We start from the raw sequence: 144,179 nt of genomic DNA on the forward strand, positions 1-144,179 counted from the left end.
CTTATTGCCTCTCCCCTACCTCCCAGAATGCATAGAGTCTCCTGAATACCTTGTTGGTACCCCATGGAGAGTGAGAAGTAGGAGAGAGCTACTAGAAGAAACAGAAACAAAAAGTAGATGTGGGAATATGTTAAATCAACAGTAATCATAAACAAATTAATGAAAACACAAATTTTATTAACAAATTATCATATTTATAGTCTATGATTAGAATCTGTTTTTGGTGTAGACACATAGAAGCATGTCTTAGTTTGCCTCCTTACCAAAATGAAATCATTTTACTTTCTTTGATAACATGGTCCAACATCACTTTTAACATAGTCGATTCAGTGATATAATAACCTCACATAAAGTGGCCATATTGTTACATTTTAAATTTTTGTAATATCTTCAGGACCATGTTTGCTAAAAAACAAACAGGTCTATGAAATAGTGATACAGATTACTAATTATATGCAGTACATATTGTGTGCACCCATAATGAATCAGTTACTATGAAGTCCAGTGTATGTGTTCATGAATCTCACTGACTGATTAAAACTGTATTCTCAACTGGGACTAAAACCCAAAATAATGCCTTTCATAATGAATGTATAATCAAAGTGCACCTCTTCATACATTTCTCAATCTCACCCAGTTTGCTAGTACCTCTGTCCTTCATTCAGTACTCATCAAAAGCTCTCATACATAATTTGCTGAAGAGAAGCTGTGGCAAATTGAAGCTCTGAGATATGCATGAATGACTCTTTCTGGGAAGGAAATTGTCCATTAAAGATCTAGGTTCAGGTTCTGGCCTAGTGGGCAGTTTTAATATGTCAGGAAATTTCATTGTATACAGTTTGGTTGTCTGTATGTGTGTGTTTTGCGTTGAGATGGTCGCTAATTTAAGGGATTCAATGAAGCAGAGATATTCACTCATTTTCTGTTGTTGTAATGTATCAATAATGTGGCCAAAATAAGCATTGCGATAGGTTTTAATATGCTTACTCACAAGTTTATGGAACAAAATTTGGGGAAAAAATATTTTAGGCAGAAATTTTGCTGTTATGCAACTTGCAAATTTTTGTGATTAGTTACAGTGCTGAAAGTGTGGATTTTTTTCTGAAGCCAGCTTTTCTTGGTGAAAAAATATTCTGAAGAGTTATAAAACATTTTGTTGTATGGTTACATTTGCTTTCTACGTGTAACTGAATTCAGATGTCCACTTATTAAGATGGCAGGTAAGTACACTTGTGAACCTAGGCATTGTTTTGCACATATTCTCATGTTGGTCTATACAAGATATCATTTTGGTACTGCATTTTTGACACTTGTTCTCTAAAGCTCACTCATATTGAAAGAAAGTTACCAGGTTACTCCAAATTCATTTGTGAGAAAAGCTTTGCTCTAAGTGGTTCAAAGCAATTCTCACTGGAGTACAATTTGTTGCTGCTGTGTAATCCTCATCCTACTCCTGAGAGCTTTTGATATTACATTTTCAATTTAACTGAATATATATTTAAATTTTGTACATTCTTATGGAGAAACTTTGATGACATCATTCAGGTATGTTCTTCTTTAGAGTTTCAAGTATTTGATTTAGCAACATGTTATTTTGGTGCTCAGTCTCTTCGAGTTTACCCAAAAGATCTGCAAATTCATTTAGTTTCTGTTGAAACACATCAAAATGAGTTTCATTTTTTTGAAGTTCTTCTTTTGTATTGGTGATAGCTTTTTCCACACTTTCTCTCAATAAGTTTTGCCTGCTTCCCAGGTTTTCTTGCTCCTGAAGAATTTTCTCATTTTGATATCTCACATTGTCAATCTCTGATGAAAGGTTACGTAGTCTTTGGTGAAATACGTGTTCCGTGTCATATGGAAATGCTCTGTGTGGGCTGTCAGGAGAGACAAAACCTCTCTCTGTATGGTTGTAGTTTCCATTATGCTGCAACACAAGAAAAATTTTGTAAGACTGGTTACATTCTTAAATATGTACTCTATTTTCAAGTAATTGTCAAAAGTTAAATTTCTGTAATGTACACATTTTAGTAGGGTATATGACTATTACAAGAAGTGATGCACATTTGAACAGATTCTCATGGACAACAATTTCAGTGTTTTCAGTTACCTGTCATAAGACTCTCCATAGAGCTGATTATAGAAGTGTTATATGTCATCTTGGGAAATAATGTTACATACTGTTACCGTGTGCTGTTTGAGTTGGTTAGGCATCATTGCTGACAGTTATCAGACAGGACCAAATGCTGTCTCACCACATGCTCAGTGGGGAAACAGATTTGATGATTGTGTTGGCCACGGTTGTTGATGGCCATCTTAGAGAATGCATAGGGTAATATGATAACTTTACACAAGGGCATCATCCATTGGGAGAGCAGATTTGCTGCCTTATAGGAACATCCACAGAATAAGCTGGATTATGTTATAAATTATGTTCAGTATTTTCCTAACACTCCTTAAAGTTGTATAGACATTGTAAGCTATGCATTGTCACACAATGACGGCCAGAGTTGGTCGTGTTTATAAGTGTTACATTACTGGCTGTTGTGCTCGCAAGTGGCCTTCACTGACACCACAGCTAACCAATGAAAATCAAAGGGCTCCACACACGAGCAACAGATAGCCGTGATCCATGTCGTGATATAACCTGTAACTGGTTGCCCACCTAAACTTCAATAATATGTATAATTGTTTCATAAATAACTCAAAATCAGCATATGGACCCTAGTGTTTCATGACTATTACCATGAACTACTCATCAGTTCTACTTCTACACCACAAGCTTCAGACTGCTCATCACTGCAAAGCTGGAAGGAGTATTTTGTATTACTTTGTAATATAAATGGCAACTACAGCCCCCATTTCACTTCTCAGAGTGGTTCATGGGCCCTGAATAACTATTAATTCTAATGTAAAGATCTTACTCAATTTGGGCTAAGGGAAATAAAACAAAACTGCACAACTACACTTAATAAATAGAGAACCAAGTCCCAGCCTTATTGCCACACATCACTACTAAACAGCCATATTGCATGCACAGGCCACATTCGATCCATCAGATTGCCCAGAATTTCCATGCGATTAGTGACTGATTGCTACGATTTGTCCACACACAAGTGCTTTACGAAGTGGTCAGTCACACAAGTGACAGATGGCTTCGATCTATTGCCTGTGTGCGGGGTTATAAAGCAATAAACATTTGACTGAAGTCTTCAGCAATAGAAGTCAAAACAAAATCTTCTTTCTTCACTATATATCAATTTGTTCTGTTTAGCCCTCCAGTTGTGTTTTTCATTTCACAATCAGAGGAAGGGTGCATGGTTGTGAGATGTGAGGGGAAGCTTGATGAGTAGCCATTGTTGGTATCCCAGCTTCCAGCAAATCATAACTGGATGTCGCTCTGGGTACAATCTTATTCCTAATTTCTACTATGATAACTGTGTAATCAACAGTTGCTGAATATGCATGTCTCTACCATCCAGAACCATGGCAGTGAGTATGTACTCCTTCCTGTCACTACTGGCACCAACATTATTACAGCTGATTCCTGATTTCCAGGATGCTGGGCAATTGTTCGGAAGGGCCATCTAGGCTCCTGATGATCAACAATATGACATCTGAAATTCAGTTAACTCCACATATTTTCCCACGTCATTCTGGCAGGTCTATGATATTTACTGACTACTGATTTTGCTCTGAAACAGCGGACCACTATTTCAGCAATTCATGTACAGTGTGAAGCACCTAAAAGTTGCACCATAAATATTGTGAAAATGGAAAGTGCTCTTGATGTGCAGTTTTTACAGAATTGATCAATAGTCAGAGGGTAGTATTGTTAGCCAATAAACAAATTGAAAGATTACTTACAAAGAGTATTTTTTGTGCAAACATACATTTTTTTAAAATGGAACAATGCCTATTGACATTAACAAACTGAAAGTAGGGTAAATTAGGATGTCAGTGGTGTTTGTTCTAGGATTCTAGTGCTAGTTGTTTACAAGGTTTATTTTGAAAAGTTCCCACACCGACACTTGTTGGGCTTTCAACCTGCATAGCTGCTAGGTAAAATGTTGTTATGTTTGCTTACAGTGTGCTTGTGTGTTCCTAGAGTGCATAGCAACTTGCTAGTCAGTTAGTACGTGACAGTTCAAGCAGTAGGTTGTGAATCGACAATGGCTTTTTCTGCGTTGGTAAATCCTGACATGCTCTTGGTGTTTGAAGAGTGTAGGAAGATTCCAGTTCAATTGTGTACAATGTATGTGGCAAGATATCCCAGTAGATGTCAACCATCTTTGTAATTTTTTATCAACCTCTTCAACCAGATATATGAAAGTAGTAGTTTAAAGGCTAGACAAAGCAACATAAGGAAACAAGTGACAACAGAAGAGGGGGAAATTAATGTTCTTGCTGCAGTTGCATTTGATCCGCTTGTTAGCTCCTGTGCCCTATCAAATTTCATCATGAGATGCATGTAAATAATTATGAGAATCATGTCAACTTCCGTACATGGACATTAAGACACGATACTCCAGATGTGTCATGTATCTTGTTTAGTGATGCAAACACAATTACTAATCATGGCTAGGTAAACTGCTGAAACATGCGCTATTGATGCGTTGGTAATCCCCTTTGACTTAGCAAGGTGGAGTGTCAGCACCCATGGAGTGTAAATGTGTGGTATGGGATAGTGAACTGTCGGCTCATAGGCCTGTTTTTCATAGAAGGAATACAAAATGTGCACAAGATTGGATTCTCTTAAAAGGTCATCTTCCACGGATTCTAGAAGATGTTGTTCTGCACTAGGAGGAACCTGTGGTACTAATATGATGGCTGTCCAGTCCATAGTGCACAACGTACTACAGCATGTCCCTACCTATTGTTCTAATTGTTGGATTGGAAGCAGAGGATCTGTACCTTGGCCAGCCCATTCCCTGGATTTGATGCCTGTGGACTTTTTTTCTGTGGGGAAACCTGAAACATGCAGTCTACAAGGATTGAGAGATTGATTAATTTAGGGGGGTTATGGGACTAAACGGTGAGGTCATCAGGTCCGCGATTCCAAAGTTACTCATGGAAGAGAGAGGGTCTGATAAAAGTGGATGGATCCAGCCAGAGGAGTCAAACTATGGAATGAGGAAGTTAAAATACATGCAGTAGAATGTATAAAAGGGAAGCCCAAATCTAAAAACTGGAAAAACAGACCGAGAAAACATTAACCACAATTATCCTGCTTCAGGAGTAATGTAAAACCTTATATCTGAAAATAAAAACCACTTTCACAGAGGAAACTGAGGACCAGTTCAATTATCCATGAATTGTCTGCTAATATTAAAATTAAGGAATGGCTAGCAGCTCAGCTGTAAACACACTACATGATCCCATCAGTAAATGGTGTTTTAAGCCAGTAGGAGACATAAAAGCATGTCCTGTCTTAGCTATCGTGTTAGAACCATCAGTGTAGAAGATGGTAGCACCCTGGAGCTCTGCAAGGATGGGATGTAATAGAAGCCAGAAGACCAAAGGGGCAACAGTGATCTTTGGACTCTAGAATAGGTCATTCCTAATCTATGGTCTAGGCACCATCCAAGAAGGGTTGTGGGAGCAAATATACGGGGCGCATTTCAGTGAGTGGAGATGGAGATCCTGACAGGGAAGTGAGATGCATTCCAACCAGCAGTCCCACCCATGGGCAGTTATCAGGAGGGAGACATTCCTTGTCTGCAGAGAGGACGGGGTACACGGGATGGCCAGGAAGTTGGCTCCATCATATTTGTGGAGGGGGAATTCCCACTTCTGTGAGGAGACTGTCAACAGGACTAGTGTGAAAGGCATCAATAGCCAGATGCACCAACAGTGGTGAACAGGGTCAAGTATTTTCAGTGTGGAAGGAGCCGCTGAGCCATTAACCTATTATAATGTAGTCTGGGCAAGACCAGAGTACAGTAGAGACTGAGAATAGCATCACAGTCTGCACCCCAAGAAGTCTGGGAGCTGCACCAGATAAAAAATTGTCGACATACAATGCTGGGGTAACCAGAGGCCCAACAGAGGTTACTAGCCCATTTATGGCTATGAGAAAGTGTGTGACACTTAACACAGAACCCTGTGGGATACTGTTCTCTTGAATCCGAGGGATGCTGAGTGACGTGCCAACTTGAACCTGGAAGAGCCGGTGGGATAAAAACTCGCAGATAAAAATCAGAAAGGGGCCGCGAAAGCCCTGGTCATGGAGGGTAACTAAAATGTGATTGCACCAAGCCGTGTCATATGCCTTATGTAGGCCAAAGACGACTGCGACAAGGTGCCGGCAGCTAGTAAAAGCCTGTTGGATTGCTGTTTCCAATATGAGTAAATGGTCACTTGGAGATTGTCCTTCCTGAAAGCCACATTGATATGGGGACAAAGGTCCCGAGATTTCAGTATCCAACATAATCAGAAGCTAACCATTCTCTCAAGCAGTTTACAAAGTATGTACATCAGGCTAGTCAGGCAGTAGCTGTCAAAAGATGTTGGGTTGTTCCCGGGCTTAAGGACAGGGATGACTATACTGTCTTGCCATTGCACCAGGAAAGTGTCCGTGAGCCAAATGCAGTTGAAGACCCTGAGTAGATGTTGCCTCTGGGCAACGTCCAAGTGTTGGATCATATGGTTGAGGATGGAATCCAGGCCTGGTTACGTATCATGTGAAGAGGTAAGAGCCTGCAAGGTTTCCTGTTCAGTGAAAGGTTCATTATAGGGTTCACTTTGATGGGGGCTGAAACAGATGGGGGTCTGCTCAACTTGGTGTTTCTGCCAGAGAAAAGTAGCAGGATAGGAAGAGGATGCCAATGCCATTGCAAAGTGTGTCACTAGGTGTTCTGCAAGGACCAATGGATCAGTACACAGAGCACCTTGGAGGATAAGACCCTGCTCAGTTGACTGTCCTTGGCAGCCCAGAAGGCCACAGAGCTTGGCCCAAACCTGCGATGAAGAGGCATATGTCCCCAGGGAGGAAACGTAGTGCTCCCAGCATTTCGTTTTACTCTGCTGAATAAAGTAAAGAGCCTTAACACGGATACACTTAAAAGTGAGGAGGTTGGTCTGTGAAGAGTGTCTTTTAAATCAGTGCAGTGCCCGTTGGCAGTCCTGGAAAGCGATTGCTATGTCCTTGGTCCACCACGGTACTGGTCAACGACGAGGGATACCTGTGAATAGGGGGACAGCAGAGCCAGCAGCATGTAGAATAGTGCACAACGGCGTCAAGGCAATTCGAGAGAGAGGTGTTGAAGTGCGCAGCAGACATATAGAAAGGCCAACTGGCCCTGTAGGATGCCCAACGAGGGGGGCCTGTCTGCCTGACGGTGGCAGGTGAATGATAGAATCATTGTCACAAAGGTATCAATGTTGGGTAGCCATGAGAGCAGGGGAGGAGATTGTGAGATCGATTGCAGTAAAGGTGCCATGAGTGGCACTGAAGTGGGTAGAGGAACCAGGCACAAATTGAATTCTGTAATAAGTTCGTCAATTAGAAGACCCCTACCCGCTGAAGTGGCAGATTATGTGCAATGAAGTCCCTGGGGAGGAGATATGGGAGCGGGAGTTGCTGTATGGAGGTAGACAGTTCAATATAAGGATGTGGCCTACCTGGTGGGAGGTAGACATTGCAAACGGTGGTTGTCAGTGTTGTTTGCACTTTAACCGCTATTGCTTCCAGGTTGGTACAAAGGGGGATCCAGTCACTAATGACATCTGAGCGAACCAAAGTGCAGACCCCTCCAGATGCTATCCCTGGGCTGGCATGCTTCTGACAGAACACCCAATGACCATGAAACGTTGGAGAGTGGTCATCATGGAATGCGTTTCTTGAAGAGCAAGACAATGCAGAATAGGAGGAAACAAGGCATTGTATTTCGAGTAGGTGACGATAGTATCTGTTGCAATTCCACTGGATTATCATGTGGCAAGAGTCCACGTTAGACATAAAGAAGCAGAGGGCAGATCATGTCACTTGGTCAGTGGTTGTCACCAACAAGGATGGAGTGACATCCATAAATAAGATGTCATACTCATGTTGGGGGGGGGGGGGGGAGGGCGATGGCATCTCCGAGGGCGCCTGGAGGGGCCTTTTCATGGGATGTATGTTTCTTCTTCTTCTCTTAGGAGCTTTCCAGAACTGCCAACAGGCACTGCACTGATTTAAATGGCACCCTTCACAGACCAACCTCCTCACTTTTAAGTGTATCCGTGTTAAGGCTCTTTACTTTATTCAGCAGAGTAAAACGAAATGCCGGGAGCACTATGTTTCAGAGGTGGAGGAGAGCATGGCACTAAGGAAGTACAGGCTTCTTCAAGATCTGGAACCAAAAGAGAATGGGGGACCTTGGGGTGCACAGATGGTGCATCATGTGGCCGAGTTGTGGTAGTAGGCTTCTGGCCTGAGAGATGCAGGGAAGAGGTGTCCGGGGGCGGGGGGGGGGGGGGGAGCCCCATCTCTGTCAGCTGCCGAAGAACGTAGGCACATCTTCAGCCAGGGAGGGGGAGTGGCTCCCAGAGGGAAGGTTCTGGGAACTGCAGGGGGGCGGAGAGGGAGATGGGGCTAGTGTGAGGAAGTAGTAGGAGGGGGAATGGATGTAACAGAGGAAAAAGTTGAAGAAAGTGATAATGGATGGAGTCTCTCACATTTCTGGCGAGTCTCTGCATAAGACAAGTGATGCACATACTTGTCCTCTTGGATCTTCTTTTGTCTCTTTTAAGCTGGGCAATCTGGCGAGCGAGGAGAGTGGCGCTCATGACAATTGACATCCACAGGTGGTGGAAAACAGGGGCTTCACTCATAGAGTGGGTGTCCACACCACCACACAGAGGGTCCGTCGTACAGCAGGAAGGCATATGTCCAAAATGCGAGCACTGAAAGCACCTCATGGGTGGTGGGTCGGGACATATGGCTTCACTTCACATCTGTGGCACATAATCTTGACCTTCTCACTTGGTCAAGCCCTCAAAAGCCAGAATAAAGGTGCCAGTATCAGTGCAGTTGTCTTTACGACCCTGTTGCACACGTCAAACAAAATGAACACCGTGTTGCTCCAAATTAGCCTGGAATTCCTCCTCAGTCTGCAGGATGAGATCCCTATGAAAAATCGCTCTCTGGACGATATTCAGAGACTGGTGAGGGGTAATAGACACTGTGACATTGCCAAGATGATCACAAGCACGAAGAGCTGCAGATTGGACAGCAGAAGAAGCTTTGATCAAAAGGGAGCCCGACCACATCTTACCGAGAGACTCCACTTCACCAAACTTGTCCTCGATATTCTCCACAATAGACAATGGCATTGTGGCGGTGAATGTGTCCCCGTCTGTCCTAGTACAAACAAGGTAATGGGGAAAGTGTTTCATCCCAAGATGCCAAGCCTGGGCCTCTTCGCATGGTGTAGCCAGGGAAGGGAAGGGAAGGCTGCCAGGTCATATGAAGCAGCATTCAGAGATCCTTCATCATTTGAAGAGACAGCCATTTGAGAAAGGCCAGATTTTTGCAGCTTGATACACTTCGTGGGCCAAACATCTGCCCTGATACCACTCTCTTCAGTTAGGGGCTCTCCCCATTGGTGTCACCCAGCCGCAGCATGGGCCGCCTGGCACATCGGCCAGTGCCAAGAGTTCCGGTGCTCCCAGAAGACAAGCAACCATTCCTTGGTATACATGAGGAAGGAATAGCTCAGGCATCATAAGTGTGATCTTTGTGTTGTCAGGAGGCTCAGCATGATGGGTACGTAATAGCCCCACTACACGGACTGGCTGCATATGCTGGTAGCGGGTTGAAGGGGGGCTACGGTGTGGAAGGAAGAGAGGAAAGTGTGTGTGTGTGTGTGTGGGGGGGGGGGGAGAATCCACGCCGTAGACGCTAGGGAGGGAGTTCTTCCACAAATGGGTCATACTAAAAACAGAAAATTTAGAAGTCGAGGTCTTGTGAAACAAGCGGGAACCTAAACCCCAAAAAGGATGAAAAAGAATAGGCAGAAGGAACAAAATTGCAAACAAAAAAGGGAACCAGGTGCTTAGCATGGTCGACATACATGAGAACACCGAGGAAGGGGAAGGAGGGGCAGCGAAGAAGGAGCGAGGTTCGGGAGGGAGGGGCAGGGTAAGGAAATGAAGCCTGGGAAGGAAGAATGGGCTGCAATAGCTCAGGGCTTAGTGTGTGCCGTGCACAAACTCACGAAAGAACCGTGAGCACCCTGGGAGGTTTCTACGAGGACGTACCAACTACACCCAATGGTATGTAACGACATATTACTGCAACTTGCATGGACATTTCTGCTGAAATGCTAACACGTGTGCAGTAGTTCCATACCAGACAGGAAGCGTGTATTGCCGCTGCTGGTGGTCTTTTTGAACACAAATTGTAGTGGTCAGTTTTCTCGTTACTGATCATAATCCACATAACTAGTTCATGCATTTATGTTGTTCTTCAGTGTGTTCTACCACAGATGTAGTATAAATGTCGGTGTGGGAACTTTTCGAAGTGCGATAGCTCGTAAGTGACTCGCACTAGAATCCTGCAACAAATATCACTGACTTTCTGATTTATCCTACTTTTACTTTGTTGATATCAATAGGTATTGTTCCATTTAAAAAAGTGCATGTTCCCACAAAAATAGACTTTCTAAGTTTTATTTCAAGCTCTTGATTGGTTAACAGTACGAGACCCCGACTACCAATCCATTCTGTGGTAACTGCACATCAATTGAACTTTACATTTCCGCAATGTTTACAGTGCAGGTTCAAATGGCTCTGAGCACTATGGGACTCAACTGCTGAGGTCATTAGTCCCCTAGAACTTAGAACTAGTTAAACCTAACTAACCTAAGGACATCACAAACATCCATGCCCGAGGCAGGATTGGAACCTGTGACCGTAGCGGTCTTGCGGTTCCAGACTGCAGCGCCTTTAACCGCACGGCCACTTCGGCCGGCGACAGTGCAGGTTTTAGGTGATTCTCACCGTATATTGTCATAAGTTCAGAGTTCACATTCATTTGATGTGGTTCCGAATCTGCCCAAAAGGATGAAACGTTAAAGCTTTCCTTTCACTACTTTATTGTCTTCTAAGCAGATATGTATTTACATAACGTTTGACAACGTTAACTGGAATACTCTCTTTCAAATTCTGAAGGTGGCAGGGGTAAAATACAGGGAGCGAAAGGCTATTTACAATTTGTACAGAAACCAGATGGCAGTTATAAGAGTCGAGGGGCATGAAAGGGAAGCAGTGGTTGGGAAAGGAGTGAGACAGGGTTGTAGCCTCTCCCCGATGTTATTCAATCTGTATATTGAGCAAGCAGTAAAGGAAACAAAAGAAAAATTCGGAGTAGGTATTAAAATTCATGGAGAAGAAGTAAATACTTTGAGGTTCGCCGATGACATTGTAATTCCGTCAGAGACAGCAAAGGACTTGGAAGAGCAGTTGAACGGAATGGACAGTGTCTTGAAAGGAGGATATAAGATGAACATCAACAAAAGCAAAACGAGGATAATGGAATGTAGTCAAATTAAATCGGGTGATGCTGAGGGGATTAGATTAGGAAATGAGACACTTGAAGCAGTAAAGGAGTTTTGCTATTTAGGGAGTAAAATAACTGATGATGGTCGAAGTAGAGAGGATATAAAATGTAGACTGGCAATGGCAAGGAAATCATTTCTGAAGAAGAGAAATTTGTTAACATCGAGTATAGATTTAAGTGTCAGGAAGTCGTTTCTGAAAGTATTTGTATGGAGTGTAGCCATGTATGGAAGTGAAACATGGATGATAAATAGTTTGGACAAGAAGAGAATAGAAGCTTTCGAAATGTGGTGCTACAGAAGAATGCTGAAGATAAGGTGGGTAGATCACGTAACTAATGAGGAGGTATTGAATAGGATTGGGGAGAAGAGAAGTTTGTGGCACAACTTGACCAGAAGAAGGGATCGGTTGGTAGGACATGTTTTGAGGCATCAAGGGATCACAAATTTAGCATTGGAGGGCAGCGTGGAGGGTAATAATCGTAGAGGGAGACCAAGAGATGAATACACTAAGAAGGATGTAGGTTGCAGTAGGTACTGGGAGATGAAAAAGCTTGCACAGGATAGAGTAGCATGGAGAGCTGCATCAAACCAGTCTCAGGACTGAAGACCACAACAACAACAACGTTTTTAGACATGTTCTATTTCCATATTCCACTAAAATGTACGCAGGACATGTAATAAATTTAACGTAGTGACACTGTCCGATAGATAAGCATAGAAAATACTCAATTTCAGAAATAACATCAGTTTTTCTAAAAATTGCGCTTATAGTGCTGATTTGTATGAGAAATTTACGACCTGCAATTGCTTTTTACACACAATTGTGTATCGCAGTCAAACTAGCGTCATATTATTATGAGACACATACTGTGGGTCTATGTGTTTGGAGACCACTTTAACAAAGAAGACTGTTACATCCACACAGTAAAGTGACAGATAAGTGTGGCATTGCTCAATTAATGGTGCTCGTGAAGCTGTCAGTTCCAGTGCTCACGTCTCCAAAGCATCGCAAGAGTGGGATCTCTCCTTAGGCCACCACCTTACTCTCTGATGCTGGTCATCCGGGATAGAGCATAAACACGATTTATCACTGAACACAGTGCGATGTGATTGATCAGCAGTCCATCCTTCCCAGTCAAGCTAATACTTCAAGTGCACCCTTTTTCGTTGTGGCCTGAATGTCAGCCAGTGCATGGGATTCCCACGTCCAGCTGTTGCTAGTCTCTGACCGATGGCGTGCCATGACATAATGTTGCAGAGCGTCCAACACAGTACTTGTTCTCGGTTGGCAGGTGCAGATATGAAGGGATACTCCATTGTGGTGGTCAGATGTGATTGACCGGAACCTTGACAAGTGTGCCTGCCCTCAAATTCCCAAGCAGTCCAATGTCGGGCCAGTTTCACATCCGAATGTGCCGAAATCTGAATACTGGACTATTCGACTAGCCGGCCAAATCGAGATCCATAATGTGGCTCCTTACAAACCATTTGGATGCTGATAACATTATCTCACACGAGTACCTGGCATCTGCATGTCCTTACCAGTGGTCACTCAGGATCTGACGCTGTTCACGCCCCGTATACGATCCAGCAGGCCAGGTAACAATGCTAACACTAGTGCACTCTAGTGAAGGCTGACTACACGTCTAGGGTAAGCCTGGACAGTCCTGGTTTTTTAGTGCTGTCCGGGGTTGCAAAAATGTCTAGTGTCTGAGAATTTTATGACTGACAAGTACTTTTTTTAAATTTTAGACGTGTATGTTTGACATTGCGTTTTTAAAGATTCTCTTACAGCCATGCGCCTCAGCCGATCTTGGAACAAGTTCTGACGTTGGCGGGAGGTCGTGGCTACAGATCACGTAACTTTCACTTAGTCATTTACAACACACCAGAGAAAATGGGTTTATGTTGTTTTCGTGTTTGAAGTAACTCATTTACAAATTTTTGATCCTTTTTACCTCTGCTCGTCTTTTGCTCCTCATTTAGCTGTGCGCAAAAGAGAGTCTGTGTTTAATGTTAACCTGCAACAGGAAAACAAAGTTTTGAAATTGTGTAATGACAGCAACAATGGCGTATTTATTGCACGCTATGTACTAAATAATTTTATGTTGCACATAAAGAAAAAAGCGACATTTAAAGAACACGTGAAAACAACTAAGCTTAGGAGTGCTATTGATACTACTGCTTCACCATATGTATGAATGTTTTTTAAAGCCAAAGAAAACAGTGATCTGCAGTGTGCAGCTATAGAGGCCACATTTTCATACCACACTGCTAGACACGAACATCATTTCTGAAAAATCTCGTATCTACTGAAAAATACAACTGAATAAATGAAGTTAATGTTTCAGTAAACCGCTCTAACTAATTTCAAAAGTACGTCATGGGTTGGACTCAGATAAAATATGGTAATTTGTCCACGGTTGAGATAAAATATGGTAATTTGTCCACGGTTGTATTCAAAAAAAGTATGGTTAGCCTATGCCAGTGGCCGTTCTACCTGTCAGAGAGAATTGCAATTTGAATCATTTACATACCCGCCGATGGTGTGTATGTGTACGAAGTTAGATTGACATCTGACCATGTCTTCTGGTGCTTCACTTTTTTTGTCAGGGAGTGTAATTAGTGCCCTGTTGTTATCAGTCATCAAAAGCTGACGTTATCACTTAAAGATGATGAGCAGGTGGCTCGTCGAAATATCACCAAGTCTTAATGATGCCATATGATATAACAGTCGAAAGTTCAACAATATGTTTTGTTTTGTGTGAGCTTCTTGCCATGCGTTTAGGGTAGATGGTTTTATTTATTCCAGAGTGGCAACCTCATCATTTTTTAGTTATCAGCTTGCCCTGCATATATCTCTTATAGCTTTTTAATTTCTGTGTTGTTTTCTGATTTTGATGGTATTAAGCATGCCAACAAATCCAGTCGTAAGGCCGATGATGTGAAATTAAATGATATTTGTATTTCTGTGGTGAAGAAAATTTGTACAGCTCTTTCCAGTATTCGGCGATAGGAATAGAATATGACAACAGCTAACAATGGCGAATTGCGCTCGAGTTTTGAAAATATGTAACATCACTCCTCTTCACGGGAACACGCGGTAACGAAATTTTACTGCAGTGAGTAGTGAGCCAGGGTGTGAATCGGACGTACATGGAAGCTACAACCTCTTTGAAGATTTACTTTCTAAGTTGGGACGAAACACTGGTATTCTCCAAGAAATTCATTCGACCATGGCGTAATATCTGCATGCACATAAATACTTTGCAGTCCACTTGCTTGTCATATATCAGTAAGAAACTCTTAAACATTTAGCTCTGAAGAGAGGCAAGTAGAAGAACTGTGGCTCAGATTTAGAAGAGTAGTTGACCATGCACCTAACAGATATGTACCTAGTAGAACAGTTCATGATGGCAGGGAACCTCCGTGGTATACAGTTGCTACAAAGAAACTTCGAAATAAACAGAGACTACTGCATTTTATGTCTAAAATGAAGTATGGGATTATACATAGATGCTGAATGAAACGCCTTTGGCTGTCAAGAGGACAATGTGTGAAGCCTTGAACGACTACCATACAAGAATATTATCGAAATATTTCTCATGAAAACCCAAAGAATTTCTGGTAACATGTAAAGGCTGTTAGAGGTACCAAAGTTAGTGTCCAGACACTCATGGACGAGGCAGGGACTGAAACTGAGTGTAGCAAAACAAAAGCAGAAACTCTGAACTCCATTTTCAAATGTTCCTTTACAAATGAAAAAACAATGGTATTGCGCACCACTGCAGAGATGAGTGATACAGATGTTGGTGTCAGTGGTGTTGAGAAACACCAAAAATCTTGAAGATTGAGTAAAGCTCCAGGACTCGATGTAATCTTCAGAACATTGATTATATACTGAATTTGCGGCTGAGGTAGCCCTCTTTTTTAGGCGTAATCTACTGTAGATCTCTCAACAAGAAACTGTACCAAGTACTTGGAAGAAAGTACAAGTCACATTCATATGCAGGAAGGCTACCAGAAGTGATACACGAAACTACCATCCAGTATCCTTTTAATTCATTTGTTGTAGAGTCGTATAACTCATTATGAGCCCAAATATGATCAGCTATCTTGAACATAATGACTTCCATACCACGCAGCACATATTCCAAAAACGTCGATCATGTGAAACCCAACTCACACGTTTCTCACATGACATTCTAAAGCCATGGATCAAGGCAGTCGGTTAGATACGTGCCGCATTTCTCGATTTCCGAAAAGCGTTTGACTCAGTACCACAACTGCACTTGTAATCAAAAGTGCAACAGTATGGGGCATCAAGTGAAATTTGTGACTGGATTGAGGATTTCTTGGTAGGTAGTATGCAGGATATTTTCTTGGATGCAGACTCATCAGTAGATGTCGAAGTAACTTTGGATGTGCCACAGGGACATGAGTTACCCTTACTGTTCATGTTGTTATTTTTACGGAAGAAGCAATTATCTATAATGAAGTACAGTCTAGAAAAAAGTTACACGAATAAACAACCGGATCTTGATAAAATTTGAAAATGAATCGAACTTTTTAAAAAGGGCGTAAGTCAAGAAAACCAACTTAGTGGGAAACTAAAAAAACTGTTTTGGAAGAAAAATTCCAGGAAATAAGAAAGTTTGCTCGTATGAAATAGTAGTATAGGTGCCCCCTGATTCGTATATACATTAACTGTTAAGTGAATACAAATACATACAATGTTATGTATATTTAAAATGTGAAAACATCTGCCCTTTAAAAAAATGGTCTCGTAGGACGAAGACAGAACAAAATGTTGATATTAGGCCACGTTAGTGAATTAAATGTTACAAAAACGATTCTAAGCCACAGAGAATGGACATAATACCTTTAAACTGGTAAAAGAAACATTTAGAAATATTAGAAAAGGTACATAAAACTCAAGCCTTTCCACTTGGGATGAACTGTTCCTCAGTCATCGTCATGTGCTGTACTACTGTCAGTAGTCCAGCTCAAAAGTTCCTCGTAGAATTGCGTACGCTCACTTGGAACATACCACTACATCTTTTCTGCATCTTGAATTTTTTGCACTTTAATTGGCACCGATCCTGCTGGGTAGGCGGGGTTTGTTGGAGGAGGTACAGGTTCTCGCTGATGGGCCATGATGAATATTGGCTCACTAATTCGTTGATACACGTTGAGCGTTTTATGAACCCAACTCTGTCACTCGACTAAACAAAGTGAAAGGAACTGGTGAGTGCAAAGTTACATCTGTCACATTTTAGCTTGTACCTTGTTTCTTCAGAAACTGTCGTCTTCTTACAATATTTTGTCCACCAACCTTTTAAGTCCAGAATGTCTGATGTGTCAACTACTGTAACTATAAATTTTCCTGATTTTGTACTGGTTTGTAGAATGTGCTGTGTTGTTTGACGAACAGTGAATATTCTGTCGAAACCTATCCGAAGTGATATCAGAGTCACGATCACAAGGTAAAAAGCTGTGTCCTCTCACTGGAAAATACTGCTGAAAAAGTTTGGAACGTCCAGAATCTGTCAGTGAAAGTATCTACTGGCTCCTTCGTGACAAACATACGAAGTGCTAGTCCAGCTTTTTATGTCTCGAATGCATAAAACACTGACTGAGATCTCTCTGAGATAAATAGATGCTGTACTAGTACTTTTGGCAGGCTAATACGAGGGTGTTTTGAAAAGTTATCGGAATCACCACGAGAGGTCAGCACAACGAGTTGTTCACGTGATATTCATTGGACTGTTGCCTGGAAACACGTGCCACGTCAGTGCTCTTGGAAGAGAGCTGTGGCGGTGACGAGGCTCTGTTGTTGTTCCCACGTAGTGATTTGCGAAGATGGAAAAAATCGAGATTTGAGCAGTGATTAAGTACTTCGCGAAGAAAGGAATGAAAGCAAAGGACGTTCGTGCCGATTTCCAGAATAAACTGGGGGACTCTGCTCCTTCATACTGGACTCAAGCCATGTTGCCAAGATGACATTTAAATTTGGTCGGGAGAGCTTAGATGATGATTCGCGCAGTGGTCGACCAAGATGTGTCACTACTCGAGAAATCATTGTAAAAGTTCACAAAATGGTAATGGAGATCGCCTATTGAAAGTGCATGAAATTGCTCACGCTTGCCATATGTCATCTGAAAGTGTATATCACATTTTAACTGAAGAATTAGAAATGAATATATTTTTTATTTGGCACTTAGAAATATTTACTAGGATACCTTATAGTACGAAGATTTAAAACGTGTAACCTTCCATCAGTAACTATGGTTTGGTGAAAATTGAATGTCTCTTTGAGTGGTCACTTTCCCACCCCCGCCTCCCCCTCCTCAACATGCGGCCCGAGATTTCGCTCTACAATGGTCAATATTGGCTTGTAAGCAAAAATACACTGCTGGCCACCGTAAATGGAACACCCTGAAGGAAGCATCCAAATCAAGTGAAATTTACACCATGGGTTTGCAGCGATGAGATATGCAGCTGATTAGAATTCCAGCGCAGATGCACATCACGCGCGGCTGTGGCGCCACCTCATAGCGCCATTTAAGGCTTGGCGATTTCGACGAGTGTACGTTCGGCACGTGTGTTTACCTTGTGGTTGTTTCACAAGATGATCAGTTATGCCTCGTAGACAACAGCGAACATCTTTTGATCAAGTATCCGAGTTCGACAGAGGAAGGATAGTAGCTTACCGAGATTGTGGATTATCATACGGAGAAATCGCTAGTCGTGTTGGACGAAACCAAACAACTGTAATGCGGATATGTGACCGTTGGATGCAGGAGGGTACGACGGACCGACGTGGTCGATCGCATTCACCTCGGTGCACCACTGCACGTGCTGATAGGCAAATTGTGCGCATGGCAGTGACGGATCACTCAGTGACATCCCGAACCATAGCACAGCACATTGCGTCTGTAACGCATCATCCAGTGTCTGTGCGTACCATTCGACGCCGTTACAGCAGAGTGGTCTGTCCGCAAGACGTCCATTGCTTCGTCTACCATTGACGCAGAACCACAGACGTCTCCGTCGCCAATGGTGTGATGACAGATGGATGTGGACGGCAGAATGGAATGACGTTGTCTTTACTGTCGAGGCACGCTTCTGTCTGCAGCACCACGATGGTCGGATTCGAGTGTGGAGACACCGTGGAGAGAGGATGCTGGACAGCTGCATTATGCACCGCCACACTGGTCTTGCACGGGGTATTATGGTATGGGGCGGTATTGGATATTACTCTCGCACGCCTCTAGTACGCATTGCCGGTACTTTAAATAGCCGGCGCTACATATCCGAGGTGCTGGAGCCAGTTGTCCTTCCTTACCTTCAGGGCTCGGCCACAGTCATATTTCAACAGGATAATGCGCGACCACACGTGGCACGCATTGTCCAAAGGTTCTTCGTCAATAACCAGATTGAATTGCTTCCCTGGCCGGCTCGCTCTCCGGATCTTTCGCCGATAGAAAACATGTGGTCCATGGTTGCTCAACGAGTGACCCAGATTACTTCCCCAGCTGCCACACCAGATGATCTTTGGCAACATGGGGAAGCTGCTTGGGCTGCTGTACCCCAGGAACACATCCAACGTCTCTTTGACTCAATGCCAAGACGTGTGGCAGCGGTGATCTCCAACAATGGCGGCTACTCTGGCTACTGATTCTGGCAGGAACCACATGTCACAGACGTCTGTAAACGTAATCATTTGATACTTGGTCAACATGTTACCTACAATATAAATCTTGTTGTGCTACCTCTTGTCTTTCTTGGTGTTGCATTTACGGTGGCCAGCAGTGTATTTGACGACCACAGGTCTGAAATACTTCTTTCACGTATGGATAGTTGGACTAATTGTTCGAGGCAATTATCAGACAAAGTTTTCAGTATTATTTCGCAAGACTGTCCTTAGCGCCGATAACCTATAATATCCCGAACTATTTTAATTAGCGCGGCATTTCCAGCTGTGGACGTTATTTCCTCAAACACTGATAGAGGTGTATCAGATCAGTTTCTTTAGGGGGGAAAATAATTTTCACGGAAGGAATTGGAGGCTGGAACAATATGGGTTACTGTTGGCGACGAACTTTACTGACTTCTGAACGGAGCTGCGAGCTCACCGAATGCAGGGACAAGGTTGACGGCCGCGGCGCCGACGCGGTGCTGTGGCGGGGATAGCAGTGGCGGCTGGCGCCAGCCTTGATGAGCTCGACGACGAAGGGCTCCGCGCCCGGCTCGGAGCAGGCGATCATGAGGCAGGTGCCCTTGTAGGGCCGGCCGTACCAGTGGTCGGGGTCGACGTCAGGCCGCACCAGTAGTTCGCGGAAAGCGGACAGGTCCCGCCGCTCCAGCGCCTGTATCAGCTCCATTTGCGCCTCCGAGCACTCGCACGTTGCCCGAGGCTCGAACATCCTGGAACAGCATAATGCGAGGGGCAACCATATAGCTTTAATTGTTGTTGTTGTCTTCAGTCCTGACACTGGTTTGATGCAGCTCTCCATGATACCCTATCCTGTGCAAGCTTCTTCATCTCCCAGTACCTACTGCAACCTACATCCTTCTGCATCCGCTTAGTGTATTCATCTCTTGGTCTCCCTCTACGATTATTACCCTCCACGCTGCCCTCCAATACTAAATTGGTGATCCCTTGATGCCTCAGAACATGTCCTACCAACCAATACCTTCTTCTTGTCAAGTTGTGCCACAAACTCCTCTTCTCCCCAATTCTATTCAATACCTCCTCATTAGTTATGCGATCTACCCATCTAATCTTCAGCATTCTTCTGTAGCACCACATTTCGAAAGCTTCTATTCTCTTCTTGCCCAAACTATTTATCGTCCACGTTTCACTTCCATACATGGCTACACTTCATCCAAATACTTTCAGAAACGACTTCCTGACACTTAAGTCTATACTCGATGTTAACAAATTTCTCTTCTTCAGAAACGTTTTCCTTGCCATTGCCAGTCTACATTTTATATCGTCTCTACTTCGACCATCATCAGTTATTTTGTTACCCAAATAGCAAAACTGCTTTACTACTTTAAGTGTCTCATTTCCTAATCTAATTCCCTCAGCATCACCCGACTTAATTCGACTACATTCCATTATCCTCGTTTTGCTTATGTAGATGTTCATCTTATATCCTCCGTTCAAGACACTGTCCATTCCGTTCAACTGCTCTTCCAAGTCCTTTGCTATCTCTGACAGAATTACAAGTTCATCGGCGAACCTCAAAGTTTTTATTTCTTCTCCGTGGATTTTGATACCTACCCTGAATTTTTCTTTTGTTTGCTTTACTGCTTGTTCAATATACAGATTGAATAACATCGGGGAGAGGCTACAACTCTGTCTCACTCCCTTCGCAACCACTGCTTCCCTTTCATGCCCCTCGACTCTTATAACTGCCATCTGGTTTCTGTACAAATTGTAAATAGCCTTTCGCTCCCTGTATGTTACCCCTGCGACCTTTAGAATTTGAAAGAGAGTATTCCAGTCAACATTGTCAAAAGCTTTCTCTAAGTCTACAAAAGCTAGGAACGTAGGTTTACCTTTCCTTAATCTTTCTTCTAAGGTGAATCGTAAGGTCAGTATTGCCTCACGTATTCCAATATTTCTACGGAATCCAAACTGATCTTCCCTGAGATCGGCCTTTATCAGTTTTTCCATTCGTCTGTAAAGAATTCGCGTTAGTATTTTGCAGCTGTGACTTATTAAACTGATTGTTCGGTAATTTTCACATCTGTCAAGACCTGCTTTCTTTGGGATTGGAATTATTATATTCTTCTTGAAGTCTGACGGTATTTCGCCGGTCTCATACATCTTGCTCACCAGATGGTAGAGTTTTGTCAGGACTGGCTCTCCCAAGGATTATCACCACTAAAAAATTAAGTTATGTTGGTAATTTTTTTTTTTTCGCAGGCATATGTCGTCAGTTCTGATACAAACTGAAATCATCGCACCAAAGTATCGTAACGCGCCGCTAGGTAAGCCAAAACAAAAGCGAGCAAACCGTTAATAAAGTGGATATTGTGCATGGATAACGCCATACCCGGCAGAAAACCAGGCACCTCGAGATGTCAACAGATCGCAGGGGAAGCCTGAAGAATTATATCGAGAGACTCTACGGGTAGAAGATGTACCGAAATATCAAAAAGCTGGGCAAGCTTTGACAAAGAAAATGGGCAATGATCAGTTCTTTCAGCTTCCTGGTGGTGTGTCCAGTTGGGTACATGGTACAAGTTTTCGCCAGTATCAGTACGCATATGCACTGACGATAAAAAATGCAACATCAAAAAATAATGAATGTAGAGTAATGAAGTTTATGGAATACATTTACCTAGGTAGCTTACTTAAGTGATTAACATTGCGAGAAAAACCACTGAAAATTTGAAATGCTGGGACGTTAATATCCGGCGTAACCGCCAGAATGTTGAATGTAAGCATGCAAAAGTGCGTGCATTGTGTTGTACAGATTCCGGATGTCAGTTTCTGGGATGGAGTTCCATGCCTGTTACACTTGGTTGGTCAACACAGGAACGGTTAATGCTGGTTTTGGATGACGCTGGAGTTATCGTCCAGTGATGTCCCGTGCTCGCTTGGAGACAGATCTGGTGATAGAGCAAGCCATGGCAACATATCGATACTCTGTAGAGCATGTTGGTTTACAACAGCGGTATGTGGGCGAGCATTATTCTGCTGGAAAACGCCCCCTGGAATGCTCTTCATGAATGGCATCAACAGGTCGATACACCAGACTGACGTACAAATTTGCAGTCAGGGTCGTGGGATAACCACGAGAATACTCCTGCTGTCATACGAAATCGCACCCAAGACCATAATTCCGAGTGTAGGTCCAGTGTATCTAGCGCGTAGACAGATTGGTTGCAGGCCTTCAACCAGCCTCCTACTAACCAATACACGACCATCACTGGCACTGAGGCACAATCAGCTTTCATCAGAAAACACAAAAGACCTCTACCCTGCCCTTCAATGAACACCAATGAAGTCGCAAATGGCAGTGGAAGGAAAGCTATCGGGCTTCTGGCTCGGAGCTGTCCTTGAAGTAACCGATTTGCAACGGTTCATTGTCTCACTATGGTGCCAACTGCTGCTCAAATTGCTGCTGCAGATGCAGTACGATGAGCCAGAGCCATACACCGAACACGATGGTCTTCCCTCACGGTAGTGCCACGTGGTCGTCCAGAGCCCAGTGTTCTTGCGACCGTACGTTCTCGTGACTATCGCTGCCAGAAATCACGTACAGTGGCTACATTCCTGGCAAGTCTTCCTGCAATATCGCAGAAGGAAAAACTAGCTCCTTGTAGCGCGATTACACGACCTCGTTCAAACTCAGTGAAGTGTTGAAATGGCGTCTTTGTCGTCTTAAAGACATTCTTGCCTAACATTAACTCACCATGTCCAATCTCAAAGGTAACTAAAGCTCACGTCCGTTGCAGCGTGTGTTTAAAGCAAACCTGATTTGCATCCTCATAGGGCGCTATTAGCGCCAATTTTATGCGACTGACGTGAAAGTTGAATAGACATCAACTTCCAGATGTAGACATAAGACTACCAACTTTCGTATATGTTGCACAACTCCTTCTTGGTTTTGGGAATTTTTTTCGTCTGTATATTTGTACCTCATGCCGTGACTGTGTTATCTGTGGCTCGTCATTTCGGAGATTCTGGTAAATCATGCTACACAGAAGACTGGCAGAATCTTACCTCGATGAGGACCAATTTGGGTTCTAGAGAAATATGGGGTTAGTCACTGCAATGCTGACCCTACGACTTATTTCAGAAGAAAGAATAGAGAAAGGCAAACGTATGTTTACAGCATTTGTATATTCGGAGAAAGCTTTCTACAATGTTGAGTGGAATACATATTAGAAATTCTTAAGGTAGCATGGATAAAACACTGGGAAAGAAATGTTATCTACAACTTGTATATAACCAAGGCTGCAGTTATACGAGGGGATGGACGTGGAAAGGAAGCAGTAGTGTCGGCTGCTGCGGCCGAGTGGTTCTAGGCGCTTCAGTTTGGAACCGCGCGACCGCTACTGTCGCAGGTTCGAATCCTGCCTCGGGCATGGATGTGTGTGATGTCCTTAGGTTAGTTAGGTTTAAGTAGTTCTAAGTTCTAGGGGACTGATAGTCTCAGATGTTAAGTCTGTACACTGAGACTGCAGTAATGAGAACTAGTGGAAAGCAAAAAGAAATTTGGAAAGGCAAATAAAGTTGAGGGAGAATAATGTGTCGTGCAGGTATATCGTAGCGCGATTCAGTATCCCCCTGGTCGGTAGCATCATTGGCGGTGGTAGAGTCAGAGCGATTTTCCAGTCCCAGAGGGAAGTCCAGTGACGATTAGGTCGATTTAAGCGCGACCACGGGGACGGTTGTACTGTCTCAGTGATCGGGTGTCTAGCAGTTTGTGTGGCGACGGTGAGTAGTTACAGCAGTGACGTCGTGCCCGATAACGTCCTTGGTTTGCTGCTGTATTTGGGATGAGTCGGCCAGATCAGTGTAGACGTTATTTCGGTGTGTTGCTTGGACACCTACTTGAATTTAGACTATTCCGAAGAAGTTAGTGTTCATTGTGGTGCCGGGTTGGTTTCCTGTCTCCAGTTCCAAAAGACTGATCACGAGGGCGATTGGTGAATATACTCAACCGATTGCAGCTATTGATTGATTGGACGGTTATTATGTTCCTGCTTCCTGGGAACTATAGTGAGCATTCAATTACAGGCCCAACGTCACAGCCGGCCGCTGTGGCCAGCTGTTCTAGGCGCTTCAGTCCGGAACCACGCTGCTGCTACGGTCGCAGGTTCGAATCCTGCCTCGGGTATTGATGTGTGTGCTGTCCTTAGGTTAGTTAGGTTTAAGTAATTCTAAGTCTAGGGGACTGATGACCTCAGATGTCAAGTCCCATAGTGCTTGGAGCCATTTTTTGAACCAACGTCATAATTTATGTGTGAAAAGGCTATTCTCTTACTTACCATCCTGGTTATTCATCGCCCTCTGTAAAGCAGTTTTTGTGAACTTTTCAAGAGATATCATTCAAGTCATTTTACCGCGTATTTTTAACTGTTAAGCTGACAGTGTGGAAGCCTCTTGGCGGGGTTTTGCTGGCTAACTGGCGTTATGTAAATTAAGCGTTACATTGCGTGATTTCAGCGCACGACTCGCTTTCTCCAATTTTTTCCAGTGTATTTTCGTGTTGTAATTTTTTCTAAACTTGTTAACTAGTAATTTATATGTTACAGAACACCTAGAGTCCACGTGTGGTTTATACAGGGTGATTCAAAAAGAATACCACAACTTTAAAAATGTGTATTTAATGAAAGAAACATAATATAACCTTCTGTTATACATCATTACAAAGAGTATTTAAAAAGGTTTTTTTTTCACTCAAAAACAAGTTCAGAGATGTTCAATATGGCCCCCTCCAGACACACGAGCAATATCAACCCGATACTCCAACTCGTTCCACACACTCTGTAGCATATCAGGTGGAACAATTTGGATAGCTGCTGTTATTTCTCGTTTCAAATCATCAATGGTGGCTGGGAGAGGTGGCCGAAACACCATATCCTTAACATACCCCCATAAGAAAAAATCGCAGGGGGTAAGATCAGGGCTTCTTGGAGGCCAGTGATGAAGTGCTCTGTCACGGGCTGCCTGGCGGCCGATCCATCGCCTCGGGTAGTTGACGTTCAGGTTTCATAACTAACCTTTTTCGTAGGACTCTCCATACAGTTGATTGTGGAATTTGCAGCTCTCTGCTAGCTCTGCGAGTCGATTTTCCTGGGCTGCGAACAAATGCTTGCTGGATGCGTGCTACATTTTCATCACTCGTTCTCGGCCGTCCAGAACTTTTCCCTTTGCACAAACACCCATTCTCTGTAAACTGTTTATACCAACGTTTAATACACCACCTATCAGGAGGTTTAACACCATACTTCGTTCGAAATGCACGCTGAACAACTGTCGTCGATTCACTTCTGCCGTACTCAATAACACAAAAAGCTTTCTGTTGAGCGGTCGCCATCTTAGCATCAACTGACGCTGACGCCTTGTCAACAGCGCCTCAAGCGAACAAATGTACAACTAAATGAAACTTTATAGCTCCCTTAATTCGCCGACAGATAGTGCTTAGCTCTGCCTTTTGTCGTTGCAGAGTTTTAAATTCCTATAGTTGTGGTATTCTTTTTGAATCACCCTGTATTGTGAGATCAGCTAAAACGACATTAAGTAAAAGAAATGATTAATCCTGAAGTGGACGCTCTCTCCGTTAGTCATACTAACGCGAGAGCCTAGAAACAGTTGGTCAACTGTATTGAGTGTAGTTTTCGCCCCACACAGGCACCTTGTTCGCACGACAACTAATTGTGTTTATGTAAGTTTGTCATCAGCTTATTTACTTGGATTGCTTACTTGCTTAAATTTGGAATGTACTGTTAAACGTCACATTGTTGATATTAACCGTTTGTGTTAAGGCTTGGATTTAAGGTCAAGACTTCAGAAAATTTTTCTTAAGATTCTTTTCTTACATTTTTTTCTTAAATGTTATTTTAGAGGTTTTGCCAAAATTACAACCTGTTGCCTTGCTCCCAAAAGAAAAGTCACTAGTAAATTAAATTCTGGCAGTAGTCGCTGCGATTTTTAGATCTTTTTGATGTGGCAATAATGTGGTTTATGTTATATTAAATTTGTTAATAAAATTATGGCCATTATCCTGTCACTCAACACCAGTTCCCTACCGCATTTCAAATAAATACAAACTTTGAGGTTAGCAGGAGACATTGTAAATCTGTCAGAGACGGCAGAGCACTTGGAAAATCAGTTGAGCGGACAGTAATGTCTCGAAAAGAGATTATGAGGTGAACATCAATAAAGGTAAAACGAAGGTGATGGAACTTAGGAATGTAGCCGAATCGAATCAGGCGATGCACAAGGAATTAGATTAAGAAATGAGAAACTAGAAGTAGTAGGCGAGTTCTGCTATTCGGGCAGCCAAATTACCGACGGTGGCCAAAATACAGAGGAATTACATGCAGATTGACAGTAATAATATCGAATGTAAATTTGATTATTAGTAAGTCGTTCATTATGTAAAGTATTTGTCTAGAGCACAGCCTTTCACGAAAATAAAACTCGAACCATAAGCAGGTCAGACAAGAAAACAGAACTTTTAGAAATGTAATGCTACAAAATACTGCTGAAGATTAGACGATTAGGTCATGTGACTGACTAAGCGGTACTGAATCGAGTTTTCGAGAAAAGAAATTTATGAAACTACTTGGCTAAAAGAAGGGATCGATTGATGAAACACATGCTGGGGCATGGAGGGAAATGGGATGAAAAAATTGTAGAGTGAGACTAAGGCTTGATACAATAAACAAGTTGAGACGGATGCAGGTTGCAATAATTGTGCAAAGATGAAGAAGATCACACAGGACTAAGAGCAGCATCAAACCAGATGTACTGATCACCGCAATAACAGCCACAACAAGATATGGCACCATGTAAACCCGTTTTAATGTCGCCTCACCGATCAGCGGCGACACCTGAAACTTCAATACTTGGAAAATGTCTTACAAGAGGACCATCAAACCTTTTGATAACGTATTTTGATGAATCTTGTGTTTGTTGTAGGGGGACCTGTCCTGAGTACTTTTCTGTGCGACGGCCCCTAGTATCCGAGAAATTCTCTTTGTACCGCCTGTACCTACAGCCTTACTCAAGTTTCGACCACGCGAGCGTAGTGCAGGGGCTAAAATTCCCGGCTAACGCTTGCGGCAGGGGTTCAGATCCTTCCCGTGTACTCTTTCTTCTTCAATTTCATTGCACATAAAATCATTAAAAAGGATATGTCACGCATAATTAAGCAAAAATAGTCATTTCCGGGTTAGTAATTGGATTAATATATCACTCATCGTAGCAAACTTTGTTAAAGAATCATTTTATTCTTACTTACTTCGCCACAACAGAGTTACGGATGGTATTTGTCGTACAAGCAACCGAAACACAAATTCGTGGTCTCCACGCACATTTAAGTAAAGCTACTGCCTTGCAGGCACACTGATTTTTCAGAAGCGATACCGGAAAACACAGATGGTTTGGATTCAAAAAGATTGTCCTTTCTCCGATACGGAGCACGCATATTTGATCATTCCTGTGAAATCAGGTGCACTAAATATATGCAGACTTAAATAATGCATTTTTATAGAATTTTCAGTCGAAGAAATTAAAAAGTACACAGGCAAGATTTGTACCCTTGGTAGCCGTTAACTTTAGCCGCTGTGCTACGTTTGCTTGGTCGAAACATTACGAACGTTACGGATATGCACTAAAGAGCCAAAGAAACTGGTACACCTGCCTAAAATCGTGTAAGGATCCATCGAGCACGAAGTGCCGCAACACGACGTGGCATGGACTCAACTATTGTCTGAAGTAGTGCTGGAGGGAACTGACATCATGAATTCTGCAGGGCTGTCCGTAAATCCGCAAGAGTACAAGGAGGTGGAGATCTCTTCTGATCAGCACGTTGGAGGGCATCACAGATATGCTCAATAATGTTCGTGTCTGGGAAGTTTGGTGGCCAGTGGAAGTGTTTAAACTCAGAAGAGTGTTTCTGGAGCCACCCTGTAGCAATTCTGGACGTGTGGGATGCCGCATTGTTCTGCTGGAACTGCCCAAGTCTGTCGGAATGCACAATGCACATGAACGGATTCAAGTGATCAGACAGGATGCTTACATACGTGTCACCTGTCAGAGTCGTATCTAAACGTATCAAGGATGCCGTATCACTCCGACTGCACACGTCCCACACCATTACAGGGACTCCACCAGATTGAACAGTCCCCTGCTAAGATGCGCGGTCTGTGGATTCTTGAGGTTGTCTCCATATTCGTACATGTCCATCCGCTCGATACAATTTGGAACGAGACTCATCCGACCAGGCAACGTGTTTCCAATCATCAACAGTCCAATGTCGGCGTCGACGAGCCCAGGCGAGACGTAAAGCTTTGTGTCGTTCAGTCATCAAGTTTACAAGGGTGAGCCTTCGGCTCCGAAAGCCCATAACGATGATGTTTCATTGAATGGTTCGCACGCTGACACTTGGTAATGGCCAGAATTGAAATCCGCAGTTATAGGCGGAAGGGTTGCACTTTTGTCATGTTGAAAGATTCTCTTCATTCGTCGTTGGTCCCGTTCTTGCAGGATCTTTTTCCGGTTGCAGCGATATCGGAGACTTGATATTTTACCAGATTCCTGATATTCACGGTACACTCGTGAAATGGTCGCACGGGAAAATCTCCACTTCATCGCTACCTCGGAGATGCTGTGTCCCATCGCTCGTGCGCCGACAATTATACCACGTTCAAACTCATTTAAATCTTGATGCCTGCCATTGTAGCAGCAGTAACCGACGTAACAACTGCGCCAGACACTTGTCTTGTGTAGGCGTTGCCGACCGGAGCGCCGTATTCTGCCTGTTTACATATCTCTGTATTTGAATACACATGCTTATACCAGTTTCTTTGGCGTTTCAGTGTAGAAGGTACGCGTAAAACTATAACGTCGATTTCCTCAGAAACTGAGGGCCGTTGCATGTAAATGCGGTAGTCAGTTAGACAGGACAGGTCCCTCTACAGCGTAACTAAGACTCTTCAAAATACGTGGTTCACAGTTCTGATGGCCCCCTTGTATGTTACCAGTTACCTACCTAGTTGAAATGTTTAGGTTAGGGCTGTGGATAAAATATCGATATGTCGATGTCTTTACCAAGGTGTATCAATATATGAATCAGCCATAATTCTTTCCTCGATATATCGATGTCGAAATGGTAGTATCGAGTGCCGACACTTTAATTATATTTTTTCGCAATTTTCGGTAAGTATTTGAAATCGTTCTTTTGAAACTGTAGTAGAACATAATTTTACTTTCATTTTCTGAAGGGGTCTAACTACTTTTTGAGCATTTCATCAGGTCCAGTCTTTCTCTTTGAGTGTGTGAAGCAAGCTTACGTGACACAAAGAACAACTCCAATTGCACTTGGAGACTGAGGGAGGGGGTTGGCGGTGTGAATCGAATAACAAGATTTCCGATGTGGTGAAACAGCACGGCGCTTGCGTTAAAAAATAATTTTTAACGCAACTGATGTGCTATTTCTCAACATCGGCATTGTTCAAAACAGTTGCTGAAAGTGATGAACAAAAACTAGATGACGAGATTGGTCTTTGCGGTGGGCAGAGACGTGTGAGGGGAAATGCTGACGTAATAGGCACTCGGCGCTACAGACAGAAACTGCAACGTTTAAGATCACCACGCAGTTTTGACACTACGACAGCTAGTTCGCTGGCGTTCGCAGAATTGAAAAAAACAGGAAAGTCTACATGAAGTGTTCCAGACAAATCCGATAAGACACTACGACAGCTAGTTCGCTGGCGTTTGCAGAAATGAAAAAAACAGGAAAGTCTACATGAAGTGTTCCAGACAAATCCGATAAGACACGAAACCGAACGACGGACGCGTCGGACACCTTTCATTGTGCCCCTTGCATGCAGTAGTATTGTTAGGAAAGTGGTTATCGCCAAGCATGAACATGCATCATTTTCCTTTCAATTCTTGCTCTAAGGGGGATAAGCAAGTTACTAGCCTATTGATGTGCAGAATATCTGATAATACACACATCAAACAAAGTTTTGCATCACCCCGGTTCCCAGAACTCCTGAAGATAGATGTTGCCTGTGGATATTATATCACAGTCACAGTCCCTTTGACTGTTCAGAGATGTCACTAATCCCGCCCAAAGATGTAAACAACCATGCATGAGCAGCGCCTGTTAGACGGAGGGGTCCGAAAGCCCATCAGTTCCAGTCATACCACCAGGAAGGAGGTACACGGCTCAACCATGCCTAGACGGTCAATACTGCGGTTCGATCGCGTCCGCATTGTTACTTTGTGCCAGGAAGGGCTCTCAGCAAGGGAAGTATGCAGGCGTCTCGGAGTGAACCAAAGCGATGTTGTTCGGACATAGAGAAGATACAGAGACACTGGAACTGTCGATTACTTGCCTCGCTCTGGCCTCCCAAGGACTACTACTGCAGTGGATGACCACTACCTACGGATTATGGCTCGGAGGAACCCTGACAGCAACGCCGCCATGTTGCATAATGCTTTTTGTGCAGCAACAGGACGTCGTGCTACGACTCAAACTATGCGCAATAAGCTGCATGACGCGCAACTTCACTCCCGACGTCCATGGCGAGGTCCACCTTTGCAACCGCGACGCCATGCAGCGAGGTACAGATGGGCCCAACAACATGCCGAATGGACCGCTCAGGATTGGGATCACGATCTCTTCACCGATGAGAGTATGAGAGTCGCATATGCCTTCAATCAAACAATTGTCGGAGACGTGTTTGGAGGCAACCGGTCAGGTCGAATACCTTAGACACACTGTCCAGCGACTGCAGCAAGGTGGAGGTTCCCTGCTGTTTTGCGGAGGCATTATGGGGGGCCGACGTACGCCGTTGGTGATCATAGAAGGCGCCGTAACGGCTGTACGATACGTGAATGCCATCCTCCGACCGATAGTGCAATCATATCGGGAGCATATTGGCGAGGCATTCGTCTTCATGGACGACAATTCGCACACCCATTGTGCACATCTTGTGAATGACTTCCTTCAGGATAAAGGCGTCGCTCGACTAGAGTGGCCATCATGTTCTTCAGACATGAACCCTATCGAACAGCCGGCCGGGGTGACCGAGCGGTTCTATTCGTTACAGTCTGGAAGCGCACGACCGCTACGGTCGCAAGTTCGAATCCTGCCTCGGGCATGGATGTGTGTGATGTCCTTAGGTTAGTTAGGTTTAAGTAGTTCTAAGTTCTAGGGGACTGATGATCTCACCAGTTGAGTCCCATAGTGCTCAGAGCCATTTGAAGCATTTGAACCTATCGAACATGCCTAGGGTAGATTAAAAAGCGCTGTTTATGGACGACACGATCCACCAACGACTCTGAGGGATCTTCGCCGAATCGCCGTTGAGGAGTGGGACAATCTGGACCAACAATGCCTTGATGAACTTGTGGATAGTATGCCACGACGAATACAGGCATGCATCAATGTAAGGGAACACGCTACTGGGAATTAGAGACACCGGTGTGTACAGCAATCTAGACCACTACCTTTGAAGGTCTCGCTGTTTGGTGGTACAACATGCAAGTGTGGTTTTCATGAGCAATAAAAAGGTCGGAAATGATGTTTATGCTGATCTCTAATTCCAGTTTCCCGTACAGGCTCCGGATCTCTTGGAACCTAGGTGATGCAAATTTTTTTGATGTGTGTAAATCTGTACTTAAATATACAGCTCTAAAATTGGCAGTATATTTACCATGTGCATCCGATACTTTTATAGGCCAGTATGTCTTATGCTTTTCCTGTCGATATTTCGAGATTTTGATAATATTTTCCGATATATCGAGTACCGATAAATATGCTTTTTTAAATATCGATAAATCGGAATGCCGATATTTTTAAAAATATCGTCAGTCCTAGTCTAGGTAAGTGGAACAGCCTCCACCGCCTTCCATAGTAGTACTGAACGGCTGTGCACCAAGCCGCCGTAGACACAGCATTGTCTTGATAATGTGGCGCTATCACATCTCGGGTGATCTGCTGATTGTTCTGGTTAGTTTATCTTTAGTAGCTAATGCAGATAGTTACATTTGCAGAACAGCTGTAGAAACAGGAATTATGGCTCGTTATCGATTCTATATTGTGAAGGAATAAAGCGACCACGCCTTCAGATAAGTGGTAAGTTGAAGTGAGGAACCTTTCAGCCTGATATGTACATACTCACCACAGCACGAAATTCTGTCCGACACGATGACCAATCTTCAAAGGTCACATCACGACGTTTCTCACGTTGTAAATTAGTTCATTTACTGATGGACAGCGTTGTAGATTGTATTAAAGAATGAAATTACCGTGCTGTCAAATAAGCCACTAAGAAATGTTGCTTTATTCTGTCAATCCCACATTTGCATCTTACAGCATTATGGCAAGTATTTCGCATTTTATGCGGATATCATGTATTAAGTGTCACTATAAAAGCTTTGTAATCCACAAAAAATACTGGTAATAAAAAGTGGAAAATGTCAACATTTTACGCAGTAAATTTGTTAAATATTATGTACATGTTCCATTCACAGCATGACATTTGCGTACTTATCCTGTGATCTGGTTAGAATGTCCTGCCCCCACATCCTTCGGCAATGGGCGATGGGCTACTGGTTCACTCGCTCAGAAACCAGTTCTCATAGATCCCAGGGTTAAGGAGAACCTTCAAATGTGTTTGATGAGACCAAAGTACATGAATCGAGAAGGCGAAACTATAAGTTCAGTGTATGTGACCGACAGTGGCTCGCTATGGAATATTTCTTTTGGTCTGTTCTCTCAGACAATTACGAAACAGAGAGGTTTCTCAACAGTGAAGCACCTGATACTGGGTGGTTATAATTAAAGTGCAGCTACCCATAAGTGTCCATTGTGGGCTGTAATTATCGTATGGCAGCGAAACTTGATAGATATTCTAATGCGTTAAGGCGGAACCAATTTACGGTGGAAAAGAACTGGTTCCAATTTTGATCACCAGTGGCAGATCTGGAGCTGTACACCGTTTGTGTGACAGTATGACATCCACGCTGCTATTTGACAGACAATAACGTGAGTGAACAGTATGGTTATCGAGAAGAGAGTCCGTGTGCTGTAAGTGAAACAGATTTTTGTGGACGACAGCAATTGCAGTGATGCGCTGAGAGAGTATCGCCTACTGAAAGGTCTGAGGAGAGGCTCTATGTCATTAAATGGTTTAAAGAAGATGATAATGAAATTTGAAAACACGATCCAGACGGTGCAGCAACTGAACCTTATGATCCGCAGCAACGTTCTGAATTTGCTTTTCGGATCCAAGTTGAAATGTGGCCAGGCTATATTCTGTGGAGTGACGAGTCATATTTTACACTGCAGGGTGCAATGAATACACAGAAATGCCGAATTTGAGGTGCTGTTAAACCACATGTTGAGCACGAACAGCCATTGCAGTCCCCGTATGTTGACTGTATGGTGTGGATTCACAAGCACTTTCATTATCGGTCCGTATTCTTCTATGAAGAGAACACAGCCAATGGCCCAATCAGGTGTGCCGTGACGTCTGCACATTATCGAGAGCATGTGATTCCTACTTCCAGAAAGATCTACGTAATGCAACCTTCCACGAAAGTGTTATCTCTAAAGAGTTTCCAGATGCATGATCTGCAAGATCACTCGATCTGAATCCATGGCTCTGCGGTTATCTAGCAGGAACACGTTCGGTCTCTACCTCATTTGAAGGCCAGTACACAGGAGCACGTTGATCAGATTCCATAGGAACCGCTGAGGGCAACTGTTCATCACGTCGTTTCACGGATGCAGCATCTCGTCGACATCTCCGCTGCTCATACTGAACAAATTGTGTAAACGGAAGTTAATAATAAAACCAGTATTATTCATTTCTCACTTGTTTGACGTTTTCTGCCCACTTCCCATTCATAATCCATTATTTATGGAAACATTTATGTACGTCTTTCTTGTATTCACAACGCCCGATTTGCATCAGGTGGCCAAAATCGTAACTATTTTTTTCAGCGTAAATCGTTTCCGCATTAACGCATTAGTATATCTATCAAGCTTCACTACAATACGATAATAACAGCCCACACTGGACCTCTGTGAGTAGCTTCTCTTTAATTATAACCACCCGCTGCCTCACTGTTTTACAGGAATCAGTATATTTTCTTTACTAAAACTACTATACGAATCTGTGTTGGTGAATGCATTCTCTCAGAGGAGCATGTTCACAAAGGTGGCGAGGGTAACAAATTGACACCTGAAAGTTTGTCGGTAGAGTTCGGACTCACCCTTTATTCATAAACAGCTGATTCCGGTGATGAGTAAGTACTTAAATAACTTGTCGCACACAGTGGGTAACATGTGTGCCCAGTTTGTCTGAGTTACTTTAGGCGTCCCAAAGGCATTTTTTTCATATCGGTCTTCATTACTTCTCCCACTGTTACAGGAGTTAGAGTTCTCAAAAATTTTTGGCGTACACATTGATGTAAGCTTGAACCGGGAGAAGCATACTACTGAACTTCTCAGACAGTTAAGTTCAGCTACTTTTGCTCTTCATGTAACTGCTAGTCTTGGAAATCAAAGAGTCAAACTCCTGACTTATTTTTCCTGTTTCCAGTCCACAATGCCTTGTGAAATAATTTTCTCGGATTAACTCATTACTTGGAAAGGAAGTACTGATTGCAGAGAAGCGGGCAGTAAGAACAACATTAAATGTTCATTCTGAGATATCTGGTAGGTACCTCTTCAAGGAGTTAGGCATTTTAACTGCATCTTCACAAGATACGCAGCCTGACAAAAAAAAAAGTGAGACACTCAGAAGACATGGTCACAAGTTACTGTAACTTCGTACGCATTCACACCGTTGGTGGGTATGTAAATGATTAGAGTTGAAATATTCTGTGAACAGTAGAACGGCTACCAAATTGCATTACTGTTATTCGTGTTAAGCGTTGTTGCCACGCCTGGTAAGGTATACCAGAACCTGTCCTGACAATCACCAAGGCTATGATCAAACTAGAACTACGGAACTGGCTCAGAAGACAGCATGTAGAAGACTGGACCAAGGTCTATAAACAAAAACATGGAAAGGTAATGATGCCAAAGCTGTGTTTTAAAAGAAGCTCTGTAATCCTGGACTTGAACAGGAAAGAGATTAAACTCATGGTTGGACTGATGACCGGCCATGGAAATTTCAAAAAACACCTACATACAATGGATATAACGGTAGAAGACCCTAAATGTAGGATTTGTGATGAGAGTGAAGAAACTGCATCACACCTAATCTTCGAATGCACGGCACTGGAGAACAAGAGACACACAATTTTCGGGACAACGAGACCTGAAGAAATTGTGTCTAACAAAGAATTGGTAAAGGGATTCCTTGCACTATTTAAGGGAACTGGTTGGCTGCTATACGGCACAATAAACTTGGTTTCGGTGCGGACAGTGGCTGGTTAGACCAAAGCTGTTTTAGCTTCCCTGCTAAAATCAATCAGTCAATCAATCAAGGCGTCGCGTGCACTGACGGTCCAATCAGGCGTTCAACCGAAATGTGTGGAAAGTGTACTTCAGGTCGGAAGTGGTTCTTTGACGTTTTGGATATTTCTTTTTAATTTTTATTGTAGCAGCTCCGCTCATTCAGATTACCGTGAACATGAACTAGGTTCCAGAATGAGATTTTCACTCTGCAGCGGAGTGTGCGCTGATATGAAACTTCCTGGCACATTAAAACTGTGTGCCCGACCGAGACTCGAACTCGGGACCTTTGCCTTTCGCGGGCAGGTGCTCTACCATCTGAGCTGCCGAAGCACGACTCACGCCCGGTACTCACAGATACTGGCAGAAGTAAAGCTGTGAGTACCGTGCGTGAGTCATGCTTCGGCAGCTCAGATGGTAGAGCACCTGCCCGCGAAAGGCAAAGGTCCCGAGTTCGAGTCTCGGTCGGGCACACAGTTTTAATCTGACAGGAAGTTTCATGAACTAGGTTGTTTGTTTCAGCATTCTCGTTGACTTAATGTTGGGTTTTCTCCTAATCCTCATAATGAGAATGCTGTAGACACTCTTGTCTTCTGAGATGATCACAGCCGCGTTCGCGAGGGTGTATGCTTAAACCGTCGGCAGACGGACCGTGTGGTTAGCACCTTGGACTCGCATTCGCGAGGACGACGGTTCAAACCCGCGTCCGACCATCCTGATTCAGGTTTTTCGTGTTTTCCCTAAATCGCCTTAGGCAAATGTCGGGATGGTTCCTTTGTAAGAACGAGGCCGACTTGCTTCCCTAATCCGATGGGTCCGATGAGCGTGCCGAGTTACTGACGCCACAGCGTGGAACAGCACGTGGGGGGGTCTTTCCGAACGTGCAGAGCAATATCTAGCATGCCAGATATTCGGAACGTGTGTTTGAACGTTGGCCAGTGAGATGAAGAACGCAATCTACGTCACATGCATACCATATCTCTTCAGCAGAGAAGCGTGTGTCGCCCTATTGGCTACCGGTTGAAGCCCATTTGTATATGTTCCGTTTCTGAGCACCAGAAAATTGAGGATCTCTCTAAAAATCTGTCGTTATTTGTATGATTCGTCGTAATAAAATGATGGGAAGCGTCAAAGACGTGGTTAATTATAATAACTTGTGTATTATGAGTGTACGCCGTTTTAAAGCAATGGCACATTGACGATCCATCAAAAACGCCTTATTTTTGGTAAAATTTGTTATAATTAAATGTCAGTTACCACCATATCTACGATTAAAGCTTTCAGAAGATAGTAACATGCAAAAGGAGGAGATGAATTACTCGTGGCCCATGTAGCGCTATGATCAGTGTCATAGAGATGTAAGGTAAAGATTGTTGTGTTACTGGTTCCCATCTCGCTGGATCCAAATATTTTTTTACTATCCTTCGCGTATTCTAATAGGTAATGATACTTTCTTATTAATTTAGCAAAATTCTATAATATTCGATGTTATGGGAATATAAGTGCTCTCTATCTGAGGAGTGACTTTGTTCGATTGGCTTAATCTACAAGGCAGCTTGCACAGCTTGCAGTAAGATATTTTGCATTTTCTTGTTTTAAGTAAATATTCTGCTATTGAATAGGGTTCTATTAAAAAGTGAGAATGCTGAAATAAATTTTACACACATCAAAAAAGTTTTGCATCACCCCGGTTCCCAGAACTCCTGAAGATAGACGTTGACTGTGGATGTTGTGTCACAGACACAGTCCCTTTGACTGTTCAGAGATGTCACAAAACTCCCCTAAAGATGTAAACAACCATGCATGAGCAGCACCTATTAGACGGAGGGGGACCGACAGCCGATCGGTTCCACTCATTCCGCCAGGAAGGAGGTACACGGCTCGTGTTGTCTGTTGTCCAACCATGCCTAGACGGTCAATACCGCGGTTCTATTGCATCCGCATTGTTACTCTTTGCCAGGAAGGGCTCTCAACAAGGGAAGTGTCCAGGCGTCTCGGAGTCAACCAAAGCGATGCCGCGCAGGGTAGCCGCGCAGTCTTGGGCATCTTGTCCCGGTATACGCGGCTCCCACCCTCGGAGGTTCGAGTCCTCTCTCGGTCATGGGTGTCTGTGTTGTCCTTAGCGTAAGGGACCGGTTGGTATGACATGTTGTGAGGCATCATGGGATCAAAAATTTAGCATTGGAGTGCAGCGTGCAGGGTAAAAATCGTAGAGGGAGACCAAGAGATGAATACACTAAGCAGATTCAGAAGGATGTAGGCTGCAGTAAGCACTGGGTGATGAAGAAGCTTGCACAGGATAGAGTAGCATGGAGAGCTGCATCAAACCAGTCTCAGGACTGAAGACCACAACAACAACATCAAGTAGTGTGTAAGTCTAGGGACCGATGACCTCAGCAGTTTGGTCCCGTAAGACCTTATCACAAATTTCCAATTTTCACACTGTCCAGCGAATGCAGTGAGGTAGAGGTTCCCTGCTGTTTTGGGGTGGCATTATGGGAGGGCCGACATATGCCGCTGGTGGCCATGGAAGGCACCTTAACGGCTGTACGATACGTGAATGCCATCCTCCGACCGATAGTGCAACCATATCGGCAGCATACTGGCGAGGCATTCGTCTTCATGGGCGACAATTAGTGCCCCCACTGCGCACATATTGTGAATGAATTCCTTCAGGAGCGGGCGAGGTGGCGCCGTGGTTAGCACTCGCATTCGGGAGGACGACGGTTCAATCCCGCGTCCGGCCATCCTGATTTAGGTTTTTTGTGATTTCCCTACATCGCTCCAGGCAAATGCCGGGATGGTTCCTTTGAAAGGGTACGGTGACTTCCTTTCCCGTCCTTCCCTAATTCGATGAGATCGATGACCTCGCTGTCTGGTCTCCTGCCTCAAAACAACCCAACACAACCCACTTCCTTCAGGATAACGACATCGCTCGACTAGAGTGGCCAGCATGTTCTCCAGGCATGAACCCTATCGAACATGCCTGGGATAGATTGAAAAGGGCTGTTTATGGACGACCAACCACTCTGAGGGATCTACCCCGAATAGCCGTTGAGGAGTGGAACAATCTGGACCAACAGTGCCTTGATAAACCTGTGGATAGTATGCTACAACGAATACAGGCATGCATCAACGCAAGAGGACGTGGTACTGGGTATTAGAGGTACTGGTGCGTACAGCAGTCTGGACCAGCACCTCTGACGCGCTGTATGGCGCTACAACATGCTATTTGTGGTTTTCATGAGCAATAAAAAGGGCGGAAGTGATGTTTATGTTGATCTCTATTCCAATTTTCTGTACAGGTTCTGGAACTCTCGGAACCGAGGTGATGCAAAACTTTTTTTGGTGTGTGTATCTATGTGAAGATGGGTGTGCGAATTGTCGTCTATGAAGACGAATGCCTCGCCAATATGCTGCCGATATGGTAGCACTATCGATCGGCGGATGGCATTCGCGTATTGTACAGCCGTTACGGCGCCTTCCATGACCACCAGCGGCGTACGTCGGCCCCACATCATGCCACCCCAAAACAGCAGGGAACCTCCACCTTGCTGCACTCGCTTGACATGTGTCTAAGGCGTTCAGACTGACCAGGTTGCCAACAAACACGTCTCCGACGATTGTATGGTTCAAGGCATATGCGTTACTCGTCGGTGAAGAGAACGTGATGCCAATCCTGAGTGGTCCATTCGGCATGGTGCTGGGCCCATCTGTACCGCGCTCTATGGTGTCGTGGTTGCAAAGATGGACCTCGCCATGGACGTCGGGAATGAAGTTGCGCATCGTGCAGCCTATTGAACACAGTTTGAGTCGTAATACGACGTCCTATGGCTGCACGAAAAGGATTATTCAACATGGTGGTGTTGCTGTCAGGGTGCCTCCCAGCCATAATGTGTAGGTAACGGTGATCCACTGCAGTAGTAGCATTTGGGAGGCCTGAGCGAGCATGTCATCGAAACTTCCTGTCTCTCTGTATCTCCTCCATGCTTGAGCAACATCACTTTGGTTTACTCCAAGACGCCTGGATACTTCCCTTGTTGAGAGCCCTTCCTGGCAAATTGCGGACGCGATCGAACCGCGGTATTGACCGTCTAGGCATGGCTGAACTACAGACAACACGAGCCGGCTACCTCCTTCCTGGTGGCATGACTGGAACTGATCGTCTGTCGGACCCCCTCCGTCTAATAGGAGCTGGTCATGCATGGTTGTTTACATCTTTGGGCAGTTTTAGTGACATATCTGAACAGACAAAGGGACTATGTCTGTGATACAATACCCACAGTCAACGTCTATCTTCAGGAGTTCAGGGAACTGGGGTGATGCAAAACTTTTTTAATTTATGTAGTTGAAAACATACGACGCTAGAAGCAAAAAAGTGCTAGTACACATGGGCTCTAAAATGAAACCTGAAGAGCTATGGGCCTTTCTTCATCTTCGATACTTTGAAACAAATCTCTTCTACTGCATCCTCTTTGCTTTCGATATTTTGAGAGGTGGTAGTCTGGACCGAAGCAAGAAAAAAAGATTCCAGTAAATATTACCTGTAAATTGCATAACTAAAGAGTTATGAGCATTTGTTTATCTTTGCTACTGCAAAACACATGTCTTTTACTGAACAAGTGCGCATAGCTCTTAAGGTATGCATTTTAGAGCCCATGATTACTAGACAATTTTTCCTTTTGTTGGTCCATACAACCTCCTTCCATAATATGGAAAAGAGAACTCTTGCACTAGAAGAGATTTCTTTTATTATTTGTTTATTTGACCTGATCTGACTAGGGCCATCAGGCCCTCTCTTACATCGGACCAGAGTTTCACACATACAGTACCTTCTTTACATCATAGTTACATAAAAACAAGAATTTTAATGACAACTAGTGAAATGATTTTGGTGTCCGTGGTCACAATGTGAGCAAATAATACTGCGTCTAGATAACATAGTTAATACCGGCATTATTTGTACTACTACTGCTGCTGCGGCGGCCACTAATAGTGATAGTGATAATAATAATAATAATAATAATAAGCCATACCAATATTGACCTACTCATTTGGAGTAGTGAAATGGAGTAACACAGACCTAGAAGCACTCAATACACTTACACGCTCACAATGCCACAAATATAGAATACATCACATACATTCAGCAACAGAAAGATTCACATTAAGCAGAAAGGAAGGAGGAAGGGGATTTATCGATATAAAAAACCTACATTATGGACAGGTAGACAATTTAAGAAAATTCTTTATAGAACGAGCAGAAACTAGCAAAATACACAAAGCAATCACTCATATAAATACATCGGCTACACCACTACAATTTCATAACCACCTCTACAACCCTTTAGACCACATAACATCAACAGATACGAAGAAAGTAAATTGGAAAAAGAAAACACTTCATGGCAAGCACCCGTATCATCTAACACAGCCACACATCGATCAAGACGCATCCAACACATGGCTGCGAAAAGGCAATATATACAGTGAGACAGAAGGATTCATGATTGCAATACAGGATCAAACAATAAACACCAGGTATTACAGCAAGCATATTATTAAAGATCCCAATACCACAACAGATAAATGCAGACTTTGTAAACAACAAATAGAAACAGTAGATCACATCACAAGCGGATGTACAATACTAGCAAATACAGAATACCCCAGAAGACATGACAATGTCGCAAAAATAATACATCAACAGCTTGCATTACAACATAAACTTTTAAAACAACAAGTTCCTACATACAAGTATGCACCACAAAATGTACTGGAGAATGATGAATACAAATTATACTGGAACAGAACCATTATAACAGATAAAACAACGCCACATAACAAACCTGACATCATACTCACCAATAAAAAGAAGAAATTAACACAACTAATCGAAATATCCATACCCAATACAACAAATATACAAAAGAAAACAGGAGAAAAAATTGAAAAATACATCCAACTGGCTGAGGAAGTCAAAGACATGTGGCATCAGGATAAAGTTGACATCATACCAATTATAGTATCAACTACAGGAGTCATACCACACAATATCCACCAGTACATCAATGCAATACAGCTACATCCAAACACATATATACAACTACAGAAATCCGTAATTATTGATACATGTTCAATTACCCGAAAGTTCCTAAACGCAATATAACATATACCGTACAGTTAAAAGGAAGTCACGCTTGATCAAGGTCCGCGTCACTTTCATTTCGAACCAGACCTAAGGTCTGAGAAAGGAAAGAAATAATAATAATAATAATAGTAGTAATAATAATAATAATTAATAATAATAAAATAATGACAATAATAAGATTAAAAATAGTGGTAGATATAAGAAGAATTTATAGATGCACAAAATAGATGTTTCTGATACAGCGAGTTCTGGGGAAAGGGAATTTAATGAGAATGCACCAGCTAAGAAAACGGGGGAATGAGAAAGATCTGGTTGGGAAGAAGGACGACAATAGTAATCATTATTGTTGCTTTAGTAGATATGTCCTTAACTGTCTTCTGAAACTGGAAGTGTTACCCAGTTCTCTAATATAATGCGGGGGGTTATTCCAGAGTCGGTACCTGCTACTGAGAATAACTTCGAGAAAGTGGCGGAACGATGGAATCGGACAGAAAGGAGTTTGCTCTGGGGGGAGGGGGGGGCTGTTACTGTCATCTTGTTCAGATAAGAGCGTTAAGGTCGAGGAGAGACGTGAGGGACAGTGTTCGTTGACAAGACAGTACAGAAGACTGAGGGCACGGAAATCTCTGCGCTTTCTACACGCAGCCAGGATAGCCGTGGGTATGATGAAAGAGTCGAACATCATAGACATAAAGAATACAGGCATTCATCACCAGTTCTAGGAGCCGTTAGCTTTTCTGAGAAAGGCATCGCTGTAATCAATAATCTGGGGTAGAAGTGTTTGTACAAGTCTTTTTCCGCTTCAAGGGGAATAGCTTTTCACATTTTTGTAGGGCATGGCGACATGGAGATGCCTTTTTGCACACTGCAGTTAAGTGCTCAGTCCACTTTAGATATCCATCTATTATTAATCCTAGACGCTTTGCTGAAGGAGAGAAGTTCATATTTGTCCCATTTTGCGTTAAAGATTATACTAATTCCCAGTAATTCGGGCTAATGAGCCTGTATGACCAACCAGTGCAGCTTGGTTTTTGGATGGGTTGAGCTTTAACCCTATATCCCGCACCCGTTTTGATAGCGCACACAGGTCGGTATTGAGATTCTCGATAGCTCTCTTCACGTTTATTGGTTTTGCGCTTACATACAACTGGAGGTCATCAGCGTATATGTGGTATTTGCATTAGGACAAACTCTGATGACACGTCACTGGCGTACAATGAAAAGAGTATAGGACCTAATACTGTACCCTAAGCGACGGCTGATACTACCTGCCTCCATTGTGACTTGTAGTGCCGGACATGACGTACTGCTGGCGAGACGTCACGTATGAGCGAAACCATTGCGCTACACTTGGCTAAAAATTTAGGCTGGTGTGTTTGGCAAGTAAAATGTCGAACTCGACAGTGTCAAACGCTTTGCTGAAATCTAAGAAGCACGTAATTTTCGCCTCTTGTGTGTCCATGTCAAGCTTCAGGTCATCCGTTACCTGTACTGAGGCAGAAATTGTGCTACGATGTCTACGGAAATCCGATTAGTATTCGTCTAGTAGGTTGTTTGTGCTTAGGTAGTCTGTTAGTTGGGTTATACTATCGAAGATGAAGAAGTGTCCATAGCTCTCATGTTTACTGAAACTTGTTTTGCTTCTAGTGTTGTGTGCTGTCAGCTGTATGCTTTTACCCCATTAATGTCCGTCCCGATAGCTGAGTAGTGCTGGCACGGTAGCTCAGCGTGTTCCGTCAGACAGCTGCTTGCCCTCTGTAACAAAAAAACTGAGTAAAGGAATCAACGATCAACTTGAACGGATGTACTGTGACGTCCGCCCAGAGCAAACGCAACGAACTATACCGAACAAAATGAAAAGAAAAAAAAAAGTGGTCAGCGTGACGGATTGCCGTCCTAAGGGCCCGGGTTCGATTCCCGGCTGGGTCGGGTCCGCTCAGGGACTGGGTGTTGTGCTGTCTTCATCATTTCATCCCCATCCGTCTCGCAGGTCGCCCAATGTGGCGTCGAATGTAATAAGACCTGCACCAAGGCGGCCGGACCTGCCCCACAAGGGCCCTCCCGGCCAATGACGCCAAACGCTCATTTCATTTCACTCCATTAATTATGATACATCCTGAACTACACGCGCAAACATATTTGACACTCGGCGCGGTGGCTGATGGGAGCGACGGCAAAGACATTTCCCATTTACAATCGCTCCCATCAGCCACCGATCCGAGAGTCAACTTTGTTTGCACGAGTGTTATATTTGCCAGAGTGCTCATTCCGCGACGTTCGTGAAACGTGCTGCTAGAGAAGATAAAGGCTTTCTTGACTCCAGCTTTGGTTTGAACCTCACAGACCTTGAAGAGACAGGGACTTAGTGGAGACTGTATGTCATAGTCTTCATAGGGACCTGCGAAATAACTTGCTCCGTAGCTAGAGGGGAGAATCTATATTTCAGTGATTAGCATTTGTCGCATACACAAGTAGTTGGGTGTAGGAGGCGATAGGAGCCGGTAAAAACTCTTAGGATCACCCGGGATCAAATCTGGTAACTGTGCAGACTGACATTCAAATAGACAGACAGCGAGTTCTTAGTGTGAGCAAAGCACCTAGCCATCCTCGCTAGCCAACATTTGTCTCCGTAAATCGCCGCAGCACCCCAATGTCTGAGGAACTTTACCTCGTCCTAGCCACTATATGAACGTCTGTCCCCAGGAGACGCTGCGTGCAAAAAATATATCTTGTGGCATTTTAAATCAAAGTTCTTTGTCTGTCTTCTTCCGCGACAATCGTTTTTGTTTCGCTGTCGCGAAATGACAGGTTGGATAAGATAAATGGTTATCAGACACACAAAACATGTGTAAAACGACCGCACCCAGAACTTGTCGAGACGAGACGGTCGTATGCTGTCTCATTTTGATGTCGCCGCAGAAATCAGCGCGGTTCTAGATCTTTAAAGTTGTTGCCTACGAATCTGGACGGTGACCGCTACTGCACAGATAGAATGCGAGTAGATTAAAGAGGCTTCTCCGCAGCAATTAGCGCGTGTGCCGAAAACATCGATCGTGAAGCCCGACTAATTCGCACACACGCCACATTTTAACGTCCTGTCCGAATTTTAATACACTGCGCATTGATCTTGGCCTGCCATGTACTCTGGATGAAATTTTAGCGGATGACTCAGGAGCAGCTGCTCGCGTTCTTCGTTTTATCCACTTGGCAAACCTGTCTAAGGACATTTGATTATGCTGTTTTCTTTTAATCCCTTGCTGTTAGTGCCTTTTGAAGTGTTGTCCTTTTTAGTTGCTGTTTTAACATTGTGCCTCGCAGTGCATTCATAATTTAGTCTGGGCGCTAATGAACACTGTAGTTGTGCGCCCTAAAACCACAAAAAAAAAAACCACTTAGCATGATGGCATTTGGGGCTACAGATAACTAGAAATTCTGTTTTTTCTAAAAACTTGCTATCGACACCACACCGTCACCAATTGCGCAGAAAGCTTTCATTTCGAATATCCGGGATGACTTTCGACTAGGTTGAGGACTTCTTGGCGGTCAGAACGCAGCACTTATCTACAGGAAACTACGGTATTACGGGGTCACTGATGTTCATGCTCCTTTATAAATCAATGTCTGAATCGCAATTTAGTACAGAATTTCGTAAAACAGTCTCCATAACTTACCGTCAGATTGAAACATGCTATTTACTGACAGAGCTGACGCTATACGTAGGGTGTCCCAAATTTTTAGGGTCAGAATTACACAGACGGCGGCATTGGTAGCAGTAGTAGTAGTTTTTGTTGTTTTATTCATCAAGGATATTGGACATGTCTTGGAATTGCAATTTAAGAACGGCAAAAATAACGCAATTTGTATATACAAGCATTTACGTACTTACAGGTCTAGTTTCACAAGGATGAAACAAGTAGTCGGCCGTGACTTTATACAGTAAAAATGGTTCAAATGGTCTGAGTACTATGGGACTTAACGTCTGAGGTCATCAGTCCCCTAGAACTTAGAACTACTTAAACCTAAGGACAACACACATCCATGCCCGAGGCACGATTCGAACCTGCGACCGTTGCGGTCGCGCGGTTCCAGACTGAAGCGCCTAGAACCGCTCGGTCACTCCGGCCGGCCTTTATACAGTAGATACAGTAGGAACCATATCGGCATTTGAGTAAGTAACTTAGGAAAACCAGGGAAAACCTAAACCAGGACGACCTGAATACAAGAACAGTCTGTTTAAAACAGACGGTGCTACCGCATACGGTTCATTCCTACTGTACAACACTGTTTTGCAGGAAGTTATTGTAAGGGGCTATTGTTACACTGTTTAATCAGAACAAATTCTCAGCCACAGCCAACAGTACACACGCTACAGTCATATTGTTTGATAATGTAACACTACACACACTATTAGCTGATGTCAGGATCATAGTGACGATATTTGGTTTCCGTTTTGTGTGTGAATTCCTATTTGCTAACCTGAAAAACTTGAGTCAGCTTCCCTCTATAATGAATGAGATATTCAGCTCAAAAAGAGGATAATGTGTTAGTGTTACATGTTGCACAGCATTGGATGTAAGTTTTTCTAGAAAAAAAAAGGAATGGTTATTGCATTCCACAGCTGTTATTCCTATTACGTTACTTCTGTTCGTTTCGCACCAAGGCGGCCGGACCTGCCCCGTAAGGGGCCTCCCGGGCAGTGACGCAAAACGCTCATTTCCATTTTCTATTTTGCCCACACTAAAGCTTTCTGCAACTGACAGGTGGCGCGTATCAACTGCTGTTTCAATTTGAAGCATTTCCTGTATATTTCATTCATTATCTACGTATATTTATAGATCTATTATTAAGCTTGGTCTCTTGTAATAACAGTTTTCATTTATAATATAAGTGTTTTCTTAATTTGTGCTGCTCTATGCTATTCGCGCCACGTAAGTGGCGCGCATTGCGCTGTTTCAACGTGACGGCGTAATCAGTTAACAAACTTTTCAGTCTGACGTCAGCCCCTGCGGCTTGCTATGCTTATCATTACAATATTACTTTTACTTACTTGACTTGAGCACTTCAGCTGATGTGTTTTTATTATCTCTCCGTGGAATGTGAACCTATGTAAGTAAAACCTGTTCTGTTTTTAATACGTCTTGTGCTACTTAAGACTTTAGAAATGTTTGTTATTCTTCTACGTTGATTAAAATTTTTTACGGAAAACTAATTTGTGCAAGCGGTTGGCTGTTTTTATTCTTCATTAAAAATAAGGTAAAAACGTAAAGTGAAACTGTTATCTAGAACGACAGACGTCTCATTATCGTTATTATTATTTATTTGTGTTATATTTTTTACCGAATCCCTAATTTGCGTTATGTAAATAATCCCTTAGTCTTCGGAATATATTGCTCAACAGCTACCTTTTAAGTGCCTTTAGTAAACTCTTTAATCTCCTTACGCAATTTATTGCACAATTATATTCCTCCGTAAAAATGCTGTTACGAGTTTTAGATCTTGCTTCATGGTTATGGACAGAGCTGTTTGTGCAATAATTATCAATGTTAATTTTGATGTGTACAGGTGATTGGTAAATGTACTCATACGATTTAGTTGAAAACCCCAATGTTTTGAACAGATCTTTGAAATGGCCCTTTGTCTTAGGCTGAAAACTGTGTTCATATGTTTTGAATTTGTTCCTCGATAAGAATTCCATAGCTAAGAATTGAGTATATGTATGTAAAGAATGTAACTAAAAGGCACTGTTACACACTGACGACAGGACTCGAAGGGTATGAACGGTATGTTGATGTTGTGTTTCCAAGCATTTTCGTGTGTTCGCACCGCTTTGACTGCGTATCAACACTCATTCTAAGAATTTTTAGTGTGGTAGGGTCTGTAGCTGCAATGAATGTTTTGTAAGATTTCATGATGTCGTCAGCTGTCACTCTCTTTATTTTACGTACGATTGTGCAATTTCGGCCTTAGACCATTTTCAAGCATTTTATGTATGATTTTTAGTAGTAAATTATGCCTTGTACGTCGTTGCTCCTATGACTCTATGTTATGCTCATAAAATAAATCCGTCATGTTGTACGCTGTTGTAGTAGCCTTGTATGTAACAGCATTGCAACAACTTCTCGAAAGTAACGTGCTGCTAAAATAGCGTAAAACATCTCGGATTTATCTTATGAGCATAACATGGAGTCACAGGAGCAACGACATACAAGACATAATTTACTACTAAAAATCGTTCGTAAAATACTTGAAAACGGCCTAGGGCCGAAATTGTACAGTCGTACATAAAATAAAGAGTGACAGTTGTTGTTGTTGTTGTTGTTGTTGTGGTCTTCAGTCCTGAGACTGGTTTGATGCAGCTCTCCATGCTACTCTATCCTGTGCAAGCTTCATCACCCAGAACTTACTGCAGCCTACATCCTTCTGAATCTGCTAAGTGTATTCATCTCTTGGTCTCCCTCTACGATTTTTACCCTGCACGCTGCACTCCAATGCTAAATTTTTGATCCCATGATGCCTCAGAACATGTCATACCAACCGGTCCCTTACGCTAAGGACAACACAGACACCCATGACCGAGAGAGGACTCGAACCTCCGAGGGTGGGAGCCGAGTATACCGGGACAAGATGCCCAAGACTGCGCGGCTACCCTGCGCGGCATCGCTTTGGTTGACTCCGAGACGCCTGGACACTTCCCTTGTTGAGAGACCTTCCTGGCAAAGAGTAACAATGCGGATGCAATACTAAATTGGTGATCCATTGATGCCTCAGAATATGCCCTACCAACCGATCCCTTCTTCTGGTAAAGCTGTGCCACAAACCTCTCTTCTCCCCAATCCTATTCAATACTTCCTCATTAGTTATGTGATCTACCCATCTAATCTTCAGCATTCTTCTGTAGCACCACATTTCGAAAGCTTCTATTCTCTTCTTGTCCAAACTATTTATCGTCCATGTTTCACTTCCATACATGGCTACACTCCATACAAATACTTTCAGAAATGACTTCCTGACACTTAAATCTATACTCGATGTTAACAAATTTCTCTTCTTCAGAAACGCTTTCCTTGCCATTGCCAGTCTACATTTTATATCCTCTCTACTTCGACCATCAGTTACTTTGCTCCCCAAATAGCAAAACTCCTTTACTACTTTAAGTGTCTCATTTCCTAATCTAATTTCCTCAGCATCACCCAACTTAATTCGACTACATTCCATTATCCTCGTTTTGCTTTTGTTGATGTTCATCTTATATCCTTCTTTCAAGACGCTATCCATTCCGTTCAACTGCTCTTCCAAGTCCTTTGTTGTCTCTGACAGAATTACAATGTCATCGGCGAACCTCAAAGTTTTTATTTCTTCTCCATGGATTTTAATATCTACTCCGAATTTTTCTTTTGTTTCCTTTACTGCTTGCTCAATATACAGATTGAATAACATCGGGGAGAGGCTACAACCCTGTCTTACTCCCTTCCCAACAACCGCTTCCCTTTCATGTCCCTCGACTCTTATAACTGCCATCTGGTTTCTGTACAAATTGTAAATAGCCTTTCGCTCCCTGTATTTTACCCCTGCCACCTTTAGAATTTGAAAGAGAGTTTTCCAGTCAACATTGTCAAAAGCTTTCTCTAAGTCTACAAATGCTAGAAACGTAGGTTTGCCTTTCCTTAATCTTTCTTCTAAGATAAGTCGTAAGGTCAGTATTGCCTCACGTGTTCCAGTATTTCTACGGAATCCAAACTGATCTTCCCCGAGGTCGGCTTCTACCAGTTTTTCCATTCGTCTGTAAAGAATTCGTGTTAGTATTTTGCAGCTGTGGCTTATTAAACTGATTGTTCAGTAATTTTCACATCTGTCAACACCTGCTTTCTTTGGGATTGGAATTATTATATTCTTCTTGAAGTCTGAGGGTATTTCGCCTGTTTCATACATCTTGCTCACCAGATGGTAGATTTTTGTCAGGATTGGCTCTCCCAAGGCCGTCAGTAGTTCCAATGGAATGTTGTCTACTCCGGGGGCCTTGTTTCGACTCAGGTCTTTCAGTGCTCTGTCAAACTCTTCACGCAGTATCGTATCTCCCATTTCATCTTCATCTACATCCTCTTCCATTTCCATAATATTGTCCTCAAGTACATCGCCCTTGTATAGACCCTCTATATACTCCTTCCACCTTTCTGCTTTCCCTTCTTTGCTTAGAACTGGGTTTCCATCTGAGCTCTTGATGTTCCTACAAGTGGTTCTCTTATCTCCAAAGGTCTCTTTAATTTTCCTGTAGGCAGTATCTATCTTACCCCTAGTGAGAAAAGCCTCTACATCTTTACATTTGTCCTCTAGTCAGCCCTGCTTAGCCATTTTGCATTTCCTGTCGATCTCATTTTTGAGACGTTTGTATTCCTTTTTGCCTGCTTCATTTACTGCATTTTTATATTTTCTCCTTTCATCAATTAAATTCAAAATTTCTTCTGTTACCCAAGGATTTCTACTAGCCCTCGTCTTTTTACCTACTTGATCCTCTGCTGCCTTCACTATTTCATCCCTCAAAGCTACCCATTCTTCTTCTACTGTATTTCTTTCCCCCAGTCCTGTCAATTGTTCCCTTATGCTCTCCCTGAAACTCTGTATAACCTCTGGTTTAGTCAGTTTATCCAGGTCCCATCTCCTTAAGTTCCCACCTTTTTGCAGTTTCTTCAGTTTTAATCTACAGGTCATAACCAATAGATTGTGGTCAGAGTCCACATCTGCCCCCGGAAATGTCTTACAATGTAAAACCTGGTTCCTAAATCTCTGTCTTACCATTATATAATCTATCTGATACCTTTTAGTATCTCCAGGGTTCTTCCATGTATACAACCTTCTTTCATGATTCTTAAATCAAGTGTTAGCTATGATTAAGTTGTGCTCTGTGCAAAATTCTACCAGGCGACTTCCTCTTTGATTTCTTAGCCCCAATCCATATTCACCTACTACGTTTCCTTCTCTCCCTTTTCCTACTACCGAATTCCAGTCACCCATGACTATGAAATTTTCATCACCCTTCACTATCTGAATAATTTCTTTTATTTCATCATACATTTCTTCAATTTCTTCGTCATCTGCAGAGCTAGTTGGCATATAAACTTGTACTACTGTAGTAGGTGTGGGCTTCGCATCTATCTTGGCCACAATAATGCGTTCACTATGCTGTTTGTAGTAGCTTACCCGCATTCCTATTTTCCTATTCATTATTAAACCTACTCCTGCATTACCCCTAATTGAATTTGTATTTATAACCCTGTAGTCACCTGACCAGAAGTCTTGTTCCTCCTGCCACCGGACTTCACTAATTCCCACTATATCTAACTTTAACCTATCCATTTCCCTTTTTAAATTTTATAACCTACCTGGCCGATTATGTGATCTGACATTCCACGCTCCGATCCGTAGAACGCCAGTTTTCTTTCTCCTGATAACGACATCCTCTTGAGTAGTCCCCGCCCGGAGATCCGAATGGGGGACTATTTTACCTCCGGAATATTTTACCCAAGAGGACGCCATCATCATTTAATCATACAGTAAAGCTGCATGCCCTCGGGAAAAATTACGGCTGTAGTTTCCCCTTGCTTTCAGCCGTTCGCAGTACCAGCACAGCAAGGCCGTTTTGGTTATTGTTACAAGGCCAGATCAGTCAATCATCCAGACTGTTGCCCTTGCAACTACTGAAAAGGCTGCTGCCCCTCTTCAGGAACCACACGCTTGTCTGGCCTCTCAACAGATACCCCTCCATTGTGGTTGCACCTACGGTCCGGCTATCTGTGTCGCTGAGGCACGCAAGCCTCCCCACCAACGGCAAGGTCCATGGTTCATGGGGGAGTGTGGGGTGGGGGGGTGGGGGTTGTGAGTGACAGCTGAAGCAAAAAAAAAAAAAAAAAAATCATTCCAAAAATTTGTGTTAGTCACACGGTTTACTGAGGTGTTACCTACATTTAACGTGTCATTTCCCAAGTTAAAATGACATTCATTGTATTTCTTTCCTTTATGCTCAGTGTCACTTTACCACTCATGACCCAACTGTAAACTTCCTTGAGGGTCCCATTTGCTGCCTCTGCGAACGGTTCTCTTGTTTAATCACTGAGTATAATGTTGTTGTCACCAGTGAAAAGAATTTTTTTCACGTGACTAACTCATTGGAGAAGTAATTGATGTAAATCAATAACGATATTGTTCCTAATAAACTACCGTGAGGAAATCCTATATTAATGTGTTTAGTTTCTGATAAGAGTAGATAATTATGAACTCAGTAATTTTAGATAATAGATTGGAAAGGAATATTTCACTTCGTACGAGACCTTGAAGGAGCAGAATGTGAGAGGTTCGCATTTAAAAATTGTTTACGGTTCAAAACAATCGACAACTTGCTGGATCCCCGTTGAGAGCGCTACTTAAAAAGACAATAAACACTCGTCTATCCACCGTGGAGTTTGCCACTATTTACAGTTCGTGAATGGCTGTCGAAGATGGAGTATTACTTGTTACAGAAACTTACACACATGCGTTTGATGTACGGCGAAGTAGGATGTCGCGTCCAGCGAGAAGAGCGAATGTACAGAGAAAAGGTTCGCAACAGGCGGCATTCCAACTGTGAAGTGAAATTTACGAGAAAGTGGAACGTTCATGCCATAGGGAAGTGAACAACGTTCCCGAGAAAGAATATTTTCCATAGAAGAATTTGGGGAAATGTTACTGGGTCGTGTGGGGAAGATTAATCAGCAAGCACACGTCAACGAGTCCGTGAAATGCACACTTTCAAGGATCTATGTGCGTACTGGCAGAACACTGATCTCTAAGTGATCTCTAAGAAATGATTTTAAACCCAGAGTTCAGTTCTGCCAATGGGTTTTGTTGCAGGACATGTTCTGACAATGGCAATCATTTATGATATTGTTGTTGTTGTTGTTGTTGTGGTCTTCAGTCCAGAGACTGGTTTGATGCAGCTCTCCATGCTACTCTATCCTGTGCAAGCTTCTTCATCTCCCAGTACCTACTGCAACCTACATCCTTCTGAATCTGTTTAGTGTATTCATCTCTTGGTCTCCCTCTACGATTTTTACCCTCCACGCTGCCTTCCAATACTACATTGGTGATATCTTGATGCCTCACAACATGTCCTACCAACCTATCCCTTCTTCTAGGCAAGTTGTGCCACAAATTTCTCTCCTCCCCAATTCTATTCAATACCTCCTCATTAGTTTTGTGATCTACCCATCTAATCTTCAGCATTCTTCTGTAGCATCACATTTCGAAAGCCTCTATTCTCTTCTTGTCCAAACTATTTATCGACCATGTTTCACTTCCATACAAGGCTACAATCTATACAAATATTTTCAGAAACGCCTTCCTGACACTTAAATCTATACTCGATGTTAACAAATTCCTCTTCTTCAGAAACGCTTTCCTTGCCATTGCCAGTCTACATTTTATATCCTCTCTACTTCGACCATCATCAGTTATTTTTCTCCCCAAATAGCAAAACTCATTTACTACTTTAAGTGTCTCATTTCCTAATCTAATACCGTCAGCATCACCCGATTTAATTCGACTACATTCCATTATCTCGTTTTGCTTTTGTTGATGTTCATCTTATATCCTCCTTTCAAGACACTGTCCATTCTGTTCAGCTGCTCTTCCAGGTGCTTTGCTGTCCCTGACAGAATTACAGTGTCGTCGGCGAGCCTCAAAGTTTTTATTTCTTCACCATGGATTTTAATTCCTACTCAGAATTTTTCTTTTGTTTCCTTTATTTCTTGCTCAATATACAGCTTGAATAACATCAGGGATAGGCTACAACCCTGTCTCACTCCCTTCCCAACCACTGGTTCCCTTACATGCCCTTTGACTCTTATAACTGCCATCTGGTTCCTGTACAAACTGTAAATAGCCTTTCGCTCCCTGTGTGTTACCCCAGCCACCTGTGTCGATAAAAAAGTAAATATACAATTCTTGAAGCTAAGTTTAGGATATTCTACCATTTGTACCCGGAAAACCATAAGAGAGACTTGAAGCTATACAGGGTGTTCGGAAATTCCTGTTACAAACTTCTAGGACTTGTAGAAGGGACTGAGTACATAATATTTTGATTAGTAGCCCATGGTTTCACTGCGGATGTGTATCGCGTCCACGTATGCGGAGGGAAAGAGATAAACCTGAGAGTTGCTTGTCCTGGTATGCAAGAGGGTAAACAGGATGACGGTTGCCTGTTGTCACTTAACGTCTGCCTTACTGAGAGAGCTTAATTTACGAGACAGCTGTAGAGACAGAGGAATATCTGCTAGCACGAGTTCTGGTTGCCGCACTAAAAGCTGCAGAGACTCCAGGTGGGATGGAGAGTGTAAACCAGAACATGCTCCGTAGGTGCAATGTCTGTAATAACGTTGGCGGTCGCCACATCGAGCCGCTGTTGTAATGCATCGGTACTGTTCTGTATGTACAATATGCAGGTTTTTTGGTTTGGAATACAGTAAATACGTAATGTTTAAGTGTTAATACAAACAAATGTGCTTAAGTGATAAATAGATGTTTCGTAATGTTTTCTTTCAAACTGTTCTCGTAATTGTACGTTTTCGTAAGCGAAGTGGATGAGTTAGACATCTGAACTGAAACGGGCGTAGAACGGAAACGGTACGTTTCCGGACATAGGTTCCTATTCAGAATATTATGTACTCTATCTCTTCTAGAAGTCCTAGAAGTTTGTAACGGGAATTTCCGAACATCTTGCAGAAGGATGTTGAAAATTAGGTTGACTGATAAGAAATGAGGTGGTTTTCCGCAGAATGGACGAGGAAAAGAAAATGTAGAAACACTGACAGGAAAAAGGAACGGGATGATAGGACCTGTGTTAAGTCATCAGGGAATAACTCCCATTGTGCTTGAGGAATCTGCAGAAGGTAAAAACTTTGGGAGAAGGTACAGAGTGGAATACACACAACAAATAACTAAGGACGTTTTGGTCAAAGGTACTGTGAGAAGAAGAAGTTGGCTAAGGAGAGTATTCGTGGCGGGACGCATCAAACTAGTAAGAGGGCTAATGGCCACCCTCTCTCCACTCCCGAAATAAAAAAGTAAAAAAATTGTATAGTTTGATCCACCCTGTTTATAAAAGTAAACTGAAGGTATTGGATGTGCTGGTATCGGAGTAGGTACTTGAGCTGAACGATGTGGAGTCCAGTTCTTATTGTTCGCCCGTTATGGAAACGTGAAACACAGCTTGCTTTATTCGTACTTGACATCTTGAAAACAGTAGACCGAACGGATAGATTTCAGAAAGGAGTACGACATCTACCACATCGTCGACTATGGACCAAGATGCAGTCATTCATAGCTACGCAAATGTGGGATTGGCTCGAGATATCCACTGGGTGGTTAAAATTAAAGTGCAGCTACTCACAGACGTCAAGTGTGGGCTGTAATTATCGTATGACAGCAAAAGTAATGCATTAATGCGGAACTGATTTACGCTATAAAAAAATTAGTTCAATTTTGGCCACCAGGTGCGAATCTTGCGTTGTGAATCCAAGAAAGATGTATAGCAATGTTTCAATAAGTAATGGATTGGGAACGGGACATGGGCAGAAAAGGTCAAAAAAGTGAGGAAGGCATAATACTGATTTTATTGTTAACTGCCTCTTGCACAATTTCTTCAGTTTGAGCAGTGGAAACGTCGAAGAGATGCTGCATCCATAAAACGACGTGATCAGTAGTTACCCGCAGCAGTTCCAATGGAATCTGAACAACGTATTCCTCTATTCTGACTTTCAGATCAAGCAGTGAACAAACACGTCCCTTCCAGAATGAGATTTTCACTCTGCAGCGGAGTGTGCGCTGATATGAAACTTCCTGGCAGATGGTAGAGCACTTGCCCGCGAAAGGCAAAGGTCCCGAGTTCGAGTCTCGGTCGGGCACACAGTTTTAATCTGCCAGGAAGTTTCAAACACGTCCCTGCTAGATATCCGCAACGTCGTTTCAGAGCAAGTGATCTTGCAGGTAATGCATGTGGAAAACCTCTAGAGATAACCGTTTCGCGGCAGGTTGCATCATGCAGATCTTTCACTGGGAGAGTGACGTAAGGTGTTGTCCCATCTTGCATGAAACCAACGGTTTCCACACAGTTGCCCTCTTCGAAAGCAGGTATCACATGCTTTCGATAACGTACATCTGACAGGCCCTCTGGCTGTATTCTCTTCAAAGAAGAAAGGACCGAGAATAAAGAGTCACATACAGCGAGTACAATGGCCCTTCTTGCACAACACGCGGTGTAGCAGTACCCCGAATTCGGAAGTTCTCTGTATTCACTGCACCCTTTAGTGTAAATATGCCTCGTCGCTCCATAGAATACTATCCAACAACATGTCACCAACTTCGATCCTTGCCATAAGCCGGACAGCAAATTCAGAACTTTGCTGCGGATCATGAGTTACAGTTGCTGCACCATCTGGATCTTGTACCGGTACCAGTGCCAAATAGACCGCAAAACTTTCCGTACTGTTTACCTGTGATGGACGATCCTCGTACCTTGTACGAGCACTAGGACCACCCGGGCACGTGCTGCATGGCAGTTACAGCAACAGCAAACTCGTCAGTATCTTCCACCGGGATAGGACGCCTTCCTCGTTCAGGTGCCACACGGAGCGCACTTGTGTTTTCTAACTTCATTATCATCTTCTTCATTTAATGACATTGGGCCTCTCCTCAGACCTTTCAGTCGGCGATACTCCGTCAATGCATCATTGTAATTGCTGTCGTTTACATGAAACTGTTTCACTAAAAACGCATGGTGTCTCTTCTCGATAGTCATTCAGTTCACTCACGTCATGGCTTGTCTAATAACAGCATGAATATCGTACCGTCATAAAGACAGTGTACATGCCAGATTCGTAACTGTGGCCAAAGTGGGAACTAATTGGTTTTTCAGCGTAAATCAATTCCGCATTAACGTATTACCAAGTGTCGGTGCCATTCTATAACTACTGCCCACACAGGAGACGCGCGAGGAGCTGCGCTTTAATTATAGCAGTACTCCGTTTTCAGGCCACAAGTGGCCCATCGGGACCATCCGACCGCCGTGTCATCCTCAATGAGGATGCGGATAGGAGGGGCGTGTGGTCAGCACACTGCTCTCCTGGTCATTATGATGGTTTTCTTTGACCGGAGCCGCTACTATTCGGCCGAGTAGCTCCTCAATTGGCATCACGAGGCTGAGTGCACCCCGAAAAATGGCAACAGCGCATGGCGGCCCGGATGGTCACCCATCCCAGTGCCGGCCAAGCCCAACAGCGCTTAAATTCGGTGAACTGACGGGAACCGGTGTATCCACTGCAGCAAAGCTGTTGCACTTTAATTATAGCCACCCTGTATATTACTATGTGACTATCCCGGAACCTGGAAATTTCCCTAAATCACTTAAGGCAAATGTTGGGATGGTTCCTTCTAAACCCTTCCCCAATCCGAGCTTGTGATTCGTCTCTAATTACCTCGTTGTGGTGGTTCAAATGGCTCTGAGCACTATGGGACTCAACTGCTGTGGTCATAAGTCCCCTAGAACTTAGAACTACTTAAACCTAACTAACCTAAGGACAGCACACAACACCCAGCCATCACGAGGCAGAGAAAATCCCTGACCCCGCCGGGAATCGAACCCGGGAACCCGGGCGTGGGAAGCGAGAACGCTACCGCACGACCACGAGATGCGGGCACCTCGTTGTGGATGGGACTTTAAACACTAAACTTCTTCTCCGGAACCCGACAACAGCTACAGGTTGCCTATCTAACGGCTTCCAGGGACAACAAAATTTGATTTTCAATATCTCGCTTGTCTGTTGATCGAATTTAAAAATTTAAAATGCTCTCATCATGCAGTAAAACAGCAGCACCAGGTATAACATTTTGTTTTCTTACTTACTTACTACTAAATCTACTGGCAACACGCAATGCAGACAGTATCTGCATGTCGTGAGAAAAAAACTGCAACACCAAATAATAAGTAATGTAGAGTAATGAAATTTTGAGAATATGTTTGTCTAGATGACCTATTTAAGTGATTAACATTGCAAGATCACTGGTTAATGTGAGAGCCAGATAAGATATCGCAAATGTAAAATTCTGGTATATTAGTAACAGGTGTAACAGCCAGAATGTTGAATGTAAGCTTGCAAACGTTCATACATTATGTTGAAAAGGTGCCGGACATCAGTTTGTGGGATGGAGTTACATGCCAGTCGCTCTTGGTCGGTCAGTACAGGGACGGTTAATGATTGTTGTGGATGTCGCTGCAGTTGTCGTCCGATGATGTCTCGTGTGTGCTCGACTGGTGATCGAGCAGGCCAAGGCAACATGTCGACACTCTGTAGAGCATGTTGCGTTACAATAGCAGTGTGTGCGCGAGCGTTATCAGGTTGGAAAACACTTCTTGGAACGCTGTTCATGACTGGCATCACAACAGATCAAATAACCGGAGCTGTTCTTGAAGTAGCCGATCTGTAACTGTTCGTTGTGTCACTGTGGTGCCAACTGATGGTCATATTGTTGCTGGAGATGCAGTACGATGCGCCAGAGCAATTCGCCGAACACGATGGTCTTCCCTCACGGTTGTGTTACATGGCCGTCCGGACCCGGTGTTCTTGCGACCGTACGTTCTCGTGGCTACCGCTGCCAGCGATAATATACAGTCGCTACATTCCTGACATGTCTTCCTGAAATATCGCAGAAGGAAAAATCAGCTCCTCGTAACCCGATTACACGACATCGTTCAAACTTAGTGAGATGTTGATGATAGCGTCTTTGTCGCCTTAAAGACATTTTTGGCTAACGTCAGCTCACCACGTCCGTTCTCTAAGGTAACTAATGCTGACGACCGATACATCAATTTAATGCAAACCTGATTTCTATTTCATAGGGCGCTCCTAGCGTCACTGCGACTAGTGCGACATTTGAACAGATATCATCTTACAGATGTACAGACACGCCTACCAACTTTCATTTATGTTGTGCAACTCCTTTCTGATCTTGCGACTTTTTTCCGTTAGTGCTACTGAATGTAGCTGCGAAATATCATTGTATGACACATAGTTCGGGTGATATGACAACATAAACATTGAGATACCTTAAAAATTAGCTTTTGCTTAAAATGGAGCATACTTTATGCAGACTATAAGAGAATACATCCTATGTGTCACAAAGAGAGCACGTAAAGGGTTCCAATATACTGCAAGCCTAATTTCAAACATTTCCTTAACTTTTTCTCTTTAACATGGTTTAAGTCAAATATTTAACACATTATCTTGGAGCTGGTTTGTACATGGGACTTCGATTCTTTAAGGGATTATTGGTTTACTGGCATTTAACTAATACACTCCTGGAAATTGAAATAAGAACACCGTGAATTCATTGTCCCAGGAAGGGGAAACTTTATTGACACATTCCTGGGGTCAGATACATCACATGATCACACTGACAGAACCACAGGCACATAGACACAGGCAACAGAGCATGCACAATGTCGGCACTAGTACAGTGTATATCCACCTTTCGCAGCAATGCAGGCTGCTATTCTCCCATGGAGACGATCGTAGAGATGCTGGATGTAGTCCTGTGGAACGGCTTGCCATGCCATTTCCACCTGGCGCCTCAGTTGGACCAGCGTTCGTGCTGGACGTGCAGACCGCGTGAGACGACGCTTCATCCAGTCCCAAACATGCTCAATGGGGGACAGATCCGGAGATCTTGCTGGCCAGGGTAGTTGACTTACACCTTGTAGAGCACGTTGGGTGGCACGGGATACATGCGGACGTGCATTGTCCTGTTGGAACAGCAAGTTCCCTTGCCGGTCTAGGAATGGTAGAACGATGGGTTCGATGACGGTTTGGATGTACCGTGCACTATTCAGTGTCCCCTCGACGATCACCAGTGGTGTACGGCCAGTGTAGGAGATCGCTCCCCACACCATGATGCCGGGGGGTGGCCCTGTGTGCCTCGGTCGTATGCAGTCCTGATTGTGGCGCTCACCTGCACGGCGCCAAACACGCATACGACCATCATTGGCACCAAGGCAGAAGCGACTCTCATCGCTGAAGACGACACGTCTCCATTCGTCCCTCCATTCACGCCTGTCGCGACACCACTGGAGGCGGGCTGCACGATGTTGGGGCGTGAGAGGCAGACGGCCTAACGGTGTGCGGGACCGTAGCCCAGCTTCATGGAGACGGTTGCGAATGGTCCTCGCCGATACCCCAGGAGCAACAGTGTCCCTAATTTGCTGGGAAGTGGCGGTGCGGTCCCCTACGGCACTGCATAGGATCCTACGGTCTTGGCGTGCATCCTTGCGTCGCTGCGGTCCGGTCCCAGGTCGACGGGCACGTGCACCTTCCGCCGACCACTGGCGACAACATCGATGTACTGTGGAGACCTCACGCCCCACGTGTTGAGCAATTCGGCGGTACGTCCACCCGGCCTCCCGCATGCCCACTATACGCCCTCGCTCAAAGTCCGTCAACTGCACATACGGTTCACGTCCACGCTGTCGCGGCATGCTACCAGTGTTAAAGACTGCGATGGAGTTCCGTATGCCACGGCAAACTGGCTGACACTGACGGCGGCGGTGCACAAATGCTGCGCAGCTAGCGCCATTCGACGGCCAACACCGCGGTTCCTGGTGTGTCCGCTGTGCCGTGCGTGTGATCATTGCTTGTACAGCCCTCTCGCAGTGTCCGGAGCAAGTATGGTGGGTCTGACACACCGGTGTCAATGTGTTCTTTTTTCCATTTCCAGGAGTGTACAACCCAGTACGCTACACTACGTGGTGGATGTTCCACAGAAACGAATGTAAGGTAGGGTGTGTCCCAAGGAAGTGTAATAGGATCTTCAGTGTTTCCAATATGCATAAACGATTTAGCAGACAGGATCGTCCACACTGTAAGATTGTTCGGTAACTTTGCTGTTGTGTGCAGAAATGTGTCGTCGTTGAACTATCGTAAGGGATTACAGGAAGAGTTGGCCAAAATTTCCACATCGAATCCAAATTAAGGAAGGCTAGTGAAAGATTTACATTTATTGGAAGTGTTCTGAAAAAATGCAATGCATCTGTAAAGGAACTCAGCTACAGAATGCTAGTGCGACCAATTCCAGTGTTCCATTGTTTTGTGTGCTTATCAAGTAGGTGTGACAACAGACGTCGGTCAAATTCAAGTTAGAGAACATGTATTCGGAGAAAGTGCGACCATTATCTTAGCACTAAGCAATATCTAGCCTAGGGATCATGAGCATAAGATAACAGGGATTAGAGCAAGTACTGAGGCATGTAGACAGTAATTTTTTCCCTCGCTCAATACGCAAATGGACTAGGAAAGAAAAGCCGGCCGCTGTGGGCAAGCGGTTCTAAGTGCTTCAGTCCGGAACCGCGCTGCTGCTACGGTCGCATGTTCGAATCCTGCCTCGGGCATGGATGTGTGTGATGTCCTTAGGTTAGTTAGGTTTAAGATGTTCGAAGTCTAGGGGGCTGATGACCTCAGGTGTTGTCCCATAGTGCTCAGAGCCATTTGAACCATTTTAGGGAAGAAAATCGGTAATATTGGTTCAATGTATATTGCGCAGAATACAGTGCATCGGCATTCGGGGCATAAAGAGTGTTAAGAAAAGTGTCGTATTTTGAAGAATAATGTTCAGTAAAATGAAATGAAAAAGAGAAATGTACAGTAAACATAGGCTCTAAAATGCATATCTTTAAGAGTTCCGACTATTTGTTCAGTAGAAGAGGTATATTTTACTGTAATGGAGCTGAACAAGTGCCCATAGCTCTTAATGTACGCACTTTAGAGCCCATGTTTATCTCAGTTTTTTTCTTGTTTTGATGATTACTACCATCTCTCATAATATTCGACACTCCTTTCTAACACTCTATACGGTCTGTTAAGTAAGATCGTGGTCAGATTGATCAGTAGAAAAATGTATCTTACAACAAAGTAAAACATGTACACATCGTATAAGAACAAAAGAATAATAATTAATAATACTTACAGGCACCCGCAGAGTAGATAATTGCTTGGCATTGCCAGGCATGCTTGGAACCGGGTTTTCCGTGTATTCACGTGGATGAGACCTCCAAATGGAACGATTTCGCGTTTACAGCTGTTTCAAAGTCAAGATCTTTTTTCCTTGCAACTTATTTTTGGTGTAAGGACATACATTTTCAGCAGGACTAGCGTCGGGCTACTGTGAGCGACAAACCAGTGCCTGCACGTTTTTCTCCTTTTTCCAGCCGCTGTAGAGCTTGCTGCGGTGCTTCGGATGATTGTCCTCCTGCAGTATCCAATCTTCATTTTTATCGATAAACCAACATTTGGCAGTCGGCATCAAACTTCTTTGATAAATGCGACGCGTCAGCTGCAGTCATGTCCCTTCTTGTATGTCTCAGTCCAGAATTCAAAATAAACTAATTATTTATGGACATTGCAAGAAGGAAAAAGGTTCTCTCTGTTGGGACGTGAAAGAACTAAGGCGATGTCCTTTACCATCTGTGTGTAATACCGACCACGCTCTTACCCAACAGACTATATGTGAAGATACAGTTCCGAGTTTATTATCCTGTTACTGTACCTTCTAGTAATAGGCGTTGGGATAACATGTCCATTTCTGTCTACTGGTTTATGATTATTTACTGAGGTTTGTCACGGAGCGTGTCGGCCGTTCGTGTCAACGGAGGAAACTTCTCCCCGTATTTTTGTGACTTTGCAAGTCGTCATGTTGTTCGGATGATTCAGATCGCTCTGATGTGCTGCAGTCATGAAACGATGTGTACGAATATTTGAATTTTACATGTTCTTTATGGGATATTTTGTTGTATCTAGCTCTTTCTTGCATTTATTTCATCTAGGTATATTCACGGCAACTTCTATCTGTCGCTAAATGATTTTCATGGGGGTACATGTAGTGGAATGAAACGGACATGTTTGTTTGTAGCGGCACCTTTCGTTTTTTGCTTGTCAAATACTTCAAATACTTTGTTTTTTAATATCCAGGTAGCGTAGACATTTGAAATGTTGTCTCACAGGGTGTACGAGGTCTATTCAGAAAATTCCGGAACATTCGTAATTTCGTGCCAATGGTGTGTTGGAGCGAAATGCGGTTGGCATCCCTGCACACGCCTGTGTTTAATGTGTAACTGTCGGAAGTTTCACTGTTGTATGTCTGTTTGTTATTGTTCAGTACTGTACTGAGTAGAACGCTGTGTCGCACAGTTTGCGAATTTCGAGATGGCAGAGTTAGAGGAGCAACGCATATGCATTAAATTTTGCGTGATACTCAGGAGAACCTTTATAGAGACACACCAAATGATGCAGAAAGCCTACGGTGATGAGTGCTTAAGCCGTACTCTGTGGTATAAGGACGCCCTTCGACGTCTACCGACGATGCTCAAGTCAGGAACGACAACGAAACTATGCGTCCATTTCGAAGACTGACTGTCCGAGAGAGTGCAGAAGAATGTAACATTTCAGTTGCGTCACGTCATGAAACCTAACATAGCACGTTGGAATGCATCTTGTTGCCATCAAGTTCGTCCCACGGCTCATGAGTTAAGCCAGAAAGATCTTCGTCTCGCAATATGTGAAGAGCTTTCGGATCGCCCAAATGTTGTGGTCTTCAGTCCAGAGACTGGTTTGATGCAGCTCTCCATGCTACTCTAGCCTGTGCAAGCTTCTTCATCTCCCAGTACCGACTGCAACCTACATCCTTCTGAATCTGCTTAGTGTATTCATCTCCTGGTCTCCCTCTACGATTTTTACCCTCCACGCTGCCCTCCAATACTAAATTGGTGATCCATTGATGCCTCAGAATATGCCCTACCAACCGATCCCTTCTTCCAGTCAAGTTGTGCCACAAATTTCTCTTCTCTCTGATTCTGTTCAATACCTCCTCATTAGTTATGTGATCTACCCATCTAATCTTCAGCATTCTTCTGTAGCATCACATTTCGAAAGCTTCTATTCCCTTCTTGTCCAAACTATTTATCGTCCACGTTTCACTTCCATACATGGCTACACTTCATACAAATACTTTCAGAAACGACTTCCTGACACATAAATCTATACTCGATGTTAACAAATTCCTCTTCTTCAGAAACGCTTTCCTTGCCATTGCCAGTCTACATTTTATATCCTCTCTACTTCGACCATCATCAGTTATTTTTCTCCCCAAATAGCAAAACTCATTTACTACTTTAAGTGTCTCATTTCCTAATCTAATACCGTCAGCATCACCCGATTTAATTCGACTACATTCCATTATCATCGTTTTGCTTTTGTTGATGTTCATCTTATATCCTCCTTTCAAGACACTGTCCATTCTGTTCAGCTGCTCTTCCAGGTGCTTTGCTGTCCCTGACAGAATTACAATGTCGTCGGCGAACCTCAAAGTTTCTATTTCTTCTCCATGGATTTTAATTCCTACTCCGAATTTTTCTTTTGTTTCCTTTACTGCTTGCTCAATATACAGATTGAATAACATCGGGGAGAGGCTACAACCCTGTCTTACCGCTTCCCAACCACTGCTTCCCTTGCATGCCCCTTGACTCTTATAACTGCCATCTGGTTTCTGTACAAATTGTAAATAGCCTTTCGCTCCCTGTATTTTACCCCTGCCACCTTCAGAATTTGAAAGAGAGTATTCCAGTCAACATTGTCAAAAGCTTACTCTAAGATGTTCCTTAAGAGAATCATAACTGGTGATGAGACCTGGGTTTACGGTTATGATATTGAGACCAAGGTTCAGTCTTCACAGTGGGTCGGAATAGGTTCTCCAAGACCAAACAAAGCTCGTTAGGGCAGGTCAAATGTCAAAGCCATGCTGATAGTTTCCTTTGACTTTTTGAAGGATTACTTCATCATGAATTCGTGCCACAGGGACAACTGTTAATCTCACAAGCTGCGACATGGTGCTACTGGGACATGTTGCGACGCCCGCGGGAAAATGAGAGAAGGAAACGGCCTGAAATGTGGCGAGACAATTCATGGTTCTTGCATGACGATAACGCATCCGCACATTCATTCCTGTTGGTGAGTGACTATTGCACAAAAAACGAAGCTGCTGTTGTGCCTCGTCCTCCGTACTCAACAAACCTGGCCCCTGCGCACTTTTTTTTATTTCCAGAGTTGAAAGCACCGATGAAAGGACAAGATTTGCAACAATAAACGAAATAAAAGAAAATTTTCAGACGGCGCTTCGCGCGGCCCAGCAAGAGGCGTACTAAGACTGCTTCCGGAAGTGGGAACGGTGTTGGGAGCGGTGTATCAATTGTGGAGGAGAGTATTTCGAAGGAGATCCTGCACAATAACTAAAAGGTAAACGTAGAAAAAATTTTGTGGACAAAGTTACCGAATTTTTTGAACAGACCTCGTATATATGGTTCTAAGGAGCATTTTATTCGGTAGTGTAAATAAATGTCGGTAAAGCATCTTCATCAAATGTTATCAAACAAAGTTAGAAGTTTCTTAATAGTGTGTACTCCGTTCTGTATGACCCCTTCGGTAAATGTCCTTATCTTAGTATCTTCATGTTACTTGCAAATTAGATCCACAATTTCCCGTTTATCTACTGGAACTGCAACATTTCTGACTTCACCTCGTTTTCTCACCACTTGTGGGGAATATACACGTCACAGTTATTTAAGTATCGAAGGGCATTTTCCTATACTAACTGATTTGACGCTTTACTTCTCGAGCTCCATCTAATGCATTTGTTGCCAGTGGCATAAGATTCACAATATCAGTCCCCAATATTGGTAATTTTGCGTCAGTTAACTAAGACCATTTAGTGGCTTCGTCCAATATTTCTGTCGAAGTTTTCAACGTACACCAAGTATCGTTCCAAATCTTTCTCTTAACTGTGTTATCCGTACTGGGGATAGTTTCTGTACCTCCTTAGTGATTGCTTTCTTGTTTCACTTCCAGCTATCACTTGTTGTAAGCTGCAGAGACTTCCTTGCATTTATCTCTTCTGAAATCTTCCCTGAAATTTCATTTGTCTCCTTTCGTAGATTCTTCACCAGGTCACAACTTACGACATATACCGTCTGATCAAAAGTGTCCCGACACACTTATGTGATATGTAACTGGCCGCTAGATATCACGAGAGGTGGCTCCAGCAGCATAAAAGGAGGCGGCGAGTATTGTGTTGTCAGCAGAGAAGAAATAACAGCAGATTGGTTTGGTCAGAAGCGTTCAGTGACTTAGAACGTGGATTAGTCATTAGATTTCACCGGAGTAACAAATCCATCAGAGGCATTTCAACCCTTCTGAAGCTGCCCAAGTCAACTGTTGGTGATGTGACTGAAGTGGAAACGCGGTGGAACAACGGCAGCTAAACCAGCACCAGGCGGACCGTCGAGCACGGAGGAGTGTGGTTGTAAAATATTGCATAAAATCAACGAAATAAATGAGTCGTGAGTTCCAAAGTGCTATCAGCAGTCCAGCCAGTACAATGAGTGAGTGTGCATAGGGAGATAAAAACAATGAGGTACAATGGTCGAGCAACTCTTCACAAGGCACATATTTTTGTTGTCAATTCTACGTGACGCTTGGGGGTGATGTAAAGAGTGGACAGTGCTTGACTGGAAACAAGTCATTTGGAGTGATGAGTCACGTTATACACTCTGGCAATCCGATGGAAGGTTCAAATGGCTCTGAGCACTATGGGACTTAACTTCTGAGATCACCAGTCCCATAGAACTTAGAACTACTTAAACCTAACTAACCTAAGGACATCACACACATCCATGTCCGAGGTAGGATTCGAACCTGCGACCGTAGCGGTCGTGCATTTCCAGATTGAAGCACCTAGAAACGCTCGGCCACCGCGGCCGGCTCCGATGGAAGGTTTTGGTTTGGCGAATACCTGGAGAACGTTAGTTGCCTTATTGTACATCTACGTCTACGTCATTACTCTGCCATTCACAATGAACTGCCTCGCAGAGGGTTCAATGAACCACCTTCAAGCTGTCTCTCTACCGTTCCACTCTCGAACAGCGCGCGGGAAAAACGAACACTTAAATTTTTCTGTGCGAGCCCTGATTTCTCTTATTTTATCGTGATGATGATTTCTCCCTATGTAGGTGGCTGTCAACAGAATGTTTTTCTAATCGGAGGAGAAAACTGGTGATTGAAATTTCGTGAGAAGATCACGTCGCAACGAAAAACGCCTTTGTTTTAATGATTGCTATTTAAATTCACGCATCATGTCTGTGATACTATCTCTCCTATTTCGCGATAATACAAAACGAGCTGCCCTTCTTTGAACTTTTTCGATGTCATCCGTCAGTCCCACCTGATGCGGATCCCACTCGGCACAGCAGTACTCCAGAATAGGGTGGACAAGCGGGGTGAAAGCTCTCTCTTTAGCAGACCTGTTACACCTTCTAAGTGTTCTGCCAATGAATCGCAGCCTTGGGTTTGCTCTACCCTCAACAATATGTGATCGTTCCAATTTAGGTTATCTGTAATTGTAGTACCTAAGTAATTACACTCCTGGAAATTGAAATAAGAACACCGTGAATTCATTGTCCCAGGAAGGGGAAACTTTATTGACACATTCCTGGGGTCAGATATATCACATGATCACACTGACAGAACCACAGGCACATAGACACAGGCAACAGAGCATGCACAATGTCGGCACTAGTACAGTGTATATCCACCTTTCGCAGCAATGCAGGCTGCTATTCTCCCATGGAGACGATCGTAGAGATGCTGGATGTACTCCTGTGGAACGGCTTGCCATGCCATTTCCACCTGGCGCCTCAGTTGGACCAGCGTTCGTGCTGGACGTGCAGACCGCGTGAGACGACGCTTCATTCAGTCCCAAACATGCTCAATGGGGGACAGATCCGGAGATCGTGCTGGCCAGGGTAGTTGACTTACACCTTCCAGAGCACGTTGGGTGGCACGGGATACATGCGGACGTGCATTGTCCTGTTGGAACAGCAAGTTCCCTTGCCGGTCTAGGAATGGTAGAACGATGGGTTCGATGACGGTTTGGATGTACCGTGCACTATTCAGTGTCCCCTCGACGATCACCAGTGGTGTACGGCCAGTGTAGGAGATCGCTCCCCACACCATGATGCCGGGGGGTGGCCCTGTGTGCCTCGGTCGTATGCAGTCCTGATTGTGGCGCTCACCTGCACGGCGCCAAACACGCATACGACCATCATTGGCACCAAGGCAGAAGCGACTCTCATCGCTGAAGACGACACGTCTCCATTCGTCCCTCCATTCACGCCTGTCGCGACACCACTGGAGGCGGGCTGCACGATGTTGGGGCGTGAGCGGAAGACGGCCTAACGGTGTGCGGGACCGTAGCCCAGCTTCATGGAGACGGTTGCGAATGGTCCTCGCCGATACCCCAGGAGCAACAGTGTCCCTAATTTGCTGGGAAGTGGCGGTGCGGTCCCCTACGGCACTGCGTAGGATCCTACGGTCTTGGCGTGCATCCGTGCGTCGCTGCGGTCCGGTCCCAGGTCGACGGGCACGTGCACCTTCCGCCGACCACTGGCGACAACATCGATGTACTGTGGAGACCTCACGCCCCACGTGTTGAGCAATTCGGCGGTACGTCCACCCGGCCTCCTGCATGCCCACTATACGCCCTCGCTCAAAGTCCGTCAACTGCACATACGGTTCACGTTCACGCTGTCGCGGCATGCTACCAGTGTTAAAGACTGCGATGGAGCTCCGTATGCCACGGAAAACTGGCTGACACTGACGGCGGCGGTGCACAAATGCTGCGCAGCTAGCGCCATTCGACGGCCAACACCGCGGTTCCTGGTGTGTCCGCTGTGCCGTGCGTGTGATCATTGCTTGTACAGCCCTCTCGCAGTGTCCGGAGCAAGTATGGTGGGTCTGACACACCGGTGTCAATGTGTTCTTTTTTCCATTTCCAGGAGTGTAGTTGCAATTACAGCTTTCAGGATTGTGTGACTTATCGCTTAATCGAAATTTAGCGGATTTCTTTTAGTATCATATGAATAACTTCACACTTTTCTCTATTCAGGGTCAATTGCCACTTTTCGTACCATACAGAGATCGTATCTAAATCATTTTGCAATTCGTTTTGGTCATCTACATCAACATCTACATACATACTCCGCAATCCACCATACGGTGCGTGGCGGAGGGTACCTCGTACCACAACTAGCATCTTCTCCCCCTGTTCCACTCCCAAACAGAACGAGGGAAAAATGACTGCCTATATGCCTCTGTACGAGCCCTAATCTCTCTTATCTTATCTTTGTGGTCTTTCCGCGAAATATAAGTTGGCGGCAGTAAAATTGTACTGCAGTCAGCCTCAAATGCTGGTTCTCTAAATTTCCTCAGTAGTGATTCATGAAAAGAATGCCTCCTTTCCTCTAGAGACTCCCACCTGAGTTCCTGAAGCATTTCCGTAACACTCGCGTGATGATCAAACCCACCAGTAACAAATGTAGCAGCCCACCTTTGAATTGCTTCTATGTCCTCCCTCAATCCGACCTGATAGGGATCCCAAACGCTCAAGCAGTACTTAAGAATAGGTTGTATTAGTGTTTTATAAGCGGTCTCCTTTACAGATGAACCACATCTTCCCAAAATTCTACCAATGAACCAAAGACGACTATCTGCCTTCCCCACAACTGCCATTACATGCTTATCCCACTTGATATCACTCTGCAATGTTATACCCAAATATTTAATCGCCATGACTGTGTCAAGCACTACACTACTAATGGAGTATTCTAACATTACAGGATTCTTTTTCCTATTCATCTGCATTAATTTACATTTATCTATATTTAGAGTTAGCTGCCATTCTTTACACCAATCACAAATCCTGTCCAAGTCATCTTGTATCCTCCTACAGTCACTCAACGACGACACCTTCCCGTACACCACAGCATCATCAGCAAACAGCCGCACATTGCTATCCACCCTATCCAAAAGATCATTTATGTAGATAGAAAACAATAGCGGACCTACCACACTCCCCTGGGGCACTCCAGATGATACCCTCACCTCCGATGAACACTCACCATCGAGGACAACGTACTGGATTCTATTACTTAAGAAGTCTTCGAGCCACTCACATATTTGGGAACCAGTCCCATATGCTCGTACCTTAGTTAGGAGTCTGCAGTGGGGCACCGAGTCAAACGCTTTCCGGAAGTCAAGGTGAAAGGGTACAGTACCGCCCGACATTGAAAATAGGTACGAAATACTTCGATATTTTTGTCAGAACAACACTTTTTTTTTGTAAAGTAACTCAATTTCAATTAATACAGCGAAGCCGGATACCAGTGTGGGAAAGAATGACAATTTATTTATTTAATTGATCACATGTGCACTCCCTCAAAATAAATCCCTACATCCAGTTTGGTGAGATCTGTGAAATGAAAGAATGTATGGTCGTCTGCTAACCACAGATAGTGAATGGGAATATATGATCATCTTTGAGTCGATCCTTTCGCCACCTTTGGTGGGACCAAAGAGATGGAAGTTACCAGAGCTTTGAGCGTCTGAAATGTGGCTGACCAATAAGGTAGCAAGGTGCTTCTCCCACTTCGACAGAGGTGCGAGAGAACCGGAATACGGCCATGTTTCGGCACTCTGCCGCTGGACCTTCTGCTGTAAAGACCTGTTTTTGATGTGCTCCGTAATGAAAGAGTGGAGGCATGGTATGGATGTGGAATATTTAAGAGTAGTTAGAATTAATAATTTCTCTTTCTCAGGAACTTTTGTGGGGAGAATTAAATGTGAGGCAGGTAATTTTAAGGGGATTGTAGTAAACCAACGGTCACAATGAGCCCACGTGTAGTTGTAAGTTGAGATACTTCCGTGTGCATAAGTTAAGTTGAATTAATAGCGTGTGTACAATAAGCTGAAATATTTAAGAAATAGCGTGTGTATCATAAGTTGAAATATTTAAGAAATATCATTCCGTGTGACGCTAAATTTAAACTCTGAGAGAGAATCAAGGTGAGTCGGCCGTCTTTCCAGCAACGCCACTTGGCTTGCATTGCACAGGAAGACGTGCGTTTATCTCCAGAGTTCACAGTAGGAAAGTAGAATTACAAAGTGGGGCAGTGTCGTGTAAAACTGGGATAAATATTGATTGATGTGGGAAAGCGGAAAGTGATGATGTTGTAACAGTTCTTTGTGTAGTATTTCATATTGTTGTGTTGTGTATGTCATGTAATTTGGGTACGTGTGTTTTGTATGGGAGTAGCAAGGTAGTTTCGAAAGATTTGTGGGTTATGCTTGTTCCTTCTGTATCGCTCGATCTGGAGGAAAGTGTCGTGAGGATGATTGTGAGAGTCGAAGTGTGAGGTATAATAAAAGATCCACCATCCTATCCAGGAAGTGCACTGTTGCGGTAAATAGATTACGAGACCATAGTATAGAGGTTCACTAATGTAAAGCAATGCCCATTGGGCGGAAATTCTCATATGATATTGTCGTAGGTTGTAGAATTTGTGTGTTTAGGAATAAATCAGCTAGTGAAAAGAAAGAGATTGGTGGCCTTTTTCATTGAATTGTATGTTGCCATAATGTCCCGAATTTATATGAAAGCCGTTAAATCAAAGACAAAAAGTAAATGTGGTATTGCCAATGCGTAGTGTGCAGTCAGAGTTCTATAAATCACTGATAGTCAGATGCGTGTTTCCGTTGCGTGTTATTCATACAGGAGGATAATTTGTAACTAAGTAGTAAGATACGAGAATTCATGTTACTCGATAAACTAAGGAAGAATCCACTCGCTTGGCAAGCCACTCATCTTGCAGGCCTGACTGCTTGATGCCACAGTATGAGTAAGGCAAGTGGGTGCCTCTCAAAGGCATATGGCATCCGTCAGATACCCTTCATCCATGGTTCGCAGGATCTCATGTGAAAAAAGGGCGAGTTGCGTTTCGCAGGAGCGATTCTTTCTAAATCCGTGCTGATGCATGGACAGCAAATTCTCTGTCTCGAGGAAATTCATTATATTCGAACTGAGAATATGTTCGAGAATCCTGCAACAAACCGATGTTAAGGATATTGGTCTGTAATTTTAAGGATCCGTCCTTCTACCCTTCTTATAAATAGGCGTCATCTGCGCTTTTTTCCAGTCGCTCGGGACTTTACGTTGGGCAAGAGATTCGCGATAAATGCAAGCTAAGTAAGGAGCCAATGCAGTAGAGTACTCTCCGTAAAACCGAATTGGAATCCGATCAGGACCTGGCGATATATTTATTTTCAACCCATTCAGCTGCTTCACAACCCCAGGGATGTCTATCACTACGTCCTCCATACGGGAATCTGTATGAGACTCAAACGGCTGTATGTTTGTACGATCCTCCTGCGTGAAAGATTTCTCAAATGTTAAATTTAAAATTTCAGCTTTCGTTTTGCTGTCTTCCGTTGCCAGGCCAGACTGATCAGTGACTGGACGGAAGCCTTCGACCCGCTTACCGATTTTACGTAAGACCAGAATTTCCTTGGGTTTTCAGCAAGATCTTTTCTAAGGTATGACGGTGGTAGTGGTTGGATGCTCTTTTTACAGCAGCACGAATCTCTACTAACTTTTGCCTGTCCTCATTCTCCCGATCTTTCTTGCACCGCGAGTGCAACTGTCTTTGCTTCCTGAGCATTCTCCGAATTGCGCTGTTAAACCACGGTGGGTCTTTTCCGTCCGTAACCCACTCTTTCGGCACATACTTCTCCAATGCGTGATTTACAATGTGTTTAAAATTTGCCCATACTTCTTCCACGTCCATCGTACCGGAAGTAAATGAAGTCGATTCATTTACTAAGTGGGATGCTAAGAACTGCTTTCTGCTCTTTCTAGTAAGAATACGCTCCTAGCCTTCTTGACAAACTTTTTAAATTTCGTAACCATAGTCGTAATGACAACATCATGATCACTAATCCCTGTCTTTACAAGACGGTAAATGACAGCGTCTTCTGCAAACTATCTAAAAGGGCTACTCAGATTGTCTCCTATGTCGTTAATATAGATCAGGAACAGTAGAGGGCCTAGAACACTTCCTTGGGGAACCCCGGTTATTACTTTTGTTTTACTCGATGACTTTCGGTCTATTACTACGAACTGTGACCTTTCTGACAGGAAATCACGAATCCAGTCGCACAACTGAGGCGATATTCCATAGGCACGCAGTTTGGTTAGAAGACGCTTGTGAGGAATGGTGTCGGAAACCTTGTAGCCCAACAGTGAAGTGCGGAGCAGGTAGGGTTACGGCATGTGGCTGTTTTTCGTGGTTAGGGTGTAGTTCACTTATTGCGATTAATAAAACACTAAATGTGGAAGAATTTTAACTCATTTTTCAGCATTGTATACTGCGTACAGTAGAGGAAGAGTTCGGAGACAATGATTGATTGTATCAGCATGACGATGCACCTTGACATAAAGCGGCCTCTGTGAGGCAATGGTTTGTGAATAATAGCTGTCCTAATATGGATTGGCCTCCCCATAATCCGACTTTAACCCAGTGCAACAACTAGAATAGCTTTGGGGTGAGTTAGAATGTCGACTCCGCTCCAGACCGCAGCCTCCGACACCACTAACTTCTCTGGCTTTGGCTCTTGAGGAAAAATGGGCTGACTTGCCCCACAGACATTCAGACACATCATTGAAAGTGTCCCCAGCAGTTCAGTCCGTCATAAGGACGAAGGGTGCATACTACTCATATTAATACACTAACGACTGTCCGGATACTTTTGCTCAGATAGTGTAAACGTAAACTCTGTCCTCAGGCCCTGGCGGACCCAGCGGTACCGACGGCCGCCGTGTCATCCTCAGCCCACAGGCGTCACCGGATGCGGTTATGGAGGGGCACTGGGTCAGCACACCGCTCTCCCGGCCGTATGTCACTTTCCGAGACCGGAGCCGCTACTTCTCAATCAGGCAGCTCCTCAGTTTGCCTCACAAGGGCTGAATGCATCCCGAGTGCCAACAGCGCTCGGCAGATCGGATGGTCACCCATCCAATTGCTAGCCCAGCCCGACAGCGCTTAACTTCGGTGATCTGACGGGAACCGGTGTTACCACTGCGGCAATGCCGCTGGCTCAGATAGTGCAATCGCGAATAAAAACAGTGATACAGAAAGTGTAGAATTTGTTTCTTTTCTTCATGTCTATGATCACGAAGATTGTCGTCACACTACATATTTCGGTCAGTGGTGACTATCTTCAGACTATGTTTTAAACAGATCTGTAGGCGTTGACTACTGACGGAAGTCGATAATCTGATGACAGTTTTAGGCTAAGAGAAACTAATTTTGATCGATTGTCATTTGTCGGCATCGAACTCCACTTCATAATCGTTTTCCTCAGTCGGGAACTTATTCCGACTACAGTACTCATTGCAGTGTTTACGACAGAGCATCTCGGCCTTGGTGATACGTGGATTCTGTTTGTAGAGGAGATACTTTCCGCTTCCCCGCTTTTTCCACAAGCTGTCTCCCAGTAATTGTCAACAGACATCATGCGATTTTGGAGGAAGTGAACCTCCTGATAAGAGTTAATGCACTCACTGTTTTGATACCACTAATATTTTAAACCACACTGTTCTGTCTCACAATTCACTCTACTCTGTATGAGGAAATGTTACGAACGCACAAGGAAAACAGTGTGCATGCTACAGCGACTCGCAGCGAATTGAACGGAAAGTTAATGAGTTGGATTCGACTCCACCGAACATATCGTGAGGCAATAGCTTTTTTAACATGTTATTAATAACTTTTATTTTACAATATAATTATTTATGCGTTTGTTGGCCCTACTGAATATACTCGACACCCACCAGTAAATTATTCCTCGGAGCGTTAGGTACGAGTTTACTTGTGTGACTTTTTGCACAAGACGGCGTTCTGGTCCTTTTTACTTCCCTGCATCACGGGCTTTCCTGTAGCAGCTCGTGATGTTCTGTTTTAGTTAGAAAATCTATATTGGTATAGGTGTATCTGTCGCAGCAACGAATAACTGCACCAGCAGGACTGTCATCTGCCACTCTAGCCTACACACTGATCTTTAATTGAAACTTGTCCTCCCGTAAATTTGCGATGTCGTCTGGTCTAATGTTGTACATAGACACAACAGACTGGCAACTTAGGCAGAAAATAATTGGAGAAAATATTCCCGTCTAAGCTCTTTAACAGCGAAATACCCTGCTCACGAAACATGAAACGATCCAGGTGCTCCTTGTGGATTGGATCTCACGTTGCACAACGAGAGCCAGTTGTCTGGATCTTCTTTAATAGTCCACAGAATAGTTTCTTCTAGGCAAACTGAACGAGTTACTTTTTAATTTTTTTTATTTCTCTGGACGGCAACAGTGATCAGCAATTCCTCGTTGTTCTCCTAATGCATACATTTTCATTCTCTACCCTTACACTTAATCCCCGAAGTCACTAGCAGAAATGAGCAAACGATTCCATCTTTTTACTGACGCGATTTTCTGTTTTTCTAATTTCAGTAACTTCTTTTACGGCCCTATCACCAAACGCTTTGTCTATGTGAAGACTGATCTATTGTCGGATGTAATTTGTCCGTCTCCCGCAACATTTTTTGCCGTCAGTGATTTCTGGGGACAAAGTTACGTAAAACATCCATCGCGTTTCGTTCGTTACTGATCAACAGTGCACATTGCTTCCACGCCTAACAGTTCACGTAGGCGCACAAATTCAGTGTGGATATACACTGACGGAAGAGAAAAATCGCAACACCAAGATGGACGAAAGTTGGTAGGTGTGTTTATATTTTTGAAAGATGATGTCTTCATATTTCATGCAGGTCGCATAAGAGTTGCGCTAGTAGCACCATTACGAAGATGATAAACGGTTTGTTTTACATACATGCGGTAACGATCGTGAGTATTAGTTACCTCTGAGATTGGTCGTGGTGAGTTGATGTTAGTCAAGAATGACTTTAAAGAGACGAAGACGCCATTATCAGCACTTCACTGAGCTTGAACGAGGCCGTATAATCGGGCTTCGAGAAGCTGATTTTTCCTTCTGCGATATTGCAGGAAGACTTGTTAGAGATATAGCCACTGTATATGACTGCTACAGCGGTAGTCACGTGAATGTACGGTCCCAAGAACACCGGCTCTGGCCGCCCACGTGGCACTACCGTGAGGGAAGATCGTCGTCTTCGTTGTGTGGATCTGGCTCATCTTAGTGCATCTGCGGCAGCAATTTGTGCAATAGTTGGCACCACAGTGACACAACGAACTGTTACAAATCGGTTTCTTCAAGGATAGGTCCGAGCCAGAGCCCCGTAGCGTGTATTCCACTGATCCCAGACCATCGCCATTTGCGAGAACTCATTGAAGGGCAGGCAAGGGCGTACCCAGGATCTGAACTGGGGGGGGGGGGGGGCAGTTCATACTAGTCTCAGGAAACAAGGACTCGAGACAACATACAGCACTTCTTATTAAATAAAACAGTAAACCAGTGAAAAACTGCATTTAATAAACATTTTAAATACAAGAATGCACTTGTACAATCCGAGAAAACATATAGCATTTCTTATTAAATAAAACAGTAAACTAGTGAAAAACTGCGAATATCTTCTAGGGGGAGGGGGGGCGGGCAGCTGCCCCCCCCCTCTTCCCCTCGCTGGGTACACCCATGAGGGCAGGGTAGAGGCCTGTTGTGTTTTCTGATGAAAGCTGGTTCTGCCTCGGTGACAGTGATGCAGATATGTTGGTTAGGAGGTGGCCAATTGAGGCCTGTAACCAATCTGTCTGCATGCTAGACGCACTGGACCAACACCTTGTGAAATGGGTTGGGATGCAGTTATTCCATGCACCGTTACTGCACAATTGTTAATCGATCTGGTAATTTGACCTGGGAGTGTTTTCCAACTGGATAACGCTCGCGCACATACTTCTGTTGTAACGCAACATGTTCTACGTGTTACCTTGGCCTGGTCGATCACCAGGTCTGTCCCCAATCGAGTACATGCGAGATATCATCGCACGAAAACTCCAGCGTCATTCACAACCAGCATTAACCGTCCCTGAATTGACCGACCAAGTACAACTGGCACGGAACTTGAAAGGTGGCTATACTGAGTCACAGCGCCAGAGATTGCGCCAAAGAGTTTTATTCCGCCGCCTCCACTGGCAGTGCTGGTACAGAAGTTGTGGTGGTTAGTGCTTTGCTGAGAGGATGTTGATAGCTGTACTATTTGAGGCCATGTCGTGTGCAGTTGTTTTGATGGGCTAGACAGCAGATGTTGTTCGAATGGAGATGTTGTAATGATCAGAGTGTATTTTTAGTCAATATATATGAAGGTAAAAAAAAAAATTAAAAAAATGCTTAAAGGTGTGATCTTGCAAAGTTAAATTTGTTATCTACATAAATGTATTTGGTATTGCGAATTTTTCCCGTCAGTGTATAAGCTTTCACCTTCAGTATTAACTTAAAAACGAACTTGTATATCCATATTTCCGCAGACGCAAAAAATTCTGCTTAAAATTCGTGCGCCTGTGAAATCCGTTCGGCCTGGCAAGCAATGCGCATTGTAGATCAACCACGGAAGACGCACGACAGATGTTTTGAGATTAATAAGTTCACAGATATCAGCTAAAAAAAAAAAAACCGCTGTAGAAGACTGACATGGAATCACATTCGACAATACATCAGCCATCATACAGACATAGTGTTTCGAGGATAGAGTCTTAAAAGAATAGCAGAAAACTGCTTCAGTAAGACATTGGAACCGTTTATTCAATTCTGTCAACAAATTCAAGGAATTTAACGTGCTACTGGAAGCGTTAAAGGTCCCATCGACATTGAGGTTATTAGAAACGCAGTACGAATTGGGGAAGGATGTTGTTTCGTGGTCTCCAGTCTCAAGATTGGTTTGATACAGCTGTCCATGCTTGTCTATCATATGCTAGCCTCTTCATTTCTGCGCAAAACTACTGCATTCTACATTGATTTAAACCTTCTCATCGTACTCATAAGTTTTACCGTATTCTACCAAATTGGGTTTCCTGGATGCCTATGCACAATCAACAACTCACATCTTTTAGTCAAATTGTTCCATAAATTTATTTTATTCCCACTTCGGTTCCTCGGAAAGGTTAAGGCTGGAAATCACGCGTGACCGTTTCATAACAACAAGCTCGACAGTTGTCTTAAGCGATTTAGGGAAACCACCGAAGATCTAAATCAGGATCGCCATGTAGCCTATGAACCTCTATTCTGAAGTCCGACTCGGTAGCTGCACGGTCAGCGCGGCGGATTATTGAGTGAAGGGGTGCGTGTTCGATTCCCGGCCAGGTCGTAGATCTTCTCCGCTCGGGAACGTAGTGTCGTGTTGTCCTTATGTTCGTATCGTCGTATTTGATATCCTGCTATAGAGATGAGATGGCTGAATGGGCACGTCCCTAAAGTCAACAAATTAAAAAAAAAAAAAAAACCATCGATTCCCTCCAGTGCTTCTCTTGTGTGTGTGTGTGTGTGTGTGTGTGTGTGTTTGGGCGGGTGACGCTGGAGAGGAGTTACTTTTGGTTGTACTTGCAGCGTGTTTCTCATTCAAATCAGAATTAAAGAGAAAACTGGAAAACACGTTGAGATACAGATGTTGAACTATGAGTATGTTCGTCAATTCATCAATCATCGTACGTACAGACCTTTTTGCAACATGCCAACATGTTTTCCCTTAATGCGGTATGTCCAACAAATGGCTCATATTACTGCCGTCACAAGTCGCCCGCCCCATTATTATCCAAGATGCTTCAGTGTATGAAGGACTACCATGTCGTAATGCCTTAAGCCATTCCCACACGCTAAATAGACCCTTTTTCTCTACTATTTGCTTCAGTTAAGATTAATGTTTTAATTATTTAAATATTAAATGTATTGTTTTAAATTGGGGACCTAGAAACGACAGAGAGGCTTCGTCCCCGCCGTAGCCTACAGTGGTACACAACCCACAACAGGCTACAGCAGTCCACTCACCCCACCGCCGCCGCCCCACACCGAACCCAGGGTTACTGTGCGGTTATGCCCCCAGTGGACCCCCCGCCCCTCCCCCCCCCCCTCCCACCCCCTGGAACGTCTCGCACCAGACGAGTGTAACCCCAATGTTTGCGTAGTAGAGTAATTCTGATGTACACGTACGTGGAGAAAGTGTTTGCGCAGCAATCGCCGACATAGTGTAACTGAGGAGGAATAAGGGGAACCAGCCCGCATTCGCCGAGGCAGATGGAAAACCGCCTTAAAAACCGTCCACAGAGTGGCCGGCACACCGGATCTCGATACTAATTCGCCGGGCGGATTCGTGCTGGGGACAGGCACGCCTTCCCACACAGAAAGCACTTCGTTAGACCGCACGGCTAACCAGGCGACATTATTAAATGTACTCGAAATATTTTATACTACTGAGACGGAGAATAAACGAACTCACTGTATAACAGAGTTGCACAACGTGCCGATTGAAAGATTCGAACATGAGCATAGTGTTTTAGGTTATATATGTTAATAGAATAGCAAATATTGCTCTACTTGAGTCCCAAATGCATAAAGAAATTGCTTTTGAAATCATAACAGAATTTACACAAGTATTTCAATTTGCCGACTTCGTATTTTATAATAATTTTGTGTAAATGGAACACAAGAATCCAACAGCGACACATAGGTTCCTATGGTTTGTGACGAGAAGAGTTGACTTCAGGGTAATGTATTTTCACATTTTCTTTCACTTTTATGCTAATATTTTGCAAGAATCCATAGAAGCAGGCGGCTTTAATTTGTCTCGTAGGGCTGCAGAGCCAGACTGACCTGAGAACACAACACTGTCGATCATCTATATTCCGAAAACTACACAGATGTAGAAAACTTACGGACGAAAGTAACTCCCGCATGGTGTGCCACTGGCAAGTAACGTAGCTCGATGAAACTTGGACCACACCTGTAATGAACTGCTACAGAGTAGTACAGAGGCAGCTGAAAGAAATACGCAGTGAGACGAACATTGAAATTGCTGCGATTTACGATGGTCCCCTGGACATTACAAAAGGTAGGGCAGGGTGTGTGTTCACCGTAGACCGCAATGCTTGCTCTGCAACGTGTACCCATGCTGGCCAGAATGTTGGTAAGGAGTTACTGTGATGGGGTGCCCTATTCCTCCACTAGCGCGGTTGAAAACTGCTAAATAGTCGCTGGTGCTTGTGGACATGTTGCAATACATCACCCCAACGCTTCACACATGTGCTCGACGGGATTTAAGTCGGGTTAACCGGCGGACCAGTCCATTCGCCGAATATATTCTCGTTCCAAAAATTCCTCCTCCTGCGCTGTTTGATGAAGTCGTGCATTGTCATCCATAAAAATGACGCCAGGGCAGAATGCAGCCCTGAAGTAGCGCACGTGGGGAAGGAGTATAGTGTCACAGTAACGTTGATCGTTGTGTGTACCGTGTTCAAAGATATGCGATGGTGCCGAGAACGTAGGGAGTGCCGCAAAGAGGCCGGATAAGAGTAGATTCAGTGTACGTAGTGATTCTGACGTACCCTCACGTGGTGCACGCAGGAGCATTGCCGATCATGATCGTTTGTGATCCAGCTGTTTGGTGTGGGGAGGCATAGTGTTGCGTGGGCCTACTGATCTCCAGATCTTTGAAAACGGGGCAATCGCTGGTCAACGTTACTCTGGCACTCTTCTCCTTCAAATGGTTCAAATGGCTCTGAGCACTATGGGACTCAACTTCTGAGGTCATTAGTCCCCTAGAACTTAGAACTACTTAAACCTAACTAACATAAGGACATCACAAACATCCATGCCCGAGGCAGGATTCGAACCTGCGACCGTAGCGGTCTTGCGGTTCCAGACTGCAGCGCCTTTAACCGCACGGCCACTTCGGCCGGCTCTTCTCCTTCCGCGCGTGCGTCTTGTCAGGGGTGCATTCGGCCCTGACTTCATTTTATGGATGACCATACACGGCCGCATGGAAGAGCGCAGGTGTAGGCGCTCTTGGAACGAGAGGGTATTCGGTTAATGGACTGGACTGTCCATTCCCCCGACTTAAATCCCATCGCGCCTGTGGATGAATGGAACGCCGTATCACAAGAATTCCGTAGCAACCTTGTGGCCAGAATGGGAGCACGCTGCAGAGCATACGCTGCCGTCTATGGTGATCAGACACCCTATTAAGAATCATGTCCTACCTTTTGTTAAGTCCAGGGGACCATCATAAATAGCGGTGACTTCAGTGTAACTACTGCCTTTGAATGAAAGTGTCATTTCTGTTGGTCTCATTGCATAATTCTTTCAGTTACCTTCTGTACTATAATGTAGCAGTTCTTTCTATGCATGGTCCAAGTTTTGTCGAGCTATGTTACTTGACAGTGACACATTATGTGGAAGTTACTTTCGCCCTTGAGTTTTGCACACCAGTATATAATACGATGGCGAGATAAAATTGACGCGCAGATTGACAGGCAGATAAGCTCTTCATGTTGTAGAAAATACGAAACCTAAGATAATTACTGGAGAAATGATGAGACAAAATACAAATATCTTTCCATTTTACTTCTCTTAGGAGTTAACATAATGAAGCAAGTAATTATGTCACGACTTATGAACTATACACGCTCCTAATTAAAGCTAACACTCACCTTAATATTGGAGAACAGTCTAGTGTACGAAAAGTAACTGAAGTAAATTATAAGCCAACTCCTAATTAAAGCTAACACTCGCCTTAATATTAGATAATAGTCTAGTGTATGGAAAGTAACTGAAGTAAATTATAAGCCAACTGTGAATGAATTTTGAACTGTTGACAACTGATGATGCAAGCATTGGCTTGAACTTTAATCGAACTATTAAAGTATTAGGATTAGCGTCCTCAACTGAACAGTCTACGTGCAAGGCTACCATTGGGAAAAACCGGTTTCGATCTGTAGTATTTTTAAAGGTTTTTGTGGAGTAGGGGCTACTGAATTGTAAACCACTCAGCTTCATGAGGACAAATGAGGAGCTAATTGAGGGAGAAGAGGCAGCCACGGTATGAAAACAGACATTACGAGCCAGGAGACCAATGCGCTAGCTCTTTGCTTGACCGACATTGTTCTTCATTTACGTCTTGGGCTGAGGAAAAAACAGTGATTAGCTTCTATTGTTGCGTAACACATTAGTATTGATCTCTAAGTTCAGTTTTTCATAAATGTTTTGATAGATAACTGTAAATTATAATCGGATCAGAGCCAATTTTATTAGGCAGGTAAAACAGCTATACGTCATACGAGCAAACTTTGAGTAAAACTCTAAGGAGTATAAGAAAACATAGGCTTAAAGATGCATTAGACACCCCAAAGGTTAACAAGACACATCAGTATCATGCTACTTCGAGACGAAGCAATTTCATAGTTTTCATTAACCATACGTGCACCAGCAATAGCCTAAAGAATATCTTATTATAGTATCCACTATTACGTTGTTGTTGAAAACTTATTGGTGTAAAAAAATTGTTTCCTTTTTAACATCAAAATATTTGCTGTTTCTAGTCAAGATTTTATTTATTTATTGTGCTACATATTTAGCGAGGAATGGAACGTATGTGGAAAAGACAGATTAGACGCTGTAGGAGGGGGATGTTTATTGTTGTCGACAAAAATGTTGTGTCTATCGAGGTCGAAACTAAGTCCGACTGTGAAATTATCTGGAAACGAGTAGTAGGCCTACGTGAACTAAAATTAATTTTCGGATTTGGGTCACCTGATTCCGCCGCAACAGTTGTAGAATCATTCAAGAGAAGTCTACGCTCTGTTGCTCTGTTGCGTGCAATATTAGTTGGAGGCGACTTCAGCATATCTTGTATAGACTAGGGCGTATAAGTATTCGTTGCAGGGGGTACGGTCAGACAGTCCTGAGAAGTACTTTGGATCGCGTTTTCCGAAAACTTACTTGAACAAATAGTCGATAGCCCACACGCGGTGTAGATATTTTAGACCAACTACAAACAGGCCTGACTTTATCGACAGCGTCAGTACAGAGACAGGGATTCGTGACCATGATATTCTCACAGCGACGATGGTTACTGAACTTAATAAGTCTATTTAGTTCCAATACGACGGACGTAGGGGAATTATGGGCAAAGTTTAAACTGACTGTAAATCGTGCTCTGGAGACGTATGTGCGAAATAACTGGATTAAGGATGGAAAAGATCTTCCGTGATTTAACAGAAAAATTCGGAAACTGCTGAGGGAACAGAACTTGTTGCACTCTCTGTTCAAGAAAGAACGTGGAAATGACGATAGGCAAAAGTTAGTAGAAAATGGTGCGTCCGTAACAAATCAATGCGCGAAGCATAAAACAACTGCCACCGACATACCTTAGTGTAAGATCTTCCGTAGAACCCGAAAATATACTGGTCATACGTAAAATCACTAAGCGAGTCGAAAGCTTCTGTCCAGTCGTTCGTGGACTAGTCTGGGGCGGCAATAGTGGACAGCAAAAAGATAGCTGAAATTGTAAACTTCACGTTTAAGAAATCATTCACGCAGGACAATAGTACAAGCATACCGTTGTTTGACTGTCGCACAGACCCCCGCACGGGCATAGAAACAGGGTCCAGATGAAATTGTCATTCGGTTTCACGGAGCATTGGCTCGTTGCTTAGCTTGCATTTATCGCGAATCTGTCACCCAGGTTAGAGACCCAAGGGCTTGGCAAAAAGCGCAGGCGACTGCTGTTTATGAGAAAGGTAAATGAATGGACCCTCATAAGTACAGATCCATGTCCGTAACATCGGTTCGCTACAGAATTCTTGAACACATTCTGTGTTCCAATGCAGCAAATTTCTTTAAGAGAGAAAAGCTTCTGTCCACAAATCAGTACGGATTTGGAAAGCAACGCTCGTCCGAAAGTAAGCTTGCCCTCATATAATATCAAAAAATTCAAATGGCTCTGAGCACTATGGAACTCAACAGTTGTGGTCATCAGTCCCCTAGAACTTAGAACTACTTAAACCTAACTAACCTAAGGACATCACACACACCCATGCCCGAGGCAGGATTCGAACCTGCGACCGTAGCAGCAGCGCGGCTCCGGACTGGAGCGCCTAGAACCGCACGACCACCGCGGCCGAATCACAAAAGCCATTGATTTAGGGCGACAAGCAGAGTCCACATTCCTAGATTACCGGAAAGCGTTTGACACGGTGCCCCACTGCAGGCTGTTGACGAAGGTCCGAGCATACGGATTAGGTTTACAGATATGTGAGTGGCTCGAAGACTTTTTAAGTAATATAACCTAATAGGCTGTCTACGATGGAGAGTGTTCATCAGAGACCAAGTTCTTGTCAGGAATGTCCCAGGGGAGTGAGAGAGGACCGCTGTTACTTTTCCCATACACAAATGATCTGGCAGACAGGGTGAACATCAATTTACGGCTGGTTGCTGATGATGCTTTGGTGTACGCAAAGGTGTCGTCGTTGAGTGACTTTAGAAGGATACAAGGTAACATATAATTTCTAGTTGGTGTGATGGATTGCAGCTTGCTCTAAATGTAGAAAAATCGTAAGTTATGCGGATGAGTAGGAAAAACAATCCTGTAACGTTCCAATACAGCATTAGTCGTGTGCTGCTTGAAGCAGTCGCTTCGGGTAAAGATCTACGCTTAAGGTTACAAGTCTGTATTAAATGGGATGAGCGCTTCTGGTTGGTAGTCGGGTAGGCGAATGCTCGACTTCTTTTTATTGGAAGAATTTTGGGAAAGTGTAGCTCACCTACAAAGAAGACGGCGCTAGTACAGCCAATTCTTGAGTACTATTCTTTTGTTTGGATGCCCATTAGGTCGGATTAAACGAAGGCATTGAGGCAATTCAGAGGCATGCTGCTGGATTTGTTAGTGGTAGTTTCGATCAACACACAAGAGTTACGGAAAATAATTTTTTTATAATGCGGGGCCACAATCGTAACATATTTCTTTAAAGTCAGTAACGCTGTTAGACTGTTGTTTATTTACAGTGTTACATTTGCACTTACACAATCATGATTTCGGCTTCATAGTGCCATTATCAAGTGTTTTATGTGTTATAAATTGCCTAAGATGGCATACTGTCGTATTAAAATACACTATTAGACACATTGTCTAAGAGTCGATATTTCTGGCAGAGTCCACTGCTTTTTTTCATTACTGAGTACACCATCTTGACTGAATGAAACAAAGCAGTAGGCTCTGCCAGAAATATCGACTCTTAGACAATGTGTCTAATAGTGTATTTTAATACGACAATATGCCATCTTAGGCAATTTATAACACATAAAACACTTCATAATGGCACTTTGAAGCCGAAATCATGATTGTGTAAGTGTAAATGTAACACTGTAAATACACAACAATGTAATGGCGGTACTGACTTTGAAGAGTTGCGGGAAAGCTTCATGAACCGAAATGGGAATTCCTGGAGGGAGGACGACGCTCTTTTCGCGAGACACTGTTATAGAAATTTGAAGAACCAGCATTTGAGGCTGATTGCAGATCGATTCTACTGCCGCAAACGTACTTTTCGTGTAAGTACCGAGAACATAAGATAAGAGAATCTGAGGCACGTAGGCAGCCATGTAGACAGTCGTTTTTACCTCGCTTAATTTGCGAGTGGAATAGGAAAGGAAATGACTAGTAGTGCTACATTCTATCCTCCACCATGAGCAGTACGGTGGATTGTGGGAGATGTATGTAGATGCCGCATTCAAACATTTTAAGCAGCGTGGTCGCTTTGTGTGGGTCAGCTGCATCGTTATTGTAAAATTACTGTAACACATACGGGACAGTTTTCATTACTGACGTTTATGCTCTTATTTGATATCAAGATACACGAAATTAACTGGACTTGGCGAATTTCAAGTGTGCTATGCAGAATGTCAGTGATGCCAATTATCACTCGCAGAGTTTTCCTTTCTGTTCATGTGCACACTGCAAAAACAGAAATGTAAACAAACAGACAAAGAGGTATAGTGTCAGACACTGTCAACAAAATTTTCTTATCGGTATGGGACTGGATTATCTGTAGTAGCATGACGGACTTATGCTGCATCTACATTGTTGTTTCTTTCTAGACTCAGTTGTTTAAATTTTGTTTTGTTTTAGAACACTACTGATACATCTGTAGTAAGTTAACAGTAGACTTTTTGCTTTAGTATTTTGTCTTTGACTAGCAGCTATCTGTCATCCATATATCGTGTGTAACTTTTTTTCTCTTAACGTTACTGCCTGTTGAATATTTAAGTACCTGAAATACATGTGAGATACGACTATTTGTATTAATATCTGAACGTGGATGAAAGAGGAATTAACTGCTCTGATTTATGTATCATAACACACAACAGAATTCATACATTCAAAATTGAAAGAAATGATCAATGCTGTAAACGTCGAGGTATCATGTCGCCACAAAATTAAATAATAAACAGCGCTATTCACAAAAGAGACAAAATACTGTTGAACAAGGAACATTTCAAAAAAGAAGAAAGAACCACATTGCCACAAATTGCAGTAGCCTGCGACTTTCTCGTGTCTATGGTTATTGATAATAGCCGGCCGGACTGGCCGAGCGTTTCTAGGCGCTACAGTCTGGAACCCCGCGACCGCTACGGTCGCAGGTTCGAATCCTGCCTGGGGCATGGATGTATGTGATGTCCTTAGGTTAGTTAGGTTTAAGTAGTTCTAAGTTCTAGGGGACTGATGACCTCAGGTGTTAAGTCCCATAGTGCACAGAGCCATTTGAACCATTTGTTATTGATAATAAACAAAATACAGAAAACTAAAGGATATAACTGACAAAGCAAAAACCACGCTTAAGGTTTTCAAAAATGGGAACGTAGCAGACCCCATTACTAAAAACAAGTAACAATGTGTAATGGCCATTACACCAGTGATGCAAGTGAAACAGTGAGATGATGAAATCGTAAGTGATCAACTGTCATAAAAGCCTTTCACACCATTTTTGTAACACATAACTGATGCAAATCTATTTGCATCCTATACAGGCTGTGATATCATACATAGTCAACCACAAGGAATAAAATCAGCAGAAGACATAACTAACTTCGATTTCTAGCCATACACTGCCCCCTTCTCCCCCCTCCCCTCCAAATGCCACAGCAGCCGCTACAGTAACAAACAATTGACAAAGAGTTCTAGATTAATCTAGTTTAAGACTGTTTAAGTTGGTTGGTTGGTTTGTGGGATTAAAGGGACCAGACTGCTACGGTCATCGGTCCCAACTTTAAGTAACATTTCTCTGTATGTATAATATGTATGTATGTATGTATGTGTAAACGCCTGAAGATGAACCGAGCATGTTCGAAACGCGTTGTATTATGTTAGATTAAACATAAAATAAAAAAGTGACTGGTAGCAGACACTAGAAATAAATAATGTTACAAAAGGCTGTAAACCTCTTGAAAATACAAGGTAGAAACAATATTCTCTACTGCAACAATCGGCAACAGAAACCAATACATAATGTAAACCGTGTTCATCGCCCGTTTTTACATCCTGGAATCCATAAACAAACCTGTTTGAATGTTTCACGTTTTACCAAAGACCAACGAGCCGGTTTTTATGCGTAAGATATTCAGACAATTACTACACATTACAGACACATAAGATAAGCATAAACACAACACAGCCATTGGGTTGGAGAACAAAATGTTTAAATTCTTCATCTATTAAATTAAAGTAATAAAGGGGATTTGTTGGAAGAACTGAAGATAGTTTGACATTGAAGATAAAATCTAACTGAGGCTGTGAAAATGAATCAGTAAATTTCTTTGTAGGTTCTTAACACAACAAAATTAAGACCATGGAATATAAAAATAAATGTCTTTGTTATACAAGTAAATAATATACATGATACTATATAATATGAAGTTACGAAAATGACAATGGTCCACCCCACGATATATCTGCCGTGAGATTTTGTATTATAAACTGTCCTACTCAGAGCTTCATTTACACGATAATTCTAGTACCTTCATATTAACTGTGTAAGGTTAGTTTAGACTAAAATTCTTATCAAAAAGCAAGTATGAGGCCTCACTGTAAAGTATATTTCGATCGATTTCAGTATTTGATACTACCAAATACATATTAGCGAAAATTTTATATACTGTGTTGGAAACCTTCTTTAGTAATACGATAGGCGTTGTATTATTTGGCTGAGAAGTGTTTCATTTTCCACTTGCGTCACATGTATACATGCCTACAATCACAGATTTGGCCATAGTTGAAGGAATAGTGAGAATTACTTTCTAATTTCTAAGTATTTATGAGAGACGAAACGTCAGTAACGATTAATTTTCTCGTTTTCGTGTTGCGCTGAAGCTACCAAAACGACGCAACAGTCCACGCAAGAAAATATCACGTTTAGGATTACACACGCTTGATGATGGCGACTACTTTCTGAAACTTGCGTGCGTTTGATAAGTTATATAAATAAAGATCGTGACTGGTAACACGTAATATGATTTGTGTTAAAAAATGAAACTTGTAAGAAAGTAAATTACGACAGTGAAATCCTTAGTTTACCCAGCGAGCGGAAAAGAAAATGACATTGTGTGTGTCCAAAAAAAGCTGTATTATGTTTAACTAACATGAGCACACGTAACTAAGACAACACACAGTATTCAGATCACAGTACAACAAACAGTTACCTCTATCTCTCTCATATCTGCACATATCTCTTTAGTTAATGCAGGTAGCATGTTTCTCACTATCTTCATTTGTCGGAGCACTTTATTCTGGTATAAGTGCACTACAAGTTTGTACGGTGCTGATAAGAGTTTCAAGAACTCTATGGCTACAGCTTATCAGAGGGTATACAGACGCTTCGTTTGTGGTTAGCGGTAGAGGGATAAGTCATTATTATTCCTGGTTTCTTCAGAAATGACCTTTACGTAAGAATTTGAACATACCCGCATACTTCATTGTCCATCATTCCACCTTTTTCTGTTTCGGATGTGTGAGGCTGAGAAGCGTGTTTCACAAAAGTAATTAACGCCGGCGAGGCGTATCCAGAGATGTGTACCGCAACGCTAACCCGTTAGGTTACCTACATCGTTATTAGAGGAAATTTCCAAGACCTATACTTCTAGAATGGCTGTTGTGGAGAGTCCTGAAATACCAAGTGCAATTTCTGAAAGAACCAACAGTCATATTTTTGCCATTTAGAAAGCTGTTTTTGCTCGTCTGTCCTGTTTGTATGTGTTACAGCAGTTATGAGGGCTTACGCGATTATCTTAATTTACGATTTGCTTTTCTGGAACTCTGATGACAAGTCGCATGTTGTTGCTGTTGTTGTTGTTGTGGCCTTCAGTCCAGAGTCTGATTTGATGCAGCTCTCCATGCTACATACTCTATCCTGTGCAAGCCTCTTCATCTCCGTATAACTACTGCAACGTACATCCTTCTGAATCTGCTTAGCGTATTCATCTCTTGGTCTTCCTCTACGATTTTTACCCTCCACGCTTCCATTCAATATTAAAGTGGTGATCCCTTGATGCCTCAGAACGTGTCCAACCAACCGATCCCTTCTTCTAGTCGAGCTGTGCCACAAATTTCTCTTCTCCCCAATTCTGTTGAGTACCTCCTCATTAGTTACATGATCCACCCGTCTAATCTTGAACGTTCTTCTGTAGCACCACATTTCGAAAGCTTCTGTTCTTTTCTTCTCTAAACTGTTTATCGTCCATGTTTCAGTTCCATACAGGGCTGCACTCCATACAAATGCTTTCAGAAAAGACTTCCTGACACTTAAACCTATAACCGATATTAACAAATTTCCCTTCTTCAGAAACGCTTTTCTTGAAATTGCCAGTCCACATTTTACATCCTCCCTATTTTGACCATCATCAGTTATTTTGTTCCCCAAATAGCAAAACTCATCAACTATTTTATCTCATTTCGTAATCTAATTCCCTCAGCATCGCCTGATTTAATTCGACTACATTCCATTATCTTCGTTTTGCTTTTGTTGATGTTCATCTTTCATCCTCCTTTCAAGACACTGCCCATTCCGTTCAACTGCTCTTCCATGTTGTTTGCTGTCTCTGACAGAATTAAAAATGTCCTCGGCAAACCTCAAAGTTTTTATTTTTTGTCCATGGATTTTAATTCCTACTCCAAATTTTTCTTTTGTTTCCTTTACTGCTTGCACAGTATACAGATTGAATAACATCGGGGAGAGGTTACAACCCTGGTGTCACTCCCTTCTCAACCCCTGCTTCCTTTTTGTACCCCTCGACTCCTATAACTGCCATCTGGTTTCTGTACAAATTCTAAATATTCTTCCGCTCCCTGTGTTTTACCACTACCACCTTCAGAATTTGAAAGAGAGTATTCCAGTCAACATTGTCAAAAGCTTTCTCAAAGTCTACAATAGCAATAAACGTACGTTTACCTTTCCGTAACATATCTCATAGGATAAGTCGTAGGGTCAGTGTTGCCTTGCGTGTTCCAACATTTCTACGGAATCCAAATTGATCTTCCACAAGGTCAGCTTCTACCAGTTTTTCATTCGTCTGTAAAGAATTCGTGTTAGTATTTTACAGCCGTGGCTTATTAAACTGATAATTCGGTAACTTTCACATCTGTCAACACCCGCTTTCTTTGGGATTGGAATTTATTAATCTGCCCAGTCAGGCAATCAAGGCTATTTTCGAGTACAAAAACAGTGCAGAAAAGGTCGCAATGACGACACAACACATACACTTCAATAGGAATTGTCTCAAGAATAACGTCATCCCAAATTATGTCAAGATTGACATCAAAACAAACACAACAATTGCGAAGAAAACACTGGAAATCGCACGAAAACTCTGGGTGAAAAATGAACTGAAAGAACTTTATATTAAAAAACAAATGTTCAATACACAGCTTTATAATGCAGAATTACAGTTGGGAAAGTTGCTTCATAGATTAGAATATGATTCCATAACCAAAAAAGTCAAAGAGTACACCGAGTTCATCGTACAGAAAACGAAAACTACACAGAAGAAAAAAACTAGCCAATCTTATAAAGCAACAATTACCTCCCAAACCGAACCAAAACAGCCAAAAGAAACACACATTCTACACACCCTTCCTCAACAAAACGAACATAACATTCACTGCAGAAGAAGAGGCACTACTCTGCAAAGGCTTAAAACACAATGTTCAAGCTCCGCTGGATCAAAAGAACCAAGAAAAGCTCATCACTTGTGCAACACAGATCTCGACCATCGCCTTTAAGAAGCAAACTGACAGAATATCAGCCTGCCACAAAATTAACGAAATCATTGAAAAGGAAATTGCAAAACCTTTCCCAGCATACAAGAAAAGAGAAGAAGCCCTTACACGTACCATTAAGACTAAATTAAACGTCAATAATGCAATAATTGTAAAAGCTGACAAGGGCAACACAACTTTAGACTTCTTCCAAACCAGCAACATAACTGAAATACATAAAGATCCAACAGCCAGAATACAAAAGGAGATTAAACACATTTCAAACAACATTAACTTTCTACTCACCATCCAAGAAGCAAGAAACATTGTAACAATGAGCCCACAAGCACCTTGCCTTAGATCACAACCAAAGATCCACAAAAACGGAACCCCCATCAGGCCCATAGTGAACTGTAGGAACAGCCCAACATTCAGGCTCAATAAAATACTCTTCAGAATTCTCAAACAAGCATACACATTCAATAATGACAGAACACTTAAAAACACAACAGAAGTTACACAATATGTCAAAAACATACAAGTACCATATGGAGCCACACTTGCCTCATTTGACATACAAAACCTATATTCCTCTGTGCCAATAGATCCCACACTACAGATAATTAATGCCAGCCTACATAAACACAAAAATATCCCTTCAACTCACATTAATGAACTAATGGACCTGCTTGAATTCACACTTTCACACAACTATTTTAAATTTAACAATAAAATCTACCAACAAACAGATGGTCTGGCAATGGGCTCAAATCTTTCCGGATTGCTAGCAGAAATATTTATAAGTAACCTAGAAGACAAAATCCTGAATTCCAATCACCACCTCCTCAAAAATATCATCTACTACTACAGATATGTAGATGATACCATCATTTTAATCAAAGGCACTAAAGATGACATCAGTGAGTTGAATCAGTTCTTCAACAACTCCCATGAAAACATAAAATTCACAGTTGAACACCACAAAGACGGCATTATAAATTTCCTAGACCTTACCATTAGAATAAAGAATAACAGACATCAGTCTGAAATTTATCGGAAGCCTACCACAACACATACCACAATCCACAACTCCTCTTGCCACCCCACAGCACACAAAATGGCAGCATTCCGGTACATGATTAATTGATTAATAGAGCTATCCAACTACCATTCTCAGAAGATAAATGTGATCAAGAAATTGAAATAATAAAACAAACAGCTATTGAAAATGGTTATAACAGCTCCATAGTAGACACCCTAAAACACTCAATAATGGCAAAGGAATCACAACACAAAAAACAAAAAGAAAATAACATCTTCCATACAATCCCCTTTCTGGGTAACATTTCATACCAGATTGCCAATGTCTTCAAACGGAAAGGCATAAGCATATCCTTTACAACAGACAACAAGATTGGACAGAAGTTACCCCACAACATCGGTACACGAAACCCACTTCATCACACAGGTGTGTACAAAATTGAATGTTTGGACTGTGACTGCTTCTACATAGGCCAGACAGGCAGATCATTTGAGATTAGGTTCAAGGAACACATGGTAGCACTAAAAAACAAAAAATATCACACATCAGCAATAGCTACCCACCTGCATGAAACAAAACACCATGTTAACAACACAAGTATTAGCATCTTACACATCCAACCAAAAGGCAGAAAACTAGACATCCTTGAAACACTCCAAATATACAAACATCAAATGAAACAACCAGAATCTATCTTAAATGACAAAAATGACAATACGTACAGTAGTATCATCTCTGTTTTCAGCAACTGCCTACACTCATAAAAATGCACACACACACACACACACACACACACACACACACACACACACACACAATTCATCACACCAACAGCTTGTACCCCTTATCAGCTTAAAACTGCATGTACATCAACTACTGGCACAAATGTATATCTATCTGCATATTTTATAGCATTAACCAATGTATTACCCCAACCTTTAGGCAGCTAATATATGCAACATGCGATCTTAAGACTCCTTGCCATGTAAATGTTTCCTCTCATATAATCACTCTCTCTCTCTCTCTCTCTCTCTCTCTCCCTCTCCCTTTCACTCACACACACACACACACACACACACACACACACACACACACACACACTTTTTCTCTCTCTCTCTACCTCTCCTTCTGCCTCCAGCCCCTCACTTCACATCTGTTTATTAACCGCAATCAAAGAGTGTAATGTATGTATGATTTTACTGTTATAGCCAATATGATCATTGTAATTATAGTCTGTATCATTTCACCTAATTGTTATCAATAAGTATGAAGTTTAAGCCATTTTAACATTTCACCTGATTGTATAAACGAGTACGAATGTTTGCTGTTTTAACTTGTCAGAATTGGATTTATATACCACCTGAAGTACACACACATATATTTGACACCTCAAAACAAACACCGCCAAATGCTTAAAGCAATTATTCTGTAATAATATTGTTATGATGTATAATATTTGCACTTTGCGATTATTTCTTCACTTCTGCTATACGAACCTTGCACCCAGCTGATTCCAGACGCCATATTTGTTTACAAATGTGGCAGTATACATGTGATGTGTTACGACAGCAAAAGGAACCTGTGATCACTGAAGGTACTGTAGTTTACTTATTTAATGTTTACCATTAGATATCAATTTAATTTTTCGTCAAAAGTAATCCTAAACCACATTCTGAAATAGTGTCTCGTTTCTCCACTAAGCAGTGCCACAAGTTCCTCCAAAAATCGTAACACAACACACACACAAATGTAATACTTACTATCGTAAATCCACCCGATGATGGAGGTTTAAACCTTCGAAACGCGTCGTGGAAATAAATAAAACGGTGACTGGTAACAGTGTACTTGTTGTTTCATTTAATTATTATATTCTTCTTGAAGTCTGACGGTTTTTCGCCTGTCTCATACATCTTGCTCACCAGGTGGTAGAGCTTTGTCATGGCTGGCTCTCAAGGCTATTAGTAGTTCTAATGGAATGTTGTCTACTTCCGAGGCCTTATTTCGACTTAGGTCTTTCAGTGCTCTATCAAACTCTTCACGCTGTATCATATCTCCCATTTCATCTTCATCTAAGTCCTCTTCCATTTCCATAACATATTGCCCTCAAGTACATCGTCCTTCTATAGATCCTCTATATACTCCTTCCGTCTTTCCGTTTTCCCTTCTTTGTTTAGGACTGGTTTTCCATCTGAGCTCTTGATATTCATATTCTCCAAAGGTCTCTTTAATTTTCCTTTAGGCAGTATTTATATTACTTCCAGTGATACATACTTCTACATCCTTACATTTGTCCTCTAGCCATCCCTGCTTAGCTATTTTGCGCTTCCTTTCGATCTCATTTTTGAGACGTTTGTATTCCTTTTCACGTGGTTCATTTACTGCATTTTTATATATACTCCTTTCATCAATTAAATTCAGTATTCCTTCTGTTGCCCATGGATTTATACTAGCTCTCATCTTGTTACCTACTTGATCCTCTGCTTCCTTCACTATTTCATCTCTCAAAGCTACCCATTCTTCTTCTACTGTATCTTTTGCCCCTGTTCTTGTCAATCGTTCCCTAATTCTCATTACAACCTCTGGTTTAGTCAGTTTATCCAGGTCCCATCTCCTTAAATTCCTACCTTTTTGCAGTTTCTGCAGTTCATAACCAATAAATTGTGGTCAGAGTCCACCTGTGCCCCTGGCAATGTATTAAAATTTAAAACCTGGCTCCTAAATCTGTGTCTTACCATTTTATAATCTATCCGAAACGTTCCAGTGTCTCCAGGCCTCTTCCACGTATACAGTCTTCTTTTATGATTCTTAAACCAAGTGTTAGCTATGATTAAGTTATGCTCTGTGTAAAATTCTACCAGGCGGCTTCCTCTTTCATTCCTTACCCCCAATCTATATTCACCTACTACGTTTCCTTCTCTCCCTTTTCCTACTATCGAATTCCAGTCACCCATGACTATTAAATTTTCGTCTCCCTTAGTTATCTGAATAATTTCTTTTTCACGTATCATACATTTTTTCAATCTCTTCATTATCCGCGGAGATAGTTGGCACATAAACGCGTACTACTGCGGTAGGCATGGGTTTCGTGTCTATCTTAGCTACAATAATGCGTTCACAATGCTGCTCATAGTAGCTTATCCGCATTCCTACTTTTTATTCATTATCAGACCTACTCCTGTATTACCCTTATTTGATTTTCTATTTTTAACCCTGTATTCACCTAACCAGAAGTGTTGTTCATCCTGCCACCGAACTACAGTAATACCCGCTATATCTAGCTTTAAACTATCCATTTCCCATTTTAAATTTTCTAACCTACCTGCCCGATTAAGGGATCTGACATTCTATACTCCTGTCCGTAGAACGCCAGTTTTTTGCTGATAATGACGTCCTCCTGGGTAGCCCCCGCCCGGAGACCCGAATGGGGGACTATTTTACCTCCGGAATATTTTACCCAAAAAGGCGCCATCATCATTTAACCATACAGTAAAGCTTCATGTCCTCGGGAAAAATTACGGCTGTAGTTTCCCCTTGCTTTCAGCCGTTCGCAGTACTTGCACAGCAAGGCCGTTTTGGTTAATGTTACAAAGCCAGATTAGTCAATCATCCAGACTGTTGCCCCTGAAACTACTGAAAAGGCTGCTGCCCCTCTTCAGGAACCACAAATTTGTCTGGCCTCTCAACAGATACCCCTCCCCTAGAACACTACCAAATTCCTGCGTGGAATCACTCAATTACACTGCTTGTAACCCCTGCTGGTTCTGTAAAAATATTTCTCTTCTGTTGTCATCCATATTATTACAAGGAAACAACCTTTAGGAAACCAAAGACTGAAATTCATTTCCAGAACATTAGAAGGTGCAACAGATCTACTAAAGAGACAGCTTTCACCCCGCTTGTCAACGCTGTCCTGGAGTACTGCTGTGCGGAGTGGGATCCGCATCAGGTGGGACTGACGGATGACATCGAAGGGCAGCTCGTCTTGTATTATCGTGAAATAGGGGAGATAGTGCCACAGCCATGATATGTGAATTGGGGTGGCAATCATTAAAACAAAGGCGCTGATCTTTTCATGAAATTTCAATCACCAATTTTCTCCTCCGATTGCGAAAACATTCTCTTAGCACCAACCTACGTAGGGAGAAAAAATTAAGAGCGCGTTTTTCCCGCGCGCTGTTCGAGAGTGGAACGGTAGAGAGACAGCTTGAATGTGGTTCATTGAACCCTCTGCCACGCACTTTATTGTGAATAGGAGAGCAATCACGTAGATGTAGATGAAAATTTATGCCGGATTGGGACTCAAACCCGAATTTTCTGCTTTGCACGAGCTGTTACTTTAAGCTCTTTGAGCCGGCCGCGGTGGTCTAGCGGTTCTAGGCGCTCAGTCAGGAACCGCGCGACTGCTACGGTCGCAGGTTCGAATCCTGCCTCGGGCATGGATGTGTGTGATGTCCTTAGGTTGGTTAGGTTTAAGTAGTTCTAAGTTCTAGGGGACTTATGACCACAGATGTTGAGTCCCATAGTGCTCAGAGCCATTTCAACCATTTTAAGCTCTTTGACTGTCCGTGCAAGACTCACGGCCAGATCCAAAACTCCATATGTGGTCGTTACTGCGGTACAACCTGTACTCGTACACAATTATAATTCCCGTACAAGGGAGGACATTTTAATTGAAAATCTTTGCCCGATATCGGCGGATAAATATGATATTGCAACGCCTGTGTGATTAAGGTGAATGATGCAATTTTACTTTAGACAGCGGCAATATTACACAAGACTGTGGTTCACATCATGTCAATGACCAGCAACAGACAGCTTAAATTTTTAGAAAGTCAGTACATCACTTATTAAGGAATACATTATGTCCATCGATTGATATCTTGCCATTCTCCGTATATTCCTTTCTTTATCTAGTAGACCGAGCAGAGAAAAATTTACGAAAAAGTGTACAAACTATAAAGTGTTTTATCTTTGTCTTTCCTGTTTGTACAAAAGTGTAACTGTTGATTCTCTCAGAAATTGCTCTTGGTACCTCAGGACTCTCCATAATAGCAAATCAAGAAGCACAGGCCTTGAGTATTTCCTGTAACAACAAAAGGTCTAGCAACATGCGTGCCCGAAGGAACATTGTATTGTTCCTCTTAACTACACGGGCACTGCAATATTACATTTACACTTCGATACCAGGCAGTGACTTTCAATTAAAATGTCCTCCCCTGTAGGGGAGTTACATGATATGCGGGCGAGTACAGGTTGTGACACAGGAACGACGACACCTGGAAGTTTGGATGTGGTCTTGAGTCGGGCACGGATAGTCAAAAATGGCTCAAACGGCTCCAAGCACTATGGGACTTAACATCTGAGGTCATCAGTCCCGTAGACTTAGAACTGCTTAAACCTAACTAACCTAAGGACATCACACACATCCATGCCCGAGGCAGGATTTGAACCTGCGACCGTAGCAGCAGCGCAGTTCCAGACTGAAGCGCTTAGAACCACTCAGCCACAGCGGCCGGCTCACTGATAGTCCAAAGCGGTTAAGGCGACCGCTCACGTAAAGCGGGAAATCCGGTTTCGTGTGCTGGTCTGGCACAAATTTCCACTATCGTCATGACTTTGTACAACATTCAATATATTTCAAGTATTCATGTGTAGATATAATTAGAGATGGGCCACAAACTCGGATCGGACACGGATTTGTAAGAAAAGCGGCTGTGACTTTTTTCATAGGATCTTCCCTGACAGTCTCCTCAAGTGTTCTAGCAGAATTACGAAAATCGTAAATGAGATTGTCCGGACGGGAATCAACCCAGCAGCCCCTTCAGCACTGTTCTGCTCCATTTCAGTAGGTCAAGGGAGGAAAATATGGAGGATGGAATGATATCAATCAAAGGACATAGTATTGTTTCTCGATGCGTAAGGTACTAACTTGCTGAAAACGTAAACTATCTGTTGCAAGCCATTGCCATGAGGCGAATCACTGTCTTGTGTCATATTTTGCGTGATGCAGGAACGGCATAATAAGAGGACGTAGTGCGAATACGTCAGCAACGAGGTCATTTCCACAGGACTGAGACAATTTGAGGATCGTACGGAGCTATTCGAAAGCCTTACTCACGCTAATGAGAAAGTGAAGGTCGTGAAACTGTCAGAATTGAACTGTTTGTATTAGAAAAATGCATCCAGTGTACAAAGGAGACATCTTACAAAACACTCGTGCGACCCATCCTAGAATGTTGCACTAGTGTGTCATATCCGTACTACGAGGGGGTTAAATAATTAATGCAACATTTTTTTCTCGGCCATTTTAGGTTGAAAAAAATGCGAAATTTGTTGTGGGACATAGTGGAATATTCCCGCTTGAGTCCCTATAGTTTCATGACGTTCCGATAGGCGGCGGCAACCATCAGAATGGCGTCTGTAACAGAGGTACGTTCCGAGTAGAGAGCTGTCATTCAGTTTCTTTTGATGGAAAACCAGAGCATCACAGATATTCATAGGCGCTTGCAGAATATCTACAGAGACCTGCTGAAACGTCCCCTTTTAAAAAATTTATACACGTGACTGTGCTTTAACTGACACACAATATTTTGTTAGCGCAACGCAATCTGACTTTGAGAATTCCCTACAAAAGAATGGCCCTGACTAACATTAAACTATACCTTTCACAAATCACTAAATCACTTACCTCACAAAAATCTTCGTTACTCCCACTACTGCAATACAGCAAGCGCCACTACTGCCAGCTAAATAAAAGATTCAAACTATGGAAGGCACTAACTACTGATAGGGATAGTTAGCAAATGAAAGATATTAATAGAGAACAAACAATGTATTTACCTTGATATCATCATATATAAATATAGCAGTTCATGACAAATTTCAAAACTCCGCCATCTCTCTCCCCACATCCGCCACTGCTGGCGGCTCACCTTCAACTGCGCAACGCTACGCGCTGTTCACAGCCAGCTGCCTAACACTACAGTGGTTGAGTATTACAACAATGCAAAGCAGCCACAGACTGCACACAGCACAGCCAGTGATTTTTTTTATACAGAGGTGGCATTACCAATAAAAAAACCTAAACAGCCTACTTACACTGCCAGTGAACAAAAGCACGGTGAGTCGTGGGGCGAGGGGTCTGTCATAAGCACAACACGGTCGCGCAAACCCGCCGTCCGGCCGCCCCCAGCTACGGGTGCTGCAACGTTGGAACGTTCGGACGCTGTCAGTCGAGGTGATCGACAGATCACAATCGAACATATCGCCGTCAACTGGACGCCTCTGTTGGTAGTGCTGACACACTCGTCCAGCGGTAGGAGCTCACAAAACTTCATTGGACTGTTCTACAGCCCAGATCTCGCAACTTCCATTTGTCTGTCCTAATGAAGGAATGACACCGCGGGAAGAGGTATGTGGATGATTGGGAGGTTATTGATGCAGCAAGGAGTTGGGTCCCACGTCGACCAGTAAAGTGGGACTGTGCGGGCATACACGCCCTCCCAGAAAAGTGACGTATGCCGTCGCACTGAACGTAGATTTTGTTGAAAAACAGGTTTTTAGTCGAAAGCCTGGGGCATAATGTGATGTATTGGAATACTGAATAAACCAAACTACTTTTTTAAAAAAATGAGTTGCATTACTTATTGAACGCCCTCATAAATACAACTAGCAGAAGATACTGTACCGATCCAAAGAAGGGCTGCACGAATGGTCACAAGTTCTATCCGACTCATGTGCGTGCATCAAGCAGATTCTGCTGATAAACCTTGAACTGGCAGATGCTTGAAGACATACCCAAAATATACATACGCAAAATATTTTGGAATATACTACAATCCCATACGTATCTCTACCGTTGGCATGGCGAGAATAGAATCAGATTAATTACTGGGCGAACAGAGGCGTTTAAGTATTCCGTGTTCCATGCGTGAATGAAACGCAAAGAAACTCTAATAAGTAGTGCAATAGGACGTATTTTCAGCCGTACGCTCCGCAGTGGTAAGCAGAGTATACTCATGCAACACTGAATTAACGTGCAACTTTGCTCACGCTTGTGAACTTTTATGACTTTTCCACTGGTAAATAATACTCCAATCATTTTCCGTCAACTACTACTTCAGGAATAAATGTATTTATACCATTATTGTTTGTTTATGTCCATTTTCTGCTATCTAAAATTATTATTATTAATACATTTTTAATGCCACATGAAGTGTAAAGGTTTTGAAGTCCAAGGGATAGTCAGCACGAATTCAGAAAATATCGTTCTTGTGAAACACAACTAGCTCTTTATTCTCAAGAAGTAATTCGTACTATCGACAGGGAATGTTAGATTAATTCCATACTTCTAGATTTCCAGAAGTGACCTCTAATCAAATAACGTGCCTGCAGTGTGTCGCCTCAGTTGTGCGACTGGATTCGTGATTTTCTGTCAGAAAGGTCACAGTTCGTAGTAATTGACGGAAAGTCATCGAGTAAAACAGAAGTAATATCTGGCGTTCCCCAAGGATGTGTTATAGGCCCTCTGCTGTTCCTGATCTACATGAACGACATAGGAGACAATCTGAGTAGCCGTCTTAGATTGTTTCCAGATGATGCTGTCATTTACCGTTTTGTAAAGTCATCAGATGATCAGAACGACTTGCAAAATTATTTAGATAAGATATCTGTGTGGTGCGAAAAGTTGCAATTGACCCTGAATAAAGAAAAGTGTGAAGTTATTCGCATGAGTACTAAAAGAACTCTGCTAAATTTCGAATACGTGATAAATCGCACGAACCAGAAGGCTGTAAATTCAACTAAGTACACTCCTGGAAATGGAAAAAAGAACACATTGACACCGGTGTGTCAGACCCACCATACTTGCTCCGGACACTGCGAGAGGGCTGTACAAGCAATGATCACACGCACGGCACAGCGGACACACCAGGAACCGCGGTGTTGGCCGTCGAATGGCGCTAGCTGCGCAGCATTTGTGCACCGCCGCCGTCAGTGTCAGCCAGTTTGCCGTGGCATACGGAGCTCCATCGCAGTCTTTAACACTGGTAGCATGCCGCGACAGCGTGGACGTGAACCGTATGTGCAGTTGACGGACTTTGAGCGAGGGCGTATAGTGGGCATGCGGGAGGCCGGGTGGACGTACCGCCGAATTGCTCAACACGTGGGGCGTGAGGTCTCCACAGTACATCGATGTTGTCGCCAGTGGTCGGCGGTAGGTGCACGTGCCCGTCGACCTGGGACCGGACCGCAGCGACGCACGGATGCACGCCAAGACCGTAGGATCCTACGCAGTGCCGTAGGGGACCGCACCGCCACTTCCCAGCAAATTAGGGACACTGTTGCTCCTGGGGTATCGGCGAGGACCATTCGCAACCGTCTCCATGAAGCTGGGCTACGGTCCCGCACACCGTTAGGCCGTCTTCCGCTCACGCCCCAACATCGTGCAGCCCGCCTCCAGTGGTGTCGCGACAGGCGTGAATGGAGGGACGAATGGAGACGTGTCGTCTTCAGCGATGAGAGTCGCTTCTGCCTTGGTGCCAATGATGGTCGTATGCGTGTTTGGCGCCGTGCAGGTGAGCGCCACAATCAGGACTGCATACGACCGAGGCACACAGGGCCAACACCCGGCCTCATGGTGTGGGGAGCGATCTCCTACACTGGCCGTACACCACTGGTGATCGTCGAGGGGACACTGAATAGTGCACGGTACATCCAAACCGTCATCGAACCCATCGTTCTACCATTCCTAGACCGGCAAGGGAACTTGCTGTTCCAACAGGACAATGCACGTCCGCATGTATCCCGTGCCACCCAACGTGCTCTAGAAGGTGTAAGTCAACTACCCTGGCCAGCAAGATCTCCGGATCTGTCCCCCATTGAGCATGTTTGGGACTGGATGAAGCGTCGTCTCACGCGGTCTGCACGTCCAGCACGAACGCTGGTCCAACTGAGGCGCCAGGTGGAAATGGCATGGCAAGCCGTTCCACAGGACTACATCCAGCATCTCTACGATCGTCTCCATGGGAGAATAGCAGCCTGCATTGCTGCGAAAGGTGGATATACACTGTACTAATGCCGACATTGTGCATGCTCTGTTGCCTGTGTCTATGTGCCTGTGGTTCTGTCAGTGTGATCATGTGATGTATCTGACCCCAGGAATGTGTCAATAAAGTTTCCCCTTCCTGGGACAATGAATTCACGGTGTTCTTATTTCAATTTCCAGGAGTGTACTTAGGGATTACAACTACAAATAACCTAAATTGAAACGACCACATAGATAATGTTGTGGATAGAGCAAACCAAAGACCGATTCATGGGCAGAACACTCAGAAAATGCAACAATTCTACTAAAGAGACGGCTTACACTAAATAGACTGCTTACATCACGCTTGCCCGACCTCTTCTGGAGTATTGCAGTGCGAAGTGGGATACACATGAGATGGGACTGGCGAAGGACATCGAAAAACTTCAAAGAAGGGCAGCTCGTTTTGTATTTTCGCGAAAAAGGGAAGAATGTAACGGATATGTTACGTGGGTTTGGTGGCAATCATTAAAACAAAGACGTTTTTCACTGTGGCGAGATCTTTTCACGGAATTTCGATCTCAGATTTTCTCCCCCAAATCTGAAAATATTTTGTACATGCCCACCTACATAGAGAGGAAACTGATCATTGTAATAAAATAAGAGAAATGAGGGCTCGCACAGAAAGATTTAAGTCCTCGTTTTTCCCGTGCACCGAGAGTGAAACGATAGAGAAATAGCATGAAGGTGTTTCGTTGAACCTCTGCCAGGCACTTAATTGTGAAGTGCAGAGTAATCGCGTGGATGTAGATGTGGATATAGAAAGTGTAGAATCGTATGGAAGCTTCAATTTCACGTAGCTAGGAGCCAGACCCTTGTAGAATTACAATAGTGGCGAAATATTCCTATAACACGCACTGATTTCACATATGGCTCGTAGCATAATGCGGTCCTCCCTTGTTTCATATAGAATTCATATGCTGTTGAAAATACGTGTGGAGTGCAAAAAAACTGTTCACGTTCAAATTTTCTTTCAAAGTGTGTATTTGAACTTGCAGTCCGAAACGTTTTGGATGCTGTCACATTTATCAAAGCTAAAAACTGCAATAAGTTTTCGATGCAGTTCAACCGCAGTCATGAATACTTTCTAAAAGAGTAAACCGCCATTTGACTGCGCGTTATTACATTTATCTTTCGTACTATCTGGATTTCGGCTTTTATGCCATTATCAAGTACAGTGCTAAAAGTTGTCAGACCGTTATCAAGTCATCTCTTTTAAGGCATCCAAAGCAGGTAACACGTCTTTAAGATGTAATTGTCAAAGGCAAGGCTTTGACAGTTACATCTTAAAGACATGTGTTAGCCTAGTTATAATAATAATAATAATAATGCAAAGTCAAATGGTGGATTACTCATTCAGAAAATGCTGTATAGCAGTTTGTGAAAATTGCCCAGTAGTAACATTAGTAATCAGTGGTAATCATTAGTACGTTCTACATGCAATGAAGAGTGTCACATCTTTGCGGATTTTTCTGAAGCATTTCTCGCAGTACAAATGCAACATAGTCATAAAAGAAACAGATACACAACTGTATTTTACGTCGGGTGACCCGAAAAGTATACGTTGTAGCACATATGCTGGAGGTGAATCAGACGGTAACTTACTTTACGTAGATAAACTGCGGCGGCTTCGTAGGACGGACGCAGTCAGCCCTGCTAATACAGGTGCAAAGAACCCACTCGCGTCTGCTCTCTTGACACACTTTCCCATCCAGATGACAGGCACCAGCGTGGCCGTCTGAGGTAAATAAGCCTTGCACGATCACCTCCTTTCTCATAATCTTATCGCTTTCTGCTGAACGCTTATCGCCGATAAAGACGTCTCCCCTCAGTCACTGTCTTGGCGCTTAGGAAGTTACTGAGTCAGTACAAAGATATATTTTCACCAAATGTCAAAGATGTAGTTACACTGAAGTGACAGCGATAAGCATTTATATAGATGATTTACAGATGGCGGTAGTATCCTGTACACACCGTATAAAAGGGCAGTGCATTGGCGGAACTATCATTTGTATTCAGGTGATTCATGTGAAAAGGTTTCCGACGTGATTATGACCGCACGACGGGGGTTAACAGACTTTGAAGGCGGAGTGTGAGAGTGTGCCGTGAATACCAAATTTCGGGCATTACCTCTCACCACGGACAACGCAGTGGCCCACAGCCTTCACGTAACGACCGAAAGCAGCGACGTTTATGTAGAATTGTCAGTGCTAACAGACAAGCAACTCTGAGTGAAATAACCTCACAAATCACTGTGGGACATACGATGAACATATCCATTAGTACACTGCGGCGAAATTTGGCGTTAATGGGCTACTGCAGCAGACGACCGACGCGGACTCTAGACGACTGGAAATCCGTGACCTGTTCAGATGAGTCACGGTTTCAGTTGGTCGATGGTTGGGTTCGAGTGTGACGCAGACCCCACGAAGCCATGGATCCAAGTTGTCAAGAAAGCAAAGTACATGTTGGTGGTGGCTCCATGATGGTGTGCACTGTGTTTACGTGGAATGGAATGGATCCTCTGGTCCAACTGAACGCATCGTTGACGGGAAACGGTTATGTCCAGCTACTTGGAGACCATTTGCAGCCATCCATGGATTCGAACCTGCGACCGTAGCAGTCCCGCGGTTCCGGACTGCAGCGCCAGGACCGCTAGACCACCGCGGCCGGCAAAATCCTACACCGGCAACACTTTCGCATTTATGGACGGCTCTAGAGGCAGCAAGGCTCAATATTTCTGCAGGGGACTTCCAATGACTTGTTGGGTTCATGGCACGTCGAGCTGCTGCGCTACGCCGAACAAAAGGTCAGACACGATATAGGGAGGTATCCCATGACTTGAAATTATCTTTTAAACTGGTTTCCACAAAACAAGATAAATTCTACAAGAACAGCGGTAACTGGAAATGTTATGTCACGAAAGTGATTAAACAGTGAAGGTGCAGAATACGACATAAATAAGATGTGAAAAATGCAGTTCTAGGTAAAAAATCGAAGTGTAACTTGGGCGATAAACAACAGACACAAGAAGAGAATCGTCGTGCTAACGCCGAAATGACAGATATCGAGGTAAGTGACCAGGGTACAGAAAATCAACAGAAATCACTTAACAAAGGAAAGGTGACTGGGCCTGATAGGACACCTATACGAGTATACATAGAGAATGCGAAGGAAGCTAAGCCTCTTGTAGCAGCCGTCGCTGGAGAAATGAGGGGTTTTAATTAATTGTAAAAACGTGCAGCTCGTTCCCAATTTCAAGAATGGCCGTCGAACATGCGTACAAAAGTATAACAGGCCTGTATCTCTGACGTCGGTCTGTTGTAGAATTTCGGAAAATGTTTTATGCCTGCGTATTATGACAAATTACGACATCTCTGGAGACCGATAATCTCCTCCGTATGAATCAACATTGTTTCCGAAAACAACGATACTGTGAAATCCTGGAAGCAGTAGATACCATCACGCAGCTTGGCATCAGGTTCTTTGACTTCCGGAACGCGTTCGACAAAGTTCTGCACTTCCACCCAATAAACGAAATACGAGTGCACGAAATATCAGACCAACTGTGTGATTGGATTGAAGAGTTTCTAGCAAAGAAAATACGGTATATCGTTCTCAACGGAGAGAAAAAGGAGCCGGCCGCTGTGGCCGAGCGGTTCTTGGCGCTTCAGTCCGGGACCACGCGGCCGCTATGGTCGCAGGTTCAAGTTGTGCCTCGCGCATGGATGTGTGTGATGTCCTTCGGTTAGTTAGGTTTACTTAGTTCTAAGTCTAGGCTACTGATGACCTCAGATGTTAAGTCCCATAGTACTTAGAGCCATTTGAACTATTTGATGTCATTTGACATGTATCTTGCCTCTCTGACCTGTTTCGAGGGTCATTCACGTGTCTGAGTGTTACAGCAACACTGATGAGTACGTGTTTGCAGAATACACCTTCATGACAGGCAAGCTCACGGTAATGAAAGAGCTGCTCCTCGCCTTTACCAAGACCGTTCTCCACAATGTCCGACTTCATCGCATACCCCTTTCGCCATAATTACGCAACGGCTTCGAGAAAGGGTACCTTCACCATCAGCAAGAGTAACTGTGGTGCTGTAAGGGGACACCGCACACCCGAACTGGAAGAGACCGTACTGCATCACGTTGGAGAAAACCCGTCAAGAGCACACGAGTAATGTCTATGGCTACTAATGAGTGGCACTATAAAACAAGTGATGTAATGGGTCACGCCTAATCAATTACTTATAAAAATGTTTTCAAATAGTTGTTGCACGTAAACGGTACGTTTCCCGACGTGGGTTCAAATTCAAAATATTAACTACTCATTCCCCTCTACGAGTCGTAGAAGTTTGTTGCGGGCGTTTCCGAATACTGTACGTAAGTAAACCAGTGGATAATGTCGGGACTTCCATGAGGCTTTCATGGCTGGTGCAATTGTATTCAGAAGAATCGCAACGCTAGAAAATGGTAGCAAACTGCAAGAAGACGTGCAGAGGATCGGCATTCGGTGCAGGAATTGGCAGTTGACACTCAGTATAAAAATTGTAACATATTGTGCATAAGAAAGCAGAAACACCAATTATTGTATGATTACACGGTTATCGAACGATCGCTGAAAGCAATACCATCCATAAAATATCCGGCCGCGCGGGGTAGCCGCGCGGGCTATGGCGTCTTGCAACGGATCGTGCAGCTTCCCCCGTTGGAGGTTCGAGTCCTCCCTCGGGCATGGGTGTGTGTGTTGTCCTTAGCGTAAGTTAGTTTAAGTTAGGTTAAGTAGTGTGTAAACCTAGGGACCAATGACCTCAGCAGTTTGGTCCTATAGGAACTTACCACAAATTTTCCAAAAATAAAGGGGACTATGCGGATGGAGCGATTTAAAGCGGAACGACCACATAAAACTATCCCAGAAAAGGTAGAAGGCACACTAAGATTGATTGGATGAATCCTCAGACTGTGTAGTCCACGCTCGAAAGAGGTAGCTTACGAAAGCCTCGTTCGATCAGTGCCTGGGTGCTGCTCCTTAGCCTGAGGCCTTCAGCTAATAGGACTGATAGATTAAATAGAGAAGATCTAAAGAATGGCAGCGTGTTTCGCCACAGGTCCGTTTAGTAAGCGCGAAAGCGTCACGAAGATGTTCAACCAAGTCACGCAAAAGAGACTGCATGAGAGGCGTTGTGCATCACGGTGTGGTGTATTGTTAAGATTCACAGAAATTACTTTCCTAGAAAGTTAGTCAACATTTTGCTACCTCGTACGTATATCTCGCAGAAACACCGAAGGCAAGAATAGAGAGATTGGAGCTCATTCGGAGGCTAGCAACAATCTCCTTCCCGCAGACCATTTGCGGCTGGAATAGCAAAGGGGGAAGTGATAGCAGAGAACAAAGGACTCACTTCCATGCAACATAAAGTGGACAGTGGTGTATAGATGTGGGTACAGTAACTCGCTAAGTAGGTCTGGTTAGATATAAGGGGTGAAACCTAGTGGTAGTCAAGGGAAGGCAGGATTCGGTTACGATTGTGGACGGGGCTGTAATCAGTTTCTATTGGTTGCCTTTTACAGTTACACACATTTATTTTTAAAACAGTAATTCCAGACTCAGCAATGAATAAAAAAATACCACACGTTATTAATGAAGGAATAAACAAGAGTGTAAATAATAGTGTTTTCTGTGCGTTACAATTTAGCAAATCACCATAAAATACAGATACAGATAATGTTTTTAAAAAAAACAAGCCACTGTGATCACGGCTGAAGTCCTTACGCGCCAAGAATGGTAATAAATTAAGAATGTTTAAGAACTCGCTGCAGTTACAACTTATTAAAAGTAAGTGGCCACAAACACAGCAGAAGGTATCAGACGCCAGAAATGGCAGTAAATAAGGTTTTAAGGTTTACTGCTAAAATACAAATATCGACTTATTTTTTCAAAGCAAATGACCAGAATCACGGCTGAAGGCCTTACACGTCAGTAACGGCAATATATAACAAATTTAGAAACCTGCTGTAAAACAGCAAATACAAGCAAAGGTTAATTAAAAAAACAAACAACTGATCCAGACGGTGTTCCAAGAATCGACCTCTGAGAAGTTCCAACAACAAACACTTTCGCGAGCGATGAGATAGGCAGCCAAGAGTTGCATTCACTTTACAAGATGGAAACTCAGACTAGTGGCAGACTAATGAATGGCTAATGATAATCTTGTTGAAGCTACCTGATGTCCGATAAAACAAATACAACGATGGAACAATACGCCAAAGCCGGAACCGGTGGTCAGCACTGCGTCCCCAGAATACTGTGTTTAGAGCGCCCAGAACGAGAAAGGAACCACTACCAGATTTCCGTCCGATTCCACAAACCCGAAAATCTGAACAAACAAGTGACAGTACAGAACACCAGACAAACTAACAGTAACTAAAACCCCACTCGATTTGCGTGCGAGGCAAACCGAAATGTAACCAACCAGAATCAGCAACCACACGCCATTGCGGAAACAATCGCAAAGCGAGCCAAAACCAAGTACCAAATGAGTGACATCAAATTCATTAGGCACACAAACGCACACTGAACTCACTGTGACAACTCTGACGACGGTTGGCAGAATGAAACAAATCTCTTCAGTGCTTTATTAATTCACAGTTCAGTAACGACACTGTCTAATCATTGAGCCAACTGCTTTTAACACAGTAGGCTCTTCAAGTACTAAGCGGTACGCAGATCCACCAAACTGCACACGACGGCGCGATGATAATCTGTCACAACATCACATATGTACTACGAGGCCCACACGAGTGACTGACTCCGCTCTACATGGATTGAAATGCACTCATCTTAAAGCTTGCTGGATCCGCTTTACGACGAGGTCGTGCACCCTCGTGACCACAGCCCTTCCATCCGGCAGTTCATGGGCGCCGCCAGCGGTCCCGCCGTGTTCTTGCACAGTGCGGACCTGCCTCCCCCTGCGTCCCCAACCGAACTGCCACACTCACACGACCCAGAAGAACAACGACGTCGCCCCAAAGATAGGGCAACAGTTGCTACATATCGATAACCGCCGCTGCTGCCACTAGCGGACAGGCAACGCTTGAGAAATGAGTGGCGCCAGTCAAGACGAGAAGAAGACAAACAACCGCAACCATGCCAACTAAACGATACGGTCTAGCCTCCAACAGAGGGCGAGAACCTACAAACATCACCAACGCGAGCCACAGCACGGCTCAAGGGGCTAGAGGCCTTAATTTTCGCAAGGAAAATAAATGCACAAACAAGATAATTAAAAGCAATGGTTCAAATGGCTCTGAGCACTATGGGACTTAACATCTATGGTAATCAGTCCCCTAGAACTTAGAACTACTTAAACCTAACTAACCTAAGGACATCACACACATCCATGCCCGAGGCAGGATTCAAACCTGCGACCGTAGCGGTCACGCGGTTCCAGACTGAAGCGCCTAGAACCGCACGGCCACACCGGCCGGCTACAAGCAATGGACCAGTGCTTTTGCAACTGATTACTAATGCCTTACACGGCAGTGTGCTTAGTCTATGATGAGCCACGATACTAGTTAACGTGACATACACGACAGTAACGTGGCCACCTAATTCCCAGGCAACCACATATTCGCTTTCCATTGGTGAGGATTAGCGCTTAATTTTTATTGCTAGCTGACAGATCATATACATATCAAGGGTGTTAAAAAAAGTGTCGAATACTGTGAGAGATGTTAGTACTCATCGATACAATAAGTCCAATAAACATGGGCCCGGAAATGCATATTTCCGAGATAAACACGTGTTTATGGGAAGGGCTGCGCGACGCGTGGTTGCAGATATTAGCACGGTCGTTGCGTTGGCGCGTCGTCAAATGTGTCGGCAGGGTGTTATGATGTCTTACTCACAGTACTCTACCTACCGTTTAGTGGTCTGCAGTCAATTTTGTGGTTCGAATTCTTGCTGTAGGCTACGTTAGTTTTCGTCGTGTTTGTGAACCTTATTGTACTGAATTGTCAACCCTGGGTACGTACCCATGGTGTTTAACTTCTTCCAAACTCTGATTTACTAACGAGTAATTGTACGATTACACGATTGTATGATTACACGATTGCAAGATTGTCGAACGATCGCTGCGCTGCTTGTATGTACAAATGGTGTAGTACATTTACATTTTGTACCTTCCACCACTTTTTAACAATGGAAGCCTACTACTCCACAAGTGAATGGCAGATAGGATATTCTACTACGGTTTAGCAAATGGACGTAGCCTTCGAGCCAATGCCCAATACGCTGAAAAATATCCACAGTGCAGAGTGCCCTCTGATAAGCTGTTCGACAGACTTTTCCAGCGTTTGAATGACGCAAGTATCCTTGCACCTCGGAAGACTGGCAGTGGAAGTCCCCACACAGTCCGTACGCATGACGTGGGGGAGCGTGTGCTACGTTCGGTCGAGAAAACTCCTGGGACCAGTGAGCGACGATTAGCAGCAACAGAAGTCGTGTTTCACTCTCTTATCTGGGGGGGGGGGGGGGAGTACTGCTGTACCCATATTGCCTACAGCGCCTTCTGGCCTTAAGCCCACAGGATCATCATGGCAGACGGCGGTTCTGCCAATGGCTGTTGCAGAAGTGTGTCGCTGGTCCACTGTTCACATCCAAGAGTTTATTTACTCATGAGGAGTGGTTCACAAGAGATGGTGTCGTGAATTTCCATTACCAGCATGTATGGCCAGTTGTAAATCCTCAAGCAATTCAGGAAAGAGGGCATCAACACCGATTCTCAATCAACGTATGAGCAGGCGTACTTGGCGATAGATTAATGGGGCCATACGTGCTACCACAAAGGCTAACTGGGGTGCATTATCTGGACTTTCCCATTAATATATTGCCTAGCTTGCTGGAGGCTGTGCCACTGCAGCAACGAATACAAATATGGTTCATGAATGCTGGCGCACCAGCACACCTTCGTCACGATGTGCGCGGGCATCTGACGCAGACATTTCAGGACCACTGGATTGGTCGGGGGGGGGGGGGCACCTTGGCCTGCTCGTTCCCCTGACGTCAATCCCCTTGACTTTTGGTTATGCGGAGGATAATTGAAGGAACTGGTCTACGTCACGCCACTCACCCATGTGCGGACACTGTAGGGTCACGTCTTCAATGAGTACCAGCATGTACAACAACAACCGGATGTACTTCATAGGGTGAGTCATTCCTCGGACATGAACAGACACCATTCTGATACAGCAGCCATTATGAATTAACACGCAAGGGAATTACAGACATTGGCCGCGAGCAGGCATTAATTGAAATCAATGGGGAAAGATGAAAATTTATGCTGGACCAGGGTTCGAAACCGGGTTTCCAGCTAACTAGGCAGATGCTCTGACCACTGGACTATCCGCATACAATGGTCATTGCGATTGCACAGACTACCAAAGCAGCCCTCCCGTCAGACTCAAATTGACAACTTATCCACACACTACTAATGTAGTGCTCCTTGTCCATTATCCTCATTACTCTCGGCATTTCGCTGATTCCCGTAAGAGTTCGATCCTGTTCTGCAGCTGCACTGAAGAAATCATTGGCGGTCTCGCCACCACTGTGTCCACATGGCTCAACGCGTGCTGACGCTGAACTCAATCATGAACGTAACACAGGCGACACTACACCACGCACAATTACAACATCTTCTGCAGATAATATGGACGATACACCAGTTTCCGCTTCTACGGCGTGGCACGAGGAGGAGGTCAAGGAGCAGGACCCGTTACGGGACCCTGCGCCGTCACGACCGCACCACTAATCATACTCTCCCCAGAGTCCCCTGCGGGCCAGCGGGATAACGTTCCGCTGCGACGCCCACACCCTTGCGCGGACGGCGGAGTGGACCAGCCTCCAGCAATCCGACACCAAGCCTACCGGATAGCAACCATCAACACCAACAACATCCGTTCCAGGGTGAAAATCCGCCTTACGCAGGAGATGTTCTGGGTTTCGGATATTGATTTCGCCCTTCTGCAGGAAGTTCACTTGGCTAGTCTCCCGGATATCAATGGCTATACCGCCCCTCCTCCGCAAGTGATCCTATGGGCCGCGGGGTGGCCATCTACGTCCGCCACGGGATTTCTGTGACCGATGTCGCCTTCCTTCCATCAGCTCGGGGCATGGCACTCACTGCCATGGGCGCACGCATCATTAATGTCTACGCTCCCTCAGGCACCGACCGACGGCATGAAAGAGCCCAGTTTTATTCCGAGGAAATCGCTCCCCTGTTTTTAGGGCGTTATGACCATTGCCTACTAGGAGGTGATTTTAACTGCGTTCTGCATCCTCAAGATCAGATTCCCCACTATACTACATGCCAGGAGCTACGTATAGTGGTGCGAGACCTCCTGCTTCACGATACCTGGGAAGTTCAACACGGCGACCTTTCTGGCCATACCTTTCTTACAAGTCATTCCGCAAGCCGCCTAGACAGGATATATGTCTCACAAACTCTTAGATCTGCGATACGGGGCGCCGAACGATGGCCGCTGGCCTTTTCCGACCATTGCGCTTACATCTGTACGGTCCTCCTTCCGCCGCAATCGGTATGGCGCAGTCGTGCGCCATGGAAACTCATTACCTCACACTTGCATGACCTGGCGTGTCGCCAACAAGTCACTGAAACGTGGACAGCCTGCGAACGACGCCTTCCCCGCTACCACTCGACATTGACATGGTGGTTGGACTGCGCCAAGCCGGCGATCCGGAGGACACTGACGAGATACGGGAAGGACATGGCCGACTGGCATCGCACCACTGTTGACTTCTATTACGCGATTCTCCGAGATCTGGATGCTCAACCGCCAACCCCGGACAACCAGTTGGAACGGCAAAGAACTAAGGCGAAGATAATTGCGCTGGCACGCCGGAAACTGCAAGGGGTCGTGATACGGACGCGGCACCACGATCACGCGGATTTAGAAATTCCATCCATGCATGATATAGTGTCCGACAAACGAAGGCGTCGTCGGCAGATCATCAGCACTCTGACCACGCCTCATGGAACGCAGGTGACCACTCAGAATAACATCGTCCACGCATTCGTCGAACACTACCGTCGTACTTATAGTGATGAAGACGCTGAAACTGCAGCAGACGACTCCATTTTGCATTACGTCACGCGCACCCTCCCCCACACGGAGGCGGGTGCTTTGACATTGCCGGTCACGCTAGACGAAGTCAACCACGCCATCGCCAAGGGTGCAATCAACAGATCGCCCGGCTTTGACGGCTTACCGATTGAGTTTTACCGTACCTTTCGGGACCTCATGGCACCACGGTGGACGACTATGTATCAAGAACTGATGACATCTGACCAAGCAATCCCACCCACCTTTGCTGAGGGCATCATTATACCGGTCCATAAACCAGCCCGAGGTTCGATGGTCACGAGTTCGCTCACCCTACTCAATGCCGATTACAAGATTTTCGCGCGCTTACTGGCAATGCGGCTCCGAACTACACTCCCTCATATCCTCTCGCCAGAGCAAACGACGCCTGGCGGACAGGTTAACATACAGACTGTCACAGGGGAATGCCGCGACTTAATTGCGATAACGGCGGCCTGCAGACTCCGGGCAGCGGTCGTCGCTATAGACTTCGACAGCGCCTTCGATAAAGTGCGTCATCGTTTCCTGTTTTCGGTGGCAGCCCGAATGGGCATCCCCCCCTCCGTTTCTCGACGTCATCCGGCGTCTTTACGACAGTGCCAGTTCACGTGTCCAAGTCAATGGACGTTTAGCAGGGCCGGTACCTATCTGTCGTTCGATACGGCAGGGGTGCCCCCTCTCTACCCTCCTGTGTGCCATTGCCCTTGAGCCCCTTATTGGTGGCTTGACGACCAAGCTCTCTGGCCTCACCCTACGCCAACACACTTTTCGCTGTTGGGCATATGCTGATGACCTCCTCCTCCTCATTCGCTCCGGCTCTGAGATTCGGGAAGTCCTCGAATTGATTACCCGTTATGATGCTGTCGCTGGCAGTGCCATGAATGTCGCCAAATCTTCTGCAATGCACATTGGACGAGGCCTCCAGGAGGGTGGAGTGGCACCCCTGCCGCTTGTGCGGACTTTCCGGTACCTGGGCATTACCTTTACCCCCACGGTCACACGCACAGCGGCAACGAATTTCCGTCGCCTGTTACACGTCATCCGCAACGACGTCCGCCAGAACCTCTTGCGCCGCCAGGACACACTTCAACGGGTTGAGTTTATTAATCTTTATGTGGCATCAAAATTGGTTCACATCGCGCAAGTTATTGCGGCGACTTGGACCACATCCTGAGGCACTGCACCAGGGGGTCGGCCTGCTCCAAATGCGGTGATAATGGACACACCCGGAAAGACTGTAAGGCCACAGGTGTCTGCATCCCTTGTAAGAGTCGTGGCAAGGAGTCTTGTGGAGCCACAGGACGAAACTGCCCTACCTACAGGATGCTCGAACAAAGATTGATTTCACGTATCGACTATGGCTGAAAACGGCATATCATGCAGGATGCCAAAGCATAAATCCCCGAGCAAAAGGAGGAGGGCTGCTATGAGAGCAAGTAGGTTCAGGAACTTCCTGAAGTCGCTCATCAGCATTCAAACAGCTGATAAATCCATACAGACAGAGTCCCCCACCAGGGACATTGGTATTCAAACTGAGCTCCCTTCAGAGGTTAGAGCACCCTCCTCCCAATGCCGGGACACGCTGCCGATTAAAAATCTACAACGGCAAGAGCATCTTGAGTACACCATGCAATCAGCAAGACTGGAGCAGCCGACTACCCTGACCACTGCCTTACGTCATGTGGTCCGGGTTGGACATGAGTACGGACGAAGAGTAACCTTCTCGGTGATGGAGGCTGTGGACAGGATACAATTAAAGTCGGTGAACCTCCCCACTGACTTCGGAGCACTGCGGGACCTACTCAAAAAAGTCTTTGAAAGACGGGGAGAGAAATTTGACCTTGACGACATCTACCATCAATCAGTGATAGCACACGGTCGACTGGCACATGACTGGAATAAAAACTGGCCGCATGACCACATACATACCTACTTTCCATGACGACTAGAATAAAAATCGGACAACTCAACAGTCATAACAGTCGACTAGTAATGCAGGAGCTCCGTAAGGAAGTGGTGGAAAAGAGACTGGACGTACTCTGTTTACAGGAGCCGTACTCTCTGGCTGGAAAAGTTGCGTTCACTGCCGCAACATGGCAAACTGTCAGCAGTGGGGATAACCCCAGAGCGGCTATCATAATAACAAACACAGCACTGCGTGCAACCCCCTTGTCACAGTTTTCCAATAGTCACTGCAACGTCGTGGAGATACAATTTCCGTCGGGAACTGTTATCATTATTAATATGTACTTCCAGTACGGAGAGAGAATCGAACAGCATATTGACCATCTAGTGAGTGTGGCCACGGCGTTGCGGGGACGCAAAATTATTATAACTGCCGACATAAACGCCAAGTCCCCCCTATGGTACAGTGGCACAAGGGATGAGAATGGAGCCAAAGCTGAAGAAATGATAATGGCTCTCCAACTAGTGGTGGCAAACAGACCAGGAAATCCCCCCACCTATGTGGCTGGAGGGGGACAGGGTACCAACATTGACGTGACGTTGGTCACGCCAAACACAGTAAATATACTCAAAGAGTGGAAAGTGGAAGACAATGCCACCACTAGTGATCATAATCTAATCACTTTCATTGTGGGAGATAGAGAGTGCCGCTGGGCCATGGGGTGGGAGGTGCAAAGGAACTTCAGGAAAACAGATTGGGAACGCCTAGCCAGAGAGTGCGACATCCCTCCATTACCAGAAGGAGACGAAGGACAAGACTTGAATGTGGACGACAGAGCAGAAGGACTGGTACGCGCAGTAACAAGAGCGATTGAGGCGGCCGTACCAACCAGGAGAAGAGCCGTGGCAGCCACACCGGCACCATGGTCAGCCGAACTGCAGGAACTACGTCAGTCAGTCAGGAGACTGAGGAAGCACTACCAGCGCAGTGTCGTCTGGTGGGAAAAGCAAAGATGGCTCCAGTTATACCGGGAGGCAAAAGAGAATTTCCAAAAAGAATTACAAAAAACCAGAACAACTAGCTGGGAAAATTTTGTAACCAGTCAGCTGGCCCTTGACCCTTGGGGTGTGCCATACAGATTGGTGAGGGAGAAGATTCGCTCCCCAACAATGATATCAACGCTCAGGCACCGGGACGGAATGACGGAATCCTGGCAGGAAACTGCCGAGGTCCTCCTCCGGTCGCTGTTGCCTGACGATGATAGAAATGAAGACACTGAAGAGCAGCGTCAATTACGAGCAGAAGACCTTCATAGGTATGGAAATGACGTGGCGGTCCTCCCCATCTCTGAAGAGGAAGTAGATGCTCTTATCAAGTCCCTAAAGAAGGGAAAAGCCCCCGGGCCAGACGGCATTGTGGCGGAGGTAGTGCAGTTCTTAGCCCCACAGTTAGTTGCTCCACTCACACATATTTTCAATGCATGCCTCAGGCAAGGCAAATTTCCAAAAATATGGAAAACTGCGAATGTGGTGATCATTAAGAAGGGCCCTGAGAAGGACCCTGCAGAGGCCAAATCATACAGGCCCATTTGCCTGCTGGACGGCTTTGGCAAACTACTTGAAAAGCTATTAGCGAACAGGTTGACTGCTCACCGCATGCTGCACGGGGTGAGCGACAGGCAATTCGGTTTCAGGCCGGGGCGATCGGCATCTGATGCAATCGCCCTAGCGGCAGAGGTCTGTGGCTCAGCCCCATGTAAGTATGTTGTTGGCGTCATGGTAGATATCAGTGGCGCCTTCGACAACCTGTGGTGGCCTTCGCTCTTCTCCTGCTTACGGGAGAAGGAGTGCCCAGGGCTGCTATATGGGTGTCTGAGGAGCTATTGTGAAGACCGGGAGGTATGGCTATCATCCCCTAACGGGAAAGTCCGGAAAACTATCACCAAGGGTTGCCCCCAGGGCTCCGTGTTGGGTCCTCTTTTTTGGGACATCCACATGGAGCCTCTCCTGGAGAGCTTACAACAGAGCGAAGACGTGCTAGAGGTGATAGCCTACGCTGACGACCTCCTCCTGCTGGTTGGCGGCCGAAGACGTGAGGACATAGAGCCAAAGATAGAGAGAGCAATAGACATACTGCAACTATGGTGCCGTAGGACCAAAATGACCATTTCACCAACCAAATCGACTTACTTACTACTCAAAGGACAGTTAATAAGAAACCCGACTGTTCTCAGAAGACGAGAGACACGTTACTTAGGAATCATCATCGATGAAAGGTGGAATTTTGCAAAGCACATAGAAACCGTGACCCAGAAAGCACTACAATCACTAAATAATCTGATTACCATAGGACACAAGAGATTCCACCTCCCGCCTCCATTAATTAAACTCTACCACAACAGCATACTGACGTCAATAGTGGGTTACGGTTCGGGAGTCTGGGCTCACAGGCTCACGAGGGTGGTGCCTGCTATGACGGTGAGGAGAGTACAAAGGAACATGATATTAAGGTCTGTGGGAGCTTACAGAACATCTCCAGGAGGAGCCTTGTTAATCATAATGGGACTCTGTCCCCTAGATATAAAGATTAGGGAACAGGCTGCCTGGTACTGGGTAAAAAAGGGGGTTATTACCAAGGTAGAAGAAATTATGGGAGCACCAGTCAGGGACAAAGGGGAGATTAGGGAAAGAGGGGTAAACCTATGGCAGGAAATATGGGAGTCGGATGATACTGGTAGAAGAACCTTTCAGTTCCTACCAGACGTAAGGGACAGACTGAAAATGAAGTATTTCGAACCAACACGGGGATTGTTCCACTTTCTCACCGGTCATGGCCCCTATCCGACATATCTTTGTCGGTTTGGGAAAAAGGCTACGCCTGCGTGTGACTGTGGCGCACCGGAGGGTACTCCCGACCATGTGGTTTATGAGTGCCCCCTTTTCGATGATGTAGCCGGGACACTGAGACGACAACTACCTAGCACAAACACCTATGACCTTTTAAGACAGGAAGAGACATTTCACATACTAAATACATTGGCAAATGAGGTATCACAAAAAGTATTGACAACTTTTTTGAGAGATCTTCATGCTTGAGTAACAGACAACACTGAATGCGACCACCGCCCCAATCCCATAACGCCGGTTCGTGGACAGGTCGACTTACAGTTGGAATCCGCCACGATTAGGACCAGGGGGACTGGGGCAAATCCTGATAAAGACAACGCACCGATAATGACATAAAGTAGGAAGTAGACTTAGTCAATTAGAATAGGATAGTAAGTTAGGAACCTGCAGCGATAATTAACCCTTGCCCGCCCTGTGCCAGGGGCTTGCTCATAGGGATTAGCTCTATGAGCAGGGCATCAAGTAGGTTTATATCATCAACTGGCACAATTGTAACGCTGCAGGCAGTTAGAGTTAGAATTAACCTGTTGTAGTAATTAGAAATTATGCTAGCTAGTAAACTAAGAAGTAGTCTGCCTAGTAAATATCGTAGAACTGTCTGTAGATAAGAAAAACAAATGTTTAGCTGCTATTGTAAATCTAGGAAAATAGGACCCACTAATCATTAAGGTGGTGGGTTATTATTGTATAATTATTATGAAATGAAATAAAGAATTTTTTTTTTAAAAAAAAAAAAGTTCTCTGGTCTGGCGTGAGGTCAGTCGCTTGACGGCGCGTTTCGGCGCGGGCCCGCCCGTTGCCGGCGCGCCGTAAGGCACGGAAGCTCGCACTGGGGCGCAGGGCACAGACCAGCAGGTGCTCTGCATGCCGGCGACCTCGTTTGTCGGCGTGGGATCACGGCGCGAGTCGGCAAGGGTGCTTCGCCGCGCCCCTGGGTAACCGGGGCGTGTTCTGCCAAACCCAGGAGGTGGTGACATCGCCTGGGCTAGGTTAGATGGGCCCAGACCGCTGAACGACTGGGGGACCGACCCACCACCTGAGTAGGAGTGGGTCCTCGGCCTTCTGGTGGAAGCTCGGGCAAGTAGGCGGCGAAGGGCGAGAGGTGCATCCGCCTCTCCGGAGTGCGGGGTGCAGTTGCCGAGGAGCGTCGTGTGAAATCGTCGACGACGGGGCCATCGATGGGGACCAGTGCGCTGGCGACGGCGCGCTGAACCCGGCAGCTCTGGAGTGCCCTTGACCTAGGGGCGAGGTCGGTGGGCGAGCTGCAGCAGTCCCCCCCCCCCCCCCCATGCCAGAGGAGCCGGTCCGGGGCAAGAGACGGGCTCCCACATCTTTAATCACTCGTACCTATGATGGCTGAAACCGAAGCGAGTGATACGAGTGCGCCTTTACGGGCTTCTATGATGCCTGCTCCCTCTCCACAGGACGGGATGGGACAGGCAGACGATGAGAGCGTTGTGCAGAGACATACGAGAATAACTATGCTCTTAGAGCAAAACGTTAAAAATGGAAAAATAAGTCAAGCGGCTCTTAATACAATTAAAAATGAGCTATCGGCCTGGGCCATAGCTCATGCAAGACTGGAAGGCCGCGTTATGGAGTTAACAAAGGAAAATGAAAGATTAAGAAAACAACCCACAAAGACTTGGGCGGCTGTGGCTGCACAGGCGCCAACTAAACAAATTTCAACAAAAGACACTATCGAAAAAGTTGTTAACCGGTCAGACACGGCAGTCTTCTTGAGGACCCTGCCTGGCCAAGATACTAGCGTAAAGAGAATACAAGAGCTGTTAACTACAACGATAGACCCAGTCAAGGACAAAATCAGAATTAAAAAGGTCAAACCCAGTAGAAATTCCGTTATTGTGGAAGTTGCCAGTGAGGAAGATAAAGAGAAACTTCTAAACAGTCAAAAATTAAATGCAGTCGTAAAGTGTGAACCACCCAGAAAGAGAAACCCATTAATAATATTGTATGATGTACCCACGGTTATGACGAATGAGGAGCTACAGGAGACAATCAGATCACAAAATTTCGATGATGTTGATGAACAAGAATTTAAGAACTCTTTCAAGTTAAAATTTAAAACAGGGCCTCGAGATCGTGATGTGGTACACCACGTGGCCGAGGTCTCTGCGCAATTATGGAAAAGAATAAGATCAATGGGCAGACTACATGTAGGCTTTCACGCCATTAACACCAGGGACTATATCGTGGTACCTCGCTGCCATAACTGTGGCGACCTGGACCACATTCTGAGGCACTGCACCAGGGGGTCGGCTTGCTCCAGGTGCGGTGAGAGTGGTCACAACCGCAAGGAGTGTAAAACAACAGGGGTCTGCATTCCGTTTAAAATCGTGGGAAGAAATCCTGTGGAGTCACGGGACGGAATTGCCCCACTTACCGGATGCTAGAACAACGACTCATCTCAAGAATTGACTATGGCTGAGCAAAGCTCAGCTAACAGGATGCTCAAACACAAGTCCCCGAGTAAAAGAAGGAGGGATGCTGTGAGGGCTAATAGATTTAAGGAATTTTTGAGGTCGCTTGCGGGCACCTCAAAAGTTACGACAGTCGAGAAAGAAATTCAAACAGATCCCTTTATGGTGGACAGATGCATTCAAACTGATTCTCCGGACAGAAACGCAGCTCCCCCTTCCCTAAACCGGGGAGAGAGGCCGAATAAAAACCTTCAACGGCAGAAGCATCCTGTAGTGGTGGCGGCCTCCCTGGCCCCTACTCACGAAACTAAACCAACTAAACAACCACTCCAAGAAAGTACAGTTACTAGCACCAGTACAAACCCAACTGTGGCAGATACCTCAGTAATCAGGCTACCGCCTGTAGATCCGATTAGGGTGTATCCCAACATTGAATTCACAATGCAACTGGCGAGATTGGAGCAGCCGGCTATCCTGACCACTGCCTTACGACATGTGGTCCGGGTAGGACACGAGGACGGAAGAAAGGTCACCTTCTCGGTAATGGAGGCTGTGGACAGAATACAATTAAAGTCAGTGAACCTTCCCACCGACTTCGGGGCACTGCGAGACTTACTTAAGAAAGTGTTTGACAGACGCGGGGAGAAATTCGACTTAAATGACATCTATACTCAATCAGTCCTGGCTCATGGTCGAATCGCATTTGATTGGAGCAAGAATTGGCCTGAGGACAGAATGCACACTTACTTCCCATAATGACAAAAATAACTGTTGGACAACTAAACACGCATAACAGCAGACTTGTGATGCAGGAGCTCCGAAGAGAGGTGGAGGAGAAGAGGCTTGACGTACTCTGCTTGCAGGAGCCGTACTCTCAAGCTGGGAAACTTTCATTTGCAGCCACTACATGGCAAATAGCTAGTACTGGGGAAGCCCCCAAAGCGGCAATTGTCATCACAAACCAGTCCCTACGAGTAACAACACTTGCACAATTTTCCACCAGTCACTGCAACGTCGTGGAGGTACAGGCTCCCATGGGAATTATAACCTTCATAAATATGTATTTTCAATATGGAGATAACATTGAACAACATCTGGATCACCTGACCAGAGTAGCCACGGCGTTGCGGGGACGCAAACTTTTTATAACAGCCGATATAAATGCAAAATCCCCCCTGTGGTACAGTGGCACAAGAGATGAAAATGGTGAAAAAGTGGAGGATATGATTATGGCTTTACAACTTGTGGTTGCGAATAAACCTGGCAACCCTCCCACTTACGCAGCGGGAGGGGGGCGCGGCACCAATATAGATGTAACGTTAGTTACACCAAATTCTGCCAACATCATTCAGAATTGGGAAGTCAGAGAGAACGCGACAACAAGCGACCATAATCTTATAATGTTCAGCTTAGGAAATGGTGGTTGTCACTGGGCCGCAGGGTGGGAGTTGCAACTGAACTTCAAGAGAGCTGACTGGGAGAGACTAGCGAGAGAGTGCGACATTCCTCCATTGCCAGAAGGTGACGCACAACTGGACCTAGACATAGACAAGCGGGCCGAAGAACTGGTGGGCGCAGTAACCAGAGCGGTTAAGGCAGCTGTTCCAACCAGGAGGAGGGCCATGGCGGCCTCCCCGTCACCATGGTCAGCTGAACTTGAGGAGATGCGTCAGTCTGTCAGAAGGCTGAGAAGGCACTACCAGCGCAGTGTCGTCTGGTGGGAGAAGCAAAGATGGTTACTGCTATACCGGGAGGCAAAAGACAAATTTCAAAAAGAACTAAAAGAAGTCAGAATACGTAGTTGGGAAAGATTTGTGCTGGACCAGCTGGCCTTGGATCCATGGGGAATACCTTACAAACTAGTAAGGGAAAAGATTCGGTCCCCAATGATGCTATCAACGGTCAGGCGCGGGGATGGGATGACGGAGTCCTGGCAGGAGACTGCCGAGGTCCTTCTCCGGTCCCTGCTCCCTGACGACGATGAGGCCAGCGACACGGAGGGACAGTCCCAGTTACGACATCAGGATCTGGATAGAGTAGCTAACAACAGGGCAGTCTACCCCTTCTCTGAGGAGGAGGTGGCTGGTCACATTAAAGCACTGAAAACAGGAAAAGCCCCCGACCCAGACGGCATTGTGGCGGAGGTGGTGCAGTTCCTGGCACCTCAACTGGTGACACCACTAACCCAGTTATACAATGAATGCCTTAGACAGGAAAGATTCCCGAAAATCTGGAAAGAGGCAAACGTGGTAATAATCAAAAAGGACCCAACAAGGACCCAGCGGATGTCAAGTCCTATAGGCCGATTTGCCTATTGAACATCCTTGGGAAATTATTCGAAAAACTGCTAGCTGACAGACTGGCTGCACACCGAGTGCTGTGTGGGATGAGTGGCAGGCAGTTCGGCTTCAGGCCGGGGCGATCGGCAACTGACGCGATCGCCCTGGCGGCTGAGGTCTGCGACTCTACCCCATATAAGTACGTTGTTGGCATCATGGTTGACATCAGTGGTGCCTTTGACAACCTGTGGTGGCCTTCGCTCTTCTCCTGCTTGCGGGAGAAGGAGTGTCCAGGGTCGCTGTATGGTTGCCTGAGGAGCTATTGTGAAGGGCGGGAGGTCTGGCTATCATCCCCTAGCGGTAGAGTAGGAAAATCCATAACTAAGGGATGCCCACAGGGCTCCGTCTTAGGTCCCCTGTTCTGGGACATCCATATGGAACCGCTATTAGACAGTTTGGAACAGAGTGAAGAAGTGCTAGAGGTGATAGCCTACGCGGATGACCTCCTTCTGCTGGTCGGCGGCCGAAGCCGCGAGGATATTGAGCCAAAAATAGACAGAGCAATGACCAAATTACAACTGTGGTGCACAAATACCAAGATGACAATCTCACCGACAAAATCGACGTACTTATTACTGAAAGGACAGCTGGTGAGGAATCCAACAGTCAGAATCGGAGGCTCACCAGTAATAAGACGACAAGAGACTCGCTACCTGGGCGTCATCATTGATGAAAGGTGGAACTTTGGAAAGCACATTGAGTCCGTAACCCAAAAAGCATTACAATTATTAAACAACCTTACCTCAATAGGCCATAAACGATTTCATCTTCCACCACATCTAATCAACTTGTACCACAATAGCATATTAACGTCAGTAGTGGGTTACGGATCGGGAGTCTGGGCACATAGGCTCACGAGGGTGGTGCCCGCCATGGCAGTGAGAAGAGTACAAAGAAACATGCTTTTAAGATCCATAGGGGCGTACAGAACTTCTCCAGGAAGTGCACTCCTAATAATAATGGGGCTCTGTCCGTTAGATATCAAAATTCGAGAACAAGCAGCTTGGTATTGGGTCAAGAAGGGGAACAACGCGAAAATAGAGAACATCCTGGGAACACTGGTAAGGGACAAGGGAGAAGTACGTAGAAGGGGCGAGGACTTATGGCAGCAGTCCTGGGAAATAGAAGAAACTGGCAGAAGAAACTTCGGGTTCTTGCCAAATGTTAAAGAAAGGCTAGGGATGAAGTACTTCGGACCAACGCGAGGTCTAATACATTTTCTCACTGGTCATGGGCCTTACCCGACATACTTGTGTCGGTTTGGAAAAAAGGCTACACCCGAGTGTGACTGTGGTGCTTCGGAGGGCACTCCCGACCATGTGGTTTACGGGAGCCCCCTTTTCGATGATGTAGCAATGACACTAAGACAACAGCTTCCACATAACAACACATATGACTTACTAAGACACGAAGGAACTTTTGACACTCTAAACAAACTGGCAAACGAGGTGTCACGAAAAGTATTAACGGCATACTTAAGTGACTTTCACGATTAACGACGTATAACAAATGTGTCCCATTACGGGATACATGAGGATCTCTCATGATTAACGACATTTTGACATTTACCGAATGTGTCCAATTACCCTCATCCTATACCGCCTGTGCGTGGACAGGTCGACTTTTAGTTGCAATCCGCCACGTGTAGGACTAGGGGAATCAGGGTACACCAACGAAGACTAAAGCACCGGAATTGACGTAGGTTAGTATAGTAGTTGTAGCTTTAGATATAGATATCAAGTTAGGAACCTGCAGCGACAAACAATCTTGGCCAGCCCAGTGTCAGGGGCACGCTCATCGGGATTAGCTCGATGAGCAGGGCCTAATGCAGTAGGTTTATATCTATGCTGACACACCTGTAACGCTGCAGGCAGTTAGGAATTAACAAGTAGGAAGATACTAACAATTATAAAGTAGAATAGAATAACGGCTGTAGTCTGCCTATTATCTTGTAGTATCCTGTCTGTAGCTTACAATAATTAAAATAATTAACATAGTACCATATAATAGTAAATAGAAATAGCTGCTGAACATCTAAAAATATTGTAGATCAGTCATGACCCACTAATCACTAAGGTGGTGGGTTCCTTTGTATAATTATTGATGTTGAATAAAGAATATTTTAAAAAAAAAAAAAAAATGTTCTCCCTCTGCCAACTGCAATTGGGCGCAACTTTCAGGCGGCTTTTGGCTATTATCTCACGGCTGGTTTAATGTTTAAAGTCCGTTATGAGACACTTACCCTGCCCTCACGGTATGGTGGCGTCGGGCTCGTCAATGTCCGTATGCGAGCTGCAGCCGTGTACATGAGTACCATGAGAAAACAGTGGATGGGCCAGGGTACATCTCTAACACGCAGCCTGCTTGAAGTCCTCCTACCTGCTTCCACCTCACCACCGGTGTCTGTCGGCCATATCGTGCCTTATTTGTCCCATATTTCGACCTTTTTCGTCGACTACAGTTACATACATACCAGTCTCCCAGATACACGCCCACCTAGGACTAAGGATTTTTACAGCCTGTTGCTGCGCTGTGTTCCCCGGAATGTGATGGAGACCAAACATCCCTCCATCCAGTGGCCCATAGTGTGGACTACCGTCCACCAGCCCTTCCTCCCTACGAACGTCCGGGCACTGTGGTATCACATAGTCAACAGGAAATTTGCCACGAAGCAGCGCCTGCACAACATTGGCTTGTCAGAATCCCCTCTTTGTCTCCTTTGCCAGCAACTGGACACTGATGAACACCGTCTGACATGCGCCTCATCGCAAGATGTATGGCGCTTCGTGCAGCAAATCATTGCCTGCTATCTCCGGGTGCCACCAGACACAATCGAACATCGAATGTTTCTATACCCGGAGGACCGACATTTTCCCGCCGCCAAATGTCATGCTATTACGTGGGTCAAAGGATGGGCGGTCGCTTATCTCTTTCATGAGGGACCTAAATCCCGCCTCGACTTTTGGACCTATTTACGAACAGCCCATGCAGCTCTCGAAAACACGCCACGTTACCGAACATTATTTGCTAACTATCTTCGAGCGGTCTTTGTTAGACCTCCACTGAGTTGGGGGGTGCCTGGCACAGAGGGCACCCACCCCTCCTCCCCTGGCGGTGTCTGAGTTTCAACCGCCTACGATCTATTCTACTTCTGACCTCCGCGGATGGGAGAGCGCGTCGCAGATTGCGCGGATTTTATTTCTTTTTGCTTTTCCTTTTTCCTTTCTTTTTCTTTAACCAGAATTTATATTTCTTTTCTTTTTCGCCGATGTGTTCCCATAATTTCATGATATTAGTGAATCTTACAAAAACACATGCAAATAAATAAATAACAACGCCTTCCACTACTGTTGATTCCTGTGTCTCCTATTTCCCTAAGCACCACAGGCTCGGTGGTGGTGAGGGGGACACTGTGGCCAGATCGGAGCACCTGTCTAGTAAGTAGGAGACCCGGTTTCGAATCCCGGTCCGGCACAAATTTTCAACTTTCTCCATTGATTTCACTCAACCTGAGCTCGCAGCCAATGTCTGTAATTCCTTTGTGTCGTAGATCATACACACATTTTTTAACTCCAGGACTAGAAAGTGCTAAGCAATGTAAGGGTATTAACTATTGTTTAATGCATGGCGGAATGTTGTCCCTTTAACGGTGTGTTGTGTGTAATGTGCGTTTGTTGTGTGCCAATTTATGCTGTTTCATCGCAAACTGCTTCCACTTAAACCTTGAAAAACAGATTACATGCACTCATGTTCAAGGCGTCTTTGACTACCAACCACAACGTCCTGGGCCTTGGATTCGAACCTCGCCACTGACTAAAATTTAAAATAAAAATCATCATCAATGGCGGGCAAATACTATCGGCGTAAGACGACACCCCTGTGCTGCCAACGGTCTTGTTAAAGGGGATGCGAAACTGCCCCTAAAAGGCGGAAGACTCAGCAATGATCAACGGCGTACCACTCTGGCGCTTGCCTGAACAACGGTGGAAAACGTGCTAAAAACCACATTGTGGCTGGTCGTTGCACCAGACCAACGTTCGTTAATCCTCCTCACAGATTCTTTCACGATCTGGCTCATCTCCTTGGCTGGTTCAAATGGCTCTGAGCACTATGGGACTTAAATTCTGAGGTCATCAGTCGCCTAGAACTTAAAACTACTTAAACCTAACTAACCTAAGGACGTCACACTCATCCATGCCCGAGGCAGGATTCTAACCTGCGACCGTAGCGGTCGCGCGGTTCCAGACTGTAGCGCCCAGAACAGCTCGGCCACTCCGGCTGGCGTATACGTTCATATCTGCGGGTTAACCTTTAATTTATCGAGAATAGTAACTGATGTATCCTTCCTTGCGATCTTGGCAAAAAAAAAGTGTTCCAAAAGAAGACTACTACACTAAAAAAGAATAATAAATTTAGACTGAACCTTACAGAGCCGAATAACGAAATGTGTGTCCGATTGAAACTTCTTGAGCGACTGCAATTACTCGTTATTCCCAGAGTCGAAACTTACTATTTTTTTCTTCTAAGGTTCCACTCAAAAAATTAAACTACCATTGCCAGTCTCCTGCCTCAAGTGCGCAGAACTTTTCGTACAAACTTTGCTTTGTAGCACTAGTGGTCCTAGGAGAAATCTGAGCAAAATGGTGTGTGTGTGTGTGAAATCTTATGGGACTTAACTGCTAAGGTCATCAGTCCCTAAGCTTATACACTACTTAACCCAAATTATCCTAAGGACAAACACACACACCCACGCCCGAGGGAGGACTCGAACCTCTGAGCAAAACAACGATACAATTAAAACTGTGGACTCGTGTTCAGTATGACTGCATCTACATACCTACTCTATAAGTGAATCACTTATGTGCCGGCCTCGGTGGACGAGCGGTTCTAGGCGCTACAGTCTGGAACCGCGCGACCGCTACGGTCGCAGGTTCGAATCCTGCCTCGGGCATGGATGTGTGTGATGTCCTTAGGTTAGTTAGGTTTAAGCAGTTCTAGGTTCTAGGGGACTGATGACCTTAGCAGTTAAGTCCCATAGTGCTCAGAGCCATTTGAACCAGCCAAATCACTTATGTGCCTGGCAGAGGATCCACCGAACCACCTTCAGCCCATTTCTCTACCGTTGCACTCTCGAATAACGCGAGGGAAAGCCAACACTTAGATCTTTCCGTGCGAGCGGTTATTTCTCTTATTTTGGTGCAATGATCATTTCTCCCTATATAGGTGGGTACCAACAAAATATTTTCGCATTCAGAGGACGAAGTTGGTGATTGAAATTTTGTGAAAAGACCTCGTTGCACCGAGCGAGGTGGCGCAGTGGTTGGACACTGGACTCGCATTCGGGAGGACGACGGTTCAATCCCGCGTCCGGCCATCCTGATTTAGGATTTCCGCGATTTCTCTAAAAGCGCTCCAGGCAAATGCCGGGATAGTTCCTTTCAAAGGGCATGGCCTACTTCCTTCCCCGTTCTTCCCTAATCCGGTGAGACCGATGACCTCGCCGTCTGGTCTCTTTCCCCAAGCAACCCAACCCAACCTCGCTGCAACGAAAAACGCCTTATTTTAGTGATTGCCACCCCAACTCTCGCATCATATCCGTTACACTCTCTCTCCTATTTCGCGACGATACACGACGAGCTGCTCTACTTTGAACTTTCTCGATGTTACTCCCCAGTTTTATCTGATTTGAATTCCATATCGTGCAGCAGTATTCCAGAAGAGGACGGACAAATGTAGTGTACGGGATTTCAATTCTCGGTCATTCAGATTTACGTTTACGTGGTTTCCCGGAACTACTTGGGCAAATGGCGCGGAGTCTGCTCAGGTAAGACGAGAATCGCCCTCTTTGCATGCTGTGTCGCCCGAACAACATACAGCCAGGGGCCGGCCGCGGTGGCCGTGCGGTTCTGGCGCTGCAGTCCGGAACCGCGGGACTGCTACGGTCGCAGGTTCGAATCCTGCCTCGGGCATGGGTGTGTGTGATGTCCTTAGGTTAGTTAGGTTTAAGTAGTTCTAAGTTCTAGGGGACTTATGACCTAAGATGTTGAGTCCCATAGTGCTCAGAGCCATTTGAACCATTTGAACCATTTGAACCATACAGCCAGGGCAAAAGCAACACAGGCTCAAAGATGCGAGCTGGTGCCAGTGCCATAGAGATCGCCACTTGCGCGAGTTCCACCAGCGCCACGGGCGGCGTTGAGGATTAAGATATCGACTTCGCCTAGGCCAATTACCGGCCGAGTACAATCCGCCAATGACCGGACGACAATGGTCAGAAGCCTACTCGGAAGACAGAAGAGTAGCTCTCACCCACTTGGTTATAGATCATCGTCCAGAGCTGACTTCGACAGGGACGTCGTTTAGAGAACTCTTAGAAGTGAACAGACAGTTGTTGTAAACTGCATTAGCTATGTACTGTGAAGTTTACCTAAGATAAATTGCACTTAGCCACTGAGGGCCTTTTTTGTGTTAAATCACATGCAGTGTTTCAGACTTCTTTATTCAAGAAGTCAGGCAGATAAATAATCATTTTAACTCATTTGTGTGACTTTGTTACTAATTTGTTGGAGTGTTGTAGAACATTCGTTCTCCTATCCTGCTACCTGAACCTGGAACACAGGTGTGTAAGAGTGGCAGGGAGAAATTGTCTTAGCGGTGTACTGCTCCAGAAACCGTTTCAAGAACTTAGAAACTCGGCCTATCGTAGCAACAAGGGGAACTCGGCCTGCACAGCAGTAGCAACGAGGCATTTATGAAACTGGCGACGAGGCTTTACAACATTGCTCATACATTTCCAGTCCAGCTTGTGTTTTGCCTCCGATGAATCGACGCCAAATAACCCTAAACCACTGTTGTTGTTGATGTGGCCTTCAGTCCAGAGAGTGGTTTCCTGCAGCTCTCCATGCTACTCTATCCTGTGCAAGCTTCTTCATCTTCCAGTACCTACTGCAATCTACATCCTTCTGAATACGCTTAGTTTATTCATCTCTTGGTCTCCCTCTACGATTTTTACCCTCCACACTGCCCTCCAATGCTAAATTGATGATCCCTTGATGCCTCAGAACATATCCTACCAAACGATCCCTTCTTCTAATGAAGTTGTGCCACAAATTTCTCTTCTCCCCAATTCTGTTCAGTATCTCCTCATTAGTTATGTGATCCACCCAGCTAATTTTCAGCACTCTTCTGTAGCACCACATTTCGAAAGCGTCTATTCTCTTCTTGTCTAAACTATTTATCGCCCTTGTTTCACTTCCATACATGGCTACACTCCATACAAATACTTTCAGAAACGACTTCCTGACACTTAAATCTATACTCGATGTTAACAAATTTCTCTTCTTCAGAAACGCTTTCCTTGTCATTGCCAGTCTACATTTTATATCCTCTCTACTTCGACCATCATCAGTTATTTTGCTCCCCAAACAGCAAAACTCATCTACTACTTTAAGCGTCTCATTTCCTAATCTAATTTCCACAACTTCACTCGATTTAATTCGACTACATTCCATTACCCTAGTTTTGACTTTGTTGATGTTCACCTTATATCCTCCTTTCAAGACACTGTCTATTCCGTTCAACTGCTGTTCCAGGTCTTTTGCTGTCTCTGACAGAATTACAATATCACCGACAAACCTATCTATCTTCCAAGATAAGTCAGAGGGTCAGTATTGCCTCAAGTGTTCCAACATTTCTACGGAATCCAAACTGATCTTCCCCGAGGTCGGCTTCAACAAGTTTTTCCAATCACCCGAAAAGAATTCCTGTTACTATTTTGCAGCTGTGACTTATTAAACTGATAGTTCGGTAATTTTCATATCTGTCAACACTTGCTTTCTTTGGGATTGGAATTATTATATTCAAGTCTGAGAGTATTTCGCCTGTCTCATACATATTCCTCACCAGATGGTAGAGTTTGTCACGACTGGCTCTCCCAAGGCCGTCAGTAGTTCCAATGGAAAGTTGTCTACTCCCGGGGCCTTGTTTCGACTCAGGTCTTTTAGTGCTCTGTCAAACTCTTCACGCAGTATCATATCTCCCATTTCATCTTCATCTACATCCTCTTCCATTTCCATAATATTGTCCTCAAGTACATCGCCCTTGTATAGATAGACCCTGTATATACTCCTTCCAGCTTTCTGCTTTCCCTTCTTTGCTTAGAACTGGGTTTCCATATGAGCTCTTGATATTCATACAAGTGGTTCTCTTTTCTCCAAAGGTCTATTTAATTTTCCTGTAGTCACTATCTATCTTACCCCTAGTGGTATATGCCTCTACATCCTTACATTTGTCCTCTGTATTCCTGCGTAGTCATTTTTCACTTCCTGTCGATCTCATTTTTTTGACGTTTGTATTCCTTTTTGCCTGCTTCATTTACTGTATTTTTATATTTCCTCCTTTCATCAATTAAATTCAATATTTCTTCTCTTACCCAAGGATTTCTACTAGCCCTCGCGTTTTTACCTACTTGATCCTCTGCTACCTTCACCATTTCATCTCTCAAAGCCAACCATTCTTTTCCACTGTATTTCTTTTTCTTGTTCTTGTCAATCGTTCCCTAATGCTCTCTCTGAAACTCTCTACAACCTCTGATTCTTTCAGGTCCCGCCTCCTTAAATTTTCGCCTTTTTTCAGTTATAATGTAGAGTTCATAACCAATAAATTGTGGTCAGAGCCTACATCTGCCCCTGTAAATGTCTTACAATTTAAAACCTGGTTCCTAAATCTCTGTCTTACCAGTATATAATCCAACTGAAACCTTCCAGTGTCTGCAGGCCTCTTCCATGTATACAGCCTTCTTTCATGATTCTTGAACAAAGTGTTAGGTATGATTAAGTTATGCTCTGTGCAAAATCCTACCAGGCGGCTTCCTCTTTCATTCCTTGCCCCAATTCCATATTCACATACTACTTTTCCTTCTTTTCCTTCTCCTACTATCGAATTCTAGTCACCCATGATTATTAAATTTTCGTGTCCCTTCACTATCTGGATAATTTCTTTTATCTCATCATACATTTCATCAATTTGTTCGTCGTCTGCGGAGCTAGTTGGCATATAATCGCATACTACTGCGGTAGGCGTGGGCTTCGTGTCTATCATGGTTACAATAATGCAGTCACTATGCTGTTCGTGGTAGCTTACCAGCACTCCTATTTTTTTTATTCATTATTAAACCATTATTAGTCAAATAGTTTTGCTCAAGAGCCAATACTGACACTGGGCGGCGGCGCTTGGGTCTCATATGTACCGAACTTATTATTAATTGGTAACGTGCATAAATTGCTATATTACGAGTCCCTAATAGATCAGCTACAGCAAAGGCACGATAAACTGGCTGCTGGTCCCCAAGCACTGATCGTTTAAAGTCGTCTGTCTCATCATCTATCTAACCATGCATTTGTCGCGCTACTTACCTTCCTGCCCTTGAGGTAAGTGGCCAAACCTTACTTTAAGAGACCACGGCATGTGCGGTACCATAACCAGATTGTCCAGAAACTTCGCTCAGTGGAAGAGGGTTCAAAATAAGTGAACACTTGTTTCGGCTTATCTGTAGATACTCGACTTTCTGAGAAAACGACGATCAAAGTTTTCGAGGTACTTTATCTGTCTTCTAGCGAGGAAAACTCAGCTGAAGACTATGGCTTGCCTTCACGCTTTTGCGCCCCATGTTTGAAACCCGATGACTGTTTGTATATCCATGTCCATAGAAGATTACTCTACAAAAGTTTTCCATTTTATATTGAAATAAAGTTGTACTTAAAAGTCTACTAACTATATGTCTGGTGAATGAATCTAAACAAAAAGAAAAAAAAACAATAAATGAAAGAGAAAATTATTTGAAACTGTTTTCGGTAAAAGCTCTATAGTGGATCTTGATTCATAATCAATTGAAAGTCCCCGTTTTCGGTAAAGCTATCCGTTATGCGTGAATTGCCGTAAAATTATTCCCAACACCTGAAGTCTTCAGCAAGACTGCTACGAAAAAATGTCACTCTGGCAAACCTGCCTTCGCGCGATGCTTGTGGCATTCAAATTTCTATGTTTCGAATGTTTCTACGATCGATATCATCCAAGGAAATGCACCAAATCTTCCTTACAATAGCGTAAGAATAATTAATAAGAACTGATATAAGAATGGAATATAAGAATATGAGAATTTGAAAAGGATTGTAACCACTGAGATTACCAAACACACATATGTTATAATGTATGACACTTATTGTGAAACCCATTTGTAATTTAAAATTAAAAAACGCCCTTGTATCCCCTATCTTGATAAGAAATATCCGTGTAGTGACCTTTCAAGGACATGGATAGATAAAAGAAAAAAAAGGTATCTAAACTACGTCGAAAATTCTGATCGTCATTTTCTCAAAAACGGTAGGGTATCTATGGATAAGCCGAGACAAGTATTCGCTTATTTTGAACCCTCTTCCACTCAGCGAAATTTCTCTAGTATTCGCTTATTTCCTCCCCTCCCACTGAGCGAAGTATCTGGGAAATCGGGTCATGGCACTTTCCGAATTCTCTCTTTAATTCAAGGCCGTATTCCTCGACGTCAAGTGAAATATTAATAACACGTAAAAATATTCAGACATCGCTAAACTGCTCATATTTGTTACAGAGCAGGAAAACTACACTCTTAAGTTCTTAATATTAGTTGACGTTTTTGGATTGGGCTGTTAGTTGCTGGATCATACACTACTGGGCATTAAAATTGCCACACCACGAAGATGACGTGCTACAGACGCGAAATTTAACCGACAGGAAGACGATGCTGTGATATGCAAATGATTAGCTTTTCAGAGCATTCACACAAGGTTGGCGCCGGTGGCGACACCTACAACGTGCTGACATCAGGAAAGTTTCCAACCGATTTCTCATACACAAACAGCAGTTGACCGGCGTTGCCTGGTGAAACGTTGTTGTGATGCCTCGTGTAAGGAGGAGAAATGCGTATCATCACCCTTCCGACTTTGATAAAGGTCGGATTGTAGCCTATCGCGATTGCAGTCTATCGTATCGCGACATTACTGCTCGCGTTGGTCGAGATCCAATGAGTGTTAGCAGAATGTGGAATCGGTGGGTTCAGGAGGGTAATACGGAACGCCGTGCTGGATCCTAACGCGTATCACTAGCAGTCGAGATGACAGGCATCTTATCCGCATGGCTGTAACGGATCGTGCAGCCACGTCTCGATCCCCGAGTCAACAGATGGGGACGTTTGCAAGACAACAACCATCTGCACGAACAGTTCGACGACGTTTGCAGCAGCATGGAGTATCAGCTCGGACACTATGGCTACGGTTACCCCTGACGCTGCATCACAGACAGGAGCGCCTCCGATGGTGTACTCAACGACGAACCTGGGTGCACGAATGGCAAAACGTCATTTCTTCGGATGAATCCAGGTTCTGTTTACAGCATCATGATGGTCACATCCGTGTTTTGTGACATCGCGGTAAACGCACATTCGAAGCGTGTATTCGTCATCGTCATACTGGCTTATCACCAGGCGTGATGGTATGGGGTGCCATGGGTTACACGCCTCGGTCACCTCTTGTTCGCATTGACGGCACTTTGAACAATGGAAGTTACATTTTAGATGTGTTACGACCCGTGGCTCTACCCTTCATTCGATCCCTGCGAAACCCTACATTTCAGCAGGATAATGCACGATCGTATGTTGCAGGTCCTGTACGGGCCTTTCTGGATACAGAAAATGTTCGACTGCTGCCCTGGCCAGCACATTCTCCAGATCTCTCACCAACTGAAAACGTCTGGTCAATGGTGGCCGAGCAACTGGCTCGTCACAATACGTCAGTCACTACTCTTGATGAACTGTGGTATCGTGTTGAAGCTGCATGGGCAGCTGTACCTGTACATGCCATCCAAGCTCTGTTTGACTCAATGCCCAGGCGTATCAAGGCCATTATTACGGCCAGAGGTGGTTGTTCTGGGTACTGATTTATCAGGATCGATGCACCGAAATTGCGTGAAAATGTAATCACATGTCAGTTCTAGTATAATATATTTGTCCAATGAATACCCGTTTATCATCTGCATTTCTTCTTGGTGTAGCAGTTTTAATGGCCAGTGGTGAATGATAAAATGCTCTTGAGAACCAAGGGTCGCACGGATACTTCATCCGGTCCGCATGCGGCCCACAGGATGCAATTTAGCGACCACTGCTCTAAAACCTATAGGAAGATACTGCGCCGAAAGCTGTTTATTGGTTTCGGTGTAAAAATGCCACAAGACAATTCGTTGGCACTCTTTTTTCCAGATGTAAAGTTGTAGGGCCAACGTTCTTCTTTTTTCCCACTTTTCAATGACCTTATACGCCAATAGTCGGGGTCGACACCTCTCTAGACACCTGCTATCGACGAGACGCTCCGACCCTCCCTAATTGAGGACAAATAGAGCGACCATCGCGTGACGACACACCTCACACCTCACACGTCACACTCCAGACGCGGGGCTCCCGCACGTTAGGGTTGAGCTGTCTATCCAGGTGCGGCGGCAACTGAGCAAACATCAGCGTGTGGGGGCGAGCGCCGAAAGTGGGTCACGGGCGGCCAGACTGACATAAACGCCCGCTAATGATACGGCTGGGCCGGCGACCCGCGGCCCGCCGCTTTGTGGGGTCAGGGGTGGGTGGCGCCGCGCCGCGCCTGTTTCACACGCGCTGCCGCCTAATGAAGCGGCTCTGTAATTGCCTGACGTCGGCTCCGCCGCTGTGATCCAGCTGGGCCGCCGGGTAGCCGGGCCGGCCTACCAGCCGCAGCAGCCGAGAGCCGATACCTGCCGCTATCACTGTGCCGGCCTTTCTCTTCTCCTCTGTCCAGCTCGTCTTCCTGCCACTCGCACGACCACGCTCTTCTGCGTGATAGCGGCACATCACAAATCGAGGTCACTGATGATACACTGCCGGGAAAAAATTAGTTCACCCTCTTAGAAGTTTGCAATTCACGCAAGACATGAAATGACTACATTTACAACTACATCTGCATCTACATTTATACTCCGCAAGCCACCCAACGGTGTGTGGTGGAGGGCACTTTACGGGCCACTGTTATTACCTCCCTTTCCTGTTCCAGTCGCGTATGATTCGCGGGAAGAACGACTGCCAGAAAGCCTCTGTGCGCGCTCGAATCTCTAAAATTTTACATTCGTGATCTCCTCGGGAGGTATAAGTAGGGGGAAGCAATATATTCGATACCTCATCCAGGAACGCACCCTCACGAAACCTGGACAGCAAGCTACATCGCGATGCAGAGCGCCTCTCTTGCAGAGTCTGCCACTCGAGTTTGCTAAACATCTCCGTAACGCTATCAAAAAAATGGTTCAAATGGCTCTGAGCACTATGGGACTCAACTGCTGAGGTCATTAGTCCTCTAGAACTTAGAACTAGTTAAACCTAACTAACCTAAGGACATCACAAACATCCATGCCCGAGGCAGGATTCGAACCTGCGACCGTAGCGGTCTTGCGGTTCCAGACTGCAGCGCCTTTAACCGCACGGCCACTTCGGCCGGCGTAACGCTATCACGCTTACCAAATAACCCTGTGACGAAACGCGCCGCTCTTCTTTGGATCTTCTCTATCTCCTCCGTCAACCCGACCTGGTACAGATCCCACACTGATGAGCAATACTCAAGTATAGGTCGAACGAGTGTTTTGTAAGCCACCTCCTTTGTAGATGGACTACATTTTCTAAGGACTCTCCCAATGAATCTCAACCTAGCACCCGCCTTACCAACAATTAATTTTGTATGATCATTTCACTTCAAATCGTTCCACACGCATACTCCCAGATATTTTACAGAAGTAACTGCTACCAATGTTGTTCCGCTATCAAATAATCTGACAATAAAGGATCCTTCTTTCTATGTATTCGCAATACATTAAATTTGTCTATGTTAAGGGTCAGTTGCCACTCCCAGCACCAAGTGCCTATCCGCTGCAGATCTTCCCGCATTTCGCTGCAATTTTCTAATGCTGCAACTTCCCTGTATACTACAGAGCTCAGCAGCATTGCAGGTTCTGAGGTACCAGGTATCAACATACGCTGCAACCACATATTACCATAGCCCGTTTAAAATTACCTCATAGCTGACATCTGTCTCTTGCCGCTAGAACATTGCCACATCGGCTAACGGCTTTCTTTTTCTTTTATTTGAGTCACCACTCTTCTGACTGGTTCGATGCGACCTGCCATTAATTCTTCTGCTCTGCCAACCTCTTCATCTCAGAGTAGCACTTGCAACCTACGTCCTCAGTTATTTGCTGGATACACTTCAGTCTCTGTCGTCTACAGTTTTTGCCTTCTACAGCTCCCTCTAGTACCATGGAAGTCATTCCTTGATACCTTAACAGATGTCCTATCATCCTGTCCCTTCTCCTTGTCAGTGTTTTCTGCATATTCCTTTCCTTTCCGATTCTGGGCAAAACCTCCTCATTTCCTACCTTATCAGTCCATCTAATTTTTAACATTCGTCTGTAGGGCCGCATCTCAAATGCTTCGATTCTCTTCTGTTCCGATTCTCCCACAGTGCATGTTTCACTACCATAAAATGGTGTGCTCCTAACGTACTTCTTCCTCAGTTTGAGGCCTATGTTTGATACTAGTAGACTTCTCTTGGCACAGTTATAGGCGTGACACAAAAACAGCTGGTCACTTCACAGATGCTGTTAATGTGTAACGCGGAACATTATTAGAAGCTGCCGCCTGGAGGTACGACGGAAATGCGAGACCCTCTGTCAACAGCTTATTTTAAGTGACCACACGGCAGACGACGCGTGTTGTAGCCGTGAATTTAAACAGATTACCTAAACTAACCACAATCTCGTGATGTGCAATATGTCTGAGAAAAAGTGGTTAACAATCAGTGGCAGAACTAAAATCACTATCGCCGGCCGGAGTGGCCGTGCGGTTCTGGGAGCTACAGTCTGGAGCCGAGCGACCGCTACGGTCGCAGGTTCGAATCCTGCCTCGGGCATGGATGTGTGTGATGTCCTTAGGTTAGTTAGGTTTAAGTAGTTCTAAGTTCTAGGCGACTGATGACCTCAGAAGTTAAGTCGCATAGTGCTCAGAGCCATTTGAACCATTTAAAATCACTATCGCTTTGTTCGCGGCGACTAAAGCTAACCTTTACGAGCAAATTCAAGAGAAAAAAAGTTCGGTTTCAGGGCTAAAACACAAACTCTAACTTCTCGCTATCATTCATTGCTTACCTGAAAGTATCCTCACACTGGCTACACGAACTGCCACTTTACCAACCGACGAGCAGTCCTGGTTGACTCTTGTTTGTTGATTATACACAATATTGGCAAATTCCAAATGAAAAACAGAATTTTCTTGAAAGACATCATGTTTACGCCAGTGACTGTTAAACTTTTTATTTCCACTATTGCGATTTCGCCCTTAGGCCATTATCAATTGCAGATGTTTTCGCTTTAAGCCATGTCTACTTTGAACAAGCTGATACATTTATATGTCGATGTCATTTGCTGTTATATACATTCGTAACGCTGCTAACATACACATAACAGCAAATGACAACTACATATAAATGTGTCAGCTTGTATTAAGTAGACATGGCTTAAATCCAAAACATCTGTACTCGATAGTGGTTTAAGGCCGAAATTTCAATAGCGGAAATAAGAAGTTTAACAGTCACTGGCGTAAACATGATGTCTTTGAAGAAATTTCACATGATTGTGAATCCCAGTTGTGAAAAGTGAAAAACAGAATGATAGTAAGAAAAATAAGGGCAAGTAAAAAAGTTGACACAGCAATGAAAATGACATGGCGAAGTATTAGAAATGAAAAAAATTCGTGTAAATCAAATAACCCAATAACAATAATAATGAAAGTCTTTTGATCAGATTCAGAAATAAAAAATATCCTTGTGTATGACGAGTTCTGGGCTTATGACGTTCTTTACTTCGCTACGATCCTACGATGCCTCACATACTTAAATTTGTTACTGATATTCTAGTAGCAACCATATCTCTGTCTCTACGAAATTAAAGGGCCAGATCCAGTATTCTGGATCCAAACACAATAAGAAAAAAAGTTGAACTAACGAATTGTTGTGGCAGTCTGGCAACGGCGAACGGTTCGGGCGTGACTTTGAGCGCTCTGACTGGAGGAAACCAGCTCCAGCCCTTGAAGTTTCAACTATCAAGACAATTTAATCGGACTATAAGTGGTGTAACCTCCACTGGCGGAAATGCAGGTGCTGGCTGCAGTCGATCGTACAGATGACGAATACTGTCCTGGGATACGTTATGCCACACCTGCTTGACTTGCTAATATAGTTCTGTAAGAGTTATTAGTTGAAGTGTCACACAAGTCACTTCTCGTCCCATCATATTAAGCATGCGGTCTGTCGGAGACAATTTCGGAGATTGTGTTGACCACAGAAGTTGCTGCACGTCTTGCAGACACGTTGAGTTCCACGGGCAGTGTGTGCGTGAGCATTATGCTGTTGGAACAACAAATCATCTTCCTGCTGCAAGAACGGGTCTAACAACATTCTGCACGTTCCGTGCGTTGGTTGGCGTTCCCTCCAGAAATACCAAAGGAGAACGAGAGTTGTAGCTTGCCGCATCCCAGGTCTTAAAGGTACGAGACAGCGCACACCAAGTCTAAGTCGCACGTGCAAACAACCATGATTTGGGTGCAGGCATAATCTGATTTAATCTCTGAAGACCCCGGCGAGCAATTCCATCGTCCAAATGATCCTCTGACTGCACCACCCGAACCGTGCACTTCGATGCTGTGGCTTGAGTGGAAGACGGGCTAGAGATATGCGTGCCCGTAGTTAGACTGCTAATAACCGTTTCGCAATTGTTCGTGGTGACACGGCTCACAAGCCCTCTTGTCTGTGCTGTGGTAGCTATACGACCTGCCACTGCTGCCCTTACAACACGACGAGCCTAGCGGCCGTCTGTGCTGCGTGGTCGTCCAGATCCTCATCTACGTGTGTGAGAATGTTCACGTGGTCGTTGATATCGTCATCATTGCAAAACCGATGCAGCACGTCCAACTTTAGTGGCAATTCTCAAAAGGACTATCCCGCCATCCGGAAGGCCACAATTTGACCCCTTTAATCTCGCTCAGTTGGCTGTGGAAGGCCTGAGTGCTTCTCCGTGGCGTGGTTACCTGCTTGCTTCACACGTTTGCGCCACGTTGGGTCTTCTGGCTGTGAGCATTCCCTATTAGAGGGTAGACACTGACGGCGCAGTGGTGGCTATGTCACTACGGTATCTGTTGGTGGACGACGATGAAACCATTATCAGAACATCTATCCTCCACGTGGCATATGGCGTCATCGGATCAAAATTGACGTCGTCTTTACAGGTGTACTATTTTTTTCGGCAATGTATTTTTTTTTCTTTCGAATAACCCATTTGGATGGTACGATGAATCAACTTTGGCTACTCTTCATTGTATTAGGTTTCTTCAGTTTCCAAATTTCCTTTATCCTTTTAGAGTGTTGTTCCCTTTCTTCTTGATTCCACTTTCGTCTAGTTATTTTCTTTCTCTCCTGAAATTTCGGCAATGTTTATTAACAAAAGATCCAATTATACTTCCGTAAATGAGGACTTCAACCGAATCGTAACAAGATTGAATTCACTTGCTTTCATCTGAGTAATATTCTAGCCAACAATGAACAGAACACATTTTTCAAGGGTAATCGCCTGGCCCATGGTCCCAAGTACCCATGGAGTTATACTTGACAGGACGCTGCCTTTTGAGCACCATCTAACAGAGACTACATCTAAACTGCGGTCAAATAATAATATCCTATTAAAATTATGTGGCCCAACATGGGATTCTGCTCTTGGCCTTGCCTACTCAGCCGCAGAATATCGCAGCCTTGTCGGGAAAAACAGTAGCCAAACGAAGCTGATAGACCCGGAACTAAATGAAACAATGTGGACTGTTACTAGTACAATTAAGTCCAGTATCTTGGTTATCCGCCCTCAGTCGTATTTCACCAGCTGACTTAAGAAGGAAGAACAGCCTTCTGAGAGAATACAACAAAATTTGCCAATAACCCTAGCTGTTTGGAGGACACTTGCTGTCTGAATCAACAGACTTCGTTTTGCTCGTCCCCCACTCACTCTCCGCGAAGCTTGGACCACAGCTTCGTAGCTTTCTTTAGGTCAACAACAAACCCTGGGAATTTCACCTGCCTCCTATGACGTGGAGTACACTTAACAGGGTCCTTACTAACCGTGAGAGCTGTGTCAACCTACTGTGCAGAAGGGAAAATATTACCACTGCGGAGTGCACATGTGGTTTACCGAGACACTGTCAGACACGTTCGTACTCTGGAAACCTTTCAGTCTTCTTGGACACTACAGCACATGTGATGAATTAGGTGAATAATAAGTCTGTGAATTATCTACATATTTTATTTATATTTCTAAAGGGATGCATAACTTGTCATACGACGGCATTTAAAGAGGAATGACTAAATATGAAGGCAAAGTGAAAATTCCTTGCTCTGGCGCTGAAATGAAATTTTTTATGGAAGACTTTCGGGATAAAGCATTGTAGTCGGCAGGTCTCCTACCTTTCTGATTGTAGCGGTATGTAGACGCTTCATTTGTGGTATGGCCTCGTGGAATAGAGACATTATCTACATTTCTCCAGCATTTGAACTTGCTCATTCTGAGTATACAGCTCACCATGGAAGTGGAAAAGATGGCATATTACCATTCCTGGATGCTACGGCTAGAAGAAAAGTCGACGGTACGTTGGGACGTAGTGTCTACCATAGACCGACTCACACAGTGTTACATTTGCAGGCCACAAGCTGCACAATGCGGCAGTGTCTTCAGCTCATTGGTACATGGAGCACATGTGGCCTCAGATACCGACAGTCTGCCTGGTGAGTAACAACACCTAAGAATGGTGTTCCAACAGAACGGCTACGGCGAAAGAGTAGAAAGAAACCTCAAGGTACACATCACTTGTATCTTTCGGTCAAAGACGAAATTGGCCTTAGGAAACTTGTCGTGTATGAGATCTCATACCGATATGAGAAATCTTACTCGTATTTTGGGCAGACATGCCGAAACGTGCAAGAGCGTTGTTTTGGACTCCATCGTCATACGCGCCTAGGCCTACCTGATAAATCAGCGATAGCGGAGCAATGGACACGGGACATCGCATGTTTTACGAGAAGATTGAAGTTTTATCCTCAGCGTGATCTTTTTCGGACTGTGTTTTTAAGGAGGCCATATGTATACGAAAGCCAATCTGTATAATCAACAGAGATGCAGGTTTTCACTTAAGCACCGCATTAAATCCAGCACTAATTTGCATTAAATTAAAACAGGAGGAGCAGGAATTTCCGATTACGACTCGACGCAACGCATTTCTGAGATTTAATTCCGCTTTTAGCAACAGGAACGTACGGCTGCACGGTCACTGCCCACAGTGCAAGTATGGAAGGCCTTTCTACGCTAGGGGGCAGGGGGCACTATGAATACCGCTTTCCTTCAACTGCGAGCGTCCACCCGCGCATGCATATTGTCTGCTTCTGGTCTGATAAATTTCGCCGCAGTCGCGCGATTATCGTTAGTCGCGTCTGGAGCACTGACAGCGTCGACTACCACCAACTGAAGGTGTCGATCAGTTGTGTCGATGAATTCCTGTGTGGAATTTGCACAATGTCATACGATGGCAAACCTGAGAAGAGCATTTACAACATACTCATCGGGAAAGTCCGAAAAATGACATTGTTTTTGTTATGTCGGTACCAGTTGTGCAATCAGTGTCAAATGCCAGTTTGATCGCTTTTTGAAGTAGCCATCTCTTCATATACTACTCTGCATGTCACCTTACAGCAAGTCGTGGGAGGTACGTCTAGTACCACTGTTCTTGTCCCTTTTTCCTGTTCCAATCACATACGCTCCATGCGACTCATTTCAACTAAGCGCTTTAAGTGCTGTGTTAAATTCTTCTTGCAGCATCATATATCCTCATGTACTCCCTCTTCCTTTTTTATAATATCATCTTCGTTTCCGTTATATATCCGTTCTGCCGGCCGAAGTGGCCGTGCGGTTAAAGGCGCTGCAGTCTGGAACCGCAAGACCGCTACGGTCGCAGGTTCGAATCCTGCCTCGGGCATGGATGTTTGTGATGTCCTTAGGTTAGTTAGGTTTAACTAGTTGTAAGTTCTAGGGGACTAATGACCTCAGCAGTTGAGTCCCATAGTGCTCAGAGCCTTTTATCACTGATATACAGAGGACATGGTGTTAGGGTATGGGGGTGTTTTTCGTCGCGTTGTGGCCCCTTATTGCCCCTAATAAAACGTTAAATGCGGAAGGATACGAAAACATTTTACACTATTGTACAATGCGTACGCTAGAGGACCTGTTGGAAGGCAAATTTGTTTCAGGGTAGCAGTCCTTCTCATACGGCTGCATCTATTAGGGAACGTCTTGTTAACAATGGAAATGGAAATGAAGTCCCATGCTTCTTTACATAGCATAGGGGAACGATGCGAGAGACCCGCACCACCTTACCAGGCAAGGTCCTAATGGAGGTGGTTTGCTGTTGCCTTCCTCCGACCGTAATGGGGATGAATGATGATGATGACACAACAACACCCAGTCATTTCGGGGCAGGCGAAAATCCCTGACCCTTCCGTGAATCGAACCCGGGACCCCGTGCTCGGGAAGCGAGAACGCTACCGCGAAACCACGAGCTGCAGACTATTGTTAACAATAACATTCCTTAAATGAAATGGCCTGCCTAGACGCCCTACCTGAAACCGAACGATAATCTTTGCGACGAGGTAGAACGTATACTTCACTCCACTCCCCAGAGCCCACCTACCTTCTCTGTTCTCGGCTTTTGATGAACAATGGGTCGCCATTCCTACACAGACATTCCGACAGCTCAGTGGAAGTGTCCCTAGCAGATTTCAAACCGTCATAAAGGCAAGGGGTGGACTCTAATAAGTTTCCGGAAACTTTTATCAGATAGTATAATTATGGGAACAGGTTCAAACCTCTTTTGACAATCACAAGTTTTTTCCTCGATTTCTTCACAACACCGCATTTGCGCAATCGTAAGTAGGTTCTTCCTTTTATATATGTTAATAACTTACAAAATTTTAATCACTAATAATGTCGATGGAAAA

The 144,179-nt window shown here is 44.3% G+C and overlaps 1 protein-coding gene and 1 pseudogene across 1 annotated transcript; both read right to left on the reverse strand.

Annotated features, from left to right (window-relative positions):
• Window positions 1-204: 204 nt before the first annotated feature.
• On the reverse strand, window positions 205-104,018 carry LOC126234674 (uncharacterized). Its single transcript, XM_049943414.1, has 3 exons — window positions 103,861-104,018; window positions 19,679-19,970; window positions 205-1,924 (listed from the first exon to the last, which is right to left on the reverse strand). The coding sequence occupies exons 2-3, from the start codon at window positions 19,967-19,969 to the stop codon at window positions 1,538-1,540; spliced, it is 678 nt and encodes a 225-aa protein (XP_049799371.1). The 5' UTR covers window position 19,970; window positions 103,861-104,018; the 3' UTR covers window positions 205-1,537.
• On the reverse strand, window positions 73,855-73,972 carry LOC126238363 (5S ribosomal RNA; annotated as a pseudogene).
• Window positions 104,019-144,179: the final 40,161 nt, after the last annotated feature.

The sequence above is a fragment of the Schistocerca nitens genome, chromosome 2 (assembly GCF_023898315.1).
Source record: "Schistocerca nitens isolate TAMUIC-IGC-003100 chromosome 2, iqSchNite1.1, whole genome shotgun sequence".
NCBI lineage: Eukaryota > Metazoa > Arthropoda > Insecta > Orthoptera > Acrididae > Schistocerca > Schistocerca nitens.

Coding starts and splice junctions, on each gene's coding strand:
- LOC126234674 (XM_049943414.1), bottom strand. CDS start 19,969: ATGTTCGAGCCTCGGGCAACGTGCGAGTGCTCGGAGGCGCAAATGGAG. Junction 1,925..19,678: donor CAACCTTGTCCCTGCATTCG/GTGAGCTCGCAG, acceptor CTTGTGTTGCAG/CATAATGGAAACTACAACCA.